This window comes from Schistocerca americana, chromosome X, assembly GCF_021461395.2.
Source record: "Schistocerca americana isolate TAMUIC-IGC-003095 chromosome X, iqSchAmer2.1, whole genome shotgun sequence".
Lineage (NCBI taxonomy): Eukaryota > Metazoa > Arthropoda > Insecta > Orthoptera > Acrididae > Schistocerca > Schistocerca americana.
Window position 1 is genome coordinate 612,427,577 of NC_060130.1, and position 144,179 is coordinate 612,571,755.

The 144,179-nt window shown below is 41.0% G+C and overlaps 1 long non-coding RNA gene across 1 annotated transcript; it reads left to right on the forward strand.

Annotated features, from left to right (window-relative positions):
* Nucleotides 1–13,284: 13,284 nt before the first annotated feature.
* Nucleotides 13,285–99,417, forward strand: LOC124554782. The gene is made up of 4 exons (XR_006968448.1): nucleotides 13,285–13,368; nucleotides 17,232–17,393; nucleotides 71,496–71,665; nucleotides 99,307–99,417. It is a non-coding gene; the product is annotated as an uncharacterized LOC124554782 (long non-coding RNA).
* The last annotated feature ends 44,762 nt before the right edge of the window (nucleotides 99,418–144,179 follow it).

A 144,179-nucleotide genomic window follows, 5' to 3' on the forward strand; every position in this document is an offset into this window, starting at 1 on the left:
GTTCACCTCCAGTGGACTGAAGTGAATAAATACGCGAGACGCGGTGGGCCCGACAGACGAAAGACGAAGAAGTGAAGAAGAGTAGCAGTAGTTTTCAGTCAGTTTCGGTGCTGAAGACCGTCATGCAAGAAGAGACTACATCATGCACAGACGCACCAAGTCCGCCGCTGTAATGGAATAGCAAGCAGCAGCCTCGAAGCCAAAAGACAGAAGTTAAAAGGTATTTGAAGTCTGATTTTTACGTACCCGGGTGACTCGTGAGGGCGGGAAGGAGACGGCCTCACATCAGCAGTCACCTGTGACCTGGGATGAAGATCTGACAGCCGAAGACTGGCAAGCGGGAGTCCGTTGTTCGAGTCCGGGATACTGGCCTTCCCCCGCCGCGCCGCTCCGCTGGCCGACGCACAACACACACGGTCGCTTAGAGAAGAGAAACACTAGGGCGCCACATTCAAGGTATCACCGTCCGATGCACGACTTCGCTCTCAATAATTAAACGGGCCACAGCACGATGCGCGTCTCCAGTCAACTGGGCGAGACGGCGACACGAGATACACACACCGCCAGGCGTAATCAGACGCCGCCGCTGCCGCAGCATAAGGCTTCGCAAGCGACACAGCTGCCGCTCTCCGAGCCAGAACATCGAGTAAGGAAACAGTTATGCAAAACTTTCAATAAAAGTTATCTTATGTAAAAATGCTGTTCCATTCTACCTCGTACCCGAGCCAAGGAAGAACCCACCCTGCCCACATGTTGTTAAGAAAGAAAAATTAATTTATTTAGTATTTTCACCCTGACATAATGTTTTAGAATCAAATGCCCTTTGCAGTAATGCTCATCCTGACAACTGACTAGCATCAAAAGAGAAAATCCAGTTACATTTAGTATCAGAAGTGTTAATTTGGTGTCAGAGAAAAAACCCTTGGCTCAATATGAGGTGTGAATGACAGTCATTAAAGGTCCAAAGTTAGTATTGTTTAATGTGTGAGCTATGTGATTCATGAGCGTACAGTGCTTTAATGAAGTGATAAAGTATTTTCAACATACTTAATGTGAAGCGTGTGTAATCTTCTAAGTCGAGAGTTTTCGTTGCTTGTGTTAGTACTTTTGCCGTGTGAAGAGTGGAGGAATGTTGAGTGGTACTTAAGATAGATAAAATTAATATTAAGAAAGATTAATAGCATTTTATTCTTTAGACAAGTTGGGCCAGGTGATCTTGAGGTAAAGTGCTTGTCTGGAAACAAAAACGACACAGTTCCGATAACAGAGTTTCAGTCTGCCTTTAACCTAGCATTCACCTGTCAGTAATGTGAAGATTCGCTAGAAACAGCACATGGTTCGAATTTCACGTTAAACTGTATGTCCCCTTTCACTGTTTATACAACTGGTGTAGATTAGAAACACTCAACTCACCGAAGTAGCATCCAATTGAAAGACATTAGCAGGCCATTAAGCCACACGGAATTATTATTATCATTATTATTATTGTTATTGTTATTTGAACCCTGGACGAATAAACTGAGATTATTGCGCAGGAACATATGAATTCAAACATGAATTTGTAGAAGACTTTTTTTCAAATTTATAAATAACAGGTTTTTTGGTAAAATTATGCTAAATGTGTGAAATATGCTAGATGAAAGACTTGTATATCTCGGAATGGTAGATATGGTGCTATTGCACTAGTTGCTAAACAAAACATTAAAAGAAGCTTTATCTTAAGTACGATTTTTTTGATGCACCATTTATTTATTTACTCGTAGTGATACAAGTTACACGACGAGCTCGTTTGGACGATTTGCCATTATCGAGTTACATGTAAAGATGATATAATGGTATAACATCGCTCCTTACGTCTGTGTTAGTCTGTGTCTATATATGGCACCTTATGCATACATCTTAGCTGGTATGACGTGGTCCATATGGCGTCTTGAAGAATAACTGTCGACTGGCTTCTCTTTATGATGCGATCACGTTATTTACATGATTACTTTTTATTTGTGTGATCTGGTAAAGTTATTTATGACAGTTTCGGCTCCAGCGATGCTATTTCTTTACAATGAAGTTTCTATTTCATGGAAAGATAGTGACTACATTTAATTTTTTAGAGGTAGCATTTTTCAGGTTTTTATGTAAATGGTAAGTGTTCTATTGTTTTATGTTTATCACGACAATTTAGACTTTTTCTTTTATAATGTCAATAAAATTTTCGAGGTAATTTTATGCTTAAAATGTGTTTGTTTGCTGAGGGTATCTTCTGGGTATTTTTCTGTATGGGTGTAAATTTCTATTTCCACCAAAATGTTCACTGAATGTTCTTTAGATACTCTGTGTAACATTTTAGGGCATTTTCAGTATATTCTGTTTTATGTTGTTGGCTTTTTAAACGCAAGTAAAATGTGGCTTGGCTGCATTCGCAATTTCATGTGTGTTCTCTAAATCTGATTCCGAAATTGCTGCCTGTTTGTTCGATATAAAATTTATTGCAGTCGTGACTCGAAAGTTTGTGGACAACTGGATCTGACAAAGTTGAGATATTATTTTTTGTTGATTGTATTATGGCTTGCAAGTTGTTATTCATACGAAATGTACATTTTACTAACGTTTGCTTAAACAAATTGCTCATTTTCTCTGATATTTTGCCTATTTGTGGTGCTGTAACACACATAGGTATATTTCCGATTTTTTCTTCCTTTTTTAATATTATTTATTTATATGTGCCACCTGCTTTTGGTTTTGTATGCTGTTCATATAATGTTAGTACTATTTTGGGGCTGGCATAATTTTGTTGTGCTATGTATTGTAGCGTTTTCATTTCATTTTGTATCTTATTATTATTGAGAGGTAAACTTAAAATTCTATTAATCACTCATTGGAATTATACATATTTATACCAATTTGGGTGACAAGATTTTTTTTATTTATAGTAATGTCAGTCGTAGTAGCTTTTCTATATATTTCTAATTGGTGGTGGCTGTTGTCATTGCTTACTTTTAGGTCTAAAAAGTTTGTCAATTTGTTTTGTTCTATTTCCATTGTACATTTTATGTTAGGGAGCAAGTTGTTTAGTTGCTCATGGATAATTTGTATGTCTTCGTTACCTCCATCTACTATAACATATCTGTTGTAGTAGAAAATTTTATTTAATGTTCGCCAGTTTGAATTGAATAATTTCTCTTCCAGCATATTAATAAATATGTCTGCTATGGTGCCTGCGATATAATTTTCCATCCCACTCCCTCTGATTGTGTAAATATTTTATTTTCAAATTCAAAATAGTTTTGAGATAAAGTAAGTTATAATAGATGTTTTGTAGGAGATTTCTCTTCATTATCTCTATTGTTTCTGATACTAGAATATTTGCATGTAAATTGGTTATGTCAAATGAAATAAATTTTCCTGCTCAGGGGATTTGTATGTCTTTTATTTTCTGGCCTAATACTCTGGGGTTTTTTGTTGTGTATTTATGTGTATCGTGAGTAGATGTAAGGAGCAATATTACACCTACCAACTTCTAATGTACATTTGATAATGGTAAATAGCTGAAATGAGCACACTGTGTAACTTGTATCACTGTGAGTAAGTAAATAAACTTGTACTTAAAATAATATATGTTGTTCTTCAAGCTCATGCAAGTGGCAGGCCCACTGGAAAATGTATTTGAAAATAGTGTTATATTCAAGGAAAATCTTGTTTCTATTTAATTAAATAAACTTAATGTTATGTTTCATAAGTCAATAGCAGGAAGAAAGGCTATTACAGACATTTCAAACACTCATATTGTAGAATTTAATTATCACTCTTTGTAAAAAGGTTTCCAGTTAACCATGTTAAACTATGTTGTACTGACTCTGATAGTTTAGTTTATCATGTTACAAATCCAAATATTTATGAAATTATTACAAATTACATCTTTACCTGGTTTTATAGTTCTGGCTTCTTAGAAAACGACAAAAATAACATTCCACTTGTAAGTAAAAAGAAAATTTGATTAACAAAAATGACTTAAATGGGGAACCTAGAGTTTAATTTATTGGACTAAGAACATAAATATATGCACTGGAAACTGAAAGATGAAAGGAATAAAACTGTATTTGGTTAAGGAGCTAACCATTAATCGTTACTGTATGTACTAAATTCACATCTTAAAAGTATTGTTCATTGTGTTAGTTCATTGAGGTGTCATGTAGTTTCCACTGTGCAACAGCATAACTTGGCGTTATCATCCAAAGTTGAGAAATGAACTGCAAGATGAGGTTTATACCAAGCATGGGGCCACTACAATGCGAAAAACATACAGATTTCAGTTGATTTTAATGGTTAAAAATAAATAAACTCATAAAAATTAATGTTGTTTTCTATTTTCATCAAAATATCCCTCCTACAACCTGGAACATTCAATTCAGTAGGAGCTGAATTATCAGTCTGACGCCTTGCATTTATGTTGCACTGTCTATATCAATTTTGGTATAGAGAAATAAACTCATCAGTCAGAAAGACTATAGCCAATGTGACGAAGCGGAGTGAAACATCACATAAATATGGTAATAATTATTTTGGAAAGAAATAGTAGCCAATTGCATTCAGATCGTGGATTTCTCCTACATAATTCCCATACATTGTCACAAGTAATTTTTCTACATACACACATATCAATAAAAGTTTTGAGATTTATGACACAGAAAATAAAAATTGACTCTGACGTGTTCATACTCCTAAATTCACTGTCATTGTGTCCAGATCATGAAACTGACAGCAGGAACATTTTTGTAGTAATAAAATCGTCTGTTTCCTATGGGGAGTTTTTCACAGTCCTCTTGAGTAACGTCAACATATGGTGGAACGTCCCCTTGCTCAAATGTAGGCTTGAATCCGTAGTGGCATACCATCGATGAGATGATCAAGTCATTTCTGGTCCAAATTGTACCACTCTTCAACGGTGATTCTGCGCAAGTGGTGCACAGTACGGGATCATTGTCGACGTCCAAAAACAGCTCGTTTCAGTCGATTGCACACACGTTCAATTAAGTTCATGTCCAGGGAAGAGATAGGCCAATCCATTCTGGTGATCCTAGCGTACTCAAAGAATGTGTTCATGAGATCACCATGCTGAGCATGCAAGTTACCATCCATCAACATGAAATTTTCATCAAAATGTTAATGATATGAACCCAATATTCGTTGCAGAATCTCGTCGCTGTACCATACAGCAGTAAGATTACTCTCAGCAACCACAGGAAGTGTATGATGGCCCAATGTAATGCCATCTTGGTACATCACTCCACTGTCATTGTTATGCACATGTGGGAAACAATGCTGGAGGTGTTCAGTATTACCAGGCTGTCTCCATACACTTCATCTAAGATTATCAGCATACAAACAGATCTGAGTTTTGTCTGCTAACAACACCTAATTACAATCCTGCGGCGTCCATTCTGTATGATTTCTTGTCCATCTGTAACGGGGTCCATGGTGTTGTGGTGTATGATGTGATGCTCGCAACATGAAATGGCCTCCTAACAATGATGCGATATATGATGTTCTGTACCCTCTTCAGACGTCGAATTCAATTCTGGAACACTCAGTGCGCAGTTCCTCCGACTCAAAAGTCGTAAATATGGATCATCCTATGCACATGTCGAATATGGACGGCCTATGGAGAGTAGGTCCTCATCACTATCCGTCAATTGGAACCGATTTCATGTCCACACAACATCATTTTGACTCAGATGCACACATCAATCATCTTCCCTGGTTGACAAGCATTTTGCACATAACCTGACGATGCAGACCAAAACATTCGTCATGATTGTCCTTTGTGACGTGATGGATGTTCACCCTACTGTTCCACAGGCGTCTGTAATGCCTCACTACTGACGCTTTACCTTCAACCGTAATTCTACAATCCATTCAAGTGCAGCGTTCTCCCCATAGGTAGCACTTATGGTAACTGAGTTTACATTTACAAACACCAGGGGTGGCCCCTGATCGGTACAGGAACATTCGTAATAGCAATAAACCACCATGACATATTGAGGTGAGGCAGCATTTTTGTTGACATGTGTATATAAAGCCCCATATATGTGTGTATATCCAGAGTCTCCTCCCAAACCCCTGGATCGATGTCAGCGAAATTTGACACACGAAGCAGTCTCGCTGCCATAGGAGTGGAGGTATGGACAAAAAACCGTTTTTTAGCCCATGACATGTAGGCTGCCCATCATGATATGCATGTTGTGTGGGAGTAGTATTGACCTGTCTTACCAACCTGCTTCACAGGGAAGCCTACATGTCAGGGGCAAGAAACAATTCTTCCAGCTCCCAAAAATTATGCTGCTCTTCATGACAAGCATGTTGTGTTGGAATATTACTGACCTGCCTTATCGACCAGCTCTTCAGGGCAGCCTACATGTCAGAGGTAAAAAGGGCATGTTATGGTGGTAGTATCAGCCTGCTTTATTGACGAGCAGATGGGGACAGCTGAGGGATGATTGAGAGGTGCAGAGGATAGCTGGGGAGAGAGAGAGGGGAGAGGTAATGGGCAGAGAGATGGGGTAAGGAGGAGATCGACAGGGAGAGGAAGAGAGAGAGAGAGAGACAGAGAGGAGGAGGAGGAATAGATGGATAGTGAAAGTGAGTGGTCGGTTTTCGGTTATTGGGAGAATTCTAGGAAAGTGTAGCTCATCTATAAAGGAGACCGCCTGCAGAACATTTATGCGACCCAATCCTGAGTAGGGCTGGAGTGGTTGGGATCCCCACTAAGTCGCATTAAACGAAAACATCGAAGAAATTTAGAGGTGTGCTGCTAGATTTGTTACCAGTAGGTATGCTGAAAACTGGAGTATATGGAAACGCTCTGCTAACACAAATGGGAATCCCTGGAGGGAAGAAGAAGTTCTTTCTGCGAAACATTATTCAGAAAGTTTAGAGGATCGGCATTTGCGACAAACTGTAGAAGGCTCCTACATCTCTCGTAACGTATGTCAAGACAAGATAAATCAGGGCTCATACAGAAGCAAATATATAGTAGTTCTTCTCTACCTCCACATTCGAGTGGAACAGGAAAGTGAATAGTGTAGCAGCGGCACAAACTACCGTGCCGCACGTACTGTGCGGAATATGTATGTAGATGTAAATAAGAATTGCATTCGCAGGTGTGATAACCCTACAGATGGTGTTAAACGTGGGTAATAAATATTGCGTAGCACACTTGTTCGTGAAATTTTTGGGGGTGAAGGCGCATATTCACATTTCATTTGTAATCTATTTACTTGCTGGATTTTACATTTCAGAATTGTTGGAACTCTAACATTAAAGTGCTGTTTCTTCTCTGACGTCATATTCACTGTCACTGTTCCTCTCCAATGTGGCGGTAGACTTTTCTGTTAAATCCTCTCAATACTTTTGCGTGATGGTAACGTGTAACACGCATACAAAAGGCCAATCTTTCGCTTGTTTTCAGATGGCGGTAGTGGCCACACAAGTTGTTTTACAGACGAATGACGTTGATAGTAGTTTCAACAAATAAAATAGTTTATTTTTAAGTCGATTTTAGCATCTGCATCCGCGGAAACAAAATTTTTTTAAATTGCTATAATCTGTTCCGTATGCCGGTGCTCTGAAGGTAGCATTGCGCCTAGCCTAATTTTCGTCTGCTGAATTCGAACCCCGTAGTTTATAAATCACTAGAATGTTAGAGGCTACTGCTGAGCACGTTTAAGTACAACCTAAAACTAAACTCCGCCCGAACAGGCCATGAAGGCCCAACGGTACCGACCAGACGCCGTGTCATCCTCCTCCCGCTGCGGATATGGTGGGGCATGTGGTCAGCACACTGCTATCCCGGCCGTATGTCAGTTTACGATTCCGGAGCCGCTACTTCTCAATCAAGTAGCTCCACAGTTTGCCTCACAGCGGCTGAGTGCAACCCGCCTGCCAACAGCGCTGTGCAGACCGAATAGTCACCCATCTTATTGCTAGCCCAGCCCGATAGCGCTTAACTTCAGAGGTTTTAGTACAACTTATTCTACGAAATTCTTGGTAGTTTCTGTAAGTTAAAGTTCTTCTCCACAGCGAAAACGTACATGTCAGCTAATGTTATTATGTGACTGTCTCACACAATGCGTGCTCCGCCACGATAGGATTCTCTGCCTTTATCAACCTGCAATACCAATAATGTTCGATGATTCTGGTACTGATGGATCGTCCAGTCATTCCAACTTAGACTTTTCCACGTGTACAAGGTGTGCGATATACTCCCGAGATTGCGACTAGGTGCCTTTTGCCCTTTGCCGATCTGGGACAATCTATCATGTTCTAAGTCGGTTTGTATACAGCCCTTACGTCGTGTTTGTGCAATATACATACAGCTGATTCTGTCCGTCACCCAGGGGATGTATGGTAGAAAGTCTGTACCCGACATTTCCTCTCCTGACGTGTCACTTCGCCGACTCTTAGCTTCCGTGACCCTTCTTGTATAACACGTGGGATATCCACTGTTCCTCAGATCGCGTATTAGGTATTGCATCTCGCATTCGGGGAGGCCGAGCTGTTCTAGGCGCTTCAGTCTGGAACCGCGCGACCGCTACGGTCGCAGGTTCGAATCCTGCCTTGGGCATGGATGTGTGTGATGTCCTTAGGTTAGTTAGGTTTAAGTAGTTCTAAGTTCTAGGGGACTGATGACCTCAGCTGTTAAGTCCCATAGTGCTCAGAGCCATTTGAACCATCCGAGGTGCTGCAGCACGTGTTCGTCTTGCGCGCACTATGACCGTATTAATCATGTCTCTTTTCTGTCTCGGATGATGATATGAAAGTTTGTGCATGTATCGGTCCGTGTGTGTCGGTTTTGGAACCACGCTTTGGGCCATCACGCAGGTCCTCGCTATAGAGAAGAGTCACCTTGTCTATTCGTTCAAGGAAGTCATTGAAACTGATAAACACGACAATAGTTTGGCGAAAAAAAGGAAAGCCTCAAGATAAGTGGATTCTGGATACCAGTGCAGCAGCGAACGGCTGTTGCAGGTAACAAGGAGAGAACCACAGCGGTAATGACCAGGAAAACCTTTCAGACTTTGGTGCGGCAATTTGGTACTGTCTCAGGCCGCTGGCTCGACCGCAGTCCGCCTCCAGCAACTGAGGGTGAATCTTGTAACAACACCAGTCACCTGTGCTGGCTAAATGTTTGCAAAATCACTAAGCAAATGTCGGTCGAACATATCGAGACGAAGGCCAACAGGCATTGCGTTACTTGTATACTTCGTTTACTAGGGAAATGCCCTCAGACTTTGGAGCGACAATTCGGTATGATCTCTGGCCACGTGCTCGATCCACTCTACCGCCAGAAATGGCAGGTGCATCTTTCGCAATGCAAACCACATTCGCTGGTGAAACGTTAGAAAAATCACTAAGCAAACGTCGGCCGAAGATCTTGAGATAAAGGCCGACAGCCAATACGCTACTCATCTAATTCGTTTACCAAATGTACGCTAATTTACACTAATAACAATAATTGTAAGACCGTCGTGTCTGTCTGTCTTTGAACTCACTAATCTCCAAAACTATAGACGAATTTTTAATGGGATTTTCGCAAGTAACCTGAGCATAGTTTGAGGCATTGTATAGGCTCTAGTTCATCAAAATCGGATCTTGGAAAAATGATATCGTGATTTAGAGTTTTACTAAGGCTTCCTTGTCTGTCTGTCTGAACACGTTTATCTCCAGAGCTACATAACAGATTTTTATGGAGATTTCATTCGTAACTTCAGCGTAGCTAGGCCACCAAATAGGCAACATTTCGTCAAAATCGGAACACTGAAAAAATGTATTTATACATATTATAAAAATGTGCGTATGTACGTTCCAGATCTCGTCCGAAATCACTGAACCGATTTCAACCAAACTTCGTACACGTATCATTTACTATCTGGAAAGAATCGCTGTGAGGGTAAGAACCTATCAATCACGTGGGGATGAAACAGGAGTGTAGATCTCGATGCGAAAATATCCAGATTTTATTCTAGACGCTAGAGCATTTGAGAACGAGAGCATTTAGCGACTTGCAACGAATTTTGCACATAATTTTAAACCTTGGCGACACAGTTTTTCGCTGACATTCCCCAGATAATGATGAAAGGAAAAACTTTATTTGTTGCTACATTTTCGCTGTTCATTTTCGCATCAGGCATGACGTTTTATCACTTCTTTATATTCGCGATACATTTTGCAGACAGTGTTCACATATATCACTGAATCAGCCTGCAAATAGGCACCGATGACCTTAGCAGTTTGGTTCCATAATATTTTACCACAATTTTTTTACAAATTCAGCCTGCAAAATTGTATCTATCTATAACACTTAGTTCAGAATACATGATGACATAAACACTGAGATGTGTGAAAAACTGCCGCAAATGCGTGACGTTTAAATTTATTATTACTAAACCGCTGAACAGATTTCGAAGAAATTTGATAAAGAGATAGCTTGAAACCTGCGGAACAACTTAGGCTACTTTAGAAAGTGTGAAGTACAAGATACTTATTGATCTGAACAATATTACTCGAATTTTGGAAAAATGGTTACTCTTGGGAAAAGCTATATACTGTTTGACTTTTGAACTTTCTCATATTGTGAAAATGCCTTTCTTGGTTGGTACTGGCTACGCGATACGATTCAAAGTAAGGAATACAATACTTATACAATCTTCGATGTGTTTATTCCATACTTCCACACTATTTGTTGCATAATGTACATTTGCATAATTTATAGCCACTATTTACACTATCCAGTATTTGAGAACGAGAAAACTTAGTGACTTGCAACAAACTTTACATATAATTTCAAACCTTTAAGAAACTTTTTGTCGCTGACAACCTCTACAAAATGATGAAAGGAAAAACGTTTATGGTATACTACATTTTCGGAATCCATGCAGCATTAGGCATGACGTTTACATTTATTACTTCTTGTTACAAACTCTGTTCGCAATATATATACTGCTGAATGTGCCGACAAAATTATATCATTGTTCAACAAATATTTCAGGAGATATGAGGGAAGGAGAAGATGGACAGATGGGGGGGGGGGGAGGAGATATACAGAGGAAGGGAAATGAGGAGATGGATAGCTAGATGGGGAAGAGGAAATGGACATAGAAAGGAAGAGGGAGGAGATGGACAGAGAGAGGGGAGGAGGATATATACAGAGAAAGGGAAGAGGAGGAGATGGATAGCGAGATGGGAAAGAGGAGGTGGACATAGAAAGGAAGGAGGAGGAAATTGACATAGAGAGGAGGAGGATGAGATGGGCAGAAAAAGGGGAAAGCAGCAGGTGGATAGAGAGAGGGACTGGAGGAAATTAACCAGAGAGTGGGTGGTGGAGGAGGTGAAGAGAGAGAAGGAAGATAAGGAGATGGACAGAGATGGAGGCAGAGGACGTGGTCGGAGAGATAGAGAAGGAAGTGATGCACTAATAGAACTGAAGTAAATGCATACCAGGGCAATGGCGGTGCCGGGTACTCAGTTAGCTCACCACGATTATAAATTATGCTAGCGTGCTTCATTTCCCCATGCACTACACGTTGCATTGCTTACATAGAAATATAACTTGCGTTATAAATATGTTGACAGAGTCACTAATTTTATACCTACCATTATTTATATCGTACGTGACACATAAGTTGGGGTGAGACCAGGAAGCGAAAGTTCCAGTGGGTAGAGTATCAAATGGTTCAAATGGCTCTGAGCACTATGGGACTCAACTGCTGAGGTCATTAGTCCCCTAGAACTTAGAACTAGTTAAACCTAACTAACCTAAGGACATCACAAACATCCATGCCCGAGGCAGGATTCGAACCTGCGACCGTAGCGGTCTTGCGGTTCCAGACTGCAGCGCCTTTAACCGCACGGCCACTTCGGCCGGCGGTAGAGTATCCTACAAGAGGCTTCTTGTCACTTTGTGGGAGCTTTCACTGATTCCAGGAATGACTTCCATTATGCCAAACGAAACTGGATGGACCCAGATACGCGACTGGGATGACGAAAACAAATGGTATGCGTAATTGTAACGGGGAAGAAAGGATGTCGCTATCTTTAGCCCTTGCACAGGTCAGCAACACTCCAAGATGGTTCAAATGGCTCTGAGCACTATGGGACTCAACTGCTGTGGTCATAAGTCCCCTAGAACTTAGAACTACTTAAACCTAACTAACCTAAGGACAGCACACAACACTCAGCCATCACGAGGCAGAGAAAATCCCTGACCCCGCCGGGAATCGAACCCGGGAACCCGGGCGTGGGAAGCGAGAACGCTACCGCACGACCACGAGATGCGGGCAACACTCCAAGAGTCTGCATTCAAGTCATTATAGTGTCACCCTGACGCGAAAGGATAATACTTGTGCCCTAACACAATAATGATTAACATTATCTATAGCATTTGTTGCAAATAGACGAAAATTTTAATTCTGACGCTGTTCTTTAACGTTGAAAACTTATTGTCATCTTCAGTCCGGATGCTACTTTAAGGCAGCTCTCCATGTTAGTGTGTCTTGTTCAATCTTCTCCATCTCCGTATAACTACTGCAGTCCACGTTCATTTGACTTGCTTACTGTTTACCCTAATCAAACTAGGGACTTCCCCTACAATCATTAGACCCTCCACCTCCTCCCTCCACTCGTCACAAATACACACACACACAAACAATCAGTACTAAACTGACGAACCCTTAACGCCTAAGCACGTATCCCTTTAAAAGCTTACATTCTCTTCTTGTCTAAGTAATTTATCGTACACGTTTCACATTCGTAGAAGTTACCATTCCAGGCAAATAAATACCTTCAGAAAAGACTTCAGTTCCTAATATTATTCCCTCAGCATTGCCTGACTTGATTCGACTTCATTCCATTACTCTTATATCACATTTGTTAACATTAATCTTGTAACGTCGTTTCAGGACACTGTCCGTTCCGTTCAACTGACCTTCCAAGTCCTTCACTGACTCTGACAGAATGACAATGTCAACTTTTAATTATTATTGCAGGTATCCTGGATATTCTCATCGATGCAAGCTTTTATCCGTGAAGTAGCTAGTACAGAGGATATCCCTCGCTATCTATGCGGATACAAGCATCTGCGCCGACGTCCATTAATAGAGAGATGTGTTAGACGGCGTGGATTTCTCTGTAGAAGACAAGGCTGAAGTGAGAGGGTCAGAAGCAAGAATTCCGTGACCGCCCGGCTGCGAGCTATTCTAGCGCCTCCCGGCGGACTCGTTACGTATTTGTGTAGGCGGGGCCACCGCTGCCCTCCAGCTTTCCTGCTTCTTGTCTCGCACCGGCTTTCTCCTTCGTGCGTGACGAGTACTCTAAGAGGTGTGTATTTAGATGTAAAGGGAATTTTGTAATTTCGCGTGTTTTATAAGTACGATTCACGGAATATTTTCGTTATTGTTTTTGTAAACAAGTCTGAAAAGTGGATAAATGCTTCACGAATTTCTTGCCGTGTCAGAGCAGTATGAAATGCCAAACTCTCGACCACTTCCTCCGTGGTCACCGTCAAAAGTTTTCTGAAGGCCGTGTAGTAATTCGTTTAGTTGGTTCGAATTCTGTTGCGAAGCCACAAAACTTCCAAATTCTACCAGAGATTATGTCGATGACTATAACGGAAGAACATCTTCAACGATGTTGATTTCGTTGGATGGTGGATAACTCAGCTGATTTCTCTGTTTCCTCTCAGCATCAAGCACCGTTTCCATGTGCCACTAAGGGTGTAGCCGTTGTCCCTGTTAATATTGTAGCTGTACGTACTGATCGCAACGGCTTCTTTGATAACAGATTCCCTTGCATCTTAATACTGGGATTCTGTCATCAAAGAAGTCTTTGAAATCCGAATGTGCAATAACTTTAATCGGAACAGTGGCTATACCCTACAAAGAAACGGGTGCTTGATACTGAAAGCCAACAGAGAAATGAGAGAGCCAGTCATCATTTAACGAAATCTGTATCGCTAACATTGTTCTTCCATCACAGACATCGATATAAAATCTAGTATCGTATGGAACTTTCGTGACTTCATGACGTCTCCGTTACATAATTCGACAAACTAAATAAAAGAGCACACAGCCTATAGATAACTCCTGGCGATGGTGACAGAGGAAGTCGAATAAAACTTGAAACTGTATAAAATTCTGACGCGGCAAGAAATTCTGAAACCATCTATCCAAGAATGTCGCCGCAAAAAACTACGTTTTCATACGTAAAACGAATGTGTACAGTGTTAGTGGTATCGGATATTTAGTTCGTTGTCAGCTGTTAAAGCTATATGTGTTTTGGTGCTATCAGCGCTTATTCATGTAGTATAAAAATGGATCAGAGAATTTGTATTCAATTTTGTAATATGAACACAATAAAGTACAGCAAAAAAATGGTTCAAATGGCTCTGAGCACTATGGGACTTAACATCTGAGGTCATCAGTCCCCTAGAAATAGAACTACTTAAACCTAACTAACCTAAGGACATCACACACATCCATGCCCGAGGCTGGATTCGAACCTGCGACCGTAGCGGTCGCGCGGTTCCAGACTGAAGCGCCTAGAACAGCTCGGCCACTGCGGTCGGCAAAGTGCAGCAAAGTTTTAGAAATATTAAATATCGCTTATGAGTAAAACAGGAGTTCATGAGTGGTACAGTCGTTGCCAAGAAGGCCGCGAAGATGTTGAAGAAGACGGGCACCTCAGTACATCATCAACAGATGAAATTGTGAGAAAAAGTGAAAAGAATGATTGTGAACGATCGCCTAATCACAATCAGAGAAGTCCTGGTGATTGTGGCAAATCAGTTGGCTCATACTGGAAAATTTCTCGGCCTGTTTTACTACGTAATGCGTGACAGTAAAATTCTTTCCAAAAATGTTCAATTTCGAACAAAAATAGTGGCGAGTGTAATTTGCTCAGTTGTCGCTATATGAAATCAGTGAGTTCCTGCCACGAAGTCGAACGATGAATAAAGAGTGCTGCTAGCCAGTTAAATGGAATTTGCATGAAGTAATCAGAAAAAAACTGCCAGGATTTGTGACGAAACAGTTAATGGCTTTTGCATCACGATAATACATCTGCTCACACTTCGTTGCTATTTTTGGGGCCAACACAAAGCCAACACAACACTCTACTGGTGCTCCAGCCTCCATATTAGTCTCGTGTGACCTTCCAATGCTCCCATAATGAAAGAAAACCTTAGAGTGCCGTCGCTTTACAGTTACTCATCAGATTAAATTCACATCACTGAGAGAGCTAAAAGCTGTCCCAAAGATCGAGCTCCATAAGTCTTTCGGCAATTAAAAACAGCGCTGACGTAATTGTTTAATACCTAATAGGGAACTATTCCGAAAGGGATAACACTGAAGTAGACGAACAAATAAAATTCTTTCCAAAAAATAAAGGTTTATGTTACTTCCTTCGTACTTGTTCAGAATTACTTCCGGAGTGACACTTCGCCACACATAGAGGTGCGGAACATCCCACACGAAACGCAGAAGTGACCTTAAAATTCATTCAACTCATTCAGACTCGCAAACTATTCAATGTACAAACATAACATTGGCATCAGTGTGGTGTAGAAGAACTGTACTACATCGATACGTCAGTTTTTTTAAATATCTGTGGAGGAGCGAAAGCCCATTCTTCCTGAGGAGCCGAAATCAGAAAACATAGTGATGTTGGACGCTGGGGCAGGAGGGTGGAGCGATGTCCATATTCTAAATTATCCCAAAGGTATATTTCATTCCATTTCGTTGTGACAGATGCAGGAGGAGAAAATAAATGATTAAGATGAGTGAACAGTCTCTGCTGCAATTACGTAATTTAACAAATTACCTTGCACTAGGAAAGTGGAATGAGCTCCACGACTGTGATATAACTTTTAAAATGGTAAAGAGCATCCATCATCCGTCGTTTCCGTTCTAGCTTTATTAGGACAAATCCAGATTTCCGCTAGTAACTAGCCATTATCCCTGCAGTATTTCGGAGCTGTTATACATGCTCTAAGAACTCCGAAATACCGCACTGATAATGGCTAGTTACTAGCCTAAATCTGGATATGCTCTAATAAAGCTAGAACGGAAACGACGATTGATTGCTGTCTTTACCATTTTGAAAATTATGTAATTGTTTTATTAATTCCAATTTCGCGTTTCGCACGGTTAGTGCATAATCAGACTGGAACAATGAAGAAATAATTACAGCCCAAACACGTGAACCTAGCGAGTAACGTATCTAATATTGCTAAAAGATGAGTAAATTTAAAAAATACTTTAAAAACTTACTTGGTTGTGGAATACCTACCTTACAGACTTACCAACCTTTCTTGAGGTCATCACGTGAAAGAGGCATTCCCAGCTAACGATAAGGTCCAACATCGTTTCTGTCACAACGAAAGGTTCTTGAAGGACTCGTATTCTCGCCCCGGGGTCTACAAAATCGTGTGCTTTCAGTGCCCCACATCGTTTACTGGACTAACTGGACGAGCCCTTAAGACTAGATTTCAGGAACATCTTTTAACTAGGAAGGGCGGCGTCAAAAACAGCTCGGGCCGGCCGAAGTGGCCGTGCGGTTAAAGGCGCTGCAGTCTGGAACCGCAAGACCGCTACGGTCGCAGGTTCGAATCCTGCCTCGGGCATGGATGTTTGTGTTGTCCTTAGGTTAGTTAGGTTTAACTAGTTCTAAGTTCTAGGGGACTAATGACCTCAGCAGTTGAGTCCCATAGTGCTCAGAGCCAAAAACAGCTCGGCCTTTTCCGATCGTCTCAACAGAACCAGACATAATCAGCCTTCTCTAGAATTAGACATTTCCGAGTTCATGAGACGGTCTGCAGAACACAGTCTCAACGAGCAGCTGATTACAAGAAAACAAACTTTTTAAGATGCTACGTTGTCTATCTTCATTTCAAAATGAAATCTTCCTGCCCCCGCCGCCACTACCACCCACCTCCTTCCGCGCCCTCTTATCCTTTTTCCTTATCCCTTTTCTTTCAGCACTTACGGCACCTTCTTTTCCATTTTTCCAAGGTCAAAATTTCTTCAAACAGATGAACCCGACGTCACACCATTTCCTCTTTTACCCCCTCCCCTCCATTTCCTATCGTTGCATATTAGTACATAGGTTTCCTATATTTACCTCCTCCCCTCCGCCCCCCCCCCCCCTCATTTCCCCGCATGTCATTTATATTCTCGCTGCTCCAGCGCCGCCACCTGGCTGGTCTTCAACTCACGCAGTTCCTGTTCCGTAACATCGCTGCACCACATCTGTGTTTACTGCCGGCGAGGGCACTGCAGTTCCATCTCATTCAGTTCGATGGTTGTAAACGTGTACCTACCGTCGCACCGGCTCTTGGTTCTTCAGTGGTGAGTTTTAATTACATGACACTTCTTTCTTATTATTTTCATATTTTATCCGTTTTCCCCCCTCCCCTCCACCACCACAACTCGTTATACTCAGTACTTCTGCAATTAATTGTTTTACCTGTTTTAGGGTTCCCTTACGTTAACTCGTAGTTCATGACAAGCGTGTTTTCCACCGCTGTTTTATATGACAACCGGGCCCCGTACTTAACTCTTTCAACGTTCAACCAAGTAAGTTTTTAAAGATTTTAAAAATGTATTCACCTTTTAGCGATATTAAATCCACCACTCGCTAGGTTCACGTGTCTGAGGTGCAATTATTTCCTTATTGTTCCAGTCTGATGCTCTAACCGCTTGAAATGCGTCATTGGAATTGATAAAACAACATAATTGCAACAGAGACTGTTCACTGGACTGAATCATCCCGTAGTTGTTCTACTAAAGTCGGGATTCTCAGCAGGCGTGACAACTTCAGAAGTGTAATTGTCCACAAACTACTGCCTTACAGATGCTACTTTATCACAGGGTGCACTTCAAGCCGATACTAACAGTTATCGTCTTCGAACTCTTCCTTCACTGTACGTTGTACACAATGATGCGAATCGCGTTCGTATCCTTTCGAATTTAGTGTTTTCTTAAGCGCAATAAGGGGATCACAACATAAAGACGAAAAACATCCCCATACAATTACACCACTTTCTCTGTACTTCACTGTTGGTACTACACATGCTAGCAGGTAACTTCCCTATGCATTCGCCAAACTCAGACGCTACCATAGGATTGCCACAGGGTATAGTGTGATTCGTCACTCGAAATAGCTGGTTTCCGCACCACTTCAAGCGTAGCTGAGCATTGTTGGCTTATGAGGAGCTGCTCGACCATTACAGCGCATTCTTTTAAACTCCCTACGCACAATCACTGTGCTAGCTCGGCTGCTGGTGGCAATTACGAGTGAATCTTTACGGTTAATAATAATAATAATAATAATTAATGTCTTGTGACCAGGGCCTCCCGTCTGGTAGACCGTTCGGCGGGTGCAAGTATTTCGATTTGACGCCACTTCGGCGACTTGCGCGTCGATGGGGATGAAACGATGATCATTAGGACAACGCAACACCCAGTCCCTGAGCGGAGAAAATCTCCGACCCAGCCGAGAATCGAACCTGGGCCCTTAGGATTGACATTCTTTCGCGCTGACCACTCAGCTACCAGGGACGGACATCTTTACGGTAATTTCATGCGTTTTTGTCAACCATTCTCCGCAATACTCGACGGTCCGTGCCCGTCAGTACACGAGGCCTCCCTGGTCTTTAGCTGTGGTTTTTCCTACGCTTTTCCACTTCAAGGTCACTTCATCAACTTGGGCAGCGCTAAAAGCATTGAAATATCCCCAGTGTATCTGTTATCCAGGTGACATCCACTGACTCGTCCACATTCGAAGCCGCTGAACGCTCCTGACCAAATCATTCTACTGTTACTCTGCTTCTCTACTGACAACGTCATACTCCCAGATTCCTTTTACACTGGCGGGTCCTCCACTAGTGGTTAATTACACAGAGGTGTTCAGATACTTTTGACCAAATAATGTATATGTGTATCTTATTGACCCGAATGTATATACAGGGTGAGTCATCTAACATTACCGCTGGATGTATTTCGTAAACCACATCAAATACTGACGAATCGATTCCACAGACCGAACGTGAGGAGAGGGGCTAGTGTAATTGGTTAATACAAACCATAAAAAAATGCACGGAAGTATGTTTTTTAACACAAACTTACGTTTTTTTAAATGGAACCCCGTTAGTTTTGTTAGCACATCTGAACATATAAACAAATACGTAATCAGTGCTGTTTGTTGCATTGTAAAATGTTAATTACATGCCCGCATCTCGTGGTCGTGCGGTAGCGTTCTCGCTTCCCACGCCCGGGTTCCCGGGTTCGATTCCCGGCGGGGTCAGGGATTTTCTCTGCCTCGTATGGCTGGGTGTTGTGTGCTGTCCTTAGGTTAGTTAGGTTTAAGTAGTTCTAAGTTCTAGGGGACTGATGACCATAGATGTTAAGTCCCATAGTGCTCAGAGCCATTTGTTAATTACATCCGGAGATATTGTAACCTAAAGTTGACGCTTGAGTACCACTCCTCCGCTGTTCGATCATGTGTATCGGAGAGCACCGAATTACGTAGGGATCCAAAGGGAACGGTGATGGACCTTAGGTACAGAAGAGACTGGAACGGCACATTACGTCCACATGCTAACACCTTTTTATTGGTCTTTTTCACTGACGCACATGTACATTACCATGAGGGGTGAGGTATACGTACACACGTGGTTTCCGTTTTCAATAACGGAGTGGAATAGAGTGTGTCCCGACATGTCAGACCAATAGATGTTCAATGTGGTGGCCATCATTTGCTGCACACAATTGCAATCTCTGGCGTAATGAATGTCGTACATGCCGCAGTACATCTGGTGTAATGTCGCCGCAGGCTGCCACAATACGTTGTTTCATATCCTCTGGGGTTGTAGGCACATCACGGTACACATTCTCCTTTAACGTACCCCACAGAAAGAAGTCCAGAGGTGTAAGATCAGGAGAACGGGCTGGCCAATTTATGCGTCTTCCACGTCCTATGAAACGCTCGTCTAACATCCTGTTAAGGGTCAGCCTAGTGTTAATTGCGGAATGTGCAGGTGCACCATCATGCTGATACCACATACGTCGACGCGTTTCCAGTGGGACATTTTCGAGCAACGTTGGCAGATCATTCTGTAGAAACGCGATGTATGTTGCAGCTGTTTGGGCCCCTGCAATGAAGTAAGGACCAATGAGGTGGTCGCCAATGATTCCGCACCATACATTTACAGTCCACGGTCGCTGTCGCTCTACCTGTCTGAGCCAGCGAGGATTGTCCACGGACCAGTAATGCATGTTCCGTAGATTCACTGCCCCGTGGTTTGTGAAACCCGCTTCATCGGTAAACAGGTAGAACTGCAACGCATTATCTGTTAATGCCCATTGACAGAATTGCACTCGATGATTAAAGTCATCACCATGTAATTGCTGATGTAGCGTCACATGAAACGGGTGAAAGCGGTGACGATGCAGTATGCGCATGACACTACTTTGACTCAGTCCACCGGCTCTCGCAATGTCCCGTGTAGTCATGTGTGGGTTCATGGCAACAGCAGCTAACACACCAACTGCACCCGCTTCTCCTGTGACGGGCCTGTTACGGACCCGTTTGCGTGCCACGACCATACCTGTTGCATACGGTTGGCGGTAGATGTTTTGCAATGTGCGGCACGTTGGATGCTCTCCGTCCGGGTACCGTTCTGCATACACCCTGCAGGCTTCAGCTGCATTTCGTCGACACTCGCCATAGATGAGTATCATCTCCGCCTTTTCAGAGTTCGAATACACCATGGTCACAGTTCCTACAACACTACACTATCACAGACGTCTGGTAACACGGTGTACTACAGTTGGTCTGCGTGCGGAGACGGATGCAGAATAACAGTAGTAGCAAGCGCTACATGCGGACACTGCGACGGCTAGACCAAACCACAACAGTGCACTACAGCCACACTCGTAAACACGGTCGTCATCGTAAACATGTCCCTGCAGATGCTGCTCGTCGACCGTGGCCCGTGTTTGTTACAACACGCAAATGAACGTCGGAGGTTTCAAGCGTCGACTTTAGGCTACAATATCTCCGGATGTAATTAACATTTTACAATGCAACAAACGGCACTGATTACGTATTTGTTTATATGTTCAGATGTGCTAACAAAACTAACGTGGTTCCATTTAAAAGAACGTAGGTTTGTGTTAAAAAACATACTTCCGTGCATTTTTGTATGGTTTGTATTAAACAATTACACTAGCCACTCTCCTCACGTTCGGTCTGTGGAATCGGTTCGTCAGTATTTGATGTGGTTTACGAAATATATCCAGCGGTAACGTTAGGTGACTCACCCTGTATAGCACCTGAATATAAGTTGCCACCCTTAATTCTGAGGTCGGACAAACAGAAAGACAGTGAGAAATCTGTAACTTAATGTATTTATAAAAACTGTCAACAATCTATCGCTCTTAAATAGACTACTTATGTTTTAACGTAGATGCGGGTGAATTACACATAGTAAGACAGCTAAGACAGGCCACCCCAAATATAGCCAGAATGCATGAATATATCGAGGTACGGTTTTCGCCAAGTTACAGCGGACAATATGTAGAATTTCTGACGTTCGCGAGAAATTTTTATTGTTTATAGCCGTCGAATTAAGGCACCGACGTTTTTTTCTGTATTGGTACTATATACTGTTTTTTGAGACACTTGCAAGAAGCTTTTAAGAGAAATTCAGTGACATAACATGCATGGGATTTCACCAAATAGTACCACTACTGTCCCGCCAACAAACGTCAGCCCTGTCATGTAAGCAACCATATACTCGAGGTGTGGTTCTTCTGTTTATCTGTGCATTTGAAGCCAGTCAGTCTGTGTTCTGCTGTTGTAGCGGTCAGATAATTTGCCCATAAAGCTGTTGATTCGCAATGTCTACAACAGTCGGAAATGTGAATATGGTTTATGGCGAATGTAGCCGAAATATTGGGGTATTGGTGCTATTCTATCATGAAGAATACCCAGATCGAAGTACTCACGAATATGCCTTGGCGAGCATTATAAAAAAATTCTATAAAATTGAAGCGTAGAGAATAAAATACGCCAAGGAAAGAGAAGAGCAAATGGTGAAAGGAATGAAACCAACATTTTAGCAGCTGTAAACGACAATGCAGATGTCACTGAGAGGAAACTCAGAAGTACAAGAGGGACCAGCTAAACGAGTCTTCTGAGAACATTACATTCCATCGCACTTCATTCCCCTCACATTTCGCTGCATCTACAGCTGCATGCCAATGACTTCCAAATTTGGTTGTAATTCTCAGAATGTGATATATGAAAAGTGTAAAGTGATGACCTATGCGCTTCAGTCCGGAACTGAGCTGCCGCTACAATCACAGGTTCGAATCCTGGTCGGGCATGGATGTGTGTGATGTCCTTAGGTTAGTTAGGTTTAAATATTTCTCAGTCTATGGGACTGATAACCTCAGATGTTAAGTCCCATAGTGTTTAGAGCCATTTAATGACCTATGCAAAATTTTGTTTAAAGAAAGCGCAGCCGGCCGGAGTGGCCGTGCTGCTCTAGGCGCTACAGTCTGGAACCGAACGACCGCTACGGTCACAAGTTCGAATCCCGCCTCGGGCATGGATGTGTGTGATGTCCTTAGGTTAGTTAGGTTTAATTAGTTCAAAGTTCTAGGCGACTGATGACCTCGGAAATTAAGTCGCAAAGTGCTGAGAGCCATTTGAACCATTTTGAAAGAAAACGCATCGTTTTCAAACCACGGCTAAATCGACTTTCGTGATATGCACTAAACGTCAGCTGAAAATCTACGCTGACTCAAGGACGTGGGAGAAACAACGCTCTTGGTCTGTCAACGTTTGGAGAGAGTTTTTCGAGACCCACATCATTGGTCACTCTTATACTGGTGGGAATCTAAATACACTCAAGTCTCTCGAGTTCCTGAGATATGCTACTGCCGCAGGTATTTGAAAACATCCCACCGGACATAAGGCAATTAGTGTAGTACCAACATGACGGGTGTCCCTCCCATTCGGCACATGTAAGGACAGACAATCTGAAGTGAACATTTGGAGGGTGTTTTGTTTCAAGCCAATTCCTTCCATATCTTATTTCATCCCAATCAGAACAGACAAATGTTTTTCTTCCCGTCGAAAGACTCAAATTCTTGAGCTCTTGAACCCGAGGAAAAGAATTTTCAGATAACTTTATTCATTAACGAGATATTACGGAAAACATACAAGACGTCTTTTGGTTCATAGTGTCTGACAAATAGCTTACTGACCGGTGACGTTATAGCAAGGTCACCTGACCACCGTGAGTGTCGAAAACTCAGTATAAAAAATGCGCTTAGAAACATATGAAAGTACTGTTATAAAAAGCATTTTTGAAATAATAACCGTTCTAACACCAATTGGCAAATTTCTTAAAAATAGGCAGTATCCCTATTACAGCATTATGATGGCTGACTCTTTCACTGTGCGCAACACACAGTCTGTAACAGTCATTTTAGACGAATAGCAACAATGCAACAGCAATCACAGTTACAGCTGTAATAAATTTTAAATTTTTTGCTACATAATTTATTATGGACTGCTATAAAACAAACTGCTCTCCACTGTGTGAAATAGATATGTACACTGCCTGAAAGCGAAACACCCCTGCAATTTTCTGTGACATATAGAACGGCCATCGTAATACATTAGTGCTGCTCGTGTTAATGTTGTTAGGAGGCCTGGGGGTATATATAAGGGGTGTGAACATCGTCGTATGTTGAATGATCGCTGTGAAGGACACAGTGATGCGGCAACTCTTTTGAGACAGCGTTATGAGAACCAGACAGAGTTTGAAAGAGACCTCATCGTGGTTCTTTAGCCGGCCGTTGTGACCGAGCGGTTCTAGGCGCTTCAGTCCGGAACCGCGCAACTCCTACGGTCGCAGGTTCGAATCCTGCCTCGGGCACTGATGTGTGTAATGTCCTTAGGTTAGTTAGGTTTAAGTAGTTCTAAGTCAAGGAGACTGATGAACTCAGATGTTAAGTCCCATAGTGCTTACAGCCATTTGAACCATCTGTGGTTCTTTATTTGGCGGGCTGGTCGAATCGTCCAATATCCAGACCTGTGGGAGATTCCGATGTGACAGTGGCCCAGTGTTGGACTGCATGGGAACGTGAGAGTAGGCGTACCCGTTGGAAGGTACCGGTCGGTCACGTCTGACCACCACAATGGAGGATCGCCGTAATACGCACCAAGCATATCGTAACACGTTCACATCTGCGCCAATCACCCGAGAATACGTAACAGAATACCCACAACATTCTGGGTCATTCCACACCATTGGTCAGAGGCTGTCAACAGACTGACAAGGGAACTACCGTCCCACACGTAGACTGCCGTTAACACAACACAAATTACTGCTATAGGAGTCGTCCCGTGACTGGGGAGCATGGGCTGCTGATGAATGGCGTCGCATTGTGTTCAGGGATGAATCGCCTTTCTGCGCCACCGTGGATTACCACCGCCTACGAGTATGGCAGCGACCTGGGGAGAGATCCAGCTCTTCCAGTGTTGTAGAGAGGCACTGTGGTCGTACTCCTGGAGTCATGGTGTGGGAAGCCATTAGGTACGGCTTCAGGTCACAGCTGGTAGTGATTGAGGGAACTCTGATGGCACAACAGTACACAAGGACACTCTGCGTCCTCATGTGTCACGTGGCAGTATCATAGTGCCATTTTTCAACCAGGCAATGTTCCTCCACACATGACACGTGTTTCTGTGACCTGCCATTGTGATACTGACGTACTCCCATGGCGAAAAAGATCCTCAGAACTGTCCGAAATAGAAGGTGTGGGGGACCGGCTTGGTCCTTAACTGTGTCCCAGTGCAAGTATGCAGGATATCGAGGACCAATCACAAATGTGGTGGACCAGTTTGTCTCAAGAGAGGAAACAACGGCTTTATGTCAGCCTTCCCAACAGAATCTGTGCATGCAGCCAGGCAGAGGAGGTGTCACATCATACTGATAAGCGGGCTCAAACTGACAAGTTCTTGTAAATCTAAATCGTTTTTGTAATCACTGCAGTAACGTCACATACTATCTCCACCTGTGACATTTCATTTCGTTTCCTTCTCTCCTCCCACATGCACCCTACTTTTCTTTTTTTTTTTTTTTTTTTGAGGCAGTTTAAAAACAGAAATGCCACAGTTCTTTTCATTTTTCATTTCAATTACTCATTAAATCATAAATTGAATAGTTAAATGTTTGCAGTTAGACAACAAACCTTATTTGCTGTATGATGGACGTTTAATTCGAAAATTTCCCCAAAATGCTTGTGGGTTAATTATCACGAAATTAATTTCCTCTGTTGGTGCTTACTCCACAGGAAATGTGGTCCTGATTTAGTGAGCCTATTTTCCGCATTCATTAGGGTGCAAAACAGAATTGCGATATCTTAAACAGTCCAGGAAATATCTCAAATTAGCAGATTAGCTACATTACCATCTACTAATCTATATGACATCCCACTTCTCCTTGTGGCTTTGAGGACCAGTTTAAAGCTTCTTTTTCATTTTTCTGGGTACTTAAGGAAGTTTTCTTATGAAACTTGGCCAATCCACATTTGTCACACAGATGATAATATAATTTATTTTGTTACATAAGTGGATAGCTGACTGTACATTTGTTTTATTTCATTTTTCACGGTAATATAAACCCAAGAGAAGTTTCTTCAGATGGTTAGCCAGAACTGGCCAGATGTGTATTTTTTCTTTTTTTATTGTAATTTCATTTCCCTCCCCCATATGGGCAGGGGAGGGCTGGCAGCGGCACAGTCCACCGCTCTTCAGCCAATTGGCTTTACAAAAATACAAAAGGGTGATTACATAAAAAGGGGGACATAAAAACATAGTAAATGGTGATGGTGAGAGTTAAAATATACACTAAGATGGGGACATGCACTGGGGGACAGTTAAAAAGTCGACATAAAGTTAAAAGAACACAGCTGGCAAATCAAAGTGCACTTTAAAAAACACTAGACGTAAACACAAGTTAAAATTCAGCCACAGGATAAAAATCACACAGAGCAAGACACTTAAAAAACCACTGGAAACGATGGAGCACTCATGAAGAATAAAAAACCGTTGGTAGGGACCTGCCGAGGGGTGGGAGACTGGAGAGGAGGGAAAAAGAGGGGAGGAAGGCGTGGGGGGGGGGGGGGGCTTGGGAGTGGGAAGAAGAGGAAAAAAAGGGGGCAGGAGGCGCACCAAGGGGCAGGAGATGGGCAGGGCTGGACATGAAGAGAGAACACAGGGCAGGAGGGGGTGCAGAGACACTGAAGGGGAGCACGGGAGAGGGAGTGGGAACGCTGCTCACGAGAAGGGAGGGGGAGGAGAGGGAGCCCTGAGGAGGAGGCAGGAAGAAGGTGGTATTAGAGTTGGTAGGAGGTGTAGACGTCAGGGCGAAGTTCATCATTTGGGAGGGGTAGGTGCTGGAAGTTGTGTTGGGAAAGGAGGTGGAGGGTGTAGAGTTGGAGAGAGAGCGGGACACAACGGTAAAGGCGCGGCAACAGCGCTAGCTGTGTATTCTAATAAACAGTTTATAAACTAAGCATAAATAACAACCCGTGGCTAGTATGTGTGTCGAATGATGCACTCTTGACAAACGACAAACGATATATTTGCGACATACGTGCAAAGTTTTAATTGCTAGGAAGTTTCAAAACAGTGTCCACTCCACTACAAGTGGATGTTTATTCCAGTCCCATTCCCAATTAAAATACGCATCGTATTCTTTTCTGCAAATAAGAGTATAACATGTAAGACACATACGATGTTTAAAAAAGTGACATCTGTTCCTAAAGGAGATAGTACGGGTCAAAACTATAGAAAAGTTAGAATTGTGTCATATGCATTGGTCACACACTACCGTAAAGTCTACATACTGATGATAGATTGAGCATTCACCAGTGCCTGTAAATGTCCGAATAGCCCGAAATCCAACAGTTCCAGGTCTGGTAAACGGGGAGGAGATCATATTACTGGACCTCTTCGAGCAATCCATCGCCCATGAAACGTTGTGGTGAGGTACTGTCGCACGATTCCTAGAAAATGGGTTGGTGCACCGCGTGCACAAACCACTGTTGTTGTCTTTCTGCAAGAGTAACGTTCTCCAATAGTGCTGTCAACTCATCACGCAGATATCGGTGATACGCAACATCCAATAATCTTTTTGGTAAAGTGTATGGCGCTCTGAGCCTGTTACAGACAATTTCTTCCCTGTGAATTTATACTGATGGGATTCTGACGCCTCACTTTCATGACTGCTCGAGAATTTGCAACTTGCTTCACATGCGTATTTTGGTAATCTACTATTCAATCTCTTCTGAATCCTGCCTCCGCCATCGAATACTACACATTACTCGTCACAAGATACCATACCTCAAGAGGTATTGCTTTGCAGAAATTTAATTATAGGGCTTTTTCTTCTAGTTTTCACTAATATTACCTTCGATGGGAACACGTGACACATTTTTTAAACACCCTTTCATTTAAAGTGCAGATAAGAGTTAGTGAAACAGAATCTTCAAACAGTTTGGGTGTACATTTTGATGACAATTTAAATGGAAAAATGAATCTTTTAGTGTTTGTTGCAGAACTCTGCTCAGCCACTTTCGCACACCTTCATTGCAAGTCGTGATGAGAAACAAATCAGTAAGTTAACATACTTTGCTTATTTTTATTCAATAATGTCAAATGGCGTCTGCGCCAAATCATCTGTAAGAAAAAGATTTCATTGCAACAAAGCTTGCCAAAAAAAGTATGTTTACACAGGCCATAAAAAATTGATTATTGCCAACAATACGGCCCCGCACATTTCCCCGAAACATTGCTGGCACATGAATTATAGCAATATGTTTACTAACTCGGCAACGTCTGCGGAAATATAAGTCGACCACAACATTATTGCACCATGAAGTGAGGGCGCTTCGGTCGATTAATCATGAGCTTTTATCGTGGTATGTCACGAGGACACGCTGAACAACTGGACAACTGTACAACTGTCTTTAAGCATCTACAGTTCGATGCGCTTTCCTTAATCGCCACTGCACTTCTTTACTGTAAGGTCACTGCGTGCTTCTGATGACGGCCACGGAGGGCTAAGTGCAATAATATCGTGGCCGAGAAGTATGTTTTCAGGTCAGATGTATTCACACGGGCTTCAGCATTGCCGCGAAGCAGCCGACTGCGAACGAATGGAGGTCAGTGTGGTTTTCCTTCTTTATGTTCCACAAAGAAAAATTTAGCAAGCAAACAAGAAACCGGGCTTTGTCGATGTGTGCTTATTTAACTAAGCGAACTACTTCCATAATTTTAATTCGTGGTCTGATGCTGGATATACACCTTTTCCAGAGTTTTACCAGACTGTCGAAACACGAATATATCGTAAAAAATAATTAGTTCCAGAACTGAAAATACAAGTACCATTGTGAAAGACTGTATACCATTGACAATCACATTGGCTATCATCCTTCGCGATTTGGCTACTAGTGATTCATATAGAAATTTTATGTTCTCTCGAGGCACACGTCTCACCTATACAGGGTGTTACAAAAAGGTACGGCCAAACTTTCAGGAAACATTCCTCACACACAAAGAAAGAAAATATGTTATGTGGACATGTGTCCGGAAACGCTTACTTTCCATGTTAGAGCTCATTTTATTACTTCTCTTCAAATCACATTAATCATGGAATGGAAACACACAGCAACAGAACGTACCAGCGTGACTTCAAACACTTTCTTACAGGAAATGTTCAAAATGTGCTCCGTTAGCGAGGATACATGCATCCACCCTCCGTCGCATGGAATCCCTGATGCGCTGATGCAGCCCTGGAGAATGGCGTATTGTATCACAGCCGTCCACAATACGAGCACGAAGAGTCTCTACATTTGGTACCGGGGTTGCGTAGACAAGAGCTTTCAATGCCCCCATAAATGGAAGTCAAGAGGGTTGAGGTCAGGAGAGCGTGGAGGCTATGGAATTGGTCCGCTTCTACCAATCCATCGGTCACCGAATCTGTTGTTGAGAAGCGTACGAACACTTCGACTGAAATGTGCAGGAGCTCCATCGTGCATGAACCACATGTTGTGTCGTACTTGTAAAGGCACATGTTCTAGCAGCACAGGTAGAGTATCCAATATGAAATCATGATACCGTGCTCCATTGAGCGTAGGTGGAAGATCATGGGGCCCAATCAAGACATCACCAACAATACCTGCCCAAACGTTCACAGAAAATCTGTGTTGATGACGTGATTGTACAATTGCGTGCGGATTCTCGTCAGCCCACGCATGTTGATTGTGAAAATTTACAATTTGATCACGTTGGAATGAAGCCTCATCCGAAAAGAGAACATTTGCACTGAAATGAGGATTGACACATTGTTGGATGAACCATTCGCAGAAGTGTACCCGTGGAGGCCAATCAGCTGCTGATAGTGCTTGCACACTCTGTACATGGTACGGAAACAACTGGTTCTCCTGTAGCACTCTCCATACAGTGACGTGGTCAACGTTACTTTGTACAGTAGCAACTTCTCTGACGCTGACATTAGGGTTATCGTCAACTGCACGAAGAATTGCCTCGTCCATTACAGGTGTTCTCGTCGTTCTAGGTCTTCCCCAGTCGAGAGTCATAGGCTGGAATGTTCCGTGCTCCCTAAGACGCCGATCAATTGCTTCGAACGTCTTCCTGTCGGGACACCTTCGTTCTGGAAACCTGTCTCGATACAAACGTACCGCGCCACGGCTATTGCCCCGTGCTAATCCATACATCAAATGGGCATCTGCCAACTCAGCATTTGTAAACATTGCACTGACTGCAAAATCACGTACGTGATGAACACTAACCTGTTGATGCTACGTACTGATGTGCTTGACGCTAGTACTGTAGAGCAATGAGTCGCATGTCAACACAAGCACCAAAGTCAACATTACCTTCCTTCAATTGGCCCAACTGGCGGTGAATCGAGGAAGTACAGTACATACTGACGAAACTAAAATGAGCTCTAACATGGAAATTAAGCGTTTCCGGACACATGTCCACATAATTTCTTTTCTTTATTTGCGTGTGAGGAATGTTTCCTGAAAGTTTTGCCGTACCTTTTTGTAACACCCTGTATACCTCTTGGTTCCAGAAGTATGGATAGATAGTTCGACAGTACTCAAGAATTTCATTAAAACAACTTTGGAGTAACAATGAAATGTTTATATTAACATTTTACTGAGGTTCACTAGCTCAGTGAGACCACTATGAATTTTATAAATGCGATGCATGTACGAGCATAGTTGCGGAACGTGGAAAGTAAAGTAGACAAAGACCATAATCAACAAAAGGACAGTTTTCAAGTTGCTGTCACTGAATGTGGAAACACGCGTGATGAAACTAGCAAAAAGTTTAAGAGTCTTAAGACCTATGTAGAATACAATTATGGCTCACTGGGTCAAATCTTCTACTCGTAATACGACAATGGCAAAGAGAAAGTTTTTTTATTCAGATTGGGTTTTATGTATATGTACATCTACTTCTACATGACTGCTCCGCAGTTCACAATTAAGAGCCTGCCATGGGGGGGGGGGGGGGGGTCATCGAACCACTTTAATGCTTTTTCTCTACTGTTCCATTTACTAACATCGCACGACAAAAATGAATAGTTAAATCTTTCCGTGTGAGCTCCGATTTCTTTTAGAGGTTTAGTAGCCCTGGTAGCCCTGTAGCATTTTCTGAGTGTTCCGCCTATAATACGCAATCTCTGGTTCTCTTTCCCCACAACATCTTCTATGTTATCGTTCCAATTTAAGTTATTCATAACTGTCATCCCAAAGTATTTCGTTGAATCGACAGCCGTGAGGTTTGTGTGATTTATCGTATAACCGTTTCGTATTCATGTGGATGGTTCAAATGGCTCTAAGCACTATGGGACTTAGAACTACTTAAACCTAACTAACCTAAGGACATCACACACATCCATGCCCGAGGCGGGATTCGAACCTGCGACCGTAGCAGCCGCGTGGTTCCGGACTGAAGCGCCTAGAAGCGCTCGGCCACGGCGGCCGGCCTCATGTGGATGATCTCACACTTTTCGCACCGTACAGATATCATGTCTAAAGCATTTTGCAATTGGTGTTGATCTCCTGATGCCTTTACTTGGTGGTGAACGACAGCAGCATCTGCAAACAATCTAAGAGTGCTGCTCAGATTGTCTCTTAAATCTTTTATATACGAGTAGCTCAGGAACAACAGAGGGTCTATAACACTTTCCTGGGGAAAGCCAGATATCACTTCTGTTTAACTCGATGACTTTAAATCAATTACTACAAACTGTGACCTTTTTGACAGGAATTAAAGGATCCAGTCACACAACTGACACGTACTCCATAGGCACACAGTTCGTGTCGAAGTCGCTTGTGAGGAATCTTGTCGAAAGCCTTCCGGAAATCTAGAAATGTGGAATCAATTTGAGATCCCCTGTCGACAGCACTCATTACTTCATGTGAATAAAGAGCTAGCTGTGTTGCACAAGAACGATGTTTTCTGAAACCATGCTATGTGTCAATAGACCGTTTTTCCCAAGTAATTCATAATGTTCGAACAAAGTATGTGTTTTAAGATCCTACTGCAAATCGGCTGCAGTGATAAGGGTCTCAAGTTCGACGGATTACTCATATTTCCTTTCTTGAGTATTGCTGTGACCCGCGCAGATTTCCATTCTTTAGGTCCGGATCTTTCCTCGAGCGAGCAGTTATATATTACTGTTGATTTCGGAGCTATTGTATCAACAAACTCTGAAAGGAGCCAAACTGGTATACAATGTGGACCGGAGGCTTTCCTTTCTTAAATTATATAAGCTGCGTCGCTACACTAAGAATATCTGTTTCTAAATTACTCATGCTGGCAGTTGTTCTTGAGTCGAATATTTACTTCATCTTCTTTGGTGAAGGAATTTCGAAAAACAGTGTTTAGTAACACCGCTTTAGCGGCACTGTCGTCGCTAACATCACTGCTGTGGCGAAGTGAGGGTACTGATTGTGTGTTACCACTGGTGTACCTCACATACGAGGTGTGAGAGAAGAGTAATGAGCCTGACAACACCGCAACGTCGTGTTGTTCTACTTGTGTAGGCAGGTGTGTTCATCCCTTTTCAGATGCATAGTTTGAGTTTTAGCCCTGTAAAGCCATCACGTGATTTTTGAGAGCGCCACCAGTTATTCCGTGTTTTTGTTGTGTGTTGCGAAAATGGCACAGCGGAATTTAGAGCAATGTTACGCCATCAAGTTTTGGGTTAAACTTGGGAAATGTGCGAGTGTGACCTTTGAAAAGTTGAAACAGGTCTATCAAATCATTTCTTATGAAAAACATAAGTGTTCCACTGGCACCAATCATTTTTGAAAGGCCAAGAACACGTAGAAGATGAACTGCGCTCAGGGAGACCTTCAACTGCAAAAACCGACGAAAACGACGAACGTGTGAGTGTTCTTATGAGAGCAGACAGACGTTTAACCATAAGCACAAACTGTCAACCAACTGTTTTACAAATATGTTCTCGAAAGGGTCAGGAAAAGGATGAATGGAATGAGACCGGACATTGCAGGCAAGTGGATGCTGCTTCTTGATAACGCCCCATATCTCATGGCCACTTCCATCAATGAATTTTTGACGTCAAAAGGCATTATTGTTGTTCCACAGCCTCCATACTCACCTGATTAGTGTCATTTCCCGAAATTGAAAAATGCCTCAAAAGGACGTCATTTTGGGACTGTGGAGAACATTCAAAAGAATGTTATCGACATGTTGAAGGTCCTACCAATTGAAGCCTTTCAGCGCTGCTACCAAGGCTGGGACAACAATTCCGGCCGTGTATAGCCGCTGCAGGGAACTACTTTGAAGGAGACTTCATTGTTGTTTGAAAAAATAAAAACTTTGTTGGGAAAATATCAGTCTGATTACTTTTCTCGCACATCTCATGTGAGTAGAATCTCTTTGGATCTTCTGCTCGATTTTTAAACAGACTCTGATTGTGAAAACTATTAAAAGCATTTCCCATTGAAATCTGCATTAACCTTCGAGCGACAGTTAACCATCGCCAGTCTTGGAAATTGCTCTGAGCTGTTTTCTGTGGGGATCAGTATCATCTTTTATTAATTTATTTGCTATATATACCCCAACTTCGTCGATAGTCCACTCTTTCCTAGTTCGTTTGGAAAAAGTGGAGACAGTCTCTTAGAAAGGCGTCGAGCGAAATTTATCTGTCTCTTTAAATTGATAAATTTAGCGTTTATTTTTGGTGGATTTGGATGTTACGGTATTAAGTTTCCGCACTACAGCCTTGTGGTCAGCCATCCCTGTATCTGTCATGATGGTCTCACGATTGTTTGTTGCTAAGAAGTAAAGTATGTCTTCGCACCCATTTACATTTCTTGTGGGCTCCTGAACTAATTGTTCAAAATATTTTTCGGAGAAAGCATTCAGTAGGATTTAGAACGACGTTTTGTGCCTATCACCGAGTTCAAACACAAATTTTCGCCAAACTATAGAGGGTACACTGCCAACTACATTTGTATGAGTCGAGTACTTATTAGAAATGAGACTCAAGTTTTCTGTAAACTATTCAGTAACTGTATTATCTCAGTCGGGTGTCGGCAAGATGATCCAGTTATTAATTTATTCCAGCTCTCAAGTATAATGTTTCCATGTACCAACTCACAGGAATTAATCCAGTTTCCCTACAAGGTTAACTACTTCTAACAACAACAAACACTCGACCACCAAATGTATTTAATCTGTCCTTTCTCAACACCACAAAGTCATTTATACAAAATTTCAGCTGAACTTATCTCCAGCTTTAGCCAGCTCTCATTACCCATAACGATTTGATCATCATTGCTTTCTCTTAGCGCTCGGAGCCCCGGTTCTTTACCAACACAGCTATGACAGCTTACAGCCAAAATGGTGATTATTGCTAGGTCTACCATTGTCCTGTGTTTGTCCAGCACCCATTGAGACTCAAGCCCTTACTGTACTTTCCCGAGACACTTTAACATTTAAAAGCGCCTATTACACTCCACGTAGCTAACGCTAACCATGTAGTCACCTCCTGTGTCTAACGGACACTTGACCTAATAAATGGAACCCGAGACCCCATCAACGTATGGCGCAAGTCGAGGAATCTGCAGCCTACAAGTGGGCAGCCACCTATTAGGCTCTGTACCAAAGTGCGCAGTCGCTTCTGTTGACAACGCTACAGATGGTGAGTCCTGCTTTCATCTCGCAAGCAATAGTGACAGTTTTTACCACTTCAAGTAGCCACCCAAAACCAGAGAGAATCTCCTCTGACCCAAAGCGACACACGTAATTAGTGCCGAGCCACCACCTGCAATTGAGGCACCCTGTGCTCTTCATGGGATCCTGAAACACCTGCTCCACATCTGGACTGACCCACTCCAGAAACTACAGAGTGCACACTGGATTTCTTCCCCTCCTTTACAGCAATATCCCTAAGGGCGCTCATTAAACGTCTAACAGTGTGGCTCCCAACCACTAGTAATCCCACCCCCTGTGAATTCCCCGACAGCATCTGGCTCAGGATCTTCGTCACCCACAGACAGCGCTTAGAAACTGTTTGTCAGACGAACTGGGAATGCCCTTAGCTTGGCCTCCCAGAAAGTCTTTCGTTAGCTTGGAATGATCTCCTACTCGATCATGGGTGACGCATCACCCTCAGAGCTTGCAGTAACCGGGATGACCACAGCTGTGGACCATTTGGGGAACAAGTGGGGCGCGCTGAGTATCCCTTGGATTCCCATCTCCGGCCCCCACATTGATGCCCATTGGCGGTTGCCTCAAGCAGTGTGACCGAAGCCTGCACTGCCTGAAACTGTGAACGAAGGGTCATCAACTCAGCTCGCATCCGGAAACAGCAGTCACAGTCTCCATACACGCTAAAGACGACGGCACTAGGATTACCATAAGTTCGTCATAAAAAAGAGGACTTCTTTATCGATAAAATCATGCAGTTTACGGCTTAAAAATAAACCGTGTAAAACTACCTTAAACTAAAGCAGTGATTTTCCGTGGTTATTTTAAGATTCAGTATGCATTAACTTGACAGACGATTTGTTATCACTACACTCAGTTATCTCATTATTGTATTACGCCACGAATATTTGGAGACTGAAGAAAGTTTTAACAGGATTTTGTTTCCCAGCAACCATTCATAAAAGCTCAGGCAGTTCAAGTGTTTGAAACACACGCAACAGTTTTTATGTTTTTTACTTTAAATCTGTTCCTGCAATTGTTTCCAAAAGAAAAGACACGTTCCGTGTTCGCATTATTTACTGGCACTGGGGGCCGAACCGCACAATAACCCTGGGTTCAGTGTGGGGCGGCAGTGTAGTGGGTGGAACACTGTGGACTATGGTGCGACGAAGCCTATCCATCGTTTCTAGGTCCCCGCTTCAATACAAAATGGCCCTACCTCACTTAAATGCGCTACACACGTTTAATATTTGTTCTAAATGTGGTGTCGTCCGAAGAGCGAGGCACCAAAGGAGGGTTGGTATCTCGCAACTCAACCACAAGAAACGATAGTCACTGCATGCCGCATCGACGAAAGAGCGACACCAGCGTGGCCACATCCACAAACGTTTCGCTACGCCCCTGCATCAGCTCGTCTACTTACGGCCGAATACAGGACCAGCCGGCCGGTGTGGCCGAGCGGTTCTAGGCGCTTAAGTCTGGAACCGCGCGACCGCTACGGTCGCAGGTTCGAATCCTGCCTCGGGCATGGATGTGCGTGATGTCCTTAGGTTAGTTAGGTTTAAGTAGTTCTAAGTTCTAGAGGACTGATGACCTCAGATTTTAAGCCCCATAGTGCTCAGAGCCATTTGAACCATTTGATACAGGACCGCTCAGCCCCAGTCCGTGAACATCGACTAACAGAGATCACAAACGGCGCGCGCACGAGCTTAATGGTGTGGGCTGCATACTTGATAAATTAAGACGTCGCCGGAGGTGTGCACATCCCGCTTTTAACCTGCTCATGTTTGCCTGTTAGCCAGGCAGGCAAGCTGCCCCACGTTGTCAGCAGAACGGGAAGACTGCTGCACTCCCATTCAAGGTAATCTATACCCATTCCATAAAGGAATCTTGCTTGCCTGCTCGTCTCCCCACTTTGCTACATTACGTAGCAATTTTTTTATACACTTTCATTGCAGTGTTATGAGTAGAGTTCGGAAGCGGATGAAAAGCCTTTTTTACCAAGTATCAAAAGACAAGGTTCAATGAACCATATATTTATTTCGGGTCATTGCAGGCCAGAAAGTGGTGGATTTTAGTTGTCCTTTTCTTCCTTTTCGGCGTATTTCTGGCTTATTTATTTCTTTCGATATGAACGATTTTCTCTGCAACTTCACTCTCATTCGACTAGTACTATTCTCACTTCAAACCATCATTTGGTCACCTCTAACAAATATTTTCCTTACAAGGGAACCTCCCCATCGCACCCCCCTCAGATTTAGTTATAAGTTGGCACAGTGGATAGGCCTTGAAAAACTGAACACGGATCAATCGAGAAAACAGGAAGAAGTTGTGTGGAACTATGAAAAAAAAGCAAAATATACAAACTGAGTAGTCCATGTGCAGGATAGCCAACATCAAGGACACTGTGAGGTGAGGCGTGCCGTGGTCCCGTGGTTAGCGTGAGCACCTGCGGAGCGAGAGGTCTTTGGTTCATGTCTTCCCTCAAGTGAAAATCTTAATTTCTTTATTTTCGCAAAGTTATGATCTGTCCGTTCATTCATTGACGTCTCTTTTCACTGTAATAAGTTTAGTGTCTGTGTTTTGCGACTGCACCGGAAAACCGATGGGGAGGTGCGATGGGGAGGTTCCCTTGTTAGTAAGCACAACCATCTCTGAAAGCAGAGAGCCTTTGCACCTAAGAACCTGAAGGTGTCTACTATACTGCAACGCCAACTGAAGTGGGGTTTTGGAAGTCTAGTTTTTGTAAATTTAGTATGTTCCAGCCAAATATCACCCCAGTTATACCTATTTTAATTAATTTCTCCAGGATGTGTACTGCTAGCGAGTTCCTTTAATTAATTATAAGTGGCCAAAATAGCTCATAGCAAACACGAAATTCGTTTTTCATATTATATTGATCTGGGAGAAGCAGGTTTTCTTTCATACTAAGTTTTCTTCGCACTGCGTTGCATACCACCAGCATGCAGTAAGCCCATATACTGTTAAATGACTTCAAATCCTTAGCAAATTCTTGCACGCCCATGACAGCAACTAAGTTTTTGTCCTCTTTCAAAATATTTATGGAGTGGGAAAACTGCTGGTCAAATTTACAAATATGTTGCAACATATTCAAGGTTCCCGAATGAGTGTTTAGTAACTTTTTACACAGTTTACATAGCGAGACACCAACCGATTTATTTGAAGTTGCCTCATAAACACACGACAACTTTCCCCTGCCGGACTGGAGCTCTGTTTCGTGACTGGTAATATGCGCCAATTCTTAATTTCTCCTCAATCGCCTTTAAGTTTGATTCGTTTATTTTGTTGCTCCCACTGTTATGATAAATGAGCTGCAGTGAAACTACCTACACAAACATATACCTAGGTAGTCAATTTGGATTGATAGCGCAACCCACCGATATTAGAAGACACGGTATGGATCACGAGGTGTATGCGCAGTAGCAAGCTGCACCACTGACGTCAGAGTGAACCCAACCAGTGCTCAGTTGCTCGTAATTACCATAACGTATTGTGTTGTAATTGCGTTTACGAGTGAAACCAAGGTTGTTTAGAGCAGTGTGAATTATTATTAGTGACTGGCGATTAAGTTCAGAGGAGTAAGTCTTTAAGTGAAAAATTAAGGTTTGCTTCGCGATCGCCAGTTCTACTAGTCACAGCAGACGATTTGAGTAAATTAGGAACCAAGCTTCACATAGTTCCTAAAAAAATGAGACGAAATAAAAATGAATAAATACTTCTAAATGTGCAGATTTGTTTTGAGTTCAAAATGTTCGTTTCTGCTCAATACGTTTCACTGATTTGGATTACGAAAGAGATTTGAAAAATGAACTGTTGAATATTATTTCGAAACGCAAGATGAAGACTGATGCTGTTCCAACTCTAAATCTTCTATCCTCTGGTGCTGATTTAGTAATGAGCCTAATAATGAGAGAAGTATTCGGGCACAGAAACGAAGCTACCGTAAAGAATTAGATGCTTTACAGGTAAATATATAATCAAATAATGTAAAAATTACAACTTGACAAAACAGTAACAGTGAAAACACACCGCCGGCCGCTGTGGCATGCGGTTCTAGGTGCTACAGTCTGGAACCGAGCGACCGCTACGGTCGCAGGTTCGAATCCTGCCTCGGGCATGGATGTGTGTGATGTCCTTAGGTTAGTTAGGTTTAAGTAGTTCTAAGTTCTAGGGGACTGATGACCAAAGAAGTTAAGTCCTATAGTGCTCAGAGCCATTTGAACCATTTTTGTTTGAAAACACACTGCTGCAAATGCAACAATGCTTGCTTACGCCAACAATTATAAATTATAGAAACAAAAATAAAAGACCTTAGGCAAAAAATGCAGATTTAGAGGATCGCCTCCGTCGATGTAGGGCCGAGTTAGATGAAACTGAAACGTGTTCAAAAGGGTATTCCGGGCTCTTTTTGTTAGAGATATACTGAAATATCTTCTTCCTAGTGAAGTCACAATTAAAAAGAAAGCTCATTCAGTTTAGTATGCCATCAGGTTCTATTGATTTAAGCCTTAGTGTTTTGAAAACTCAAAGTTGTTAGCAAAATTTGAAAAAGACGTAGTTCGGAGGCTTTACACTAACATTTCACCGAGCATAGAAGAAAACAGTCTAATACAAACCTTAATAATAATAACAGTAACAATAATACACTAAAACATGGAAAATCTCTATCACATTCATACCCGCTATGAGTCAGACATGAGTGTGCCGTGTGCCTATAAGATTCAATGCAGTGCCGCGTGGTGAGGGCACAGCTCACAGCCCGCCTGCGCGTGCCCTTAAAATGTGTTCTAGTATCCGTGGCGCAACCTGTTGTCAGGTGCAGCAATCTCAACGGGTCCCGCGAAGCATGCCAGCCTTGCGGAAACCCAGGTTGGCCTTCTTGAACCGTTGTGCTTCGGTACACATGGACTCTTTTGTCTTCGTTCCGTCAGATTAAGCTGCTTCAGTGGTTGCGGCAGAGATGAGGGCAGGCAGACTGGAAGGAGAATCTGTACGTCTGCCGCTGTCACGTCAGTGCTAGCGGACATTCGTTGTTCCCAAAGTAGTCCCGCGGTTATGACGAATCTGAGAACTGTGGCGCTGCGATTGCTTCATACTCGTAGACGCGTCTCTTACTGACAAGGGGAACTCCCAATCGCACCGTGGATAGCCTGTCAAAAACTGAACACAGATCAAGTATGAAAACAGGGAGAAGGTGTACTGAACTGTGAAAAAAAGTAAAATAGAACCAGTGAACGCGCCAAGAACAAGAAGTGCAATAAAGAGCAGCCTGAAGCAGCAACGGCGTCGTACGTAAGTGGCCATGGTGTTGCACTGCCAAGCCGGCGAGCCATGTTGAAAACTCCCTCCTGCCGTTCTTTTTTTTTCACAACATTACGAACTGTCCGTCTGGTCATTGAAATATTTGTTGTCTTTCTGTAGTCTTGGCAGTTGTAATAATATACATTAGTTATAGAGTATGAGTCATGTGGAAGGAATACGTTCCCGTCGCAAGTAAATGTCCTGAATAGTGAGAGCGCTGGGTGGTTTGAGGCACCATGCACGAATAGTGCGGCCCCTGCCGCCTGAGGTTCGAGGCCTCCCTCGGGCATGGTTGTGTGTTGTTCTTAGCGTAAGTTAGGTTAAGTAGTGAGTAAGTCTAGGGACCGATGACCTCAGCAGTTTGGTCCCTCAGGAATTCACACACATTTGAACACTTGAATAGTGAGAGCAGGCGAGACGCCACATAGGCGTCACACGAAATGGAAACAACAAATAAACCGGTGGGAACTACGTTACAACAGAGCGATTCAAGAGTCAAGACTTCCAAACCGGAACGCAACTTCAAAAACGTTAAAAACGTATGTTTTGATAGAGCACAGAGAAACTGTTGCGTTTGTTTGTTGCAGCTTATGTGACAAACTACTATGTTTCCATCATTTCCTTGAGTGTGATCACATTCACTTTCATACGAACACTTATATCGGGCAAGGAGGCCTATTTCACTCACTTACCAGGCGTACAAAATAGGTGCGTCGATACGAGATTCCTATCATATGACACATGCACTGTCACTAATGCCGTGTATGACACACGAGACGTGTTTTCCGGTGGAGGATTTGGTTGACTTGTCGCCCTGTCACCAAACGTTTGTGGTTCCCGTTCGAAAGCCACTTCCTTTCGGCTGCTAATAGAGTAGTTGTGCGGAACCAACTGTCATTGTAGGTCCAAACTTTACACCTCGCCGTTGCAAACGAACGTTACACCACGACACAGACACAAATTTGAATAAAGCGAAAAGCGAAAAAAAAAAAAAAAAGAAAACAAGGCTCACCCGGTTGGCAGTCCAACACCGTGACCACTTAACAACGACGCCACTTGCCTTCACTGCTGCTATATATTGAGCTTCTTGTTCTTGGACCGTTCACTGTTTCGATTTGCATTTTTTCTGCTTTTTTTCCAGCACACGTTCTTCCAGTTTTTATGCTTGACCTGTGTTCAGTTTTTGACGGGCTTTTCACTGGGCTCTCTTACCACTAAATCTGAGGGGGTTTCCGTTGTGAGTCATACGGATGTGCCGGCCTAAGTGGCCGTGCGGTTCTAGGCGCTGCAGTCTGGAACCGCGAGACCACTACGGTCGCAGGTTCGAATGTGTATGATGTCCTTAGGTTAGTTAGGTTTAACTAGTTCTAAGTTCTAGGGGACTAATGACCTCAGAAGTTGAGTCCCATAATGCTCAGAGCCATTTGACCCATTTGAACCATACGGATGTGTAAGGCTATCGTGACTTATTGTTAGCACAGAAGATGAGTACATTGTCTTTCTGCTGTAACACAACCTTTAACGAAGCATTGTTTAGTGAGACTGTAGAGGGTGTAAGACGAAAATTAATTGATGCAAAGTACACAATTGCTAGTGTGTTCCATTAAAGAAGTGATGTGTGAAGTAAGTTTCACGCTATTGTCCACGCTTCAGACGAATAACTTACAAATTTATTCCAATGCAAAGAAAAGGTTGTATTCCAGTTTATTCCACCTTCACCATGAGAAAACGTATGTGTGTCAAACAAAACCGGGGCACAGGGTAACTTCATTGCTATATCCTTGCGACCAAAAAGCGCGCTATTTCTGTATTCTTTGATCATGGTAACTTGGGTTTATGGGCTAACAGCGAGTTTGATAGCTTATCATTCATTTCTGCCACTTTTTTGAAAACTGTTGTAAGTTTATTGTAATAGTTAATCACTATCTAGGAATTGCACTTCATCTTTGTCATGCTTTCTGGTATTAACGTTACAGACTCGGTAAGCCTTGAAAGTGCGTATATGTCATTGTAAATTGATAGAAGTTCTCTGAATAGATATTAAACATTGAAACTAAGTTGTAACAGACTTCGAAAAAGTTTTATGTACAGGGTGAGTCAGCTGCCCTTGCCAATGGGTTTTATGCAACCCGCAAAGCCTTCATATACCACGCATAAGATTTTCATATCCTCTCCCTCGCTATGTGCAAACTATTAGTGCTACAGAAAAATTGAACAGTACCTTTTTGTGGGAAATTTAATGTAGTTAGATTTTGTACTGGGATACACTTTCGCTAGAGACTGTAGTTTTCGAATTATCACAGAACGTACAAAAGCGGCCTTCAAATATGTTTTTCTTGAGTAACTCGAAAACCATTTCATCCAGCAGAAACGTATCGCAGTACACACACACACACACACACACACACACACACACACATGCATATACATCTACACAGATAAACAGAACAATATTCACTGCTAACTAATCAGTATATATTGGTATATAATAATCGTAAGGCACAATGGTTGTTTATGTCGTTTCGGCACATGGGACGTTCTGTGACTCTTCAACTTGCACTTGAGAATGGCTATAGAGCCTTAATCATGATTGTGTGAAATAAATGAATAGTAATATACAGTCTAATGGCGGAATTTTTTTTTTTTTTTTCAAAAAGATCGTGTATGTGACGGGAATGCTGCGAGTCCGATGTTATGCTTGCGAACTCGTGTACTCGCTCTCCTTTCTGAGGGTCGAGTCCACTTGTACCCGATAACCGATTCAAGTGACAAGTGAGAAGCGTCGGTGACTCACAAGACGGAGACGGCGGGTTCGGAGATGACGTCACAGGACTCGCTGGCGAGTTTTAACCCCTTCAGACCCTCTGGCTACAAATGTGTACATTAACTTGTACTATGTCTTAACTGCAACATAAGCATTTTTTTCCAGTGGAAACCGGAGCTATACATTTGTGAATGTTCAACCTTTTCATCATGCGCAAGTTGGGCATCACTAGGAAAATATCACCAAGTCAGTATATCACATCGCAGCAGCTCGTGACCCCCAGAAAACACGGGTGTGGTTAGTTCGCTATATTCCAGTGTATAATTGCATATTGGTATTGTTATTTTGCGTGGTAATTACTGAATGATAATTTCATTATATATTACAATAGAGATTAGTTCGTAATTAGTTATTGTAGTCCATAAAATAAAGCTAAGTGTGCAAAGTATGCTCTGGAAGCGGGTACATATTTTTGTATAAATCTTAAACGTAAAATCATTAAAAATTACCTAAGAGCATTACCACATAAAGAAAAATTTCTTCCAGGAAAAATTCAGATCTGAAAGGGTTAAATCGTGTATACGGAGCTCATTTATAATCTCTGTCGACTAAGACGACAGCATCCTCTTCTAGTACGCCAGCTGCGTTATTCATGTATTAGATAAAACTCTCAATATGGAAGTTATAGTTAAATGTACTCTTAGTGAGAGGCATCTAATTTGGTTTATCAGGTGATGCGATAATGTCTGGAGACAGTTGTAAATACTCATTAGATTCCAGTGGAAATGGATTACACGAAGTTAAGTAATTCTTCTTATCTATGTCGTAATAAATTGAATTTATATCCTATGTGTCACAGTATGCACTCGGTTTCCTCTCAGACCAAACCAAAGAACCCACCGTTGAACTAGCGAGAGTATTTTCGTCCAGAGCAACACATAATCTACTTCATTTAACAATAAACATTAATGTAAACCACTAATGCACTATTTTTAATAATCTGCGATTTTTTCCATCTCCTGCAAACGCGGAAACTATTAGCCGCAGAGGAAAAATTAATAGGACCTTGTTTTTATAAGAATCTTAATTTCGTACTGGGTAACATTTTCGCTAGAAGCTGCGGTTTTCGATTTATTCAAGAACAACATAAAATAATCTTTAAATATCTTCCCGATTCTGACACCCCACCGGTCAGGGTTTTTGGAATGTTGTTCTTGGCACTCCCGCCTACCAATGTGCAAAAATATGCGACTATACGAATTTTTTTCCCCTATTCGGCCTTCCTTGATCTTCGTTGACTGGGCTATGTATCACATTTATGAGTTCATAGATCCCTCGTTTGTTTGCTTACACATTCCTGTTGATTACAGATAGATTGTCTCTACGTACGGGAGCCAACTTTCGATTGAAGCGAAACAATATTGTTTCGCGACTCATGAGAAGACCACTCGGCAGTCTAATTTTTGTAATTTTTATATTTATGGTAAGTGAATTTCAGGACTCAAACATTAATTTGCCAAATCAGTTCGATGCAACTCTCAAAAATTCTCGAGAAGATCGGCTCTGAAGTTATAAGAGATATATTAATTTACTCAAATTAAGACGTATTTTTCAGGACGGGACTCGTGGCTCACTCGGTGTTGCAAGATGGTAATTCGAGAATCAGTGCGTTGTTGGCTCATCTCTCGCTATAGTCTTTTTTCAGTTTCGTTTTTTTTTTCTTACAATTCGAATACCTGTATCATTCAAATATAAAACGCATCAAATGTATGCTAATTACACATATCTATTCATCATTTTTTATGTAAAGCGCCCGTCTTCCTTTTTCTAATTACATATCGCACGCAAAATTTCTCGTCTTCATTGTAAATATAATTTTTTAATGTCTTTTTAATTTAAACAATCGTCATTAACAACATCTTTTTTAAATATCGATACCTAAGAATTTATATTTGCAATGCCTGTGATATGTAATTATAAACCAGAAGACGTTCATTTTTCATAAATAATAATTGTATATGTGTTAATTAGCATTCAGGGTGAATATTAATAAAACCGACGAACTGCAGAGCTGACAAATGAGTTCCTCTGACCACTCCTTGTGTGTTCTTCGTGTGTTACAGGCTGTGTGATTGACGCAGCGTAATGTAAGCAGCAGACTGGTACAGTATTTATTTCGGGAACAAGCCGAGGTAGTATTTGTGTCCTAGCAGATGGAATCGGTCGAGAGGTAGCACGGCTATACCAAAACAAGTACTCATCAGTTCTCTTTCCCGACGAAGCAATCTTTACCAGAACTGACATCAATCAGCATAATCGACATCTGTGGGCTACAGATAATCCTGTCTTATCAGCATCGGTTCAGCAGGGATTCTTGGCGACCGCATACTAGGATCGGTTATAATTCCACAACGCCTCGTTGAATGAACATACATGAGCTTCCTGCGGAATACTCTGCCTGGGCTGTTTGAGAATGTGTCTCTGGCAATACGACAGTTTATTTGGTTTCTGCATGACGGGGCACCACACCACTTCCGCATTACAGTTCGTCAACATCTCAGCATCACCTTCGCCGAACGTTGGATAGGACTTGGAAGCTCTGTAGCATGGGCTGCTACATCACCAGACTTAATCAAATGGCTCTGAGCACTATGGGACTTAACTTCTAGGTCATCAGCCCCTAGAACTTAGAACTACTTAAACCTAACTAACCTACGGACATCACACACATCCATGTCCGAGGCAGGATTCGAACCTGCGACCGTAGCGGTCGCGCGGTTTCAGACTGTAGCACCTAGAACCGCTCGGCCACCCCGGCCGCCACCAGACTTAATCCTCCCAGATTTTTACCTCTGGGGGCATCTGAAAAGGGCTGTGTGTGCTGAAGCCAGCTGGTGTGTCCGAGCGGTTCTAGGCGCTTCAGACTGGAACCGCGCGACCACTACGGTCGTAGGTTCGAATCCTGCCTCGGGCATGGATGTGTGTGATGTCCTTAGGTTAGTTAGGTTTAAGTAGTTCTAAGTTCTAGGGGACTGATGACCTCGAAAGTTAAGTCCCATAGTGCTCAGAGCCATTTGAATTTTCTTCGATTTGCTGTCGTGCACACACACGCAGTCCATTTCCGGACACATGTTCATAGGACCTTTTCTCCTCTATTTCCAGTCAAGAATCCGTCCCTGCAATTTGTCAGTTTTATTAATGTTCACCTTGTACACTTCATGAATTTTATATTTACATGATACAGATATTCGAACTGAACGAAAAAAAAGAACGAAAAAAGACCGCATTAAAATTCGAACCAGTCATCCATTGATGATGGCTTCCTCTCGGCAAAATATTCTGAAGGTGAAATGGTCCCCATTTCGAATCTCTGGGCGGGGGCTACTCACGAGTATGTCGTCATCAGGAAAAACGAAACTGGCATTCTGCAGCTTCGAGCTTGTAATGTTAGATTCCTTAATCGGGTAGGCAGACTAGAGAATTTAAAAGGAAAATGGACAGGTTTACATTAGATATTGTGGGAGTTTGTGAAGTGCAGCGGCAGGAAGAACTAGATTTCTGGTCATGTGGGTACAATGTTACAAATAGCAAATCATATAGAAATAATGCAGGAGTAGGTCTAATAGTGAATGAGAAAGTAGGAATGCGGGTAAGCTACTACGAGCAGCGCAATGAACGCATTATCATAGCCAAAATAGGATTCTAAACAGCAATCCATTGATTACTGAATTAACATTCTTCCACCATACCAAGTGAACAATGTGACCTGTTGTAAAAGTGGTCTCAACGTTGGGATTCTTTGAGAAATGCATCAAACTGCTTTGGCTGAGTTATATTTCGGTTCTGAACTTCCCCGCAGTAAGTATAAAAAAATTTAAAAAATCTGGTGGTCGGGTTGTCTCCTTGTCAGATTACGGACTTGGCACTTCGGCACTGTCACCGCGAGAAAGAGGAACCAAGGGAATGGAGTGAGACGGAAGCATTTATACACAAAGACAGAGAGAGATAGAGAGATGCCCGGGCCATATTCTCCACTTGCAGTGGACAACCTGGGCAACACCTCGGCCACACTTCGCTAAACACCTGCAACAGTTTGCTCCATCCGCAATATTATCGGTCAATACAGAAAAATTACCGTGTATTGCAACCACACTGCAGCAATGTTGCCGACAACACTATTGTTGTCAAAAACTGTTGTGAAGTACGGCCTTTGTAACTGCACTTTCATGACTTCTGTTCTGTAAGACAGTGAGGCAGATACTAGTTTAGTGATATTAAACCGTGTTTTATTGGCGTTATTCGAACGAGGTACCAGCTGAGCAGAACCAGTTTGCAGCAGCAGTCTTGACGTCAGTGTCCAGGCTGTATTTGCAGCGCTTAGTAGGTGAAATCAGCTCGTACCCAGGTGTCCTTCAGCATCGTCGCGCCGACTCGATATACCGACTACGTGCTCACAGCGAGGGCATTTACACTCACTTCGAACCTGCAGCCACCTTCTGCGTTGCATGTCGCTGATTTCGTTTCGGGCTGAATATTAGTCTTATACGTTTACAATACAGGGTTTTACTTTGTAAAAGTAAAACAGTATTTAATGATAACTCAAGGAATGATGCGAAAACGGAGATTTTAAACGACAAAAGGTAAAAACTGATTTAGCGAAATATCACATTCTCCGCTCTCCAGTAAAAATGTATTGAACGGGTGGTCAACAATTTAAGAATATAGGGTTCAGCGTTTGAGCAAGTAGCCGCTACGCGATAATCATTACCTCTCTTCAAAATTTCTTGGGTATCTCCTATTACACCCTGAAACATGGACCTTGCCAATGTAGGGTGACTTGCTCGCTTCAACGATACACTTGGCCGTACCGTAGGTGCAACCACGACGAAGGGAGATCTTCGCAGAAGCTAGACATGTGGTGTCACCGCCAGACACCACACTTGCTAGGTGGTAGCCTTTAAATCGGCCGCGGTCCGTTAGTATACGTCGGACCCGCGTGTCGCCACTGTCAGTGATTGCAGACCGAGCGCCGCCACACGGCAGGTCTAGAGAGACGTCCTAGCACTCACCCCAATTGTACAGCCCACTTTGCTAGCAATGGTTCACTGACAAATTACGTTCTCATTTGCCGAGACGATAGTTAGCATAGCCTTCAGCTATGTCATTTGCTACGACCTAGCAAGGCGCCATTATCAATTGCTATTTATCTTGTGATGCATGTACCGTCAGACCGATGTTCACCAATTATGAATTAAAGTTAAGTATTCCAACAGCTACGTACTTTATTTGCTAGACTCAAATCCTTTAACTGTTCCAGACCTCCCGCCAGCCTGCGTGAGCTTAAACGCGTGCCTTTCGCTACCTCCTAGTGGCTTGGCTGTCTTGCCAAGTCACAACAAGAAACACCTGTCGTTCCTGATAAGGGACAGCGTTTGCAGTAGTTACAGTGGCAACAGTCGATAACTGACTGATACGCCCTTGTTTATTAGTCAACATGGGCTTGTAGCGCTGGTACTGTGAACGGCTGAAAGCAAAGGGAAACCGCAGCCGTTATGTTTCTCGAGGGCAAGCAGTTTTACTGTATGGATTAATGGTGCAGTCTTCCAATTGGGAAAATACTCCGGAGGTGAATTAATCCCCATTTCCGATCTCCAGATGGGAACTACTCAGGAGGATGTAGTCAACGGGAAAAACAACACTGGCGTTCTACAGCTCCAAGCGAGTAACGTTAGATTCCTTAGTCGGGTAGATAGACTAGAGAATTTAAAAATGAAAATTCACAGGTTGACATTAGATATTGTGGGAATTAGTGAAGTGCAGTGGCAGGAAGAACACAACTTGTGGTCAAGTGAGTATAGAGTTGTTGTTGTTATTGTTGTTGTTGTAGTCCTCAGTCCAGAGACTCACTAGTTTGATGCAGTTCTCCATGCTACTCTATCCTGTGCAAGCTTCTTCGTCTCCAAGAAACTACTGCACCCTACATCCTTCTGAAACTGCTTAGCGTTTTCATTTCTTGGTCTCCCTCTACCATTTTTACCCTCCACGCTGCCCTCCAATACTAACTTGGTGATCCCTTGATGCCTCAGAACGTCCTACCAACCGATCCCTTCTTCTAGTCAAGTTGTGCCACAAATTCCTCTTCTCCCCAATTCTGTTCAGCACTTCCTCATTCGTTAGGTAATCTACCCATCTAATCTTCAGCATTCTTCTGTAGCACCACATTTCCTAAGCTTCTATTCTCTTCTTGCCTAAACTACATAGTGTCCATGTTTCACTTCCATACACAGCTACACTCCACACAAATACTTTCAGAAAAGACTTTCTGACACTTAAATCAATACTCGATGTTCACAAATTTCTCTCCTTCAGAAACGCTTTCTTTACCATAGCTAGTCTACATTTTATATCGTCTCTACTTCGACCATCAATAATTATTTTGCTCCCCAGATAGCAAAACTCATTTGCTACTTTAAGTGTCTCGTCTCCTAGTCTAATTCCCTCAGATTCACCTGATTTAATTCGACTACATTCTATTATCCTCATTTTGCTATTGTTGATTTTCATCTTATATTCTCCTTTCAAGACACTGTCCATTCCGTTCAACTGCTCTTCCAGGTTCTTTGCTGTATCTGACAGAATTACAGTCTCATCAGCAAACCTCAAAGTTTTCATTACTTCTCCGTGGATTTTACTTCCTGCTCCATATTTTTTCTTTTGTTTCCTTTACTGCTTGCTCAATACACAGACTGAATATCATTGGGGGTAGGGTACAACCCTGTCTTACTCCCTTCTCAACCACTGCTTCCCTTTCATGCCCCTCGGCTCTTACAACTGCCATCTGGTTTCTGTACAAATTGTAAATAGCCTCTGCTCCATGTATTTTACCCCTGCCACCTTCATAATTTGAAAGAGAGTATTCCAGTCAACATTGTCAAAAGCTTTCTCTACAAATGCTAGAAATGTAGGTTTGCTTTTCCGTAATCAAGCTTCTAAGTTAAGGCATAGGGTCAGTATTACCTCACGTGTTCCTACATTTCTATGGAATCCAAACTGATCTTCCCCAAGGTTGGCTTCTACCAGTTTTTCCATTCGTCTGTAAAGAATTCGTGTTGGTATTTTGCAGCCGTGACGTATTAAACTGATAGTTCGGTAGTTTTCACACCTGTCAACACCTTTTTTCTTTGGGATTGGAATTACGATATTCTTCTTGAAGTCTGAGGGTATTTCGTCCATCTCACACATGTTGCTCTGGTAGATTTTTGTCAGGGATGGCTCTCCCAAGGCTATCAGTAGTTCTAATGGAATATTGTCTACTCGCGGGGCCTTGTTTCGACTTAGGTCTTTCAGTTCTCTGTCAGATTCTTCACGCAGTATCGTATCTCCCATTTCAGCTTCATCTACGTCCTCTTCAATTTCCTAATACTGCTCTCAAGAACATCGCCCTTGTATAGACGTTCTACATACTCCTTCCACCATTCTGCTTTCACTTCTTTGCTTAGAACTGGTTTCCTATCTGAGCTCTTGATAATCATACAAGTGGTTTTCTTTTCTCCAAAGGTCTCTTTAATTTTCCTGTGGGCAGAATCTATCTTACCCCTAGTGGTACATGCCTCTACAACCTTACATTTGTCCTCTAGCCATCCCTGCTTAGCCATTTTTCACTTCCTGTCGATGTCATTTTTGAGACGTTTGTATGCCTTTTTGCCTGCTTCATTTACTGCATTTTTATATTTTCTCCTTTCATCAATTAAATTCAATATCTCTTCCGTTACCCAACGATTTCTACTAGCCCTCGTCTTTTGACCTACTTGATCCTCTGCTGCCTTCACTATTTCATCTCTCAAAGCTACCCATTCTTCTTCCACTGTATTACTTTCCCCCGTTCTTGTCAATCGTTCCCCAACGCTCTCTCTGAAACTCTCTACAGCCTCTGGTTCTTTCAGTTTATCTAGGTCCCATCTCCTGAAATTCGCACCTTTTTGCAGTTTCTTCAGTTTTAATTGACAGTGCATAACTAATAGGTTGCGGTCAAAGTCCACATCTGCCCCTGGAAATGTCTTACAACTTAAAACCTGGTTCCTAAATCTGTCTTACCATTATATAATCAATCTGAAACCATCCAGTGTCTCCAGGCCTCTTCCGCGTATACAACCTTCTTTCATGATTCTTTGATTCTTAAACCAATGTGCTAGCCATGATTAGGTTATACTCTGTGCAAAATTCTACCAGGCGGTTTCCTCTTTCATTCCTTACCCCCAGTCCATATTCACCTACTACTTTTCCTTCTCTTCTTTTTCCCACTATCGAATTCCAGTCCCCCATGACTATTAAATTTTCGTCTTCCTTCACTATCTGAATAATCTCTTTTATCTCACCGTACATTTCTCCAATCTCTTCGTCATCTGTGGAGCTAGTGGCCATACAAACTTATACTACTGTGGTAGGGGTGGGGCTGGGGGGAGGGGCTTTGTACCTATCTTGGCTACGATAATGCGTTCACTATGCTGTTGGTAGTAGCTTACCCGCACTCCTATTTTTTGATTCATTGTTAAACCTACTCCTGCATTACCCTTATTTGATTTTGTATTTATAACCCTGTATTCACTGACCAGAAATATTGTTCCTCTTGCCACCGAACTTCACTAACTCCCACTGTATCTAACTCTAACCCATCCATTTCCCTTTTTAAATTTTCTAACCTGCCTACCCGATTAAGGGATCTGACATTCCATGCTCCAATCCGAATAATACCAGTTTTTTGGTTTTTTTTCTCCTGATAACGTTGTCCTCCTGAGTAGTCTCCCCCAGGAGGTATGAATGGGAGACTATTTTACCTCTGGAGTGTTTTACCCAAGAGCACGCCATTGTCATTTAACCATACGGTGAAGCTGCGTGCCTTCGGGAAAAATTACGGCTGTAGTTTCCCCTTGCTTTCAGCCGTTCGCAGTACCAACACAGCAACGCCGTTTTGGTTAATGTTACGAAGCCAGATCAGTCAATCATCCAGACTGTTGCCCCTGCAAGTACTGAAAAGGCTGCTGCCCCTCTTCAGGAACCACATGTTTGTCTGGCCTCTCAACAGATACCCCTCCGTTGTGGTTGCACCTACGGTACGGCTACCTGTATCGCTGAGACACGCAAGCCTCCCCCACCAACGGCTAGATCCATGGTTCAGGGAGGGAGGGGGGGGGGAGTATAGGGGTACAAAAGAAAAATCAAATAGAGAAAATGCTGGAGTAGGCCTAATAACGAACGAGAAAATAGGAATTCGGGTAAGCTACTATGAACAGCGTAGTGAAAGCATTATCATAGCCAAAATAGGCACGAAGCATACCATCATAGTAGTACAATATTATAGGTTGATTAGCTCCACAGATGATGAAGAGATAGAAAGATGTATGATGAAATAAAGAAAATTATTGAGGCATTTAGACGAGAAGAGACTTTGACTGTGATGGGTGACTGGAATTCGATATTAGGAAAACAAAGAGAAGGAAAAATAGTAGGAAAATATGGACTGGGGGGAAACGAATGAAAGGGGAAGCGACTGCTATCATTTCTTACAGAGCACGAGTAATCATTTCTAACACATGGTTTAAGAAGAAGGTTATATAAGTGGAAGAGAGCCAAAGACACGGTAAGTCTTCAGGTTTATAATACAATGGTAAGGCAGAGATTTCCAAACTAGATTTTAAACTGTAATATATATTTTCAGGGGCAGAAGTGGACCTTGCCTCAAATTTATTGGGTATAAACTACAGATTAGAAGTGAAGAAAATTAAAGAAGGTTTAAAAGTATAGAGCTTTGATCTGGAGGGAACCAGAGGTTGGTAAGAGTTTCAGAGGGAGCATTAGCCTACGTTTGACTGTAACAGTGGAAGGGAATACAGCAGAAGACGTATTGGTGGCTTTGAGAGATGGAATAGTGAAGTCAGAAGAGAGTGAAATAGATAAAAAGGCAAGCCTGAGTAGAAATCCTTGAATGAGACAGTAGATACTGAATTGAATTGACGAAAGGAGAAAATACAAAAATGTAACAAGTGAAGCAGGTGAAAAATAATAAAGAGGCCTAAAAAATGAGACTGACAGAAAATGCAAAATGACTCAGCAGGAATGCCTAGAAGACAAATTCAAGGCTGTAGAAGTATGCATAAATAGGAGGAAGATAGAAGTAGCCTGTGTGAAAATTAAGAGATCGATGGAGAAAAGGGAAAGCTTAAAGATAGAAGGAATACACAGAAGGGCTACACAAGGGAGATGAACTTGAAGTTAGTATTATAGAAAGCGAAGAGTAACTGAAGATCAGACGAGAGTTTGACAGAGCACTGGAAGACCTAAATCAAAACAAGGCCCCTGGAATAGGCAACATTTCCTCAGAGGTATTGAGGACTTTGGAAGAAGGATTCACGACAAAACTATTCCACCCCGTGTGCAAGATATACAAGAAGACAGGTGAAATATCCTCAGTCTTCAATTAAGTTGTAATAATTAAACTGCAAAAAAGAATAATGAAGATTATGTGAGTAGATTGAATAATTATGAAGGACCTACAGAATCGAATTGGAGAATAAAGGAATTTATGACACAATTTGACTGAAAGATGGGATTGATTGATAACTCATCCTGAAGCATCAAGTAATTGCCAATTCTGTAATGGAGGGATGTGTGAGGGGATAAAAATTGTAGAGCTAGACCGAGGCACTGAATACAGTACGCAGTTTCAAATGGATGCTGCTCAAGTTATTTAGAGGCGAAAAAGCTTGTGCAGGATAGACTAGCCTGAAGAACTGTTCCCAACCAGTCTATGGATTGAAAACCACAGAAAAGGATATCTCATATCAGGAGATCCAAATTTTTTTTTTTTAATTCGTAAAAGTCATCTCACTTAGCTATATTAAGTGCACACTTTAACTGTTAATTCTAGAAAATATCTTTTCGAGACATTACACGCCGTAAAACATGTAATTCAGAAAAAAATTTTTGATGGAACCTGCTGCGTTCTAGTTTCGTTTGCTAATTGCAAGGTGCTAAAGATCGGTTCACTTTAGCCGGTACCCCGGCGTATCGGAAATTTGACGGCATTATTCTCCCCTGTGGTTTAAGTGGTGACCTTTACAGTAGCGGCCAAGGGAATGCAACATCAGTGTCATTTCCGTACGAGCGTTCTCGGCGAGAATATTTTGAATTTCACGTTGCTAGCCATGCAACAATAAATCGGAGATCATGTAATATGCTCAGTCGGACTACATGTGTTCTGAAACACATTCATGTCTCAGTTCAATTGATTATTTCGATGTCGTCCCAATCTGACGTTGGTTAATCTTCTTGCATTTAATTCTGTTCCAGGCATTGTTTAATATTCGCTCTTGCCGTTCACTTATCTTGTTAGGTGGAAAGGTGGCCGTTTAACGTAAACTCAGATTCTTACGAGCATTTTTGGGATGATGAACGCAAATAACAAACAGGAAAGAATTTGGTGATTCAATGTCCTACCCACAACGACGTCATAGGAGACAGAGTGCAAGTTAGATTAGGGGGGGGGGGGAGATGGGGGAAGGAAATCAGCCGTGTCGTTTCAAAGGAATCGTCCCCAGTTCAAAATGGTTCAAATGGCTCTGAGCACTATGGGACTTAACAGCTGTGGTCATCAGTCCCCTAGAACTTAGAACTACTTAAACCTAACTAACCTAAGGACATCACACACACCCATGCCCGAGGCAGGATTCGAACCTGCGACCGTAGCAGTCGCGCGGTTCCGGACTGCGTGCCTAGAACCGCGAGACCACCGCGGCCGGCCCAATCGTCCCCGGCACTCGCTTTAAGCGATTAAGTGAAATAAGAGAAATCCTAAATCTTGATGGTCGGACAGGAACTGGAACGGCGTCGTGTTCCCGAATACGAGTCCAGTGTCTTCCCATTGCGTTCCCTAGCTAGGTGCATACACAATAAAGAAATATGTATGTTTATATAAGGGACTATAAGAGTTTTGCAAAATTTGGGGATGTAATGAATCCAGGTAGACGTACGAGTATAGCCGAAAATAGATTACCGTATACAGTGTTTATGTCTATAGCATAATAAATATGTATTTCCAACCATTGGTTCCGTATCTTAATATAATCGGTTGTGGACCCATTATCACCTGCTTCAGTTTGCCCCAAAAGGTTTGAGACACTATGTATATTAAGTCTATTTGGAACATATTATCAATTCTTCAGGCGCAGAATTTTATTAAGAGCAAAGTGCTATATATGTTTAGATCAATTTAATAATACAATGAAGCTCCAAAGGAACTGGCATAGGCATGCCTACTCAAATACAGGGACAAGTAAACAGGCAGAATATGGGGCTGCGGTCGGCAACGCCTATATAAGACAGCAATGTTTGGCGCAGTTGCTACATCGGTTACTGCTGCTACAATGGTTATTAACATTTAAGTGACTTTTAACGTGGTGTTATAGTCGGCGCACGAGCGGCGATGAAGTGGGGATTTTCCCGTACGACCATTTCACGAGTGTACCGTGAATATCAGGAACATCAAATCTCCGACATCACTGCGGCCGGGAAAAGATCTTGCAACAACGGGACCAACGACGACTGAAGAGAATCGTTCAACGTTACAGAAGTGCAATCCTTCCGCAAATTGCGGCAGATTTTAATGCTGGGCCATCAACAAGTGTCAGCGTGCCAATCATTCAACGAAACATCATCGATATGGGCTTTCGGAGCCGAAGGTTCACTCGTGTACCCTTGATGACTGCCCGACACCAAACTTTCCGTCTCGCCTGGGCCCGTCAGCACCGACATTGGACTGTTGATGACTGGAAACATGTTGCCTGCTCAGACAAGTCTCATTTCAAATTGTATCGAGCGGATGGACGCGTACGGGTATGGAGACAACCTCATGAATCAATGGACCCTGCATGTCAGCAGGAGACTGTTCAAGCTGGTAGAGGCTATGTAATGGTGTAGGGAGTGTGCGGTTGGAGTGATATGGGAACTGAAATACGTCTAGATACGACTCCGACAGGTGACATGCATGTAAGCATCCTGTCTGATCACCTACATCAATTCATGTCCATTGTGCATTCTGACGGACTTGGCCAATTCCAGCAGCAGAATGCGACACCTCACACGCCCAGAAGTGCTACAGAGTGGCTCCAGGAACACTGTTATGAATTTAAACACTTCCGCTGGCTACCAAACTTCCCAAACATGAACATTATTGAGCATATCTAGGATGCCTTGCAACGTGCTGTTCAGAAGGGATCTCCACCCCCTCTTACTCTTACTGATTTATGGACAGCCCTGCATGATTCATGATGTCAGTTCCCTCCAGCACTACTTCAGACATTAGTCGAGTCCATTCCACGTCGTGTTGCGGCACTTCTGCGTGCTCGCGGGGGTGCCACGCGATATTAGACAGGTGTACCAGCTTCTTTTGCTCTTCAGTGTATATACCACGGAACATGTGATCCTTGCAACTGAACTGAATTTATTTCCCCCACTCATCCACTCTTTTCCTGTTTTGACTTGCACTCGTCCATAAAGATGATGATGATGATGATGATGTCATCAGTACCTGTACAGAGTCTCAATTTTTCACAGTCCAATTTTTTTCACAGTCCAATCTAGTCACTGTCGCGAATGATGAGGATGATGATGAAATGATGAGGACAACACAGACACCCAGTCCCTGGGCAGAGAAAATCCCCAACCTGGCCAGGAATAGAACCAAGGACCCCGTGATCCAGAGGTAGCAACGCTAGCCACTAGATCACGAGCTGTGGATGGTTCACAAAGAGATACATGGAAGTAAAAGATACACTTACTCTGTCAACAAGTTTTCTGTACTCTCGCATGTTCAAGTTGAGGCAGAGAAGACAGGCCACCTTAAACTTCTGTTAACTTCTAGTGGACAATGAGGCCAGTTTTCGAACTATCAAAGTGGCTTGTACCGTATGTAAGTAGTATATCTATACCCATTCTGGCGCATTTTGCTTATATTTGATACGCCATTTGGCTGACATCATTGACCTAGTTACATCATTTCTCTTGTCGGTGACATCGTCACTTGTATCCGTCATCATTTTTATCAGTGATTTAATCATCCTTTTCAGTGAGAAGCCATGAACTTCCCCTCCCCTCCCCCTCCCCCTACCTGCAACTCTTTCTGACCAACCAGTCTAGTATCAAAAATGAAAGAGCCAATCAAAAATCCAACATGGTGAACTTAGCCAAATTCTGTTAATAGGAAACTAAAGTCCATCTCCCTCTCCATTCCGCTCCCTCTATCTCCCAAGCCAGTCAAAATTTCAAGACGGTATAAATATACAAACTGTACTAGTGGGGAAATTTGAAAACTTCTCGCCCCACTAGCCAATCAGAAATCCACTCCCACTGTAATGGGTTTATCAAAGGGTATGTTGCTCAGTTCCATGGCGACTAACTTTTTCTTAAAAATGCCATTCCTTAAAAACAGCTATTTTAGATCTTTCCAAGACACTTCTTTTCGACTTTCACTACGGATATATTTTTAAAAAATTTCTGCCAAATCGAGTATAGCTGTGCTACAGATGGTGATACCCTCACATATCACATTAAAACTCCAAATAACTACAAAGATATCAAGAGTGATATGTGTATAAGGTTCGGTACTTCTGGTGTCCCAGCTAATAACGGATATAATATTCCAATGTTGAATAAAAAAGAGGTTGATCTGACGAAACACGAACTGAATTTTGCACCAATTGTAGAATTTGTTGACCTATGAGCAAAAACGTATGCTCTCAAGGCCAATTTTTGGTGCATATTGTGCAGACTAAAAGGCATAAAACAATCTTATCTATGTAGGTTAACCATAGACGACTATAGGTATTGCATCTTGGATTCAGAGGTAGGTGTAGTTTGTCATTCAGTCGAAGCAGCATATTGTTTCAAATATTAAACATAAACTCCCTTTACCTGCACATAACAAACGTCATATGCTTACCGATAAAGTAAATGCAGTGACCTGAGGCCAATACCCATCAAGAATAATCATTAATATTATTGTAAATACTTGTAAATAGTGTAAATATCTGAACTATTATGACTGATTTTTATTGTAACAAATATAAATAATGTGAATAGTAGATTGCCACTTGTGACGATATCAACTTTCTGATAGATACTTCACAAAGAAAAAATGTGAGACGTCGTAATTTGATTTATTCAAAAAAATTTCATGAAATAGAACAGTGTAAAATATAAATTTTTGATTGTAACTTGAGGTGAAAAGCGCCCTTTTGAGGAATACTTCTTGATGGGAATTTATGGATCCATTCTAATTTCATGTAAATTTTTGTGTGAAATTTTTATAATAAATTTTATGTATGGTGTAATTGTTCGTTTTTCTGGTCCTTCCCATTCCATCTTTAGCTTGTTAGCACCATGCAACATATCTCAACGGGTTTCTATCTTCTGACAGAGCTGGCGATTGGATGTGTCTTATCAGGGTAGCTGAGACATGCAGAGATACCTTCTGCACTGGGTTGTCTGTCTCACAGTAAATGTGGTCCCGTACTGATGCCCTTCACATATGTACTGTGTAGATGTGTGTGTTACTGACTCAAAAAGCTCGAGAGGTCAAATATTTATATTTTTCCGTAAAATGGCGCCAATGATCAAGATATTATCTTAAAATGTTGACAGATGGCATTTAGCGATGGATAAAAGTGGATAGATGTGAAGTATTTTGTGTGTTCACACACCTATAAGAGATGAAATTTAATGAGTTGGCAGAGCGCACACACACACACACACACACACACACACACACACACACACACACACCTATGTCACATAAAATTTAATAACTAAGCAGAGAGATAGGAAACAAGAAATTTAAAAGACGAGATGGTACAGAGTGATAATTTGTCACAATATTGCTAGACAGTTTGCCACAATTTAGGGGAGTAGGGTACAATTGCGGTAAATTTGTCACAGCTTTTACAAGAATTGTTAAAACTTTGGGCAAATGTGTTGCAGTTTTGTGACACTTTCTTATAACTAAGAGGTAAATTGTTAAAGTTTTGGGATAATTTATTAAAGTTTGGGGGGGGGCGTATTTATTATAATTTTCCTTATCATTTTCTGCTGGTCACCATTCTTTCCATTAACCATCACTCTTTTCGTTATCTATAATCCTCTATATTGACTATTATTTTCTTAAATAGTTATCTATTTCCTAGGGGAATTGTGGATACCTTGGGAGCAATAGTGAACACTTAGGGTGGGGGGATGGTGTACACCTAGTGTGGAAATGGTGGACATCTAGGGGGAATGGTAAATACCTAGGTGTGAATGGTGAGCACCTAGGTGAATTGGTGGACACACAGGGGGAATGGTGGACACTTAAGGGGGAATGGTGAGACACAAGGGGGAAATGGTGAGCACCTAGGCGGGAATAGTGGCCATGTAAGGTGAACAGTGGCCACCTGGGTGGAATGGCGGATACCTGCAGGGAGGGAGAATGGTAGACACTCTGTAAAAGAACCATCTTTACTCTCACCAAGTTGTGTGTGTGAGAGAGAAAGACAGACATAAAGAGAGAAGAAATGATTTCTTTGTATTAGAGAGATCACATGAGTATAAGGAGTACAGTATTTTCGTCATAAATACAGAGGTGTGTGTGTATGTATGTGTGTGTGTGTGTGTGTGTGTGTGTGTGTGTTTAATATTATGCTGATTAAATACAAATGTATGTGTGTAAGTTTACACAACACCAAGGCAAATATCTCTAACTTTCAGTGGTATGGTATGATTATATGAATATGTGGTGTCTATTCTTTTGGACATACCTGATGATGCTGATATTAGTTCCTTCCCTTTCATTTCCTTTTTCCGTCTCTCCATTCAATTTACGTGATATAATGTGACTTTACACCATTTTTACACTTTTGAGATAGTACCAGAGGCATCCAAATATCTTTGACTCTCAAGGAAACACTGCATATCTTTACCAAAGAGTAACTTTTAATTATGACTTTAATATTTCACCAGAGGTACATAACTGCACTTGAATTTGACAGAAATAATGAATATCTTTGACTTTCATTTGGAGGTTACTTAGATTTTAATGCAAATCTGGCACTAATTTCACACATCATTTAAATACTACACTCTTAATTTTACACATCATTGAAATACTACACTCTGATTGGCAGGAGAGGCAAGGGGGTTTTAAATTTCGCACTAGCACAATAGGATTTTTGAGGAGAGAGTTTTTAACTTCTCACTAACACAATTAGTCTTGTTCTACCATCCCAAACTTTCGATAGGCTCTTTCATTTTTCGTACTATACTATGATTGCTTGGAAAAGAGGGGCAGAGGGGAGAGGGAGGTGGGGTAGTGTTGTTTGTCATTGATAAGGATGTTTGTCAATGGTAACTATGGTGGTGTCACTGATAAGAGTGATGGCATCACTGACACAAGTGTTATCTTTAGGTCAATGAGCTTCTTTACATGATGCAAATAATGCCAGCCAGATTTGTTATAGATACACCAATTTTATATATTCTGTTATATGAAAGAATCCCTGTTTATTTCAAATTTTCAATGAAACAACATATTTTTCCAGTGGTGTTGGAAAGAGCTTTCGAAGAGAACTCCAACAACTCAGCAAATGTGGAACTTGATGAAGTGTGACGAGATAAGTGTCATACACCACTGCCCCACTGTAAGGAGATGACGTCCCACAATCGTCTCCTCTACTTAAGGGGACATGCTCGTGAAAATGACCAAAAATTAGAAAAAACATTTCTTGGTCTATAGAAAAGAGCATTTTATGCTTATTTCAAAAATGTATAGTTTAGGGGCATTATCATTTTCCATTGTAAAACTGAGGTTGAACATAATGTTGCACAGGGGTCACTCCCATCTGTCAGTATGAAGTGTGTCAGAATACATGATGCATTATTTTGTTCTTCCGTTTTTTCCATCATTAGTTACGGATCATTAACACAGGAGTATTCTAGAAGGCACTGACTGCCAGAACCAAAGTGCAGGCATGTCTACAAGGCTATGGTTCGAATGTAAACAAAGATCTGAGAATACATGATTTTGGAATTTCATGTGCATGTGGTTTTGTAGTTATTGTGTGATGTTTTGTTTCTGTGTGTGTGTGTGTGTGTGTGTGTGTGTGTGTGTATGTGTTTCCTGTGCTCCAAATGAAGAGAGTAAAGAAATTTAGCCCCAAACAAAAGTTTTGCGGCAACCAGTTCCAAACACAACTGAATAATACACATCAGTTACTTCAAAAGTCGCCCACAGGAACTGTGTCTACAGGCAGTGCTTCTAGATGTAAACTTTCGGTTTCTGAATGTAATAAGAACAATCCTAGTAGTAATGTGAGCAGCAATTAGGTTAGATTAGATTAATTATTCATTCCATAGACCCATAAAAGAGGGATACTCCTGGGTAATGGAACATCTCAGATAAACACATTACAAAAATGTAATCAGAAAAACTTGAGTTTCATCAATTTTAATGATCCTCAGTCAATAAACAATAAAATTATGTACATGAATTAAATTTAAACTTCTAATATTTACAGGTTTAATACTTACATCTGCTTTTATTAAATCTGTCATTCAGACATTTGCTAGTTTCTTGGCTATTACAACCAAGTATTGTCAAAAATTAAAGTAAGTTATTCATTTCAGTGATCCTTAGTTAAGAACAGTCAGATTATGTACAAGATTTAAAATTAAACTTCCACTATTTACAGACTTAAGACGTACATCTGCTTTCCATACATCCATCATTCACACAGTAGGTACTTACTTGGCTGTTACAACCACGTATTGTCAAAATTAAAGTATAATAAATTTTCATTAAAATGGTCTACTGCACTTGTTGAGAAACTCATGGATGGAATAGGAGTTGGCAACCAAACATTCTTTTAAATTATGTTTAAATTGTGCCTTGTCCGAAACTAAACTCTTATTGGTTGCTGGTAACTTACAGAAAGTATGCGTTGCTGAATATTGGACTCCTTTCAGGGCAAAAGTAAGTGATTTTAAATCTTTATGTATATTGTTCTTATTCCTAGTATTGATACTTTGTACTAAGCAGTTAGTTGGAAAAAGAGATGTATTATTTACAACAAACTTCACTAAGGAATAAATATACTGAGAAGCTGTGGTTAATATGCCCAATCCTTTGAATAGGTTTTGACATGAAGTTCTTGGATTTACACTACTCATTACTCTTATTATATGCTTCTGTACTCCAAAAGTTTTTCTCTGTTTGTGGAGTTACCCTGAAATATGATACCATATGATATAATGGAGTGAAAATAAGCAAAATATGCCAGCTTTTTTATATTTATATTTCCTATGTTTGACATCATTCGCATTGCAAACACAGACTTATTTAGGCACTTTAGCAGTTCGTTAGTATGTTGCTCCCAACAATAATGACGGAAAAGTTATTGTGGCCCTAAATATGCTGTCAAGACTTTTGAAGAGTGCTGTGAATTGTAAGTACTGCAATTGTGAAGATAGTATTGACATTTCTGAGAACATTTCAGCAAGAAAGGGTTTTTCAAGTCGGTTAGTGATTGCCTGCAACTCATGTAAGATGCACAGTGATAATTTGACATAGCCAGTAACTGATAATCGACATTACAGTGTAAATATTCAGCTTGCTTATTCAATGTGATGTATTGGAAGGGGAAGGAGAGCTGCCCAGATTCTTTGTGCAGTGATTGATTTGCCTCCACCGCCACTGACGTTTGACTGATACAATACATTAATACATAATGTTTTGTGTGGTGTAAGTGAACATTCAATGGAAACAGGAGCAGAAGAAGCAGTAGCCTTGTCTGAGAATACAGACATTGTAGCAGCATTTGATGGATCTTGGCAGAAGAGAGGTCATACTTCTCAGAATGGGGTTGTAACTGCCACATTTATTGAAACTGGTATTACTAGATTATGAAGGTCTAACAAAGCACTGCCGGGGTTGTTCAAGTAAATTTATTGGCACCCATGTTTGTGTAAAGAACTTTGATGGCCCAAATGGAAACATGGAAACGAAATGAGTTCTAAACATTTTTAGAAGATCAGAGGTCAGTTGTGATGAGGGGTATGTAGGCTACCTTGGGGATGGAGACTGTAAAGGACACACTACTGTTATTAATGACAGACCATATGGGGACACTCTGATAGAATAGCTTGAATGTGTTGGACATGTACAAAAAAGAATGGTAGCTCAGCTGAGAAAATTATGTAAAGACTTCAGTGGAAAAAACTGCCAGACGGAAAACACATAGGTGATCCAGGTCATCTTACAAAAAGTGAAATTGATTCTTTGACTCAATATTATGGACTAGCAATAAGGAGAAACGTAGGAGATTTGGAGAACATGAGATGAGCTGTTTGGTCAACATGGTTTCACAGAGTGTCAACAGATGGAACCCCACAGCATGTTTTGTGTCCAAAGGGGAAGATTCATGGTGCAAGTAATGGTTGATCAATACTACAGGCATTCAATATACCTACAAGTATTCCTTACCACTTACTGTAATGGAGGGAATTAGGCCTATATATAGGGCTCTGGCAAATAAAAATCAACTTAGGAAATGTACGCATGGTCTCTCTCAGAATGCAAATGAAAGCTTCAACAGCTGTATATGGAAGAGAATACACAAAACTGTATTTTTTGGGATGACAGTGTTGAAGATTAGTGTATTGGATGTAATAATAATATTCAATCATGGTGCAATTTCAAGGATCAGTGTTATGAAGAAATTGAACATCCAGACGGGAAGGACTATGACTTCAGCTCTAACTGCTATTGATAAGTGGCGGGTAACCAAAGCAGAGACAGCTGCAGAAGCTGCTACCAGGGAGTCAAGGTTAAAGAAAAGAATGGAGAGAAAGAGTATGTAAGATAAGGAAACAGGATAACAACCGGAGCTGGAATGTTCTAAACGAGCATAGTGGTAAGTTAATAAATCTGTAAATCATCTTTTGCGATTTATCGAACGCTTGAATGTTCATCATTCAGGTACACTTTTATCCTAAATGACTGAAGTTAAACTCACAAAAATTGGTACAGATATTTAGAATGGCCTCCTCGACCTTCCTTGCCTACTATTTCCTGAAAAATTTATAACATGATGATGATGTCAGTGATATTCCAGCTACATTTTTAAATATTTTGGTTGTAGTAACATAAATTACAGACGAGCATCAGGGAAGGAAATTGGAGGCATAAAACACTTACGTGAATGTTGTCTGTACTCTGACTCTTTTTCCAAGCTGTGCAGTCAGTGCTTCCAAAGAAAATGGTACTGCAGTGAAATAATGTGCCACTTTTATATTATTATAAATATTGTTGTCAGTACCAAAATATAATAAATTTCCCAATGATGTTTTCGGAAAGGCTTTGACTAATGATCCTAATTGTGTGTAAGAATTTTGAGCTATCTCTCATTTATAGATTAGTTGCACTATGAGGGTGAATATAATGCAAAAATGCAGCCCATTCAGGGGCATGTCCCGTTAATACAGCTCAGTTAGTATCATGGAACAACTCGAATTCTTCAGGTCAAACCTTATAAAACATAAAAAGCTATCATTGCCTGGAATTGCTGAATTTGAACAAATCCATGGCCCTGCTTGAATTAGTACTAAGGTACAATTACTTCACATTTCATAGTAAAATGTACATGCAACATAAAAGTCTCACAATAATCTCAAGTACAGCAGGTACAAATATATACCATCTGCAGCAGAAAACCCTTGCTGTTGTTAAATCGTTCTCTATGGATAAAATTATTTACTATAAACATTTACATTGATGATCCATAGCTTTCGATAGATAGTGACACAAATGATGGTAGTAATATAATTGCTACACTCAATAAACAGTACAAAATTATGAAATTTGCTGTTGAATATCAAAACAATTGTAGCATCAACATCCTACACCTGAACATTAGTAACACAAACAATAGACACAACTTAAAAGTTCACAGAAGAAGAACAACAGACACCATCATACACAGCCCATGTTGCTACCCTACAACACGTGAACATGCTGCCTACAGAACACTAGTTAACGGAGCCAGTAATATACTACTGGATAAATATGCGAAGCATGATGAATTCAGTGCAATCACACAAATAGCTGCAGTAAATTTCTATGATGACACCCTTATTGACAACCCCATACATAAAAGCGAAACCAGTAATAAACCAAATGCTCCAAAGGAATGGAAAACAAAACTCGTTGCTGGGATACAAGTACCATTCGTTAGCTAACTGTCCTACAAAATAGCAAATATTTCCAGACTGCACAACACTGATATCACTTTCACAATACATAACAAACAGCAAGACACAGACAAAATAATTACACAGACCAACAAACACACATAATCAGGTATTTACAAAATAGTGTGTAGTACATGTAAAGTCCTCTACAGAGACCAGTCTTGGAGACCCTTTCAGAAACGGTGTGGGGACCATGTAAATGCCTACCACATGACCAGTTTAAGCGAAATCATCCATAGCCACCCACCTTAGGCACACAGGCAAACAATTCCATAGTATTGCAGATGATATACTACACAAAATGAACATGGGAGACCAAATGGACATATCATTCCATAGTGTTGCAAATGATATGCTACACAAAATGAACATGGGACACCAAATGGACTCATGTGAAGAACTAAATATTTTCGTGCATGGCTAAGTTGCTAAACGATAAACTGGAAAGTAATAATGAGAATCACTTCAAAAATTTCTGCAAGATGGAATTCTCGTTTAATTAAAATAAAATATCTGGGGAAAACGTTTAACAACAATTAATTAACCACGAGATACTAAATAAGCGTATTATATTTGAGGGTATACTGAGAAGTAATGCCTCCGATTTTTTATTCTGGTCTCAGTGTCAGGTGCGGTATTACCTGTCGTGCATATTACTCGGTAAACTTTCCTGCTTTGCTGACGCAAGTTGCAGCCTTTTGGTGCTAGAGGGCTCCAAATTGTAGCATGTAACGTGGCGCTGTGTTATGTGCCTATGTCGGTGCATGACAAACGGCTCAGAAAACTGAAAGCAAGAATTCTAAGAGTCCATCTACGCTTGGAGAACCCTCTCCTCCAGCATAACAATGCCAGACCAAGCACAGGGACTGCGGCATCTGCAATAATCCAATGCTTTGGGTTCACTGTCATCAAACGTCCTCCATACAGTCCCGACTTGGGCCAACCGGAGTATCATCTGTTTCAATAACTTAAAGAACATCTCTGAGGACATCACTTTGATAACGATGAGGCGGTACAAGCGGAGGTGAGGTTGTGGCTCCGTCAACAAAGTCAAACATTCTACAGTGACGACGTCAACAAACTGAACTATCGTTGGGAGAAAAGTGTTCGCCGCTACGATGACTATGTTAGGAAATACAAATGTAGACATTAAGCATAAAGATGTAGAATGTTAATAAAATTTGTTTCACTTAAAAAGCTTAGTGTTTTCACTTAAAAAATTCGGAGGCATTACTTTCTACTAGCGTCCTAGTGATATGAGCCATGACATAAACATGCTTTTATAAGAAAGATAGTAATTTTATTCTATATACTACCTCAGTAACTAAAATAAATTTCATTTCTAACACTTCATCAGCGATAACAAACAATTCACTTATCGCTACGAAGCAACTAGAGAGTGGGATCAGCCATAGGAGTGTTCCACGAATACTGCATTTCAATGCGTTTAATCCTTTCCACATGTCGCTCCTTCAGAAACTTCATGGCAGTGACTTTCATAATCCGTTACAGTTCTTCTAATGGTGCCTATGAACGCTGCAATGTGGTGGTTCCTATGCAAGAGTATGTCCAGCCCATTCCACACAGCTAATTACAACCCGTCTTAACGAAACATTTATAGGTCGTTGGATCGGTCGTTAGAGATCCAAAAAATGGTTTGCACGCTCATTATTCTTAGCAAAAAATGGCTCTGAGCACTATGGGACTCAACTGCTGAGGTCATTAGTCCCCTAGAACTTAGAACTAGTTAAACCTAACTAACCTAAGGACATCACAAACATCCATGCCCGAGGCAGGATTCGAACCTGCGACCGTAGCGGTCTTGCGGTTCCAGACTGCAGCGCCTTTAACCGCACGGCCACTTCGGCCGGCTTATTCTTAGCAACTACGGACTTTCATGTGTAGGGAAATTAAAACAAGTCTACTAAGATCACTGACGACTACCAAAGAGATGGAGTACTGTATAACACACGTATATGTGTTTCTGAAGTCACTGGAACAAGTCGTCACAGGAGATTTAAAGTAGAACACGTGCGTTAAATCGCAACGTAACTGTAATTTGCCGCTGCTTCGGCATCAGTGAAAATGACAACGTGATGCGATGGCTCTGAGTATCCGATGTTGCGATCGAAACATATCGGTAACCTTCCTATCTACTGTCTTTTATGACGACAGCCAGCAACCTCAGAGATCTACAATGTAACCAAAAGTTGTGCTTCGTTCCGGTTCACATCACCTTTTGTTTGCGACTCCCAGCAATCCCAGTGATCTAGCAGCAACTGTTATTTATATTACATCTTGTTGCTTTATTGTTTTGATTATAAGAAACTATATTTTAAAAATTTGAATTTACGAACAGTATTTTGTAAAAACTGATTTCTCATTGCAAGTTTTCAAAACTCGAGACTTGTGATTTTTGTGGCTTGTGGGGTGGGGGGGGGGGGGGGAGGGAGGTGTATGATTGAAGAGGTGTGTTGTGCGAATGCATGGCACTTACCATTTTAGAAATCAAGCACTGGCTCAGGGTCAGCATTATGAGCGGTTGATGTGACAATCAAAATAATAGATACGTGTACCTTACCTGAGTCGCGTGTTTTGTCGAATTTAAAGCAGTACGGCAGAAATAAGTGGTAACTCTTCTCAAGACGGCGGAACAGTGTTTTGCAGGGCTGTTATCTTGTTATTGCACAATAAAGTTCCACACATGTTATGTCATTACAGCCGTCTTCGAAGAATCTTCGCAAGCCTCAGAAGAACATAGTTCGATTAAAATACGTAGTGGGTGTAAACTGCTTGCGGACGTCAGAGAATTCGCCACGTTGTCCATTAAAACTTTGCTTGAGAGTAGTTGTTCCCACAACAGTTGTAAGTAATTATATTTTAAGTAAAAGCTGTAGCAGTTTCATATTATGAAGGTGTATGTTAGTAACTATTGCTTGAGCGTGTAAGGAGTTTGTCCACGGTTTCGTCCTTGCACGTTGCTAGGATTAATTCATATGCGGATCCATGCAACACCAACACAAGGCGAAGTACAATATGATAGAAATAGAATCAGTCATTGAAAAGAAATAGTGCAATCATACAGTATCTTACCCTCGTTTTTGCCCTAAATAATTTCGAAAGTACAGGCTTACTTTAGATACCAATCGACAATTTAGAGTTTTCAAACCATCTGGAACATTCTCGTAGGCGAGCGTTATTACATCACGTGTTCAACAATATTCTCTACGTAGTAGCGTTTCAACCGGACAAGATGCTTTTGATCAAACAGTTGATTTTTGATCACGGAATAAACGCTCACATCTGGCAACAAGCCTTTAGATATCTGCTAACAATAACACGTTTCCTAAGGATTTCTCTTTTGATTTCTGGTCTTCAAATATATTCGCCGTGACACAGAGTTCAGTGAGTGATTAACTCCGTTTTTTAGCAAGGTATGAACTTCATCTCAGCTATTTACCAGGTTTTCTACGAATAAGCGTACGAGAAGTAGAGTTTCACGACTCCTCTGATAACAACGTCATTAGCGATGGACTACAAGCTCCAATTGGGCAAATATAGCTAAGGAAATAAAGATGATCGCTTCAAAGGAACCATCCTGGCATATATTACAAGTTATTGAGAGAATTCATGGAATATCTAAATCCGAATGGTAAAACGTGGATTTCAAACCCATTCATCTCGAACCCAAGCCCAGTACCTTAACAACCACAACCCCTCCTCCCCACCTCACCACCAGTCAGTTCTATTTTTTCTCTAGAGTTGAGCTGATTTGGGGGACGGGAGCAAACAGCGAGGTTATCGGTCCCACCGGATTAGGGAAGGAAGTCTGCCGTGCGCTTTCAAAGGAACCATCCCGGCATTTGCCTGAAGCGATTTAGAGAAATCAGGGAAAGCCTAAATCAGGATGGCCGGACGCGGGCTTGAACCGTCGTCCTACCGAGTGCGAGTCCGGTGTGCTAACCACTGCGCCACCGTGCTCGGTCTCTTTTCTCTAGATTGTGTTGCTTTGCGACTACGCACAAGGATATAAGACCATAGAAGGCGTCGTAAGGGCGGTTTCTCAACTTTATTTTTTCATAGTTTATCCGTTTTACCACTTTGTTTTTCGGTAATCGTTAACCCTTTAATTGATAATGTTACTCCCAACCAGCATTGATTTCTAGCACGCATTGTACGAACGCTGACAGTCTTAACGCATTTTAAGTGGCAGCGTTGCTCACATTTATCCATTGGCTACGCGCTGTTGCCAGCGCCTGTGTTAGTAGATGGCATGCATACGGCGGGTTGCTCGAGGACTATGGCATGCTGCACGATTTCACTGTTTTCTTTTGGTTATTCACATATGAAAATTTCACATGGTCGTTGTCAGTTCACATATGTAGGTATACTTCAGTGAGTAACATAAAAATTATGTACCGTATTATTTTAGGCACTGGAAAGACGATTTCTTACAAGTGACATCCTTTTTCTTTTTCAAATTACTTACCATAAGTTTATATAAGCACTTCATGACGTTCAAGAAATTCCACTCACTTAAAAAGTCACTAAAATAATTATTTTGATAAAATTTTGAAACAGTGTCAAATAATGAGTCAAAACATAGCCATAGGCATATTGAGAAGCTTACTTCAGCCAATTTTGTGAACACCGAAAGACAATTCCAACTGTCTGCAAGGAAGGCCATATTCACGTATTCTTCATTGAAGCTGCACAGGACGCTTATTGCTGGTAATTAATGCCATTGACTTGCTTTTACTGAAACAATACTATCTCGGATCGAGCTGATTAAATTTTATGTGCACTCTTCGGCGGTCACAGGGGAGCGACTCCTGTACTTTGACCAAGGTACTGGGCAATCATATTGTCTGGTACGCTTCTGTTACTGTTAATTATTTCCTCCCCTGTTGTTCCAGTACTGATGTGAGTGACAGTTAATCCTTGTATTGCCAATGGGACTTATTTGCTTCCCAGTTCCCACAGGACAGGAATGTCTTAACTTCTGCATGCAACTGCGATAATTTGTTGGATTTACGAGGATTTGAAACAAACGGGGCCACTGAGCGAAGCTTCAAGCACGGGTTTTCGCATTTTATGACAGCGTTGTATTGCGTATGTTGTGTAGAGGCGCTGTTTTACTTTGATTGTTGTGAGACACTCAGACGCTGAAAATATTACTTATCTTCATCATGCCATCGGCTAGTGCTACATATACAGTGTGTCCAGCTTGTCTTCACCACCACAAATAACCTTTTGTCGAGACAGAAAAGAAAAATGCATCAAGCAAATGTTTAGCTACCAGGGGAACATTAACCAGCACGACTGCCTTTACTGTACCTTTGTTCATTACGAAGGTATGAAGAGTAATAAGTTTGTTTTAAACATCATCCTTTATTGTTGCTGAGTGTGCCGGCCGTAGTGACCAAGCGGTTCTAGGCGCTTCAGTCCGGAACCGCGCGACTGTTACGGTAGCAGGTTCGAATCCTGCCTCAGGCATGGATGTGTGTGATGTCCTTACGTTAGTTAGGTTTAAATAGTTCTAAGTTCTAGGGGGCTGATGACCTCAGATTTTAAGTCCCATAGTGCTCAGAGCCATTTGTTGTTGAGTGTATGACTGACTGAACGGCCGACATGCGTTTTCCTGTGGTTACATTTGTTTACTGTCTTGAAGAGGTCGGATGGGTTCGCGTTGTAGACTGTGTGAGTACACATATTCATTATTATCCATTTTCGACATTTGAACCTCAGTCTCTACATGTCACTCAAGTATTCGTTTTTTAACTATCCTTCTGCTGACAAAGTGTGCTGAAACAATGGCATATCGTATGCAAGCAGTTGCTGAGGTGTCGTATTTGGAATTTGAAGTCAAGAAATTGCACTCGTCATATGGAAGTATAATAATGGTGGTCAGTGCCATAATGTATCTTATAGTCTTCCGGCTTTTAGTGAGACGAAATATAAACAGAAAGTTATGGACAGCTACTTCCATAAAATAGTAAAGAGCAGAAGGAGGAGATGCAGATACTCCATATCACGAAAGTAAGATGTAAGAATTAGTGTTGCATGTAGTCTTTGCAAAGTGACAGCCAAGATTTGAGAAATTTCATAGACCGTAACTTTTTAATAATGGCATCTTACTGACGCAAAGTTACCACTTATTCTCTTCTTTTTACAGATCTCATTTAATTTCCTTATAAAATGGTTTCCCAAATTTCTTCCCTCTCGATTCCAATGGACGTACATCTCTTACATAATATTACGATAAAACTAACATAACGGATGCACCAGTCGGTTGCGTAAATGTTCGTCACATAACGGGTATTACGTGATAAAACCATAAATCCAATTGCAATGGAAGTATCTGATTAATAGCATAACGAGATGTGGTGTAGCGTGGAAGCAAACGGCTTCCGAATGTCATCTTGAGCAATTTATTGCCACACCTGAAACAAATGTGTCCGATTATGAAGGCTGCTGGCTGCAGGACAGATTGAAAGTATACGTCTCCCCATCGCATCCCAGACATATTCTATGGATGACAAATCATGGCGTTCGTGGTGTGAATTTCAGTGCGGATTGTTTCATCATCTTGCTGAAATATTCCGTTTGGTAGCATAGTTATGAGGGGCCTGACAACAGGGTTTACCATTCTTACTGGTGAGCGTTCAGCCTCCCTTAAAGTACAAAATTAGTCCTGTTTAATCATATTCAATGTCTTCTCACATCATGATTTCAGGCGTTGGGGAGGCACGAGTCTCGATACTCGCCGCTTCCTGTGACGATCACTAGGTCACCTGCAGACACCTTGACGACGGTCTGACCTCCACTAACAGAAGAGAGACTCGTCGCTGAACACTGTAGAATGCCACTCACTGTCTCAGTTGACTCTGGCTCTTCACCATGCAGGTAAGTCTCCGTTGTCTGTGGTACAGACAGATAAACAATGCATGTCAACTCGAAATCTCATCGCAGCTTTCAGTAATATGGTTCAGTCAGTTTAGGGCAAGACTCTGCTTGTAACCTCCTCCTGTATTTCAGCTGTTGTCAGTAGTTTAGTAGAGTTTATTCCAGATCACAAAACTCTCTTGACTGTTCTCAAGAAAGGGTCTCTGATAATATAAGGACCTCTAGTGAACAAGATAACACAGTAAGCCGGCAGCGATGGCCGAGCGGTACTAGGTGCTACAGTCTGTAATCGGGCGACCGCTGCGGTCGCAGGTTCGAATCCTGCCACGGCCATGGATGTGTGTGATGTCCTTAGGTTAGTTAGGTCTACGTAGTTCTAAGTTCTAGGGGACTGATGACCTCAGAAGTTAAGTCCCATAGTGCTCAGAGCCATTTGAACCATAACACAGTAAATGATAAGTAGTAGGGTATCAGGACAGGTTCTGGTTACGATCACGACCGTATCTCACAGGCCACTCATAAGGACTTCCAGTATCAAGGTACACAGTAATGAAATTGAGTGAGGCCATGCCCCATTCCTCTACTCTCCAGGGAAGGACCATCCTAGCATAGCCATTACCAACAAAAAATTTTTGCAGTACAAATTTTACATATTCTTTGATTTTTTACTAGCAGTTCTTTTTTAGCATTTTTATGATTTTTTTACAAATGTTATGTACAATAAATATTTTAATGATTCACATACATTAGTTTATTTACAATAATTTGCAAAGCATTTCTTGTGATGATATACTCTCTAAGACAAAAACGCGACGCACCACGAAGGAATCTGAGTGGCACCGAAATCTGTAGATGCGTTCTACGTAAACAGACAAACAAATTATTACAATTTTAGAAAAATTGGGTAATAAATTTGTGAAAAAGAGTTTCACAGACTGAGCAAGTCAAAAATGCTTTGCTCCACCTCTCGCTGTTATACAAGCTGTTTTCGGTTTGGCATTGATTGATAGAATCGTTGAACGTGCACCTGAGGGTATCGTGGCAAATTCTGTCCAATGGGCGTGGTAGGTCGTCAAAATCCCTTGCTGGTTGCAGGGCCCTGCCTATGATGCTCCAAACGTTGTTAGTGGGGGAGAGATCCGACGACCCTGCTTTGGCAAGCACGAATATCAGCAGTAGAAACTCTTGCCATACCCAGGTGCGGGTTATCGTGATTAAGTGGCTTGACATGGAACGCAACAAAACGGGAGATAGAGTATCGTCGGCGTACCGGTGTGCTGCAAGGGTGCCGCAGATGATAGCCAAGGGTGTCCTGCTATGAAATAAAATGGCACCACATACCATCATTCCGGGTTGTCAGGCAATATGGTGTGTGACAATCAGGTTGGTGTCCCACTGCTGTTGAAGGGCATCTCCAGACACGACTTCACTGGTGATTGGGGCTCATTTCGAATTGGGGCAGAATTCTATCCAGTCAGTGAGACTCCAGACCGAATGTACCCGAAACCATTGCAAACGGGATTGTTGGTGTACAAAGGTCAATGGTAGTAGGCGCAAGGGGCGACATGAGGTCAGTGCCCTTTCTGTGAACCACCTATTAATGATCCTTGTGGTCACTGAAGCACCAGTTGCACATCTGATCTGGGTCTCTGAGTGCCTCTCTAACGATTGTTTTGGTCCTCACCTTCTGTCGTCTCTCTAGGTCGACCGCTTCCTTCTTGATGGTGTGTCCAGCCATGGCCCACCCATTCCTGTCAACATCATCGAATAGTGGTATCATTCCTGTTAAAAGTCAAGCGATTAGTCGATTTCTCCAACCAGCTTCTTTGAGCCCAACTAAAAGTCCCCTCTCAAATGCTGACATCTGCGTATATTGTTCATGCACCTATCTGCGAGGCTTAGGTACTGTCCACCTTAGTACATGGATTAAAATTCGCAAAGGCTTTATACCCTGGTGTATACATGTCCCCTCTTTACTATCCTTGCCAGGTAAATGGTGAAGTTGTGCTGCAGTATCACGCAGTCAATCATCAGCTGCCAAAGTTTACAGTTTTGCACTTTGTGTCGATACCTGTATGAGTATCAGTTTGTGACCAATTTGCATAGCTGCTCTGTGGCGGTGTTCACCTTACTCGACCACTTCGTATATTTCCAAAAAGAAGCAAAATGTGGAAAAATGTAGTGATGTACCTACGCAGGGGCTCACACAATGGACAGAAACACGCAATCCATAAAAGTTAACGTACACCATAAGTTGTTTCTTTTCGTGGCACATGTATGGCTTTTTTTTTTTTTTTTTTTTTTTTTGCAGAAATGAAAAACTAAAGGTACAGCAAGTGAAGGCAGACCTGGTTTCAATGTTCTAATCCTCATACAATCTGAGATATCAAACAATAAAGGATGGCAACGGCGCCGCGATTTTTGCTGTAATGTGCGGGAACCCACTCACAAATAATCGCTAACGTCGCGTCCGACGAACCTGCACCTCAACAAGAGTTCGAAGTGCGCACCATACCGTAATGCGTTGTTGCACATCCTCTGGTGTCATAAGCGGGGTTTGTTGTACATACTCTTTCACTGCAACCGTGAGAAAAAAATCTAACGGCGTCACGTTGGGGGACCAGGCTGCACAGCTCATGGGACCTCGCCATCCTGTCCACCTGTTTGGAAACATTGCATCCACAACTCCCCAGAAAAACGGTCGCGGCCGGCCGGAGTGGCCGTGCGGTTCTAGGCGCTACAGTCTGGAACCGAGCGACCGCTACGGTCGCAGGTTCGAATCCTGCCTAGGGCATGGATGTGTGTGATGTCCTTAGGTTAGTTAGGTTTAATTAGTTCTAAGTTCTAGGCGGCTGATGACCTCAGAAGTTAAGTCGCGTAGTGCTCAGAGCCATTTGAACCAAAAACGGTCGCGCGTGATGTATGGAGTATCCATCATGCTGGAACTACAGTGATACATCGCTTCCAGTACCACGTCCTCCATAACAAGGGATAGAGCATCTTGCAGAAAAGATGCATATCGCTGTCTGGTTAATGTTCCCTGATAAAAACAGGGACCTACAATACGGGTACTAATGATGCCTTACCAAACGTAGAAACTCCACAGTCGTTGATGAGTAACTGAAGCCAGAGGGTATTTTGCATGGACCAATAGAGCACGTTCCGCAGATTCACATGACCATGATTTGTGAACGGAGCTTCATCCGCAAACAATGTATCACGTGGGAAGTCAGGATGACCTTGCAACTGTATAAGTGCAAAACGAAAGAATTCAATGCGGGATTCGAACTCATTTCTATACAGTTTTTGTTGGAGTGAGACACGATAAGAACTAAACTTATGCCTATGCAAAATGCTCCACACACTGCGAATGCTTATTCCAGAATCGTGTGTACTCTATCGTACACTCGCCTCAGAACTGTGCGCTACAGCATGCAGAGCAGCAATTTCGTTGTCATTGTTAGTTTCTGTGTTCGCACAATGACGCTTTCTAAGCGTCCAGCTGCCTGTTTCCATGAGACTTGTGCAGATGTTAGAAATGGTACGACATGAAGGCCGCCATCGATCTGAGTGGTGCTCAGCGTACACTGCTGTAACTGTGGTTGCATTTATGTGACATTCGCCGTAAATTGACATCATGCCCAGTTCTTCATCATCACTGAAGACAGGCATTTCGACAAGACGACCGCAGATGTCACAAACCACACCAAAACAAGTAATACGCTGTCCAAAACGTACATGAAATGTATCACCGTGTAGTTTCCTCTTGGACGCCGACAGTAGCACAGCAGAACCGAGCAGGAACCGATAGTTGACTGAGCAGCGTAGGTAAAACGTGCGTACTGATAGTGGTCTGTTTACAGCAGGCTGCAGGACTGTGCACGCAACCCTTGCCCTATGCATTAAGGCACAAACAGCTGCGTGTTTCAAGCATTTTTTATACTTTTTAATTTTTTCTTCATTTTACAAGTATCTCCTACTATTTCTTGAGCATTATCGCTACCAGTTCATTTCAACGTTTACATCAGTGAAACCAAGTCTGCCATCACTAACTGTACCTCTAATTTTCAAGCCGGCCGCGGTGGTCTCGCGGTTAAGGCGCTCAGTCTGGAACTGCGGGACTGCTACGGTCGCAGGTTCGAATCCTGCCTCGGGCATGGATGTGTGTGATGTCCTTAGGTTAGTTAGGTTTAAGTAGTTCTAAGTTCTAGGGGACTGATGACCACAGTAGTTAAGTCCCATAGTGCTCAGAGCCATTTGAAACATTTGAACCATCTAATTTTCATTTCTGTAGAAAAAATATACATGTGCCACTTTAAAAAAATTTAACTTCGTGTTGAGAGTGGTGATCGTTGACCTTTATGGATTACACATTCCTGCCCCTGACATAGGTGTCTGCCTGGTCAGTTGCATTTTTCACATTATGTTTCTTTTCTGAAATATGAGGCAGCAGAGTTAAGTGAGATTTCCTGTAAATATTGCTTTATCTACAAAGTTATTTTTACAATTTTTGAAGACTTATGTACATTACTAATAGCATCAGGTACACAAAAAACTAGTAAAAGGAAGAAAAAGTTCAATACCACGTATCGCAATGAATATGTCCCCCGTGGTAGCTGAGTGGTCAGCGTGACAGACTGTTAATCCTAAGGGCCCGGGTTCGATTCCCGGCTGGGTCGGAAATTTTCTCCGCTCAGGGACTGGGTGTTGTGCTGTCCTAATCATCATCATTTCATCCCCATCGACGCTCAGGTCGCCGAAGTGGCGTCAAATCGAAAGACCTGCACCAGGCGAACGGTCTACCCGACGGGAGGCCCTAGCCACACGACATTTCCATTTCATTTTACAATGAATATTTACTTTATATTTGGTTTTTTATTTGTTTTTGTTTTCATTCAGTATATGGTATTTACGTTTTAATCACTGATTGGTTTGATCAGTCTACATACAGTACATGGAAATTGAGATTTTCTCAGTTATTGACAAAATCAGGAAAATCACCGAATTTCAGCTAAATTTCACGAAAAGGCCAAAAAATTCATCAAACAACACGATTTTGAAAAAGTCAATTTTAAAAACAGAAAATGTGAATTCCACTTGAACGAATAACAATAGTCATTTTTTCAAGCATTTTAACCATTCTTCGAACATTTTCACTGTTTTTTCTCAAATTTTTCATCATTGTTGAAGTATTTCTTATATTTTTAAAAATTTTTCATCATTTTGCAAGTATCTTTTACTTGTCGCTACCAGTCTCAAACGTTCATTTCGTTTGTCCAAATATAAGGTCTGTTCAAAAATTCTGGACCCTTCTCCACAAAATTTTTCTGCACTTACCTTTTACTTATTGTGCATGGTTTCCTTCGAAATACTCTCCTCTGCAATTGATACACTGCTCTCAACGCCATGTCCACTTCTGGAAGCAGTCTCGGTACGCCTCTTGCTGGATCCCCCGAAGCCCCTGTCTACAAATTGTCTTTTATCTCGACCGTTGTTGCAAAACTTTGTCCTTTCAATGGGGTTTTCATCTTTGGAAAAAAAATGTTCGCAGGGGCCAGGTCAGAAGAGTATGGAGGAAGAAGCAGCACAGTGATTTCGTTTTTTGTACAATAGTCATGCTCCAATGGGAATGAATGCGTGGGTGCATTATCTTGATGCAAGATCCATGGACATCTCGCCATATTTCAGGCCATTACCTTCTCACTTTTTCTCACAGGTGTGGCAGATAGTCGTGATAGTACCATTGGTTAACAGTTTGTCTATGTGGCATGCATGCATGATGTACAAATCCTTCAAAGTCACAGAAAACTATCAGCATGTCTTTGACATTTGACCTGACCTTTAACTCCCATCCTGCCACTTTTAACCATGAGAACCATTCGTAACACCGAGTACGGCTTAAACACTCATCACGGTAGGCTTCCTATATCATTTGGCATGTCTCTTGTCAAGGTATCCTTGAGTTTCAGACAAAATTTAATGCACACATATTGCTTGTCTAACACTGCCATCTCGAAATTCGCAAACCGTGTGACAAAACATTACACTCAATACAGCACTGAACAATAACTAACAGACACACAACAATGAAAATTCCAGCAGTTACACATTAAACACAGGCGTGTTCATGGATGCCAACCGCATTTCACTACAACACCCTTGGCAGGAAATCACGAAAGTTCAGGATTTTTTTTAACAGACGTCATAAATCTCGAAGATTTCAAGGAAAAATCCTGAAATCTGAAGCAAAAATATCCAGAAAAGGTTTCAAGCATAAAATCCAGATACAAAAGTTTGAAATCATCTCCAGATTTTCATCTCTTTTTTTCTTAAAAATGTGGATAAGGAAGTGGAAAATCTCAGTAAAACAGGAAGTAATTTTTTAATTTCACTTATTCATTTCATTAAAAATTTTATGTTAATAATATTTTTTCAATATGAATGTATCTTTTCAAAGTTTTGGAAGAGACAGAACATTTATAACATAGAACGTATTTTAATAGAATCAAACATGTTATTTGATAAATCTATGAAAATCTTAATTGTCACATACCCATTCCATGTTGTGAATAGTAAGAGATTTTTTCAGATATTAATGGTGTTATGAATGCAAAAGATGATTATGATGGCTGGGAATACAGCATAGGAATCAAAGATGATATAAATGATTTATTTTCTAATGGAAACATAAATATATTACAGGTGATTTTTATAAAAATTACAGATATATTAAATTTTATCAAATAATTATTTCCACATGATAATGTATGTGTTTCATTATAAAAAACATATATTTTATCATTAGGAGGACTTGATGTTTTTTAATTAACCTCAACCGATTAATTTACATGTTTCTTACATTATATTAAATTCATATTTCTATGTTCAATATCATTAACCAAACATTCTTTTATTTTATTTATTACAAAGTATTTCTCAATTCCTTTAGATTTTTTCTCCAAAATATGACGAATTTTATAAGCTTACATTTTTTACCATAAACCAGATGAATTCCTCCATTATTTTTCTGTTACATTCATCTTTCTTTTACCAAATACCTTTTTATTTACTTGAAGAATGTTGTAAATATTTTCCTTTGGGTAATAACTTGTATCAAATTGTCAAACATTCTCGTCATGTCTGCATAAAAATCTTGTGTTTGTATATTATAAAATCAGTAGTCAGTATATTGACACAGAAGATCAATTTTTCAACATCTTTTGTTTTCATAACTCTATAATGAAAATTATACATTAATTCTTTTGCTGAATCAAGTGTCCTTATTCCAATGAAAATTGGTTTGTTAATCGTGAGTTTAGTTTTATTCATGTGAACAGCTACAAGCTCTTCATTAAATATTTTTGTAACTTCAAAATATGGTTTTGCTACAATTTTTTTACTTTTTGTATCTCAAATTAATTTTATATCTACTCTATATCTGATATTTTCCATCACTTATCTAAATACTGAGCTATTCTTGAGCTTGAAAAAAGCTTTTTTAAAATGATTTATTGCTTCTGTTCTCATTCCTGTATTCAGGTCAATATATTTTTGTAGCCAATTACAGTTGTTCAATTTCAATGCTTCATGTATTTTTGTTCCCTTCATTCCTACAAATAAATGTTAAGATATCTACAGTGCATGACACGATTATTTTTGTCATTATTTTTATCATCTTTAGTCATCCTCAGGAGCTAATGTTAAATCTCTATGTCTATCATATAATTCTTTTGGCTATTCTAAATCCACATCCAATATACATCTGAACTGAGAAGCCACTGAAGTTTCATTAATTTTCTCTATTAGAATAAAAATTATCTGGATTATCTGAATCAAAGCCACCATATGGCAAATACTGACTAGTAGGCCAGCGAAATAAATTATTTGAATCATAATGTTTTTTTTAGTTGCTTTGTCTTATCTTTTATGAGATTGGGAATACCACCCCTAACACCTTTTTCAACCATTGATATCATATCAAAATCATCTAATAACTGTAATTTAATTTCAGTCATTTTATAAAGATAAATTAAATTGATTCAAGTTAAATATATGTTTAAAGTTAATAAAATGAATTGAATTCAACACAAAGCTAAATTTAGATTTCTAAATTATTTTTAATTGGGTTCAGACTGACTTTTATCAGCAAATTTCTTATTTTTGTTGTATTCTAGAATACAGTATTCACATTAACTCGAATATTTGTCTTTAGACACTGGATCTGTGTACAAGCAATCCGAATCTGTAATTTCTTGGCAGTTAATATATTAGTTTTTTAACACTCTCTGGTTGCTATCCAGTTTTTATGATACTTCCTAAAACTCTGTCTTCATATTGACTGTTAGCCATCTGTTGTATGTTTATGTAAATTCAAATATTTATAAAATAAATTTATCTTTATTTACCCAACTGTTATGTGAATTATCAAATCCTAACCATTTAACTTAAACTGTCTCAACTTTTTTCTTAAAACATTCTCAACTACATATGTACATAAAATTTTATTTGTACTTCTTGCTCATAAAAATTTTCTTTTAAATCTTTCACTTTGTATGTAACTGGGTCTGAAAACATAACATGTTCAGCTCTAAACATTTCTGTTCACTAGTTTGCAGGATAACTTTTTCAAAAATTCCTTTCAGTTTTCTGATTCTCACTTTATCTCCTATTTTAAATTTTGGTTTATTATCAATAGATCCAATTTTAGTCAGATTTAATTAAATTTGTGTACGTCTTTAAGTTTCATTTTTACTGTCAAATGTTTTGTATTATTACATATTAACAAGTTTTACATTTAACTGGTATCGCCCAAGAATATTTTGAGAAATATCAGTTGCAGTTAATAAATATTTAGATTCTTTATTTATTTTTGGAATTCCTTTTAATTTTTCAGAACACATTTTTATTAAATCTGCTTGAAGAATTTTTCTTGCTGGCTTATGTAATTCATTAATAAATTCTTCCTGAGTGTTTATGTTTCCAATATTTATACATTTTTTACCACTTTATCTTTTTCTGTTTTACCTACATATATTCCTTGAATCTTTTGTCAGCCATTTTTAAATACTGTTATTTGAGGATCATAAGATTCAGTAAATGTCTTACACTTAAGGCACCATGTATGTTCATCCATTTATATAGGTTAAATTACACCTAATGAACCCATTTTTACTTCTACTGGTACAATTTGAGGTGTATCTCTTAATCTTACAATTAGAAAATTTGATTTAGGCACAATTATTGATTAATTATTATTATTTATTTCATATAGATTATCATATATACTTAATCTAATATCAAAGTTATTTAATGTTAAATCTGTTTTTAAATTTTTACCTCTGACAAGCGTGAAATCATTGTAAAAATGTTATATTTGTTGCTCATTGGCGATCGAAAATAAAAATTCAGTTATTCATGTATATTTCTTTCTGGTACATGTATAAAATCTTTTGTACAGACTTCTAGTTCTCTGTTTAACTTATTAATTTTTTCATTAACATTATATAGTCATGTAATTATCATTATAAAGCTCATTAATATTTTTATTAACATGTCATTGTAAAAATTTTATGTGTTGCTCATTGGCAATCGAAATTAAAAATTCAGTTATTCATGTATATTTCTTTCTGGTACATGAATAAAATCTTTTGCATAGACATCTAGTTCTCTGTTTATCTTATTAATTTTTTCATTAACATTATATAGTCATGTAATTATCATTATAAAGCTGATTAATATTTTTATTAAGATGTGTTTAGTGATATAGTTATTATATTGAATTAAAAAACTTGATATATAGCCTGTTAATTAACTCATTTTGTTCATTTTCTAATTTCATTCACCACAATTTTATCAGCATATAATAAATTAATTTGCACCTAAATATTTTATTAGTTGCTTTGGTATATTGCTAAAAAAGAATCAAAACATTTTTGTATTGTTTGTTTTGTAGTAACAAATTGAGTGTGTGCCAAAATGATTTGAAGCATCTAACTTAACTATTTGAGTTTAAATGTTTTTGTTTTTCAGGTAATTCGTCAGTCTTAGAGACTCTATGAAATTGTTTAATCTTCAGTTGTATAACTCGATTTACCAGGTCAAAATCTGACACTGCTCTGTCAACTTTCTTAATCATTTCTCTGACTTTTTTATTCCTTTACCTTTTTGTCAATTGTTAAATTATATATTCCTTTTTCAAGTAAATCAGCATAATTTTTGTTTATCCTAAACTCATTTAGCAATAGCTCCACCACATAATGAACCAATAGCTCCTAGCACTGCTAATAAAATCGGTAAAAAAGCTCCCTCACTTTTTGTTAAACCTGTTTTTTCTTTCTTTTCTGTTAAATATTCAATAACTTTTTCATAACACATATACTGCATATTACAAGCCAATTTATATCAGTTTTTAGTACCCTGCCTCCATTTGTTTTTGAGCATCAGTTAAAGAATTATCATTATTATGTAAGTGATTATTATTGACTTCAATTTTAATTGATTTAACTTAAGTTTTGTCACCCACTAGTGCACAATAATCAGTGCAGAAATTAATCGCTTCTATAGATTTTTAAAAGAATTAAAAAATGTTATAGTCCTCAGCCACTATCATCAAATTCAAATCCTTGTTCTAATCTTCTTTTTCCACACATGATTCCTCTAACTGCTGTTACAGCTAATGATGCATGTTACATTATTTCCTTTGTGATATTTTTAAAGTTGTTTATCTGTGTCATGTCTAAAGTCTAAATCTTTATGATCTCTGTAAGAAGTGTTATGTTTTTGCATGCTTCTTCTAACTTATCTATCCCTTGATTTCCTCTCAGTAATAATTCTTTTAATTCTGTTCCTGGACCACAATAATTATAACCTAAAACATGCATTTCAAATGGTAATTTGTTAATGTATGTGTTAATTAATCCTTTTCTACATTTATCATTTTTCCCAAAATGTGAGTTATAAATTGTTCAAAAATCTAATTAAATAAGGTACACCTTTTGTATTATTAATAATAAAATCATTGAACTTGCTAGTTAACATTTTTCTTATACCAACATTTTCATGATTGATTCTTGTTTCTAGCTAAATCTTCACCATGTTTACAGCTAATCTGTCTATTAAATCCATAACATCATTTATCCAAATATAATCAGCTGTGTTTTCTGTACCTATTTTTATTAATCCTTCATCTGTCTTCTCATCATTTGAAAAATCTGCTGCTAATTTTGGACAACTAAACTTGAGCAGTTTCTTTTATCAGGTTATTATATCTAATAACTCTACTTGATTTGATTTTATTTGAATTCTTATCACAATATACAGCTCCTCAGATAATACATTTCCATAATTTGATAAATTGACATAATAAAACTGTTTATTTATCTCATCTATAGTATTATGGTTTTTAGTAAAAAGATTCATCAAATCACCTGTACCTTTATATTCTCTTTCATCGAATTTTACTGGAAAATCACCAATATATTTTAAGATACCAACAGGTCTAAATCCTGAATGTTTATCATAACTATTGTTAATATATTTCAACAGTCTTTCACTTGTAATTATTTTTTCAGGGTTTTGTTCTTTTTGGTTTTTGTCGTCTTCTTAATATTTGTTTATATTTTTTTGTATTTTTGATTAGTCTAACATTTAATCAATTGCTGATATATGTTCGACTTTTGCTAAACGTTGATGATGTGCTTTTCAGCTTTCCTCTTCTCTTTAGTAGCTTTTACGTATTATCGCCTAGAACTTTGATTCCTGCTTTAACAGTTTCAATTGCATCAATCAAAGTTTGGTCTTTTTCTTGTATTTCTCATATTTCATTCCATGTTGTTTGTTCAATTGTTAAATTCTTCATTTGATCCTACAATTTTTTCTATGTTGTTTAGCTTGTTTAACAACTTTTGCATCGAAAGAAGTTAAATTCATATCAAATTTTGCTAGATTTTAATTAAGAAAAATCATTAACAAATATTACTTTTTCTGTTTAACATTCATGTTTGTTTTTGTATTCATGTTTATTGTTTATGTTTAATGACTAATTTAGAACAGTAAATATTTAACTCTTTTAATATTGAAAATTAAATTACGTCCGTAGACCTATAAATATTTCTTAACTGAATTCTTTTAGTTTTAAATTTATCTAAAAATACCAACCACTAGTACCTGGACCATATTTATCTTCATCATTAGACCACAGATAAGTTGTACAGCGTTTTTTCTAAATATTTATACTTTTCAAAATCATCATGATCCCTTGTAAATTCTTTCTTATGTTCATGTAAAATACGACAAGTGTGGTTTGTTAATAGATTTTAATGTCTTTAAGGTCACTTCTTTATGTTAAAAAACAGTAGTTGTTCATATAGGAAAGACTATATTTTGCAGAACATATTTAATTTTTTATTTTTTATTTATCTTTGTTGCAATGTCCGTTGTCATAAATCTGAACTGATTCTAATTCCAATGTGAACTACATTTTTCCTTAAAATCATCTAAGTTTAAATCTCCACGAACAAATTTGTGGTAAGTATGATTGAAATTTCTCATTTTGTCTAAATATATTTACAAAAATGAGATTATCTATGAGGAATCACTTTGGTATTTTTAAATACATCTGATCTAGACAAAAACAATTATTCCTTAATGTCTACCTCTAGCAAAATATTCTGTAATTATATCCTGATTTTCAAAAATGAAGTCATCATATAAAGCTACTGAATTGTTTTCAAGTTCTACCACTGGCATAATTTTACCACTATTTTCAATGAAAGTAACAACATTCTCTATAAAGTCCTTAAAAAAGCTACTGAATTATTTTCAAGTTCTACCACTGGCATAATTTCACCATTATTTTCAATGAAAGTAACAACATTCTCTATAAAGTTTTTACAAATTTTTATAAATTCTTGATATTTTGTGTAAATAAGAAATAAATAAATTCGAATAAGCATATAAATGATTGATTTTATCCAGGTTTTACCATACTACAGCTAAAATACAGGGTGATTCAAAAAGAATACCACAACTTTAGGAATTTAAAACTCTGCAACGACAAAAGGCAGAGCTAAGCACTATCTGTCGGCGAATTAAGGGAGCTATAAAGTTTCATTTAGTTGTACATTTGTTCGCTTGAGGCGGTGTTGACTAGGCGTCAGCGTCAGTTGATGCTAAGATGGCGACCGCTCAGCAGAAAGCTTTTTGTGTTTTTGAGTACGGCAGAAATGAATCGACGACAGTTGTTCAGCGTGCATTTCGAACGAAGTATGGTGTTAAACCTCCTGATAGGTGGTGTATTAAACGTTGGTATAAACAGTTTAGAGAGAATGGGTGTTTGTGCAAAGGGAAAAGTTCTGGACGGCCGAGAACGAGTGATGAAAATGTAGCACGCATCCAGCAAGCATTTGTTCGCAGCCCAGGAAAATCGACTTGCAGAGCTAGCAGAGAGCTGCAAATTCCACAATCAACTGTATGGAGAGTCCTACGAAAAAGGTTAGTTATGAAACCTAATCGTCTGAAATTGGTTCAAGCACTGTCTGCAGCTGAGAAGATTAAAAGAATCGATTTCTGTGATTTTATCCTTGCTCAAATGGAAACAGATGAATCTTTCATTTCAAAGATTGTGTTTAGTGATGAAGCAACTTTCCACACTAACGGGAAAGTCAACCGTCACAATGTCTGTATATGGGGCACTGAGAATCCGCGGGAAACAACTCAGTATGAACGTGACTCACCTAAGATGAACGTTTTCTGTGCCATTTCAGCCAATAAAGTTTTTGGTCCCTTTTTCTTCGAAGGTGCTACTGTAACTGGACTACAGTATCTGGAGATGTTAGCGAATTGGCTGTTCCCTCAGCTCGGACAAGAAGCACAACAATTCATATTTCAGCAGGATGGAGCGCCACCACATTGGCACATATCTGTCTGTAACTACCTGAACGTCAACTACCCGAGGCGATGGATCGGCCGCCAGGCAGCCTGTGACAGAGCACTTTATCACTGGCCTCCAAGAAGCCCTGCGATTTTTTCTTATGGGGGTATGTTAAGGATATGGTGTTTCGGCCACCTCTCCCAGCCACCATTGACGATTTGAAACGAGAAATAACAGCAGCTATCCAAACTGTTACGCCTGATATGCTACAGAGAGTGTGGAACGAGTTGGAGTATCGGGTTGATATTGCTCGAGTGTCTGGAGGGGGCCATACTGAACATCTCTGAACTTGTTTTTGAGTGAAAAAAACACTTTTTAAATACTCTTTGTAATGATGTATAACAGAAGGTTATATTACGTTTCTTTCATTAAATACACATTTTTAAAGTTGTGGTATTCTTTTTGAATCACCCTGTATAATTATTGATCATTAATGTTGTACTTCATCTGATTGGTCCAATTATAATACATCAAATTGAATCAGGTAAATGTTATATTTTCTGATTTCTTCTCTTGAATTCTAATTCTTGTTTCCAATTGGTTTTAATTCAATTGGTAATAATTAATTAGAATTAGTAATAAATGAGTCAGTTATTTCAACAAGGTGGTAATTTGTCAGTTCTCATGTAAAGATTAACTGTACCATATAAGGGATAAAAGAAGAATGTTGCACAAGTTAGTTTTTGTACGTTTTTAACTCCAAGTATTACATCCAAAAATAAACTGTATTATGATGCAGAGAGAATAGCAATTTGTGTTGGACAATATAGTTTAATATGCTTAGAAAAATTTATTCATACAAAAAACCATATAGATACATTAAAGCAGATGAAAATCTAAACAGAGTTGTTATTCAAGGTTTTCTTAAATTTTATGTGGACATAAATGAGTCAGTTATTTCAACAAGGTGGTAATTTGTCAGTTCTCATGTAAAGATTAACTGTACCATATAAGGGATAAAAGAAGAATGTTGCACAAGTTAGTTTTTGTACGTTTTTAACTCCAAGTATTACATCCAAAAATAAACTGTATTATGATGCAGAGAGAATAGCAATTTGTGTTGGACAATATAGTTTAATATGCTTAGAAAAATTTATTCATACAAAAAACCATATAGATACATTAAAGCAGATGAAAATCTAAACAGAGTTGTTATTCAAGGTTTTCTTAAATTTTATGTGGACATAAAATATAATATCACAAGTGTGTTAGGATTTAATATACAAATTATTGCAGCTAATGAAACAAACTGTTCCTAAAACACTATATGACTGCAATTAATAAACGCTAATTTTAATGTAACTGATGGAACGTTTGTAAAAAATGATTATTTTCATAATGAAACTAATATTACTGTTTCCTTTAAACCCAGTATCGAATTTGTATCTTTTTATCCTCATTTTCAAAAAACTGAAGATTATTTGTATCATGTCTGCTCTTTCCAGCTGTATAAATTTGTTAAATTTTTTGTTGTTTTTGAGTCCATTTATCCCACATAAAATTTAATAATGATGAATAAATTTAAATTTTTATACTTATCATTCTTTTTATAAAAATAGTCTTTACTTAAGAAGCCCAACATTGTATACAGTGCTAAATTGCTCAAGGAAATTAATGAGGTACAAACAGATGTTTTACAGAATGTTTCTGGATGTGATTATTTAAATACAAAACATTGAGAAAAGATTTGTATGGAATTAAATAATGAATTTAAAGTTGTATTGCCAAGCAGATATTTGAAACTGGTAAGTGGATAGGTTTTCCATTTTTTGAGGATGGAAACATTAAACTGAGATAGAAAGGAATTAAGAAAACGAGGTGATTATAATGAGTATCATGATAGTGAGTTTGTAATTTGGAATACTTTCAACATTTTTCAAAATTTTCTTGTTAATATTTTATAATAGTTTCACTGTTTTATTAACATTTTTTGACATCTTGTCCACATTACTTAAAAAAAGGAGGCGAAAATGAGGAGGTGACTTGAAACCTTTATACCTAAATTTTATGCATGAAAACTGTTTTGGATTTTTTTCTCTTGAAATTACTCGATTTTTCCTTGAAATCATTGTAATATATTTAGAGCCATGAAACAAACGTTTGAAATTGATACTGAAAATAGTCGAACATTGTAAAAATTGGAAAAGTTACTGAATATATTCAAAAACCTTTAAAATGCTAAAAAACGACAATTGTTTTTTCGTTCTTGTCGGTTTCACTGTTTTTTGTTATTAAAATCGACTTTTTGGAAAAATAGTGTCTTTTATGAATATTTGGGCCTTTTACAAGAAATTTAGCTGAAATGTGGTGATTTTTCTAATTTTGTGAAAAATTGGACAGAAACATCAATTTATATCTACAGATTGTGCCAAACAGCCTCGCCACAGTGGTAACATCAGTTCCCTCTGGTCACTGAAATTAAGCACTGTCCAGCTTGGCTAGCACTTGGGTGCTTGACTGTCAGAGTCTTCCAACCGCTGTTGGCAAGCAAGGTGCACTCAGCTCTTGTGAGGCCACATGAGGAGCTACTTGACTGAGAAGTAGTGGTTCTGACGATAGCTGGGAGATTGGTGTGCTGACCATGTGCTCCTCAATATCCACATCCAATGATGGTATCTGTTGAGGATGACACAGCTGTCGGTTGATACCATAGGACCTTCCAAGACCTGTTTGGATGGAGTTTAGGTAATATGCTAGATTGTACGTGAACACTGAAGTTCACCTGCTTGCAAGATATTTTTGAGAAATAATCCGTACGAAATAATAAGGTACAATTCTGCAGTATTCGACACACCTGGATGTGCCGCTGATAATCCTTATGGAATAACTCCACAAAACGAGAATGTAATCGACCTGACGAAAGACTAGACGAATGATTGGCAGATCACGGAGTTTGTAGGCCTAGGTCAAAAATGTGTGTATAATGGTAGATGGAAGGCTAGACTGTGGGTCTTGTCATCTCAGAGATTCTCACGAAAGAAGATTACAAGGAGTGCCTGCTGTAGGGCGCTGGCACCGCTCCACATATGATCGCCAATTAGTCTTTCGATCTCGAGGTCATGAGGTGCACACTGCACTGCAGCTGAAAGTAGGGCTGTCGTTCATGACGACAAACGGTACATCTAGTAGTGGTGGGATTAGCAACCTACCATACACACTCTCAGTATTCACTTGAAAGTGATTGTCTGTGTGGCCGAGTGTTTGTTTATTTCTAAATAGTGGTTGTGTGTGGGATTCTGGGATGCACCGCTTCTCATAGTTGTATGTGTGACTATTTGTGAATAACTGCACACTATATGTGCATACAGATTATGTACACTATTTGTGCATGCAAATGTTGTATGCATTTCGGTGTATGAGTGTGTTTGGTTTTTCTTCACCTGCTGCTGCTAGTCCCATTTCCCACGTACAATGTGAGGCAGCTAAGGCAACTATCCAAAATAAATCAGTATATCGAGGTGCGGTTTTCGCCAAATTATAGCGGACAATATGGTAAATTACTTGACGTTCGCAATGAATTTTTATCTTTTAAAGTCGCCGAATTGTGACACCGATTTCATTTTTCTCTGGTGGAGCTATATACTTTTCCTGTGTTATTTGAAAAATATCCACAAATATCTGCCGTGTTATACCAAAGGTAAGCAAACAAGTAACTCAGGTATGACTGTTATGACAAGTGCTCAAAATGTTGATCTCGAGCACTTCAACACGCAGTAAAGCGATAATGGAGAAAGAATACCGCACGTTGAAATTCATCCTGAGTTAACGTCAGCACAGGCCCATATTATAAGTCATTTCATGCCTTGGGGAGTCGTCGGTATTTTCTCATAGACCGGGACTGATGACATTGCAGTTTGGTGCCCCCACCCCAAATTCAACCAACCTATACTCATAGAACTCTTGCTCTAGTTTTCGTCACAGATAAGTGTACAGAAGTGTTATGTTAAGTGAGTGTGTAGACCATTTTGCGTTTCCTGAATGACCATGCCAGTGCTCTCCGAATGTTCTCTTACGAGGGTGTGTCATTACATGTGCAGAATGGGAGGGACATCCATCATGTTGGTACCACACTGATTTCCATATGTCCAGTGGAATGTCTTTCAATAGCTGCAGCAACAGAATATATTAAGAACTCGAGATATTTGAGTGTATTCACATTCTCGTCAATAAAACAGGGACCACTTAAGAAACACGCACCAAACGTTAATGGACCAAGAGCGTTGTCTTTATTCACTTTATTGAGTCAGTGTGTTTTTTAGCTGACGATTATTGCATATTGCGAAGAATGACTTGCCCATGGTTTGTAAGCAACGCTTCTTCCTTAAACAAAATTTTGCATAGATATGCCGCATCACGTTGCACTATCCGTAGATAACATTTGGGTAACTGTAACCGATTTTGGACGTCATTCCTATGAAACTACAGATTCAGCGAAATGTGAAGGGGATGAAATGCGATGCAATGTAGTGCTCGCAGAACACTCATTTGATGAATTCCCCTCGTACTTCCGAGATGCCTCTTACTGACATTTGCATTAGTTTCATTTTTTCATCATTTACTCTTCTTTTTCCTTGGCGTATTTTATTGTCCAAATTTTCAGGTTCTAGAACATTTTTACGACGTTTTTAAGGACAATTCGTGAGTAACATGCACGATCTGGATCTCTTCAGCATACAACCGCAACGCTGCTCTAATAGTTTGGCGACATTCGCCATGAACGATATTCACTCTTTCGGCTGTTGTATACATTATGAATGTCTCAGTAGCTTCATGAGCAAGTTATCTGATAGCTAAGAAAAGCAGAAAACACACTGAATGACTTCAAGCGAACAGGTAAACACAAGAACCATACCTGTTTTAGATGTTTGCTTACATTTGATGTAATAGGATAGATGTTTGTAGAACCTTTTCTCCCGACAGCAGGACAGTGGTTTGCGACAATGTTGTCTTGATACTATTTGATCAAGACCCACACATGTTACGTCGTTGCACTACTCTTAGAAGCTTCTCTCGAATACCACAGGAAAAGTATATAGCTCCATTAAAAAAAAAAGTCAGTGTCGTAATATGTCGACTATAAACGATAAAAATTACTTGTGAACGTCAGGAAATGTACGATATTGTCCGCTAAAACTTGAAGAAAACCACAGTCGATATATTTATTCATTCTGGATGTATTTCGGGTGGCCTGTCTTAGCTGACTCGCCCTGTATACAGTATACAGGGTGAATCAGCTGCCCCTACCGATTTAGTTTTATGCAGCCCACAATGCTATAGTTGGCCTTCATAAACCATGCACGAGATTTTAATATTCTCCCGCTTGCTACATGCAAAATGAACAGAATCCTTTTGTAAGAAATTCAATGTAGTTCAATTTTGTACTGGGGTACGTTTTCGCTAGAGGTCGTATTTTTCAAGTGCCCTTCAAACGCACTCCCACTTCCACAGTCAGTCAGGATTTTAGTATGTTGTTCATGGCACTCCACTCTACCACTAAACAAATATTTGCGACTACACGGATTATTTCCCACATTCCACTTATTTGGTCTTCGCTAACTGCCCTTATTACGCCACCGGCTAAGTCTAGCACTAACAAATTGTAAAACAAGCGTCTGTGTAAATTTTACCTAACAATGTTCTGATTTTTAACAGCATAAAATAAACATTTACATCGTTGTATTCGTCAGTCCTTCTGTCTATGTAAGTACTGTGTTTGTAAGGATTAACTTTTGGTCGATTTGTCAACAAAATTACTTTTAGCGTACTTTCACAAAAGCTGTTTTTCGTTCATCACCCCCAAGAGCACATTTAAATTAGTAATGTCAACGGAGTAGTCGACTATGCTGGTGGCATAAAAGCCCAACCAGTAGAGACAAAAAAGGGTCGAATATCGGGAATAGTTCATGTAGTTGGATATTTTTGTACAGTGACAGGAGGAATTGCCACAAGCAACATACGCGTTCTAGAAAATCTGGCTGGTGAGCAATGAGTGTGAGGTGGACATGCATTTCAAGATCAGTTTTGTAAGTTTTTCTAGAATAACTCTAAAACCGTGGCCTCCAACGAAAAAGTATCGCAATACAAAATTTAACTACATTAAATTTACTGAAAAAGGCCTTGCTCCTTTTTTCTGTGCGACTAATAGTTTGCACGTAGCGAGTGAGAGAATACGAAAATCTCGCACATGGTTTATAAATACCAACTGCAACATTGCGGGTTGCGTGTAACGATAGTGGTAGGGACAGCTGAATCACCCTACATGTGTTATATAGGAAGAAATAATTAAAATATAAATACTATATGTAGAATGATCAAATCAATCAGTGATTAAAATGTAAATATTGCATGTAGAATGAAAAAAATTACAAAGCACAAATTTAGGGGGAAACATAGTATTTAAGTTCTTCTTCCCTCTACAAATTTTTAGAGTGCCTGATAGTATTAATAATGTATATAAATCATCAGAAGGAATTTAAAAAAAGTCATTGCAAATAAACCAAACTTGTATGTCATCAGAAAAATAGCTTTGCGAATTATTGTAAATAAACAAATGTATATGTCATCAAAAATATTTATTGTACATAACAGTTGTAAATAAAAGCATTAAAAATTGAAAAATCGTTTCATAAAAAAATCAAACAGTACTGTTAGAAATTGTATTGCAGAAAATATTTGTGAATGATAAATCAGTTAATTTGTTGTAGACTTATCACTATTTACTGAACTTTTCACTATAGAACTCTAAAGAAAAAATTATTTTAATAATAATCTGTTATAGCAAACCTAAACCTCTTCTTATGATTCACAGATCTCGAACGAAGAGGTCTATGCAACTGAACTGGTAATAATAAGCGGAGGAAGGGGGATCCCACCAATTCAATGTGTTCCCATTGGTCAAGAGAGACAGAGGTTTCCCATGAATTTTATGTCACACAACTGTCCAGCGACCACATGACCAGTATCAGGTTAATTTTTGAACTTGAATATACCTCACACAATTTCTCCATGTGCGTGGGTTGGACGGTGCTTCGCTGGGGGTGGGGGGTGGGGGGGGGGTGGAGGGTGGGGGGGGTGGGGGTAGGGGTAGGGAGGTGTAGGTGATCTCACCCGAATGCTTCAGTACGTAACCAGATATTAGAAGTTGTTGTCAGTGACCTCGAGAGATCTTCATCGCCGCCAGAATCTGTCCAAATACCCTACTACTTACCAGTTACAGTGATACCTTATGACCGGAAGTTCTTATCTTATCGGTGACCCTTCTTGAGCACTGCTGGGGTGTTTTGTAATGCAGAATGAAACCCACCGTGCTACTCTTGTCATCCTTCTATTCATCACAGTCATTTGAACAGCTCTACAATCTTCTCGTGTTGCAATCCTACTGGAGGTAACTATGCCTAATCTTCTTGCCACAGTTTTCCCCAGCGCATATCGACATCACACATTCCGCAGCCGTTGCACTATATCAGACTGTATTACGCCCCTAGGCCGCCATTGCCGATACTTTTACCTTCCTCAAAGTCAGAAAGATGGCAATACGCTGCGCGAGTTTCCACTGGGCTTGCTGTGTTGCGATGGTTCCAGTAACTTTAGACACATCGAGTACCCATCATGTCCCCTTACCATTCTCCTTCCGTAGGAATGGCTTTGTTCTACACTGAAAATAATTTCGTAAAAGAATGAAAACTTAAACAACATTGCCCACAGCCATGTAAATAACTGAACTACCAGTTTGGTAGCGTTAGGTTAATGTGTTCCTATTGTGACACTTTCCATTTCTGTTAGATTATATGCACAGTGTTAAAAATTATACCGACAAACTTCGAGGCGGTGTAGGTGGTGTCTTGAGGAACAAAATGAGGATGGGAAGCCATGTCCAGGAACGTTATCCAACAATGCTACAGAGTATGGAAGTTACAGACACCGGTGCCTTATGCAGGTTGTTTCTTATTAACGTTAAAAAAATCGAATCGAAGTAGATGACGCTGATACAAGTAATTTAACATAAGACACATGGGGCCGAAAATCCCGGGAAATACCCCATGTTGAACAAGTGACGTCAAGCTGATCTAATTTTGTATTTCTTCCCTTTGGTCTCTCTTTTTTTTTTTTTTTTTTTTTTGCAGACTTTATTTAGTAAAGAACACGTACGTTATTTACTGCTAACTATGCAATTTTGGAGCTTATACTTATTTCCTTGTGGCGCATTACGCTAGGTTTAGGCCCGGAGCCACACGGACGTGAATACTTGGGTTGGCACGATCAAGAGCGACAGGTCGATAGGCTCCACCACTGCACGCGCGGCGATGCAGGCCTACGTCAACTGGTCACGTAACACGTTCAACATTTGCCATCCACTTTTGAGATATTTACTGACATTTACGGCTCCGTGTTACTTGTATTAAATTACTTGTCTCGATGTCATCTACATCGCTTTGGGATTTTTTAAACGTTAATAAGGATTACCCGGAGTGTTTGTACAAACAGGGTGATCCCGTGTTCATGTTACAAACTTTCACGGATGATGGAGAAGCATAAATGTATCAATTTGCGGTAAGGAAGGCTGGTCCGGAAACGAACGACTCGAATGTTATAAGTGAAACTCATTCACATACCTACGACAGTGGAACACATGTACTGGTACTGTTGTTGCTAAGGTAGTAGGATAGGAACTTCCAGAGGTGGTAGTATGGACCGAAACAAGAAAAAATGTCTAGTAAACGGGGGCTCTACACTTCACACCTTAGGAGCAATGAGCACTTGTTCAATAGAGGAAATGTGTTTCACAGTAGCGAAGATAAAGAAGGGCTCAGAGCTCCTCAGGTACGCATTTTAGAGCCCATGTTCACCGAACTTTTCTTCTTATTTTGGTCCACACTACCACATCTGAAACTTAGATACCCTTCAATCGTGGCAATAGTACCGGTATGTCTATTGCACTGTCAGAGGTATCAGAACGATTTTCGCTCGTAACTTTCGACTCCTTCATTTCTGTACCTCGGTCCCTCACCCAAAATTCATACGTTAATCTTCTCCATCATCGCTGAAAGTATGTTACATCATCAAGGTATCAGCCTGTATGCATACACATATACAGGCGCCAGCGTCTACAACTTCGACGCTCTGTAACGTCGTTGGATGTCGTTTAGAGACACGGATTCCTATCCTCATTTTGTTCGTCGAGACACCTTCCACGTCCTCTCAAAGTTTGTCGGTGTAATTTTGGAACACCCTGTATTGCAGGGGAAAATTACAAACATTGGTTTACTCACTATGGGTTCAAAAACCAGTCAAATAATTTTCCAGCGATAAGGGATATAGAAATGACCTGGGCTATGAAACGGGTAGCACTCCGCCACACAGCGAAATAGAATACAATCGACGTCGCACCGCCGCTGCAGCGTCAAGTGTCATGAGGAAGCCTGCCGGCCGCGATTAACGAATAAAGGGGTCCGTAACTCGCTCTCTCGCCAGTTCTGACGTCCCTACTCGCTTGCCCTACTCGGACCACGCTTAAGGGCATTCGTATTTGTCATACATACGAGGTGTTTCAAAGTGATTTATTTGATTTCACAAGACAACGCGTCTAGGTTGAAGTCCCTTTGGCCTGAATACATTACGTATCTGTCTCTCAGAATAACCGTTTTTTCAGAACACTGTCTGCAAATATTGTATCTCACTCGACAGGCTTTCAGGATCAGATACCACACGCGCTCTATGAGCTAACGTACGTAATTCACTACCGCATTGTGCAGGGTGATGGCAGCTTGTGGCTTGCAAATATAGATCTACCTTCCTTGGCTTGCGTTAGACACAGTGTCCCAAGGTACCATCTCCTTTCCTTCGTACAAAAACATCGAGAAAAGGAAAAGTACCATCTTTTTCCACTTCCACTGTGAAGTTTGTATTGGGATGGAGCGAATTTAAATAGTGAAGAAACGTATGTAGAGTATCAAGTCCATGTGGCCATACCACAAATGTTTCATTCACATACCGCAGAAAACGAGAGGGGTTGAGAGTGGCTGACTATGGTGTTTCCCATGGGAAGCCCTCTGCCTCCTGTGGTGGCCCATTGTTTTATAGAGGACTCTGAAGAAAAAGCACTACAGTCAGCTACTCTCAAACCCTCTTTCCATGGGAAGGTACCGTTCGTGGTCAAATGCAACTGTGCAATATGCAGGCTTGGCTAGCATCTGAATTTATGTTCAAGCATGCTTTTCTCTTGGTGTTTCTATATTTTTGTCCAACCCCGGAAGATGACCGAAGGCTTCCAGTTTTTGCTGATATTTACCAACTGAAGACTGGCATGTGACGCAACGTTGAAGGAAATAAGGAAAGGAGGTAGAGACGAAATGCTATATATTTGTCCCTCCACCCAGTACTTATTCTGCTCCCAGGTTTCGGTTCCCAGTTTCAGCGAATTAAAAATGATAAAAAAATACACTTATGATTGAGTATGGTTGAAAGTAGGTTGTGAAATGTAGCCATCTTATGGACAGAATACGACACAGCAGGTAAACATGGATTCTATGACATAATCAATTAATTTACTTCAGTCATTGCAAGGAAATGCAATGTAAAACTATAGTATAAACGTAATTCCTGGAAACGCATATTTTCTCAGCCCTTAAGCACATAACCTTTTATTTTATTTTTAAGTTCACAATTTACCCACTATTAATAATTTATGATGAGCAAATAAAATCTGTCCTTTATTACATATCATAATAGAATCAATATACAGTAGCTGGCATGAACAGTAAGATACAGATTTTGTTTTACTTTCAATTTATTTAGAATGTTTGTTCAGTTTGTAATTTCTTTGCCGGCCGGTGTGGCCGAGCGGTTCTAGGCGCTTCAGTCTGGAACCGCGCGACCGCTACGGTCGCAGGTTCGAATCCTTCCTCGGGCATGGAAGTGTGTGATGTCCTTAGGTTAGTTAGATTTAAGTAGTTCTAAGTCTAGGGGACTGATGACCTCGGATGTTAAGTCCCATAGTGCTTAGATCCATTTGAACCATTTTTTTTTAATTTCTTTGCTACAATTATGCATTTAATTTTCGGTGTGCCATATTTTTCGTCAATATAGTCTAGCTAGATTTGCTAAATCTGTGTATAAAATAAGTGCAAAATTGTGGTTTCACAATAGAAGAGGGGAGGAAGGGGTGTGCAGTTTTCGCAGTTTTGGCAAGGGTGCAGAATAGAGGGCTGCATCTGAAGTGTATGGTCGCTTGAAGCGCTCGGTGCAAGCAAGTCTGGCTGATGCCAACACAGCCGCTTTGCTCGGAGAGGGGCAGCTGCACTCGACGTCCTTGGCGCTCATTGGAACATCGCTCGCTCGAATGCCCGGTCGTGTGCTATAGCCACCCGAGCCCCGCTTAGTAGCCGCTGATGGATCATGGCGCTTGAAGGTGAGATGACAGGGAGTGCGAGAGCGAAACTTGATTGAGAGAAAATATCCCGAGTGTGAAAAAAGGTGGTCGTAGCAATGTTTGGGAAAGGTTTTCATTAGTACTGACCAGGTTGTCGGTTACATGTACTGTGCCAAGTGCCCTGCTCTCCTGTCTTACACATCCATCACCACTCATCTGAAGGCACATTTCTGTAGAACACGTCAAAGTGTAAGCTCTGAAGCATTACCATTTTCACTAAAAGCTACAGTAAGTAAAAACGTGCGTAGAAATGTGTGCCAGAGATCTTCGTCCGTTTACATTAACATTAGATGTAGGATTGCGCGCTTTATGTCAAGAGCTTGTAAACACCAGTTCAGAATGAATGCATGTAGACGTTTCCAACAGTTTGTCTCATCCTATGACAGTATCGTGAAACACTGAAAGACAGTCTAATGAAATACGAGTGCGTATTAAACCAGTATTATCCAGGATATACGTACGAATGCATGTAGATTCACAGAGGATATATGGACTGAAATTAAATGTCGTGTGGCTAGGGCCTCCCGTCGGGTAGGCCGTACGCCTGGGTACATATCGATAGATGTGTTACATGTCTATTACTGCGCACTTTGCTTATCGACATTAGACACTGCGAAATATGGTATTGGTGACACTTCACTATTCTCAGAAGAAAATATCTGGGAAATTTATGAAGACCTACGCCGATAAAACATTATTCAAATTGTTAGGAGTAAATCCTCAGCATTTTAATAAGATTTCTCTATTCACTGACGGACGCATTGATATGTGCAAGGCATTCCAATCTTTTCAGCCTTATCCATGTATTACACGATTTGAATACAGTTTTGAAAAACATGTTTGACGACTGTTACTTGATAAATGAGACTGCAGTGGTTTATACCGCGACTTATGCTACCAAAGATACTATCCATTTCATAAACAAAAGGGACTTGAATTCGATACAGACAAGCTTGAAGCAAGAAACGGATAGTAGGTGGAACAGCTTATTTAGAATGCTACAGTATGTAGTTAGGCAGTACGAGAAAATCATGGAAATGCTTCTGGAGAAACACATCTCTGAAAAACTTATTGGTTACGACAAGGACACTGCAAAAGAACTCATGCTATTTTTAGAGGCATTCAAAGATGCACTAGGAGTACTGGAAGGCAAGATGTTCCCGACAATTCAGTTTGTTTTGTTATGGGTGCACCAACTCAAAAGTAATTGTAATACGGGGCCAAAAGATACAGAGATACGTTTCGGTTACTCCAGACTCAGGCTTAATTGCAAAATGTCGGTTTTAGTGTCACCAGCGTATTTTGGCAGTAAAGTACAACTGTCGTATTATCTGTTAGCTGTAGATACTACGAGTGCTGAAAGACCGCTGTCTCCGTCTGACAGACGAGAAAGTCGAAATTCGGAGGTTGCACAGAATAGCAACATTTCTGTGGTCGCCCTACCGATTATTCGAAATAATTAATGACTGATTCTGAGCCGGCCGCGGTGGCCGTGCTGTTCTGGCGCTGCAGTCCAGAACCGCGGCACTGCTACGGTCGCAGGTTCGAATCCTGCCTCGGGCATGGGTGTGTGTGATGTCCTTAGGTTAGTTAGGTTTAAGTAGTTCTAAGTTCTAGGGGACTTATGACCTAAGATGTTGAGTCCCATAGTGCTTAGAGCCATTTGAACCATTTTTAAACTGATTCTGACAGTGGTGAGAGGTTAAATACTGCGTATCAAAAGTATGTTGAAGTATCAGTTCCTGATAACCCAAAACAAAATTATAATGTGGTGGTAGTATCTTACTCTGTTTTTGTGATATCTGTAAATATTTGCCAGCCGGAGTGGCCGAGCGGTTCTAGGCGCTTCATTCTGGAACCGCGCGACCGCTACGGTCGCAGGTGCGAATCCTGCCTCACGCATGGATGTGTGTGATGTCCTTAGTTTAGTTAGGCTTAAGTAGTTCTAAGTTCTAGGGGACTGATGACCTCAGCTGTTAAGTCCCATAGTGCTCAGAGCTCAGAGCCATCTGAGCCTTTTTTTTTTTTTTTTTTTTTTTTTTAATATTTATTTAGGACTGTTCAGAGAGAGTCATCCGCACTCAACAACCAAAAAATTGAAGTCTCTGTTTCCGGAGAGACTAGACTGTGCGACATTTGATAGTCAATCTACCGATGAGGTTAACTTGTATTTAACCCGAATGACTAGTGGTGACGACGAAGATCCACTTGAGAGGTGAAAACGTGCCTGAAGGCTCTTTCCCAACCAATCTAATTTATCGAGAAGAACGTTTTGTGTTCCAGGCTCAAATGTGACCAGCGAAAGAAATTTCAGTGTGGCATGGAACGTAAACTGCGAGGGACGAAGCAAACTCGGTGAGAAACGAGTCATTTCACTGTAACTATGCCAACAAGGAATAATTTGTAGACAATTTTGTTCGTGTTAGATTTCTAATTTCTTAGATGGGCAAGTTGACATATGTACATTTGAATCAATAAAGCAGATGGTGTTCCAAAAACCAGCACTGTGATTTTACATAACGAGACCCCCAAAAGTTGGCAGTTACATAGTTTTCCTTTGAACCTCCAGACTTTTCCTAATTTTCGTTGTTGCATGAAGCAAGTTATTTTCTCCTGAGGATCACAATGATATCACGATTAGATAATACCATGCAGGAGTATAAGTCTACAGCGTAACTAAAGTGATGTAAGTGTGGTTTCTTCAGCTGGTGAGAGTATGACACCAGCCTGCAGACGCACAGAGCTGCTACTAAAGTGGTCGCAGCAGCAGCGCTGGGAGCGGGCCAGACCGGCCGGTCTCTGGCCTCCCCACGGCGCCTCGTTCGCCCACGGCCTACTCTCTTCGAGTATTCGTACTCTGACAACGCCATGCCTGAGCGCGGTGGGCTCTAGCGAGCATGAACGAACAAAACGCCTGTTTGCAGACCTGTGGTGCAAAATCAACTCGCTACGAATTTGGCTCGCTCGAGGTGCCGAGCTCATTCAACAGAGATGTTCACGTGGTCGACGGAGACCGAATCGTCGTGCCACCAGTGGTCAACCATTCTTCATGTTTTTGTCTGGTGCGTTTCGCGGCGTCGTTTTATGTTTCAAACTGCTGTAATCCATACCAAATAAATACAGACATTTAGATTTACACTACTTTCTAGCCATCAAACAGTAAAACAATTTAATTCGAGAGATCTTTGTATCCGAAATAATTTAAGACCCACAAGAAACTTCGAGTTCATAGCTGCAAAAATGAAAGCGTCGTTGCCGCGAACTACCTGGCTGTTGGAAGATGGTTTTTCTGTGACTGGCTACGTAGCACCTGATTCCGCCACTGCCCATTGTTATTCCCAAAGCCCATCACGCACAGAACCAGTACAGAACCAGTCTTAAATATCACTCTTTATACACTGAAGAGACAAAGAAACTGGTAGGTCTGCCTAATAACCTGTAGGGCACCCGCGAGAACGAAAAAGTGCCGTAACACGACGTGGCATGGACTCGACTAATGTCTGAAGTAGTTCTGGAGGGAATGGACACCATGAATCCGTAAGAGTACGACGGGGTGGAAATCTTTTCTAAACAGCATGTTGCAAGGCATCCCAGATATGCTCAATAATGTTCATGTCCGGGGAGTTTGGTCACCACCGGAAGTCTTTAAACTCAGAACAGTGTTTCTGGAGCCACTCTGTACCAATTCTGGACGTGTGGGGTGTCGCACTGTCCTACTAGAATCACCGAAGTCCGTCGGAATGCACAATGGACATGAATGGATGCAGGTGATCAGACAGGATGCTTACGTACATGTCGCCTGTCACAGTCGTATCTAGACGTATCAGGGGTCTCATATCACTCCAATTATACACGCCCCACATCATTACAGAGCCTACACCAGCTTGAGCAGTCCCCTGCTGACATGCAGGGTCCATGGATTCATGAAGTTGTCTCCATACCCGTACATATCTATCCGCTCGATACAAATTGAAACGAGACTCGTCCGACCAGGCAACATGTTTCCAGGCATTGACAGTCCAATGTCGGCTTTGACGGGCCCAGACGAGGCGTAAAGCGTTGTGTCGTGCAGTCATCAAGGGTATACGAGTGGGCCTTTGGCTCCGGAAGGCCATATTGATGATGTTTCGTTGAATGGTTCGCACGCTGACACTTGTTGATGGCCCAGCACTGAAATCTGCAACAATTTGCGGGAGGGTTGCACTTCTGTCACGTTGAACGGTTCTCTTCAGTCTTCGTTGGTCCCGTTCTTGTAGGATCTTTTTCCGGCCGCAGCGATGTCCGATATTTGATGTTTTACCGGATTCTTTATATTCTCGGTACACTCGTGAAATGGTCGTACGGGAAAATCCCCACTTCATCGCTACCTCGGAGACGCTGTGTCTCATCGCTCGTGCTGCGACTATAACACCACGTACAAACTCACTTAAATCTTGCTAACCTGCCATTGCAGCAGCAGTAACCGATCGAACAACTGCGCCAGACACTGGTTGTCTTATAAGGGGGTGCCGACCACAGCGCCGTATTCTGCCTGTTTATATATCTATGTATTTGAATACGCATGCCTATACCAGTCTTTTTTTCTTTTCTTTGCGTTTTAGTGTAGAAGCCATATCACACTGTTCGACCAAAATGGTTGTAGCTTCTTATAACAACAAAAGAGACCTCCAAAACCAATAGGTGCTTTCTGTTATATGTTTATCCTGGACTGAAAAAAAGTTATTTTAGAACAATCGTAAGAATATTTTTTGGATGATGAAAAAAATTTCTGTAACTTGAGATTTGCAATACCCGTGTATGTTCCTATAGCCCATTAAATTTGCATTAACATCGGATGTATCATTTCAAGCTATACAGGGTGTTACAAAAAGGTACCGCCAAACTTTCAGGAAACATTCCTCACACACAAAGAAAGAAAATATATTATGTGGACATGTGTCCGGAAACGCTTACTTTCCATGTTAGAGCTCATTTTACTACTTCTCTTCAAATCACATTAATCATGGAATGGAAACACACAGCAACAGAACGTACCAGCGTGACTTCAAACACTTTCTTACAGGAAATGCTCAAAATGTTCTCCGTTAGCGAGGATACATGCATCCACCCTCCGTCGCATGGAATCCCTGATGCGCTGATGCAGCGCTGGAGAATGGCGTATTGCATCACAGCCGTCCACAATACGAGTACGAAGAGTCTCTAGATTTGGTACCGGGGTTGCATAGACAAGAGCTTTCAAATGCCCCCATAAATGAAAGTGAACAGGGTTGAGGTCAGGAGAGCGTGGAGGCCATGGAATTGGTCCGCCTCTACCAATTCATCGGTCACCGAATCTGTTGTTGAGAAGCGTACGAACACTTCGACTGAAATGTGCAGGAGCTCCATCTTGCATGAACCACATGTTGTGTCGTATTTGTAAAGGCACATGTACTAGCAGCACAGGTAGAGTATCCCATATGAAATCATGATATCGTGCTCCATTGAGCGTAGGAGGAAGAAACTAAAATGTGCTCTAACATGGAAATTAAGCGTTTCCGGACACATGTCCACATAGCATCTTTTCTTTATTTGTGTGTGAGGAATGTTTCCTGATAGTTTGGCCGTACCTTTTTGTAACACCCTATATAGTTTTGAAGTGAGTAATTCGTAACGAAGACGCCGTAAACCGGAAAATCCTTACTACAGTCTAAAATACAAAACATATATTCAACTCTAAAACCAAATTACTCCATATAGCCTAACGCAGAAAGAAAACAAGAAAAATACTGGTATAGCTCATTTTGCGATAGGTCTATTGGTTCGCTTGTAATTAAAGATTAAATTTAAGTCTCCACGATAAAAAAAATCCGATAGTAAACGAAGAAGGAGTTGATTCATGAAGTACGAAAAGTTCAACTTTTGTCACAGAATATAGTAAGTGAAACTTGATAACAACGTGAGCAAGTTCGAAGTTTTCCACGTGACATTATCCGCGGTAGCCCAGATATCGCGAGGAAATGTTTCAGAGTATATCACCTGCCGTCGAGCGTTGCTGACAAAGTCCAGTGGTAGTACAACAGAGGGAAATGACAGATTCGGCAGGGGCCAGGAGATTATGCCGTGGTAACCCCCCCCCCCCCCCCTCCCCCAACTTCAATTATGACGTCAACTGTGTTCGCAGGAATAAACGCATACGTTCCTCGTTTGACGAACAGACATTCTATGACACCTCGGCTGGCCCACTAAATCACCCGATCTTAACTGCACAGAAATTTTCTGTGACTGTTTGAAACAGCAGATGAAACACAGCTTTAAACAGCCCCATAATTTGGTAGTTCTGTAGGATCTAAACATCAATGAGTAGCTTCAGCTGTCTATAACATACCTGAAGACACTTGTGCACTCTCTTCCTCACCAAATGAAGGCCATCATGAAGGACAGAGGCGGTATTAAACGGTGATATCTTCTGGAGGTGACTAATTTTCTGCCATGTCTGCTTGTTTGTCACGGACAAGATATTCTGTCCTAAGTAACCACCATCTAACCCCTTATATATCATAGTTATCTTATGTAACTTTGATTATACGTGTCATTTTGTGTAGAAATTATGACTTATTCCTGGGACAGCAATCGGAATCTATACATGACTGTTCAAAGACAGTGAAGTATTACTACCCGCTAAAACTAGACGCTGTATTAGTACAAAGAGAAAGAAAGAGACGTATGGCCACGAGTAGAAAGAAAGGGTCGTATAGCTCTGTTTGCTGGGGGACCATGAGGTACTGTTCAGAGGCCTAACAGGAAAGTGTTTTCTACCTGCTCTCACACTGCCTCCTTTCCACGCAGGATATGTGAGTGGTATCTTGTGTGTGTGTGTGTGTGTGTGTGTGTGTGTGTGTGATTCACGCGGCATAGACATCACTGTGTGTCATGTCGCAAGCTGTAGCTGTATGCGAATGGGTTCGTGTGCGACATTTTCTATACGGCAGCAGTACATTCGAAATTATAGAGTGGCTGAATGAGGAGTGTTTAGTGTTCATAGAGGACTACAGGAAAGCTGAAGTTCTGTGGAACGCACGTAAAAGTAATTATAAAAATAATGTAGTGAAAGAGACGTTACCGCCGGCCTGTGTGGCTGAGCGGTTCTACTGTGGAACGCACGTAAAAGTAATTATAAAAATAATGTAGTGAAAGAGACGTTACCGCCGGCCTGTGTGGCCGAGCGGTTCTAGGCGCTTCAGTCTGGAACCGCGCGACCACTACGGTCGCAGGTTCGAATCCTGCCTCGGACATGGATGTGTGTGATGTCATTAGGTTAGTTAGGTTTAAATAGTAATAAGTTCTAGGGGACTCATGACCTCAGATGTTAAGTCCCATAGTGCTCAAAGCCATTTGAACCATTTTTTGAAAGAGACGTTACCGGTGCGCGAAATCTCACTTCTAAATAAAAAAATCGACGAGGACGCTGTGAGGACGAAGATTCAAATTTTAGAAGTGCATTTCATCGCGAACACACGCGCGTAACGAATAAAAAAGCGGCTCAGCGCCCAACACGGAAAAAAGTGGTTCGCATATTAATCATTAAAATTCATCCTATATGTGACGGAACCACGTGCAGGAATGACAGCTCAATTGTAAGTATCTCGATTTCAATAACTACTCATATTTCTTAACTGACGTCTGTAGTATACCAATCCATGGCCAGAAAATTATCAATAAGTATATTTATAAAATAGGAATCTTCATACTGTTCTTAGAAAGTCCCAATATTTTTAAATTGTTGTAATGAACAGGCTGCATGTAGTACATTCTACCAAATGGACTCGAATAAGTACGTAATCGATAGATGTAAACGTAGTTTCTAAACTCATTAGCTATAGTAAACCACAAAACCAAGTTTGTAGGAAGAAGGTAACTAAATGTTTAAGTAAATGAATGTGCGTTGTAGTACGAACATAGTTAACATAAAGTGATGCAGGATGATACCATTGGTATCCCTCTTGCCGCTCAACCTTTCCATGTGGTGTCATAAAATATTCTTTGAATTCCTCTCGTACTGCCTGTGCATCACAGGAAGGTCTTCGAGGTACGTTTGATAAATTCCTTAAATCTATATAGCTGCGAGTAGCTTCTCTCCACTCTCCAAGAGTAATTACACCATTATCTACGTCTTCTGTGTCCGGACTACTTGGAGGTGATTAAACAGTTCTGGACGTTGCATTTTGTCTTAAAAAACTGTGGAGATACATACAAGCTTTTGCAACTTTTTCATAATTCTCATCTTTAAGTAACATTGGCTTCCTAAACACTCTAAAACTGGGTACATTACTCCAAAAGCGTTTTTGACAACACGTGAAAGTTGGTAATTAAGTATTCTTTCCTCCGACCTTGGTAACTGTGGCAAATTTTCTATTCCGGAAGAGCTTCTGGGGGAGAAATGTTTAATTTATTTTCCATTAACGCTTTGTGAAACGAACTGTTCTTAAAAGCTCCTCAGTCAGATATCCGGCCCTGTCAACCAACATGCACATATTGAAAGCAGTAATTTGCGTCTGCAATCGCCATAAGGACAATGCTAAATGTTTTTTGTAGTTAATATATTCACTTCCAGTATTGGCAGGCCATGTAATTTGCATGTTTGCCATCTATGGCTCCTATGCAGAGAGGAAAGTTCCGCTTCACATCGAAATTTCTGACAAAATTCTTCCATTCTTCAGCACCCTTTGGAATCTGTAAAGTAAAACGTAATCATTACTTTTCATATGTTTTTCAGAATGACGACACAGAGGACACAGAAATAAAAAATGAAGATGTAAGTCATCCTTCTAAAAAAAACGTTTCTCAAACACCAGCTACGTCCCATGAGGAAAGCGAAAGAGAATTACACTACTGGCCAGTAAAATTGCTATACCTCGAAGATGACGTGCTACAGACGCGAAATTTAACCGACAGGAAGAAGATGCTATGATATGCAAATGATTAGCTTTACAGAGCATTCACACAAGGTTGGCGCCGGTGGCGACACCTACAACGTGCTGACATGAGGGAAGTTTCCAACCGATTTCACATACACAAACAGCAGTTGACCGGCGTTGCCTGGTGAAACGTTGTTGTGATGCCTCGTGTATGGAGGAGAAATGCGTACCATCACGTTTCCGACTTTGCTAAAGGTCGGATCGTAGCCTATCGCGATTGCGGTTCATCGTATCGCGACATTGCTGCTCGCGTTGGTCGAGATCCAATGACTGTTAGCAGAATATGGAATCGGTGGGTTCAGGAGGCTAATACGGATCCCAACGGCCTCGTATCACTAGCAGTCGAGATGACAGGTATCTTATCCGCATGACTGTAACGGATCGTGTAGCCACGTCTCGATCCCTGAGTCGACAGATGAGGACGTTTTAAGACAACAACCATCTGCACGAACAGTTCGACGACGTTTGCAGCAGCATGGGCTATCAGCTCGGAGACCATGGCTGCGGTTACCCTTGACGCTGCATCACAGACAGGAGCGCCTGCGATGGTGTACTCAACGACGAACCTGGGTGCACGAATGGCAAAACGTCATTTTTTCGGATGAATCCAGGTTCTGTTTACAGTATCATGATGGTCGCATCCGTGTTTGGCGACATCGCGGTGAACGCACATTGGAAGCGTGTATTCGTCATCGCCATAATGGCGTATCACCCGGCGTGATGGTATGGGGTGCCACTGGTTACACGTCTCGGTCACCTCTTGTTCGCATTGACGGCAGTTTGAACAGTGGACGTTACATTTCAGATGTTTTACGACCCGTGGCTCTACCCTTCATTCGATGCCTACGAAACCCTACATTTCAGCAGGATAATGCACGACCGCATGTTGCAGGTCCTGTACCGGCCTTTCTGGACACAGAAAATGTTCGACTGCTCCCTGGCCAACAAATTCTCCAGCTCTCTCACCAATTGAAAACGTCTGGTCAGTGGTGGCCGAGCAACTGGCTCGTGACAATACGCGTCACCACTCTTGATGAACTGTGGTATCGTGTTGAAGCTGCATGGGCAGCTGTACCTCTACACGCCATCCAACCTCTGTTTGACTCAATGCCCAGGCGCATCAAGGCCGTTATTACGGCCAGAGGTGGTTGTTCTGGGTACTGATTTCTCAGGATCTATGCTCCCAAATTGCGTGAAAATACAATCACATGTCAGTTCTAATATAATATATTTGTCCAATGAATACCCGTTTATCATGTGCATTTCTTCTTGGTGTAGCAATTTTAATGGCCAGTGGTGTATGTGTCTGTCTCTCACTGTCTCCTTTTTCCTGCTTTGGCACTGTCTCCTGTCTATCTCTCCCACTGTCACTGTCTTAATTCCTTTCTCTCGCTCTTCCTTACCACTGCCTCCTTCTCTGCCACTTTCATTGTCTCTCTGCCCCATTGCCGGTTGTCCTCATCCCATTGTTTTTCTTTCCCACTGTCACAATCTCTTTCTTTCTCGCTTGCAGCCTGCTGTCTTTTTCTTCAACCACCGTTCTTTCCTCTCCACACATGTCCTTGGTTTGCTTGGGTGACCAGTGAACTGTAACACATGGGTCCAGGGGATTGGGTAACTGGGAAAATGTTTTCGTGCTGAAGTTCGCCGGTCTGAGAGGGTTTCCAGATCCCCGAAGCCTATGTAGAGAGATCTCCGTTCGTCCTTCTTTTTGATTTACACTGCCTCCTCTTTTTCTTGCTTCCACTGCTTCTATCTCCATTCAGCTCTCTTTCAATTCAGAGGTAAAGTTCGCCGGCATGTATATGCACTGAAACGTACTGATAATGGCATACTGCAGCTATCAGTTTCTGGATGTCGTGAACTCGTATTTCAAGTGCAGGCGTATGAAATACAAATTCACGACAGCCAGAAACTGATGGCTCCAACATGCCAACATCAATACCTTTGTGTGACTACACATGACGTGCATGTGTGGGCTGAAGGAGGCATATTTAATTGCCAAAACTGTTTGTGATCATAGAATAAAATAACTTTTTTAATTGTACAGTTGTTTGGCGACTTTCCTTCTTAAATATTTTATAGAATTTGCTCGGTAAGCGGAGTTTGACTACCTTGTTCATCGTAATAATAATACTGATCAAAACGTTATTTATTCTTCCGCGTTTTCTATTAGCTCATTGTTCTTCTTTCCCCCGGTACATAAGCCGTACCATCAACAGTAAAGTCGATAACAATAATGGTACGATTCAGCGATTATACGCAAATACATAGCGCTTTATCGACATAACTGCAGTTTGATGAATACTGACTAACGAGAAATGCTGATTTTTAACAGCCAACCTGGCTCACAAATGGCTCTGAGCACTATGAGACGTAACTTCTGAGGTCATCAGTCCCCTAGAACTTAGAACTACTTAAACCTAACTAACCTAAGGACGTCACACACTTCCATGCCCGAGGCAGGATTCGAACCTGCGACCTTAGCGGTCGCGCGGTTCCAGACTGTAGCGCCTAGAACCGCCGGCCCTGGCTCACAAAAAGAATTCGCAAATCCAGATTCAGAATCTTATAATAACATTAATAATTCAGCTCTTAGTTCCAGAACTCGTGCCAATACCTTTCCTGTGAGAAGCCACCTGACCTTTCAGTGATAAAGGATATTTTGATGCAGCAAACCCATGTCTTCACAAACGATTCTAAATAGTCGAGTTTGCAAAGCGTTATCCTTAATAGAGTTCATAATTTTGATTACCTCTTTAAGCACATTATTTAATTCAGAGGGCAAAACCGTGGCTGCCAGAGCTTGTCGATAAAGAAAGCAACGTGTTCATGAAACGTTTGGCATTAATGATTTTGATTTCGCAACGAGCTCACTTTTATTGCGTCACATGCTTAGCACTATCACTACAAATGGTGATAGAAATGCTGATTGAAGCTAACTAAGGACAAAAATAGTTTAAGTCTCGAAACACTGTGGTAATCGGAGACAGCGAGTATATCTAAGGAGGGAAAAAAGAAAATTACGTTCCAGCGTAAAAAGTGGGGTTGAGTACATTATTTTGCTATTTACCGAAAATTAGATTTGAAATTTGATTACCAAAGGCAATAAACTGAGAATATAATGTGCTTTTCCCTTAAAAGCCTATAAGGAAACTGTAGTATTTATTTAACAGTGGAACATCTGGATTGACTGTATTAGTCGATGAATTATACGAAGAATAATTTAACTTCATTGCTGTTTCTGCATCTGCAGGCAGTTGCGAACTGTACTGATTTTACTGTACTGTGTAATTTCATTAGTGGAATGAAAGTGAACGTTTGAGTTGCGATAACAGTGTTAATGAACATAAAATTTCACAGTGAATGTTAGCAAAATTTTACGCTCTCGAACTTTGGCTCCAGGCTTTCGTGATTTTATTGCCCGACTACAAATACTCATTTCGCATTTCGATAGTCTGTGAATGTTCTACTTTGCTATCTTGAATCACTGTGCTGTTAAATTATCTATTAATGTGAGGCCACCATTCGCATATTTGTACGCTTATTTGAATAAACATATGGTCATAAGTTTAAACCATCCGTTTCAGACATTATTATCCCATAAGGTCATTTTCATATTGTTTACCTTTTAATTTTTATTATTAATTTATTGCTTATTTATTTATTTCATCTTTGTTAATATCTATGCTAATAAAACGATTCCTTGGTTGATTTATTATTGATTTAGTGCTAAAAAGCAGCAGTGTATGACCGACCCCTTTTGATTCAGCTAGCCACTGTGAAATTAAACGTTGTGCACTTGCTCTCAGCTGGTTACGTTGCAGCTTGTTGGTCTCAAATGCAATTGTAATACCTAGCATGTAAAGTTGCGTGACGTTCAGAATACAAATGGCATAATTCCAGGAACAAAAATAGCTTCTAAGTAATACAAGAGCTCAGTGTGGAAAAGAAACAAGAAATCACGAACGTGCTTCTAGCTTTGATTTTAACTGATGTATAGGGAAAGGCTATGTTTTGCTTAACCTGCAGGAAAGAATAACATACAGTTTCGGTTAACAAATGGTAAACTGCAGTTGGTTGGTTCTGGGGAAGGGGACCAAACAGCATGGCCATTGGTCCCATCGGATTAGAGAAGGATGCCCTTTCGAAGGAACCATCCCGACATTTGTCTGAAGCGATTTAGGGAAATCACGGAAAACCTAAATCAGGGTCGTCGGACGCGGGTTCGAATCGTCGTCCTTCCGAATGCAAGTCCAGTGTGGTAACCACTGCGCCACCTCGCTCGGTGTAAATTACAGTAACAGCATTATTATTCCAAACAAAATATGTAGTATAGGCCTACCTATGTACGTGGGGGACCTAGAAAATCAGTCTACCACCATCTTCGCTGTATTCATAGACTTGACTAAGTTATGACTGACAGATGAAACCTTTGGCAGTTCGATGAAGAAAATATAGAAGATAGGACAGAAGCCTACATTTCACAGTTTATTTATTTCTTTAGTTATTTAGCCTATGGCTGCATCATTAATAATTACTTTTCACAATTATCTCAGTTTACGAACCAATATCCAGGCCACGATTTTAGTCTATTGATCCCTCCTTCACCAACGGGACCTCTGTTGGATCGCCAAGTAAAGCTATCAGAAAACATTTTTGGACCACATGGTGAACAGTCTGCTTTTCAGTGTCTCAGTCACAACTTGGAGATCGCTCTACCTTTGCTGATGGTTGTAATGTCTGAGTGAACTTGAAGGTCAGGTTTTTGCTGTAGTTTTTTGTACTCCCGTACAAGTGCACTTTCCCGCAACATAGATGTGAGTGGCTAAGTGTGGGTAGCCGAAAATTAGGTGTAGGTCTGGTTGTACCAGTTATAAGACGCAAGATATGGTAGAGCTGTGTGTCAACAAGTGTTGAGTGAGTATTATTCATTCAAGGTGGGGAGCAACATGATGTTCCACAGAGTTTCCGGGGAATTTTATTTCGAGTTGTGATTTTTGTAGCTGTTCTTGATAGATGCTGTCTGTAAGTGAGCGTACTGTCAAGCTTGACCCCTTGATATTCCGGGTTTCTGTTATGTTTGAGTAGCGTTCCTTCAAAATAGACAGTGAGCTCTTCCTTGGCCAATATTTTTTACTCTCTTCACTTGGAACTAGCTTCGCTTTTCTACTGCACCATGCGACAGATTGTTGTATCCGTATAAAGTATAGCCATCCACTGGATAACTAATGAAATATGGACTGTTCCGCCAAAATAACGTACCATAGAACATAATTATACGATATTATTATTTTGCTAATTCCTGGCATTCCACGGCGTGTAATTTAACTCTTCATTTGACACAGTTTTAAAATTCAGAGAAAATTTTTTGTCACAAAGGTTCCTTAACTCAATCGGTAAAAACGGAACCCTTGTAAGATCACTTTGTTGTCCGGCTGTCTGTCACTTAAGAACCCTTTCTCTCAGGAACCGGTAGAGGTATCAAGTTGAAATTTATGTCAGTTACTAAGATCTACGGTCTGTTGACGGTGTCAAAAATGTATGCTTCTAAGTCCAAGAAGTCAAAAGATACGTCAATTTATGTCACATATTTTGACAGTCGCACATTCACTCTTCAAAACCTACGGATGAGCTATATACATAATTAAATTTGTACGCAATCCTCAGAGTGCGAGTCTTACTCGCACTCGTCCAAGCTTTTTTTTCCTGTATACGGTACTTCCTAAATGTGTTGAAGTAGTTATAACAATCTATTTTTATTTATTTTAAAGGATATAGAATTTTCTCCATGAGCAATTAAATCGTTTCAGACCCTAAAATCATAGTTATTTTTTAAATCAGTGAAAACATATCTGTATATACTTTAAAAGACTCAACTGACAAACTCGGCGGGAAATCTTCTCCCTTTCGTGTTCAATATAACTAAGGAAAAAGTACTTACCATGTGGCAGTTCATTGTTCCAATGCAACCCGCTTTCTATATTCTATCTACTAACATGATACTGCGATACAAAGATAGACGCTGCCAACTGTGTGTAGCCAGTAAGTGACGGAGAGTAATGCTGGCATTTAAAAAGCATTACGACCCTTAGTGTTCGTACAATGGCTACTGACAATCATTTTTACTTTAGAGCAATTGTTCCCATTAAAGGGCAAACTGTTTCATATCGATGTACGGTGTAGTCCTTATAAATGAATTAACGCGACAAAAAGAGTACGCTGTACAAAAAAATTAACAGAAAAGAGAAATTTCGAACATAAGATCGTCGGCTGATGGGAGACTCTGATCGGGCCGCGAAGGCCGTCCACTCTCCCCCTCCGCTCTTCCTTACACCCCAATACTTCGCCCCCTGCAGCGGGAACATGGGCTACGCATCAAAGCAGCACTCTACCATGCTGGGGTCGTTGAGCCCATGAATAGCTGCCAGGAATCTAGGTTCTCGAATCTGCTGCCTTCGTCATTATGAGGTTAAAATATTGTGTGCAAAATTTTAACCATATGTAAGAACATTTGGCTTTGCAGAATGATTATGTGTGTCGGTGGCTGAGTGGATATGCGTCATAGCACAATTTCAGATATTTTGAAATCAGCCCTTCTACATCTACATCTACATAGATACTCTGAAAATCACATTTAAGTGACTAGCAGAGGGTTCATCGAACCACCTTCACAATTCTCTATTATTGCAATCTCGTATAGCGCGCGCAAAGAAAGAACACCTATATCTTTCCGTAAGAGCTCTGACTTCCGTTATTTTGTCGTGGTGATCGTTTCTCCCTACGTAGGTCGGTGTCAACAAAATATTTTCACATTCGGGGGAGAAAGTTGGTGATTGGAATTTCGTGAGAAGATTCCGTCGCAACGAAAAACACCTTTGTTTTAATGACGTCCAGTGCAAATCCTGTATCATTTCAGTGACACTCTCTCCCATATTTCGCGATAATACGAAACGTGCTGCACTTCTTTGAACTTTTTCGATGTACTCCGTCAATCCTATCTGGTAAGGATACCACGACGCGCAGTAGGTAAAATAGGACGGACAAGCGTAATGTAGGCAGTCTCTTTAGTAGATCTGTTTACATTTTCTAAGTGCCCTGACAATAAAATGCAGTCTTTGCTTAGCCTTCCGCACAACATTTTCTATGCGTTCCTTCCAATTTAAGTTGTTCGTAATTGTAATTCCTCGGTATTTAGTTGAACTTACAGCCATCAGATTTGACTGATTTACCGTGTAACCGAACTTTAACGGATTCCTTTTAGCACTCATGTGGATGACCTCACACTTTCCGTTATTTAGGGTCAACTGCCAACATCGCACCATCCAGATATCTTTCCTAAATTGTTTTGCAATTTGTTTTGATCTTCTTATGACCTTATTAGTTGATAAACGACAGCGTCATCTGCAAACAACCTGAGACGGCTCCTCAGATTGTCTCCCAAATCGTTTATACAGATAAGGAACAGCAAAGGGCCAATAACACTACCTTGGGGAACGCCGACCCTTAGTGTTAAAATGTAGCTCCCCTCATAAGTGGCCGGGTCATTCAGTTTCATGGTCAGGGGAAGGCAAGACCATGCCCGGAAAAGCACTGTGATGATAAAAGAACTTCGTGCTGATGACAGCTTTTGTTAAGTTTAGACATCATTAATTGAAACCATATACTGTATATTAAAAGTATTAGTGCTTGATATTGAGTGGGAACTTTTAGAGAGAACCATGGCTGCAATTATCGTTCACTGTGGGGTGTACTTTTCTGTTCGATTGCCAAACGAGAGAGATGCTTTTCCAATACGCCGTCAGCAAGAAAGCGGAAGCCCATTGCCCCAGCCATATGTGAGAAAGTTCTTTCTCACTTCCGACGTGATCTAAATACATGAAGTGCACGTCCTGCATTTCCATTCCATACGGATATTTTTGAAACGCTACAAGCATCAGTGCAAAGTTTACATCACGTATTGATAAAGAGGAATAGTGATTATTTTAAGAGGTTGTAGTACCGTATACACTAATTTGAATTAAACATTACGTATTGTGGTAGAAGCAGTAGTAGTAGTAGTAGTAGTAGTAGTAGTTTTATTTATCCGTTTTTATTTTGCAAGGCTATTGGACACGTCTTGTTATTGCAGTTTAAGAACAACAAAAATAAGTAATTCACATACGCGGACGTTTGCATACTTACAAGTCTAGTTTGATAAAGATGGAACATGTAATTGGCCGTGGCCTTATAGTAGGAACCATCGTGGCATTTTGCTGAAGTAATTTAGGGAAACGACGGAAAACCTAACTCAGAATGGCTGGATGAAAACTGGAGCCCTCAGCCTCCCGACTACAAGGCCACTCTGTTTAAAACAGTGCTACCTCATTCATTCATTAATATGATGTGCGTCAGGTTTTTATAGGTTACAGAGATACAGCTGTTATAATGTAACACAAACAAATACCCACACAACGCATCAAACAAAGGCAAACCTTTAAGATCAAAGTTGATTTTCATAAATGTCACCTCCGACTTCGGTGCAGTTTCGAATTCGCTTGACATCACCATGAGCAACTCTACTAAGGGTGTCTTGACGGTCTCCTATGTGGACTGCGCTATTCGTAATCCTAAGGATCAATTCGTCTCTTGTGTTTACTTCTTCTTTGTAGATTTCGCCTTTCAACCATCTCAACAGACAAAAATTTAAAGGAGCAAGGTCCAGGAGCATTTGTGACTACCATTTCTGATGATCCATCTAGAATATGCAGAAGTCCCTTCACGCTAGAAAAATATATATATCTTTTTGCCAAAGAAACCCCTTGCAACAATGCTAGAAGGTCGTTTTTAAGGAAGTCTGGATAGCGGGGCGATGTAGGACGATGCGATAACACAACAGGCCCAATCAACTGATTGTCTGTCATACCACACCATACATTTACTGAGAATTGTTCTTGAAAATTTGTCTTTATAAAAGTATACGAGTTTTAGTTGGACCGATGAGAGTTAAGAGTGTTATTGATAGAGTCGCAAGTGATAGTGGTTGTATCAGTAAATATTAGTAATGGGTTTACTCGGCAACTCGCAATTAGCCAGTGACAAAAATTCCAATCGTCTACCTTTGTCTCAGTCTCGAAAATGCTGAATTTGCTGTAAATGATAAGAATAGGGTCCGTGAATACGTAATGTCTGTCATATTGTTGTATGCTGAACGCCGATACGTGTAGAAATTCTGTGCGTGTGTATCGAACGTCTACACTCTACCAGTTTAATAATGTCTTTAACTTCATACACACTCTGTTCATTTGCACGTTCAGATGAAGTATGACTGCTGAGCTCCGCTCCAGTTCCACACAGTTTAGTGAAAACGCGAGTAAACACTCCTGAATCAGGTACTCTGCAGTTAGAAAATCGTCTACCGTATTCTCTACAAGTAGCAGTAGCGTTTCCATTACAAAACGAGTGCAGAAACATTATACCGGCGTATTCAACATTTGTATAGCATCGGACAGAGGACATGAGCTCTTTCTAAGTTCTAATGAAACACAGCAACGTGAACTATAGGGAACCAAGGATTCTCACGCAATTTTCGTTTCGCTGTGGCAACAAATTATCTGTTTCCATAGAGTCTTCCGGTGCATGAACTTTGGAGTGTTGGGCTTGGTTTGCAGGTAAGTAATACTACATTTTTATTGTATCTAAGTGCATCTGATAATATTCCCAATATTACAGGCTGCGAAAATGTCTACCCCAAGTAATTAATAAAAAGCACTCCGTCTTCAGGCCACGAGCGGCCTACCGGGACCATCAGACCGCCGTGTCATCCTCAGTGGAGGATGCGGATAGGAGGGGCGTGGGATCAGCACACCGGTCTCCCGGTCGTTATGATGGTATTCTTGACCGAAGCCGCTACTATTCGGTCGAGTAGCTCCTCAATTGGCATCACGAGGCTGAGTGCACCCCGAAAAATGGCAACAGCTCATGGCGGCCTGGATGGTAACCCATCCAAGTGCCGACCACGCCCGACAGCGCTTAACTTCTGTGATCTCACGGAAACCGGTGTATCCACTGCAGCAAGGCCGTTGCCCCCAAAGTAATTAATGACAATGAAAATGTTCGACTGGCACAGTTGTACGTTCGGGTTGTATCGGAGAAAGCAGTTTCGGGTTGTACCGGATGAAACAGATACTATAAAAACTAAAAGATTTACAATTTTGTTCCTTTAACAGGAAAATATGGAGAAGTCACGAAATAAATAGGATTAAAATAAAAAGAGGAAAATGTTAGAAAAGTCAGACTTCTTGAAATGACAGTCAGGGAAGCGAGTGAGTCATATTCAGTTCTAAGAAGTATAGTACATTAGATGATAGACCTAAAGCTTTATGGGAAAGCAAAGAGGCGAACGTTGGTTGGTTGGTTGGTTTGGGGAAGACCAGACAGCTTGGTCATCGGTCTCATCGGATTAGGGAAGGATGGGGAAGGAAGTCGGCCGTGCCCTTTCAGAGGAACCATCCCGGCATTTGCCTGGAATGATTTAGGGAAATCACGGAAAACCTAAATCAGGATGGCCGGACGCGGGATGAGGCGAACGTGAAAGCAGTTTTAGGAAATAACAAGTTGTAAGATCCCTACTAGGTTTGGAACACAGGTCATCTGTGAGAGTAAGCAAGGTTATTGACCTTTGTAGCAGGCTGCTGCAACTCAGTCTCCTCCTGAATTTGATTTACAGCTCCCTTACCTCGGATTATTCTCGTCTTTCTCCAACACTACCCTCCTGTTCTTTCACTTCTTTTAAACTAGTTTCTAATATTCCTTATTGCCTAATGTTAGCCTTCATTTGCCCGGTATTAGCCGCTATTTGTTCAATATTAACCCTCGTCTGTTAATCAGTTCTCTTATCAGAAACCTCATGCATCCCTCTACGTGTTTCACTAATAAATCAACCATTTCATTTGTAAGAGTACTGGTGCATGTTGAAAAAACACTTTGTACTGGCAGTTTATCCATATCCATCGTCACTAAGCAAAATGACAAGAAGTACTGATCAATTACACCAAGTTCTACAAGAAATGGAAAAATAAGTCATCGCAATATACTCTCCAATAGTAAATCCACTTGTCATTTACACAGATGAAAACCATAGAAATAGAACGTTATTCCACTGTATAATAAGCTAATATTAGTCCATCTGATTAAGAAACATGCCTCCAATTACGTTGAACCACATACAAAGAAAATTCCTCACAAAAACCATCACAGTTTCGATGCCCCTGCACACACATCATTATTGCAGTAAAATCTAACGAAATTCTCAAACGGCAAACTATTTCAAAATAATAACCAGTCACCAGTGCTGTTTAATTTCATCAAGCAAATTAAATAGTCAAAATTGCAAATGTAAACTTCCAAAATTTTTTTCGGAGAACTCTCAGTGCTGAACAGGAAACAATATTTTACGATCAATGAAACCATCGAAGAAGACTGGATTCTATATATATTCATTCCATGTATGAACCATAAATTTTTTTACATAGTGTTATTTATTTCAGTTAGTAATGACTATCTACAGGCCTCAGCACACACTATTTTCTAATTATACCGAGTCAACATGTGTAAGGGCGGTACAATCAACGTAATAAGCCAAACAATAGTAATATAAAACGCAAGTACGAAATACACTTACATTTTATACCAATAGAACGAACCTTATTTAACTTTTTACTATGACAGTACCATACTTAGATACGCTGACTCGATGTGGTTGGAAAATCGTGTGTACCCAAGTCTGAAGACTGTCATTAGTGATCGAAATTAATAACGTCGTATAAAATAAAATAAAACATGACACATTGGTGAGGGCTGATGGCATGAGATTTGTGTCCATATAGAGCCTAACATTCTTTACTGTACGTGTGATAAACGATGTTTCACTAACGATTTATTTAATATTTTTATTTAAGACTATTATGCTCAAAAGTTGTACTTAATAACTTTATTATGAATTTTTGCTTATTGAGCCCACTTTTCCCGTCGTGGAAACTTAGTCCTAAGATGTATAACTTATACTTACTTTAATTTAATGTTTATAACCATATATGGTCAAATTAAAATTTTTTTGTAACAAAAACGACTGTTTAGAATTTCATGTCCAATGCAACCTTCTAAAAATTTACATGAGCGAAATGAAAAGGATGTAAAAAATATGAAAAATGAACGAAGGTATATTCTTAAGACACTGAGTGTTATAACACTGTTAAGTAACATATCACGGTATTTTTAATGTGAAAAATGTTCCGGTAAACATTTCAGAAAAAATTACAATTCTGTAAAAGCTTCCGTGTTCGATACTACTCGGCCTTCCCCTACATTGAGAAGCGTAACATATTAACATGATTTGATATTGTTAAATATCATTGATAAGCTATTTTAAAGTATGCAATATGTGACGACAATATGTAACGACTTCATTTGAGTTCCCAATGCTGCGAAAATATTCTGCAGAAAAATTTACAAAATCCGTTTCTGTGATGGCGACAGAAAACTGTAACTCACGGAAAGTATGTAGATCAGTCGTCAAATTTTCTTGCTTAAGAGACAATATTGACATCATAGGGCGACATCTCGGGCCATATACGAGTAGGATAGCAGGGGGGAGGGAGACAGTGGCCATTGAAAGAGGAGTTCAGTTTTCACCAAACCATGGTTATTAATACAAGCTTACCACTTACACATTTTGAATCTAAATACTGTAAAGTATCATATTAAATACGGGGTGATCAAAAAGTCAGTATAAATTTGAAAACTCAATAAACCACGGAATAATGTAGATAGAGAGTTAAAAATTGACACACATGCTTGGAATGACATGGGGTTTTATTAGAACCAAAAAAAAAAAACACAGAGTTCACAAAATGTTCGACAGATGGCGCTGGACAGTAAAACGTCAGTGCCTGCGCGTGACAATCGTGTATAAAAGGAGCTGTAGTGAGAGAGAGAATCAGATGCGCCAGCAGTCGCAGCATGTTGACGTTACCTGAAAACGCGCTTTTAGTGAAGCTGTATTATCAGAATGGCGAATGTGCTAGTTAAGCGTTACGATCCTATCGCCATAGGAAGGGGATTTGAACGGGTAAAGGTCCGTTGACAAATGCAGCTGTGGCGAGAATGATTTCGAAGTTCGAAGCCACGGATTGTTTAGACGATAGACCCCATGGTGGCCGACCGAGCACAAGGCGTAATGCTGCTGAGACAGTTCAGGAATAAATGGAGACTGTAGCGGGTTCGTCTATGCACGGGGAAGTCAGCGCTCGTGCAGTCGCACGTCGCACCGGCATTCCATACGCGACTGTTTGGTTGGCACTTACGCGTACCCTCCGATGCTATCCGTACAAAATCCATCGGTATCGTGAACTGTTACCTGGCGATTTCGTGAAGCGGAGGGCATTTGCGGTGTGGGCGTTTCAAAAGATGGCGGAAGATGACGATTGGCTGAGTAACGTGTTGTGGACCGACGAAGCTCATTTCACGCTCCGAGGGTCAGTCAACGCCCACAACTGCAGAATTTGGGCTACCGAAAATCCTAGAACTGTTGTGGAAACTCCATTGCACGACGAGAAAGTCACGGTATGGGTTGGATTTACCACATCTACCGTTACCGGGCCTTTTTTCTTCGAGGAAATGTGTGATTCTGGTTTTGTAACTGCTACCGTGACGGGTGAGAGGTACGCCGATATGTTACAGAATCGCATCATCCCCAGCCTGGCTGATAAACACCTGCTGGAACGTACGATGTTTATGCAGGATGGTGCTCCACCCCATATTGCTAGACGCGTGAAAGATCTCTTCCGCGCGTCGTTTGGTGATGATCGTGTGCTCAGCCGCCACTTTCGTCATGCTTGGCCTCCCAGGTCCCCAGGCCTCAGTCCGTGCGATTATTGGCTTTGGGGTTACCTGAAGTCGCAAGTGTATCGTGATCGACAGACATCTCTAGGGATGCTGAAAGACAACATCCGACGTCAATGCCTCATCATAACTCCGGACATGCTTTACAGTGCTGTTCACAACATTATTCCTCGACTACAGCTATTGTTGAGGAATGATGGTGGACATATTGAGCATTTCCTGTTTAGAACATCATCTTTGCTTTGTCTTACTTTGTTATGCTAATTATTGCTATTCTGATCAGATGAAGCGCCATCTGTCGGACATTTTTTGAACTTTTGTATTTTTTTGGTTCTAATAAAACCCCATGTCATTCCAAGCATGTGTGTCAATTTGTACCTCTCTATCTACATTATTCCGTGATTTATTCAGTTTTCAAATTTATACTGACTTTTGATCACCCGGTATTTTTAAGTGAAAAAGAAAATACTGTAATGGAACTACATGCCTTTTCCTGATGGCTCACAGAGTAATCAATTTTTCCTACCTAAGCGGGTACTGTGGCCATTGCCATCGGAACGGATCTCACGTTTGTTTTTCTGATTTATGGGCTCTTTTTCTAGGCATTTTCGCGCCCTACTATCTGACAGAACACCAAGCGGCTGCAGCAGCCCATTTGCAATTGGACTTTTGTGTTAAGCCAAATATAGCAGAACAGAGGCGGTTTCAAATAATATGACTTAAGTAACTGAAAACTGTCGCAAACGGGTAGAATGACGGATGGTAGCTTTCTGCATAAAACAGCTTAGAAGTTAGTTCTATCTGTTTATTATGCTTGGTTTTTGGAAGTAAATGACTCTTACTGGGCTGAACACCTCGGTCACTTTTCCCGACATATAGTGTGAACACCATTCCCGTTCGGTCGTCGTGTCAGCATTAGTGGTCCACACAAGAAAGCATCAATCTGAAATAAATAACGACGAACTACGTTTGTAGGCCAAAAGACGTTGTTTAACACCGAATTCTAAAAAATTATTCTTCTACATTGAATTGAGGTGTCAGGAATAATGTAAATGACTTAATTTACATCAGACGATGAAAAACAGAAATGCTTGTACCAAAAACTAATGGAACAAGCTCCCTCTCTCAGTCTCACTGTCAACAATGGCGACGTATTCTTTACCAAATCCTCCGATACCGATCTTTCTATTAACTGTTAACCTACATAAATTAGTATATTATATTAATTAATAGTAGCATCTGAAAAATGAGACACCATCACAAATGTTTAATAACGGTTCTGAATGTCATTTTCCTTTTGTGCATTGTATTACAACAGCCTTTTCCTTTTTTGCATTGTATTACAACAGCCTTAATTCGATTTCATATTACTTGCTACAAACAGTACCACATTTGAAGATGACCATCTCTTTAACGCGCATTATGAATCCATGTTACTTCGGTGTAACACTTATGCTACAGCAAATGCTCGGTGCCAGTGAGTTATCTGCACTGGAAGACAAGCAATAAAATATTCCGCGCCTCACTTCTATTTGTCCAGCAGAGGCCACACTACATGCCACTCTGCCCCTGATGTAAGCGGCAAATTTTACCCAGCCCACGGCCGAATTCACCAACGTCAGTTAAAATTAAGCATATCTTATAATATTACTGTTTCTGTAAGTATAGCCGGCCGCGGTGGCCGTGCGGTTCTGGCGCTGCAGTCCGGAACCGCGGGACTGCTACGGTCGCAGGTTCGAATCCTGCCTCGGGCATGGGTGTGTGTGATGTCCTTAGGTTAGTTAGGTTTAAGTAGTTCTAAGTTCTAGGGGACTTATGACCTAAGATGTTGAGTCCCATAGTGCTCAGAGCCATTTTTTTTCTGTAAGTATTGTTGATTGTTACTGTGGTGTAACTGGGAGCCTCTTTTGATGCTGTCAATTGTCAGGGTGAGCATTACTGTGAAGGGCATTTGATTCTAAAGTATTATGACAGGGTGAAAAAAACACTAAATAAATTACTTTTTCTCTCTTAACAACATGTGAGCAGGGTGGGTTCTTCCTTGGCTCGGGTATGAGGTAGAATGAAACATCATTTTTACATAAGATAACTTTTATTGAAAGTTTGTACAACGGTTTTCTTACTGGATTGTTCTGGCTGGGAGAGCGGCAGCTGTGTCGTTTGCGAAGCCTTTTGCTGCGTGAGCGGCGGCGTCTGATTACGCCTGGCGGTGTGAATCTCGTGTCGCCGTCTCGCCCAGTTGACTGGAGACGCGCATCGTTAGGTGGCCCGTTTAATTATTGAGACGGAAGTCGTGAATCAGATGGTGATACCTTGGATGTAGCGTCCTAGTGTTTCTCTTCTCTAAGCGGCCGCGTGTGTTGTGCGTCGGCCAGCGGAGCGGCGTGGCGGGGGAAGGCCAGTGTCCCGGACTCGAACAACGGACTCCAGCTTGCCAGTCTTCGGCTGTCAGATCTTCATGCCAGCTCACAGGTGACTGATGATGTGAGGCCGTCTCCTTCCCGTCCTCACGAGTCACCCGGGTACGTAGAAATCAGTCTTCGAATACCTTCTAACTTATGTCTGAGGCCGCTGCTTGCTATTCCATTACAGCGGCGGACTTGGTGCTTCTGTGTACGATGTAGTCTCTTCCTACATGACGGTCTTCAGCACCGAAACTAAACTGAAAACTACTACTGTCAGGCCCACTGCGTCTCGCGTATTTATTCACTTCAGTTCACTGGAGGTGAACGACTTCACGGTCATTGCCTCTTCTGTCACGTTGAAAAGCTTCTCTAAGAATCTTCTTAGCATCGGTCATTGGCTCTTGGAATGTAGGCGAGGGCCTTTGATCACATGTGACAATTGAGAAACACGTGAGCCGGCCAGGCGATGCCCTGACGGCTGTATCGACAGCTTCTGCTTATGTGGGGAGGGCGATGGCTTCTCTTGAACGTGCTGACCTGCAAACGCCGGCCGTTGCCACTGCTGCTTTGCCCGTTGTTTGCCAGTGTGCACTTTTCTAAACTAAACTAAGCTTTTCATTTATTTTCTAATTTCTACTTCACTTCAGATTTATTTCACTAATTTATTTACCTGTCTTAAGTACCACTCAACATTCCTCCACTCTTCGGAGAAAATCGCCCTGGAATAAAAATACAGCCTTAAGAAGCTCTTGATGTTAGCTGACGTTTTCGGATTCTGCCATTAGTTGCTCGAATCATATTATTATAGTATTCGGCTGAGAAACATTCCATTCGGGCAGCCTGAGGTCCACGGGCCGCAGTTTGATGACCACTGACCTATGCTATGTTGTATTAAAATGTACTCAGGATTGTCTTCTATGTTTGCAGTCAGTGGCATGTAAATTATAAGCTCCGACTTCAGGACATTCGGGCCAAGTACAGCCTCCCGTCAGAGCTCCGTCGAACTGAACAGGATGAGGTGATTTATAGTATTTTGTCACTCCGGACGCTGATAAGAGACTTGGAGATAAGGATAATGGACTTGCAGATGCTACGCGGATGGGAATTTCTCTTATCCGTGCATGTCTCTTGTCAGTGTACTAGGGGTAGTTGCCTGAGAAAAATAAAGTTACGTTATTATTTTTTGATTATTTGCAGGTATACGCTTCAGTCGCGGTACACACTGAATCTCGCGCCACAGCACCACATAGCACAGCCAGAGTAGTCAAATGAATTGGCGCAGCCCATTGATAAAGTGGAGTATCGTGCAGTAACTCGTTTCCTGTATTCCAAGGGGAATAAAGCTGTTATGTTCGTGGAAGTGTAAGGCAACGATGCACCATTATACACAGTCCAATCACATTAACGTAACCACTGCCATGTTCGACGTCAACGTACAACAGCCACTCACAGACGGTAGGTAGCAGCACTAGCAGTGGAGGGTAAATAAAAAGTGTTGTGGGACGCGGAAAACCATCCTACAGGCCGGTCCGAATAAGTCAGTTCCCTCCAACGCCATAAGTCATGATCTGTAGGAATAGCGCTAGACGCTCACCTTGGCATACCACGAGCATAGGAACGCTCGTAAGGAAAAGTGAGTGAGTGAGTGCGGAAAACAGTGTAGTCGTCGTCGTAATACGGAGACGGAGCGATTAATCTGACGTCCAAAAGGGCATGGTCATTGGCTTCCGAGCCAAGGATGGAAACATTTCTGAAACGGCTATGTTTGTAAACCGTTCGCGTGCCGCCGTGGTTGAAGTACACTGTGAATGGCCAAATAACGCTATCTAAAACGGGCGCCAAGCCAACTGTGGTGCACTACAGGTCACAGATGGTAGGAGTGAGCGACAGCTGCGAAGATGTATACGGGCGAACAGACGTCCAACCAAAGCTATCAGTAGTGTCTCCTCAACGACGGTTCCGAGAACGTTGCTCGGCAGCAGGCGCCTGGTTCATGCACCGATGCTGACTACTGTTCATCGGTGACGAAGACTGAAATTTGCGACCAGTACTGCGACTGGACGTCCACTCAGTGGCGCCAGATGGACTTTTCACGTGAATCACGTTTTATGCTCCATCGGGCAAATGGCTCTTGGCGTGTACGGCGTGAAATGTCTGAAAGCAAACAAACAGTGAGCGTTACTGTCTGGCGAATGTTTTCGTCGCATTCCCTGTGTGATCTCGTCAGTAGTGGACCAAAGCTATTTGTGGTGCAATTTGTTGGTGCGGGTTGCCTGTATCGGGGGCAGGTATGCACTCAGGGGCAAACCTATTGTTCTCCTTTGATTGACAGTTACTTAACGTATTGTTCTCCATTGATTGAGGTACTTAACCTATTGTTCTGCTAAAAGGATCCTTCATTTTGATTGGCAGGTCCTTAACCTATTGTTCCCCAGTCCCCTCCCCCTGGGAGTTAAGCAGAATGTACGACCGGAAATTGTGTGACCGGAAATCCAATCAACTCGGATCTTTAAAGTTTAAAAGAAGGCTTGGCAGCCACAACTGATCAGTCTTCCGCAGTAGTTGAAAGTGTCCTCACGGATTCCTCCAAAGTGCTAAACATCCCTCAGCTATTAGGGAGGAATACAAGGCCAATAGACGAATGCTTCAGTTTGTTTTTATTACAGCAGAACCTGGATAATCTGACTACTGACATTGCTAACATAAATTACACCGAAAATAGTAAACTACTTAGCGAGAAGAATGTAAAAGTGCTTACATCTATTACAGAACTGTTTTGCAAGAAACATTATGGTGATTAAATTCTGTGACTAAGTGGACTGTCAGGAACACTTAGAAAGAGGACGGTCTGTAATGTTAAAGAAGGAGATGTGTGTCTCATTTAACTATTATCTACGTAGTTCAAAAATGGTTCAAATGGCCCTGAGCGCTATGGGACTTAACATCTGAGGTCATCAGTCCCCTAGAACTTAGAACTACTTAAACCTAACTAAGCTAAGGACATCACACACATCTATGCCCGAGGCAGGATTCGAACCTGCGACCGCAGCAGTCGTGCGGCTCCAGACTGAAGTGCCTAGAACCGCTCGGCCACCGTGGCCGGCTCTACGTAGTAAATTCTGAAAATTCGTCACTGCAAGACATGGTGTCAAGGCGAAGCTGCCTTTCCTCCTACACAGGAACGACGATATCACAGCAAGAGTGATATGGGGTAAAAACGGCAAGGAAGCACTGGAAACTATTTCGAAGAAATACAAAAATCCTGTGCTTATACCATATAAAGTGGAATTACCTGACGTTAAAATGGTAATGGAGGAGTTCCCTGGAATATTACAACAGTTATGTGTAGACGACTATTACCTTTTGGATTTGGACATAACGCAAGACTTCATCGGAATTTTTAACAAAATGGAGATGTGCAATTACTTGATATCAACCCAGGACTTCTGCATGGAAGGAGGTCACCAGGACAGTAACAATGTAGTTGTGGACAACGATAAGACAGTTGGAATGGACTGTCTAACGTGGTTAAGCTGCAATTGTAGTGTAAAGATATACTATAATAAATTTATATGTCGGATCACAAGTCCGGGAGTGAACAAAGATATTGGTAACCACATTATAGATTTTATAAAGTGTCCAGACATGCGACTACGAGAAACTTTTATGTCTTCCTTGGCTGAACAGCATGGCTACCATGGCTACAATATAAAACTACAGAATGGATCGTGTATTCGAGCCTGTTTACGTGTATTAGACACCAATAAACAATATTTACCATGTGCTTCACTTTACTCTGTACTACTTGCTTTCATTTGATAACAATTAACAGATAACGTACAGAATAACTGTTGTGTTGTGTTTACTAACGTTTGCAGTTTGTGTACTGGGGTAATAAGAATACCCGAAAATTGACAGGTGTACAAGTAAGTCTTCCAGATACTCCAGACAGAGAAAAGCTTATCAACTGTGTTCTGTCTGCATACAGTTTTAATTATCTACCTATAAACTATGCGGAGATTCTTAAACTCTGACTCGAATAAAGACAATATAAGTATTATACAGAAGTGTTATGTTACAGCAGGAGAAACTTATTTTTCTCAGTCTAGAACACTGTTCTCAACAATACCGTCCGATACAGATATTACGGAATAGGGACTGGTTGACACGAGCAACGTTATTCCACAAGTCCTAAGAAAAAGAATAAACGTATCACAAAGACTAAAATCATTTTGCATTAAAGAAATTGCACCTTTAAGTGCAGGTTATGTGTTATGTGCACAGAAAAGGAAACTGGAAATGGAAGACATCGAAGTAAAGAAAACTAGAGTATACAGAGAAGACAACTGCTATAAAGGAAGAATATAAGCTGCAAATTCAAAAGGAAGAGGCTATAGCGAATGTACAGGCCAGTTTTACATATGGCTTTAAACACAGTGTGTGGAGAAATATAGCTACAACAGGGGAATACAAATTAATAGCGTTTACTGTAAAGAGAAGTGGTAAGTGGCCATATGTTGGAATATTGGCAGAAAACGACGAACTGGAGCAGGTTTACTATGTTCAGGGACACACGAAAAATCTGTTTATCAAGCTCGATTCCTCCTTAGAGCTGCTTAAAAAGGATGGATGCATTATACTGAAATGTGGTGGGCTCGATGTCATTCATACACTTAGCAACAGAACAACCGTTTGCAGAACTTAAAACCAACGGAATAACAAACTTTAATGGCAATTCGTTTGCAAAAGTTGTAAACTTAAAGTTCTGTACCAAAATACCACAAGAATGTGCAGCAGAAGAACTTGCAGCATACACCCAGGAGGATGTGGAGTGTTATAACAACAGTGTCATGCAAGAAATAAGAGGAAAAATTAAAGTCCCTGAATGTTCTCATCTAGAAGAACTGCCAGAAGGAATAGAACTAATTGTTAAAGCCATAAAGGAGGTAGTTTACAGGAACAAAATTAGATATATACTGGAGTTCGAAAACATACGTTCTCTGTATTTTTCAAATTACTGCCTGGAGAAAGAAATAGATGATTCAGATGTGGATTTAAGTTATAAGTTAAAAATTAAATTGGACATTATTAAAGCTACACCTACCAAAATTTAGGAAAGAATTGTTTTCTGTACGTAAATGAATATGCAAAAGTTAATAAAGATTTGGTACTAGAATATTTGCTTGTCTTATTCGCTAATCTACCAAAATTCCTGAGACATTTCCTATATACAATGACTCATGGGCATGTATTTCGGTTGTGGAATGTGGATAGTCGGATGACCTTGAAAAGTAGTTGAAACTAGGTAGTTGAAAGAATAGTAACCCCCTTTTCGTACCTATATGAAGTAGTTTTTTCCAGTCAAATACCGCGACACTGAATATAGACTGTGACCACTGGAGTGTGTAGTATCAGATCAGGAGTGCGGTTACACATAGCCCACGATGCAACTTCGTAATAAAATTACCGAATTTAGAAAGTGATTCGGCTAAGGAACGTGGTATGAAACCGGTATTTGCAACTCCCTCACGCAAGCGCCGCTAGATATTTCTGCAGTATTTGTAACCCTGTCTGTCTAGATGGCATGTCAAAGGTTCTGCCATATATCCACTGAGTTATAGACGATGGTTGATTGAGAAGGATCACAAACAGTAGTAGATGGTGTGCTGATTGAGGTCGTAAGAAATGTACACTATCTTTCCAGATCTCTAGTGCTACGCTTTCAGTAGAAATGATGTCTATGATTTGGAATCAAGTCTTTCCATTCAAGCACATACCTGCGTTGGATCCTATGGAGAATTCCTTTAATGATTACAGCCACTAGTGAATCATATTTCTGGCACTCCCATATCTCGAAACGAGCCACCTTTCTAGAACCTGTCTGCTACAGTAAAATTCCATCATGGTTTTACGTAGTCCCTACACAACTTGCAACTGCCCCTCAGACTCTGCACTACCATCCCTGCAGCTTTGCGCATGTGATCGTTCCAATTTAAGTCGGAACTGAGTAGAAGTCAGAGAAAGCTGTACCTACCACCTTCTGCAACCCGTGTAGAAACAGTCTAAGCTGAGTTAGTGCGACAGGACTATGTTTTGGCCATTCGATGGAAATGGGAACACGTTGTCATAGCTCCGCCATGGTGTGTCAGGTTAGCGCCAAACGAAGCCTGCTCCTGCAACACGAGGTAGCATAAAAGACAGTACAGGAACTGGGAGAAGGACGAGGATTTTGCTACTGCAGTGTGGTGTGTCCCCAAACTTCATAGAGATACTGCAGTCCGAAGCAGATCTGCGTCTCTCAGGTCCCATTCACATTTACCATCCAAACGTGCTGTCATTGTTATTCTGTATGAATCAACAGAGAAAAATTACGACCTATAAAAGCTACACTAACTTTATCCGACAGAGAACTCCACAAGATTTTTACTGCATCTCTCTCCTCCCACATATCTAAATCAAATACCGTCTGTATGCTGACATCAAGCACATGTGACGATCCTGTTAAATATACAGGTATTGATCCATTGCACAGGCCAGTGTAAAGTTGCATCGCCTGTACTGTAAGAGGATGACAGTATCCCACAGACTATACAGTAAGTAGCAAGAGACGCTCCCTGTGACCCTGTGTCGTTATTTGAAACATTGCTTTTTCTGCTGTAACACGCTTTGTACACTGCCCTACTTTTTCTTTTTCTGCCGTGACATCGAGGTCTGTGTCAGGTTCTGAACTGACATTAACACGTCCTTATCCATTGCTTCTCACAGAAAACTAGACGTTGCATGGTACATATCATGTTGTTACTACTGCTACCACAAAACACCACACACACTGGGTGATTTTAAATAAAAGACAGTTACAACATAAAGAAACTGGAAGAGTTTGGCTGCGTTGTGGACCGTTTCCAAACTGCTGTCTGAAGGTGACTGACGACCTCTACATTTAAACTCATCTGTCACAGTGACGGAATAGCTGATGGCTCTGCGTCCCTTTTCGACTGATTCATCATATTGGAGTCATGTACTCGATCACTGTTTCATTGCTAGCCATCCTCGGAAGGTGCTGGACCTCCACCAAAACGCTTTCTCCAACTCAAACAAGTGATGTCAGTCAGTCGTTATGAGGTAACCAACAGCGCACCAGTGGATGGATGGGGTGGAAAAGACACCGTTGATGTACTTTAATAATAAGCATCACTGTTGATACTGCGAACAATTTTATCAATTTTACAGTAATTTCAACACCGACCAATGATGCGACAGCATGTTTCCCAATTTCAATAGCATAGCTAAACCGCCCCTTCCCTGCATTGCGAGAATCATTGCGAATGTAGATAGATGACCGTGCAGTACGTCCATTCACTGTTATTCTCGAACATATGTATCATCAAAAGTATACCAGAAAGTGCTCTACATATTTCTAGCATTTCGAGCATAGTGCATAATTTGCGATCTATCTCTCTGCGGATGGGTGTCACAGAGCATACTCGCAGTCTTAGGATAAAATTAGAGGCTGAAACACCCCCTTACATTGTCTTTGACCAACCCACCCTGCAGCACCGTTACCGATTTAATCTGCAGCTGACCAGAAGTAGACTGCTACATTCCGCGATTCGTGAATGAATTGAGCTAGCCGAGTCTTCGCTCATCGAAGTACACAAGATTTCTCCGCATGCGTCCATGTCGAGGAGAAGGGTAGCACCCGCTATCAGTGTATAGTAGTAGATCTGAAAGTGTTGTGATGTAATAGCAGACGGTTAAGAAGAACAAGTAACGGGTGGTTTCTATGCATGATGGAGCTCCAGAGGGATGGAGTTCAAAGCATTTTACGTAAATAAACTACGCTATCGATTTTAAAGTATTGTTCTAGTGTCTGGGATAGGTACCAGGAGGGTACTGGTAAGAGGAAACATAAACACATGCACTCCTAAGGCTACACGGTTCTGCACTTAAAACAGGCGACAGTGTTAGATCGTTTCAGTTTCTGACCTATCGGTCATATGAGATGCAGCGCTGTTAATATTCCAAAGTAAGAAATATATTTCCAGCGCATGACATACATCCATCGTGCAAGTATCCCTACATTAAACTGTGGTAACAAACTGTAAAATGAAAAAACTACTTCCTTAAAATATCGATTCTGTGTGATATGTACACAATGTAGCTTTCCAAAGATGTACAGCGTCCACTGTTCACTCCGATCACGGTTCAGAAATTATACTATGCCCGCATTGTCCTATACAGGGTGTTACAAAAAGGTACGGCCAAACTTTCAGGAAACATTCCTCACACACAAATAAAGAAAAGATGTTATGTGGACATGTGTCCAGAAACGCTTAATTTCCATGTTAGAGCTCATTCTAGTTTCGTCAGTATGTACTGTACTTCCTCGATTCTGATGATCAAATTGTAAATTTTCACAATCAACATGTGTGGGCTGACGAGAATCCGCACGCAATTGTGCAATCACGTCATCAACACAGATTTTCTGTGAACGTTGGGGCAGGCATTGTTGGTGATGTCTTGATTGGGCCCCATGATCTTCCACCTACGCTCAATGGAGCACGTTATCAGGATTTCATACGGGATTCTCTTCCTCTGCTGCTAGAACATGTACCTTTACAAGTACGACACAACATGTGGTTCATGCACGATGGAGCTCCTGCACATTTCAGTCGAAGTGTTCGTACGCTTCTCAACAACAGGTTCGGTGACCGATGGGTTGGTAGAGGCGGACCAATTCCATGGCCTCCACGCTCTCCTGACCTCAACCCTGTTCACTTTCATTTATGGGGGCATTTGAAAGCTCTTGTCTACGCAACCCCGGTACCAAATCTAGAGACTCTTCGTGCTCGTATTGTGGACGGCTGTGATACAATACGCCATTCTCCAGGGCTGCATCAGCGCATCAGGGATTCCATGCGACGGAGGGTGGATGCATGTATCCTCGCTAACGGAGGACATTTTGAACATTTCCTGTAAGAAAGTGTTTGAAGTCACGCTGGTACGTTCTGTTGCTGTGTGTTTCCATTCCATGATTAATGTGATTTGAAGAGAAGTAATAAAATGAGCTCTAACAAGGAAAGTAAGCGTTTCCGGACACATGTCCACATAACATATTTTCTTTCTTTGTGTGTGAGGAATGTTTCCTGAAAGTTTGGCCGTACCTTTTTGTAACACCCTGTATAAAATTATCGTTAGTAACGGAGAATACCTCTTACAAGTCACGCCAATATTCAGGAAAGGTAGTAGGAGTAATCCACAAAATTACAGGCACATACCATTAACGTCGATATGCAGAAGGATTTTGGAGCATATATTGTGTTCGAATATTATGAATTACATCGAAGAGAATGGTCCATTGACAAACAGTCAAGACGGATTTAGAAAACATCGTTCTTGTGAAACACAACTAGCTCTTCACACACACGAAGTGTTGATTCTATTGAAAAGAGATTTCAAAATGATTCTGAATTTCTAGATTTCCAGAAGGCTTTTGACATTGTAGCACACAAGCGGCTTGTACTGAAATTGCGTGCTTATGGAATATCGTCTCAGTTATGCGACTGAACTCGTGATTTCCTGTCAGAGAGGTCACAGTTCGCAGTAACTGGCGAAAAATCACTTAGTGAGACGGAATTGATTTCTGGTGTTCCCCAAGGCAGTGTTATAGGCCCTGTGCTATTCCTTATCCATATAAATAATTTAGGAGACAATATGAGTACTAGGTTGTTTGTAGATGATGATGTCGTTTGCCGCATACTAAAGTCATCAGTAGATCAAAATCAATCGCAAATGTATTTAAAAAAGGTATTTCTATCGTGCGAAAATTGGCAGTTGACCCTAAATAACGAAAAGTGTAAGGTCATCCACATGTGTGCTAAATGAAATCCGTTAAACTTCCGTTACACGATAAATCAGTCAAATCTAAACGCCTTAAATTCAGCTACGTAGATACCTAGGAAATACAATTACGAATAACTTAAATTGGAAGGAACACACAGAAACTGTTATGGGGAAGGCAAATCAGAGACTGCGTTTTACTGGCAGAACACTTAGAAAATGTAACAGATCTACTAAAGTGATGCTTACACTACGATTGCCCGTCCTCTTTTGGAGTACTGCTGAGCGGTCTGGGATCCTTACCAGACAGGATTAACGGAGCACTTCGAGAAAGTTCAATGAAGAGCAGCACGTTTTATATTATCGCGAAATAGGGGAGGGAGTGTCACTGACATGATACAGAATTCGGGTTGGACATCATTAAAACAGAGTCGTTTCTCGCTGCGGCGGAATCTTCCCACCAAACTTCAATCACCAACTTTCTCTTCCGAATGTGAAAATATTTTGTTGACGCCAAACTACATAGGGAGAAACGATCATCATAATAAAATAAGGGAAATTAGAGATCATACGAAAAGATATAGGTGTGTGCTTCGTCCGCGCGCTATACGGGAATGGAATAATGGAGAATTGCCGGCCGGTGTGGCCGTGCGGTTCTAGACGTTTCAGTCTGGAACCGCGTGACCGCCACGGTCGCAGGTTCGAATCTTGCCTCGGGCATGGATGTGTCTGATGTCCTTAGGTTAGTTAGGTTTAAATAGTTCTAAGTTCTATGGGACTAATGACCATAGTTGTTATGTCCCATAGTGCTCAGAGCCATTTAAACCAATGGAGAATTGTTGTGAAGGTGGTTCGATGAACCCTCTGGCAGGCACTTACGTGTGATTTATGGAGTATTCACGTAGATGTAGATATAGACGACGAGGTGATTTTCGAGGTGGTACGTTTCCTGAACAGCCAAAATGCAGACCTCTACGATCAAGGTCTCCACCGGGTCATCCATCGTTGGGAAATATGTGTCGCAGTGAAGGGTGGACGTACGGCTACATCTACATATATACTCTGCAAATCACATGCAAGTACCTGGCAGAAGTTTCATCGAACCACCTTCACAATAATTCCCTATTACTGCAATCTCGAACAGCGCGTGGAAAGAAACAAGCACCTATATCTTTCCGTGTGAACTCTGATTCCCCTTATTTTATTATGATGATCGTTCCTCCCTCTGTTGATGGAGGTCAAAAAATATTTTCACATTCAGAGGAGAAAGTCTGTGATTGAAATTTCGTGACAAGAGTCCGCCGCAACGAGAAACGCTTTTGTTTTAATGATGTCCACCCCAAATCCTGTACCCTGTCCGTGATACTCTCTCCCCTATTTTTCGACAGTACAAAACGTGCTGCCCTTCTTCGGACTTTCTCGATGTACTCCGTTAATTCTGTCTGGTAAGGAAACCACACCGCGTAACTGCACTCCAAAAGAGGAAGTGCAAGCGGTCTGTATTAGATCCGTTGCATCTTCTAAGTGTTCTAAAACGCACTGTTTGGTTCACCTTTCCCTCATTACTTTCTATATGTTCTTTGCAGTTTAAGTTGTTCATAGTTGTAATTCCTATGTATTTAATTGAATTTATGGTCTTTAGATTTGATTGATTTATCGTGTAACCGAAGTTTAACGGATTCCTCACAGCACTTAAGTGAATGACCTCACACTTTTCGTTATTTAGGGTCAATTGTCAATTTTCCACTATACAGATATCATATCTAAATCATTTTGCAATAGGTTTTGATCTTATGATGACTTTACTAGACGATAAACGACAGCATCATCTGCAAACAGCCTAAGCCGCATGCCCGGATTGTCTCCTAAATCACTTATGTAGATAAGGAACAGCAGAGTGTCTATAACACTTACTTATGGGACACCAAAAATGTAACCTCTCTGACACGAAATCACGAATTCAGTCGTGTAACTGAGACGATATTCCATATTCCATACTCATGCGACTTGATTACAAGCCACTTGTGAGGTACGGTGTCAAAAGCCTTCTGGAAATCTAGAAATACGGTATCAGTTTGTAATCCTTTGTCGATAGCACTCAACACGCGTGTGAATAAAGAGCTAGTTGTGTTTCACAAGAGCGATGTTTTCTAAATCCGTGTTGACTCTGCCAATAGACCCTTCTCTTCGAGGTAATTCATAATGTTCGAATACAATATACGTTCCAGAATCCTTCTGCATATCGACGTTAATGGTACGGGCCTGTAATTTAGTGGATTACTCCTGTTGCCTTTGTGTGACCTGTGCAACTTTCCAGTCTTTCCATGACTAACGCCTTCACTAAGTTTCACGAACACAGCTTAAATTTTTCGAGGTGATAATTAAAACTTCATGAGCGCTCCCCGAATATGAAGACCACTAGGACGTATCTCTTCACACGATCAAGTAATCAGCAGAGTGGTAGCGTGTCGGGTGACTGTAAGCAGGCAGGGCGACAGACACGACTACTCTCCCCGAACGAGTTTTCCACGCAGACGAGAGATCGGACAGTGTGTCTCCAGAATGTGTCTTCAAGAGTCTGTTCATTTGGTTCATTTAGAAGACGATACAAATGTTGTTGACAACCTGACCAAGGAAGCATCAACCGAAAAAATAATACATGACGTTATTTCCACAAGTCATTAACTGGCTTTACATAAACTGGGGCGATTTCATCATGAAAAACGGAGTTAGCGCACTTTCCACTATAAAAAATTTTGATATCTTCAATTAATGCGTTGTAACAACAAGAGATTACATAAAAATTTCTAAGTTTTTGGGCGTACACGTTAACGAAAAAATAGCCTTTAGGTTCAAATGTTCAATTACTTTTGTAATAATAATAAGTGACAACAATAGGAGCCGTAGATGTCAGTAATTTATCATGTTTTCTATATATTCATTCAATTATACCTTACCAAATACCTGGTTGGCAGCAGAGAGAACGATGACAGACTTTTAGATGTAGATGGAATAATCTTAAGAAAGTAATCACTGAAAGGAATGAAACAGACCAGGAAATAACGGGAAGAATTCAAACAGAAAAGAGGTCAAGGTTTGCACTCGGAAAGCTGCTGAAGTCCCAGCTTCTATCGAGCGCCACAAAGATTGGGATCTACAGGACAGTAATGCAGCCTGTTGTCCTAAGACAGAGTTTTGGACTGATGAAGGATGCAGACGACTGGAGAAAAAGGAAGAACCGCGAATTGCAGAAGTTATAGATGTCACTGGACGTAGTGGCTGTCATTAGAGAAGGGAGACTGAGGTGGTACGGGCACATAATGCGGCGAGAAGGCCATGTCACCAGTGAGGTGGTGGAAGAAGACATCAGAGGCAGCACACCGAGGGGAACACAATCTCTGAGATTGACTGGCGGTATCAGAGGATATACTCGTAAGTAATATGGGAGTAACTGGAGAAGACTCCATTGACCGAGGAAACTGGTGGAGGCTGCCTGGCGAGGTCAAAAACCGCCTAAGGTTTGTGTGGCCAACCTAGTAAGTAGTAAGTACGTTTATGCCCTACTAATAAGAAGCAGTTATTGTAAAAACTAAATCAATTACAATACAGAGCAGGATTCGCACATGACCATATTACATGCACCTTTTTAAACGATTGGATAGGTTAACTATAGTCTCACGTACATTTATTAACCAAATAACTGTGTTATGAATATGCACGAGGTTGAGAGTAGTAATGATATTCACAATTTCACAGCATAGGGCAAATTTATTTCTATTATAATCTAGTGACTCTTCGTTTAATACAGACTGTAATGAAATACACAGTTATAAAACGCGTTAACACTCTACTAATAGAAATAAAATGGCAGTCAAACGACAGACGTGTTCTCCTAGGAAACTCGTCCTATCTCAATACATTACAAGAAAATATATGAATATGAAGTACTAGTTAACTGCAAAGGATGTAACCATAAAAACATAATTACTCAAAAAGTGTTTGGAACTTTTGTCTCTTCAGTCCAACATGTCGACGCCTAACCTGAAGTTTTTCGTACAGGAATAAAACACATTGTCGAAATTCTAGCTGCTAAGGCGCACTGCAAGTATTTTTTAAAAAATGTTAAAGTTACTTACAGCCTTCCTGTCTGGCGCGCGAATCGGCGAATAAGCAGACGCAGCAGTGATAAGAGGCCGTAACGCCGCGTAGCCCGTAGTCCAAAGTGCACAATTGTGAATGTTAAGCACTTAAACCGTGCCAAAATGTCTTAAATCACTAATTTTTTGAATAACTTGCAGTTCATATCGTCAGATAAACTGTTGCAGATCTAATTGTTAAACAAGTAATAATGTAAATGTCGTGTGACTAGGGGCTCCCGTCGGGTAGACCGTTCGCCGGGTGCAAGTCTTTCGATTTGACACCACTTCGGTGACTTGCGCGTCGATGGGGATGAAATGATGATGAGGAGGACAACACAACACCCTAAGCGGAGAAAATCTCCGACCGGGAATCGAACCCGGCAACAGTCTGTCGCGCTGACCACTCAGCTGCCGGGGGCGGACTGTTAAACAAGTGACTAGTAAAGGGAAGAAAATCGAGTCTGTGTATGATGTTACATTACACAGTACATTTTATAAAAATTTCCGTAGCACAGTTTTTATGATAATTTTTGAGTAATGTATGTTTTACTAACAATTAAACTGTTCCTTAATTATTTCCAGAAGTCAAAGAATGCGAACTCTCTATCGCAAAAGAAAACAAACGTTTTCTTTGCAGCAGTCACACATGATTAAAAAAGAACTAATGCATTCAGGCAAATCGCAGCAATTACTGGTTTTTGTATAGAGTAATAAACAGTCGTTGCCGTTGTTCTGCAGACTGCGTTGCGTACAAAGTATACTTGATCAGATCCTGAAAAAGCATACTTGATCACATTCGGAAAATCTGGTGATGCAGACTGCCATTGCACAAATGACTGAAGTTTAAAAATGCTACTCTGCTGATTAACGTGAAATGACAAGAGCTATTAGAAATTACATTGTCCGATGTCCGACAATTTGTTTTATAGTGTTGAAAAATTTCTTTATCGAGTGGCTGAATCTTTTAGTCGTCCTCCTAAACACAGATGTGATGTTATGTCCAGAACAAGACTCCAACAAAAGCAATGAATTATTTGCTGCAGCCGCTAAGAAGACGTTTCGGATGTACTATTGAAAATCATTCTCTTCCATTTTTCCAGATTTTGCTACGTCGATTAGAAGATTTTTACAAATAAACAGCCCCTTTTTCTTTAAATTTTTGGTTCTCATTTGCCTTGAGGTTCCTGAAGACAGGTATAAAGCTGCGGAAATAGTAACCCGCTGATACTTATCACTAACAGTGTTGTAATAGGAGAGTGACATAGTATTCATTGACTGCACAAGCAACTTTATCCCTCTTTCACTCGAATTGATCAACTGTGCTTTTGCACACAGTTCTTGCATGAAACTGACTGATTGGCTTTGTACACAGGGTTTCAGGAGATAACAAGTAGCTTCGTCTTTATGTAGCCACGAATTTCTCCATAGTACTACCTATTAACCACATCTCCTCTACATGTTTGCTTGAAGTAAACGTCACAATTTTCCGGCTTCCTATACCTTTGCATACTACTTAATTACAACCGTTTTATTCCTCCTTAGTTTAACGAAAAAATTTTCTGCCTTTTCTTTGACACACATGTTACCATCCATATTTTCTTCAGGCTAGGAAGATATTGTGCTTCGTTCTGAACCTTAATTAGCATGCCAATCATCGTTAGAACCACAATTCACGGAATCGTCAGTTATTTCCCGTTTATTCTAACGTTCCCACAATTTATAACGAAATATCGACATCATTGGAAAAAATTCCAAGAAATTAACTAATCAGTAACACATATGTAGGTCTTCAGAAGGAGTACGTGATTTCGATTCCATTTCATATTCATTGTATTACATTTTTGCAAAATTGGAAAGATTAATTGGATTTCAGATTGTTGTCCAACTTTCGAACCTGCAAAAAACAAATGCTATTTGCTATCATATATGAAGAAAATATAAAGAAAATAACTGAGCTTTATATCCATTGTTAACACTTCACGGCACCGTAAAGCAACTGCTAATTATTAGGGTATTGAATGAGTTGGAAATTCAAGAGAATAGTAACTGCAAACAATTGTGTCAGAGAAACTACAACGGAAACAGAAATTCACTTTTCAAATTATGATCACGTTGTCCCTTTTTATCTCTTTGCTGGTCTGCCATCAACCAAGGCTATACACCAGTATTAAGACAAAGCTGTTATGGGCGGACTCTGCATTGTTGCCAGATGTATCCAAGATGGCGTCGATGACGTCATCCAAGATGGCGGCATGTAGACTTGGCAACAGTGCATGACACCATCCAAAATGGTGGACATGATGTCATTCAAGAAGGCGGCTTTTGGTGGGAAGATAGGTCAATTGGTTTACCTACACTAACCTAACACCCCTCCCCTCCCCTCCCCTCCCCTCCCCTAGAAAAATGGCGGGAAGTTCAAATTTCGACAGTATAATGCATCACACCACAGTTATCTCTACTAACATAAGAAAATCGCAGGAAGATAGGTCACTTGGGCTACCTCCACTAACCGCCACCTCATCCTAGGAAATGGCGCAAAGTTTGAATTTTGGTGGGAAGATAGGTCAATTGGGCTATCTCTACTAACCTAAGAAAATAGCAGGAAAGGAAGGACACTTGGGCTACCTCCACTAACATAAGTCACCCAAACACCACCTCCTCCTAGGAAATGGCGTCGGGGGGACATGACCTTTGCTGGGCTCCTGGAGAGAGGAAGGATTGTACTTTATTTATTTTGGACCAATTTATTTAGGGATGGAGTATATTTATCACAGTAGTACAGAACACACGCTCTGATATGCTTGGGGTCACACCACACAGCATATGGACCTGCAAAATACTCCTAAATAACTCATGTATAATGCTCTGCACCCACACTTGCTATCTATACACACCCAAAATAATGCATTGCACAGCCTACAGACCTGCAAACCACTCGAAAATAATTTAATACATTTATATCCAGAGACCCAAACAACTCATAAATCCTCAAAACAATAATCCGTTTAAAAGATTCTGCAAACATGCTTGCTAATTGTCAACTCTCAAAATCATGCATCAGTCTTTATTTAAACAATATCATGCAGTACAGCCATCCAGTGTATTCACCATGGGGTCCAGAGTCCAACTGACCTAGTTCACAGTACTGCCACCAGAGGGTGCTGTCATCCATTCTGTGACAAAATCTAAGATGCATGCATGTGTCGAGGCCGCCGCCAGACACAAGCCACCATGAGCCATTGCTCTCACACCACTGCTACCTGCAGCGAGCAGGTGAAAGTTGCTTCTATTTTAGGGTATACAGTTAGAGTTCTCTGAGTGTTATACTGACATCACAGAACTCCAACGCGCGCTCAGGCTGGTTCCATAAGTGAGACACCTCTAGGCAGCACATGTGTTTCACCATTGCTGATTTGATACCTGGGAATACTGACGTCGCCAAATAGCACATACTGCATTGTTCCTAGCGTGATATGTGAGACGCATCTAACTGTGCTTAACTGCCACAACATGAGTTAACGCTTGCTTTCTTGTATGCACAGAAATTCTAGCCCTAACAGAACCTGTTTACGAAAATAGCACAGAATAACATCGAATGCAGTCTTCCCAGCGCTCCTAACGTGGTACCCCGTCCATCACGCGGTACCCTTCCTGCTTTCAACACACACAAACGTTCCCACAGCTATGTAGAGACTCCTATATCCCAGTATAAAAGAATGTCTTGTGAATGACTCGAGCATTATGATTGGCTCTTATCGAAATTTACCCGCCAAATTACTGATGCCGCCGGCATCGAAGCACCATCCGCCTTTTCTTTCTTACTGCAGACGAGACTTTCAGCAGGAAAAAAAGCTATTTTACACAGATCGTCATATTGCACTGACAATTAAACCCTGCAAAGTGCCCCTGCATATCGTCAAATGCAGAAAAACTCTTACTCAATTATACTGTTCTCCCACTGAGGACAGGAGCTTGAATATCAGAGCGATAAACCGATCTCCAACCAATAAATATATCACCGTGTACCGTGTCGATGTAGTAAACATACAATTCCTATCCTGCGCCATACATCGTCTCTTTTATATCATTCGTACATATACCGCGAAGACAGATAGCACTAGATATTTCCCTGTGAGATCGGTGGCCATCCATGCCTGGCAGGTGACCAGAGCACCCTCAGTGGACTGAAGTCACTCACAGAACTGTTCTACAAATTCGGACTCGCTTCCCCTAGGCGCAAACGCGTTGCTGTTTCTAGTCTGGACCTGCTTGCTTGCTTGCTTTTCTACACCCATCTCCAGACTCCAGGATTACAAGAACACATGTATTTTCGCATGTTTTCCCATAACATTATACTACACTCCTGGAAATTGAAATAAGAACACCGTGAATTCATTGTCCCAGGAAGGGGAAACCTTATTGACACATTCCTGGGGTCAGATACATCACATGATCACACTGACAGAACCACAGGCACATAGACACAGGCAACAGAGCATGCACAATGTCGGCACTAGTACAGTGTATATCCACCTTTCGCAGCAATGCAGGCTGCTATTCTCCCATGGAGACGATCGTAGAGATGCTGGATGTAGTCCTGTGGAACGGCTTGCCATGCCATTTCCACCTGGCGCCTCAGTTGGACCAGCGTTCGTGCTGGACGTGCAGACCGCGTGAGACGACGCTTCATCCAGTCCCAAACATGCTCAATGGGGGACAGATCCGGAGATCTTGCTGGCCAGGGTAGTTGACTTACACCTTCTAGAGCACGTTGGGTGGCACGGGATACATGCGGACGTGCATTGTCCTGTTGGAATAGCAAGTTCCCTTGCCGGTCTAGGAATGGTAGAACGATGGGTTCTATGACGGTTTGGATGTACCGTGCACTATTCAGTGTCCCCTCGACGATCACCAGTGGTGTACGGCCAGTGTAGGAGATCGCTCCCCACACCATGATGCCGGGTGTTGGCCCTGTGTGCCTCGGTCGTATGCAGTCCTGATTGTGGCGCTCACCTGCACGGCGCCAAACACGCATACGACCATCATTGGCACCAAGGCAGAAGCGACTCTCATCGCTGAAGACGACACGTCTCCATTCGTCCCTCCATTCACGCCTGTCGCGACACCACTGGAGGCGGGCTGCACGATGTTGGGGCGTGAGCGGAAGACGGCCTAACGGTGTGCGGGACCGTAGCCCAGCTTCATGGAGACGGTTGCGAATGGTCCTCGCCGATACCCCAGGAGCAACAGTGTCCCTAATTTGCTGGGAAGTGGCGGTGCGGTCCCCTACGGCACTGCGTAGGATCCTACGGTCTTGGCGTGCATCCGTGCGTCGCTGCGGTCCGGTCCCAGGTCGACGGGCACTTGCACCTTCCGCCGACCACTGGCGACAACATCGATGTACTGTGGAGACCTCACGCCCCACGTGTTGAGCAATTCGGCGGTACGTCCACCCGGCCTCCCGCATGCCCACTATACGCCCTCGCTCAAAGTCCGTCAACTGCACATACGGTTCACGTCCACGCTGTCGCGGCATGCTACCAGTGTTGAAGACTGCGATGGAGCTCCGTATGCCACGGCAAACTGGCTGACACTGACGGCGGCGGTGCGCAAATGCTGCGCAGCTAGCGCCATTCGACGGCCAACACCGCGGTTCCTGGTGTGTCCGCTGTGCCGTGCGTGTGATCATTGCTTGTACAGCCCTCTCGCAGTGTCCGGAGCAAGTATGGTGGGTCTGACACACCGGTGTCAATGTGTTCTTTTTTCCATTTCCAGGAGTGTATTTTCGCGCTACTTCTCGATATCAAGCACACAGCAGTAGCCTACCGATCGATTGCGCAACATAATTTTGAAGATATAGACTGGAAATTATTTCTCTCCAAACCCGAAACTTTAGCGCTTATCCCGCCTCTGAAGACTTTGACGTGAGAACTCGAAACTAATAGAGGAAACTGATTTATTCACTTAGGATTACCGATGTCCATGATGTAAGAGATTCCAAATCATCCTATAATTTACAAGGTCAGCTAAGGTGTTTCTCATGTCTAGAGAATCGCCAAACATGTTTTCCACATGCTAGATGAACACACCGCAATCGATCTTCTCTCAACTAAATAAAGGCGCGAAATGTGCAGAAGCAGACAACTGAACAATTTACATGGGAGGAAATAACAGTCCAGCGCAAACGCACCTCCATATTCAGTCTTCTTAAATTTCCACTTGATCAAAAAAGCCGTCCAACACATACAAAGTATTAGTTCACTATTTGGTTGTCTAGAGGACAACATGGTTAATTCATCTACATTCCTACACTACAACAGCCCTCTCCATTTGGGCACACACTACCGTTAGCCGGAAACGAAAATCATTCCCACCACAGACCACGCATACACAGAACCATACTATGAAACTCGTCACACATATATTTCATCGTTATACTTACAATTAAATGTTACGATTGCGGTTTCAGTTGAATGACATCTGACAATGAGCAAAGTGTCGGAAATACATCCTACTGATGGCCGTGGCTCTGGAATTAGAAATACCTCTACCATTGTTATGACTTAACATACTCTTCCCTGTGCTATCACAGTATTCTACAGTCATACCTTTGCACATGTCGGAACCCAAACACATACTTTAGCAGCCTGATGCTCAAGGTTAACCTATTACGCATACCCTACTACTACTAAGTATAATACTTCGTCAATAACTGATTGCTGGCGATACGAAATAATACTGAGAGGAAATCAGCGATGGGTAGACATGTCTTTCAAGTTATTCTTGTGAGTGATACCACTGTGTCAGAATGATAGGCGTAATCGGCCAGATGTAAAAAAAACCGATCGCAACAACTGCTCTATGTTACTGTCACAAGCGCTCTTGGTTCTACAAGTGCACACAAGCATCCATGTTAAAAGCTGTACTTGATTTATAAATCGAGGTGGTTTTTTGTCCACACAAATACCGAGATGGTGATCACTGGAGTGTATATTACCATACCAGAAGTCCGGTTACATGTAGTCCACGATGCAACCTCGTGATAAAATCGTTGAATTTTGAAAGTGATTCGGCTAAGGAACGTGGTATGAAATCGCTACCTGCAACTCCCCAACACCGCTAGATATTCCCATAGTATTTGCAACATATTCTGTCTCGATACAATGTCAGAGGTTTTGCGGTATATCCGCTGAGTTATAGGCGATGACAGATTGAGAAGGATCACAAACGGTAGTACATGGTGTGCTGATTGGGGTCGTAAGAAATGTACACTAGCTTTTCAGATCTCTAATTTAACGCTATCCTATAGAAATGATGTCTATGATTTGGAATCAAGTCCTTTAATGATCACAACCACAGGTGAATCATATTTCTGGCACTCTCATATCTCGAGACGAGTCACCTTTCTCGAACCTATCTGCTACAGTAAAATTCCAATGTGGTTTGAGTCAGTCCCTACGTGTTCCAATTTAAGTCGGAACTGAGCAGAAGTTGAAGAAAGCCATATAAACCACCTTCTGAAACCCATGTACAAATAAAACGACCTACGTTAGTGCAACAGAACCGCGTTTTAAACGTACGGTGGAAATGCGCGCATTGTGTTGCGTCTCCAAACTAGATAACAGTTACAACAGCCTAAGACAGATACACGTCCATTCACATCTATCAGCCCAACATGCCATCATCGTTATTCTGTACCATCCAACAGAGAAAAATTACGAACTATGAAAGCTCCACTACCTTCATCCGATATAGAACTCACCTAGGAGCCATTGCTGGCTCGATGATGCATAGCTGCGATGTGGGTTCAGCGTAGAGAGAGAGAGGGAGAGAGAGAGAGAGAGAGAGAGAGAGAGAGAGAGTTGTTGCGATGCTTCCCAGAATAGCACTCCTAGCGGGACACACCGTCCGTCACGGAATTTACCTGTCAAACTGCT